At 35.4% G+C, this 144,179-nt stretch overlaps 2 protein-coding genes across 2 annotated transcripts; both read left to right on the top strand.

Moving 5' to 3' along the window:
• Window positions 1-10,206: 10,206 nt before the first annotated feature.
• On the top strand, window positions 10,207-10,989 carry LOC145679151 (protein GVQW3-like). Its single transcript, XM_081749742.1, has one exon. It carries the CDS (start codon window positions 10,207-10,209, stop codon window positions 10,987-10,989), a length of 783 nt encoding a protein of 260 aa, XP_081605868.1.
• A 23,093-nt stretch (window positions 10,990-34,082) lies between these two features.
• On the top strand, window positions 34,083-110,187 carry LOC145679725 (trissin receptor-like). Its single transcript, XM_081750292.1, has 4 exons — window positions 34,083-34,489; window positions 96,617-96,761; window positions 106,139-106,298; window positions 109,025-110,187. Exons 1-4 carry the CDS (start codon window positions 34,261-34,263, stop codon window positions 109,994-109,996), a joined length of 1,506 nt encoding a protein of 501 aa, XP_081606418.1. The 5' UTR covers window positions 34,083-34,260; the 3' UTR covers window positions 109,997-110,187.
• Window positions 110,188-144,179: the final 33,992 nt, after the last annotated feature.

Below are 144,179 nucleotides of genomic sequence, written 5' to 3'. Positions count from 1 at the left end.
AAATAAATCATAGCATACTTTTAAATAAATTATCATCATATGGATTAACTCAACCTTTTTTAAATTTAATTAAATCATACTTATCTAGAAGGAAATATTTTGTTCAATACAAACAATCGAAATCATTAGAATACGTAGCTACCTCGGGAGTACCTCAAGGATCAAATCTGGGTCCATTATTTTTTCTATTGTATATTAATGACTTACAGTTCTCAATAAAACATTCCAAATACCTTATGTATGCAGACGATGTAAAATTATATAAAGAAGTAAGGTGTATTACAGATACAATAGAACTGCAAGAAGATCTTGATTTAATATATAAATGGAGTGTAGAAAATAAACTTAACCTTAATATTAAAAAATGTGCATTTATGATAATGTCAAGAGCGAAAGAGCGTTTTAATTGTTATTCATATACTCTTAATGGTGAAAACATGGAAGAAATTACCACCTGTAAAGATTTAGGGGTAAAAATTACACGCAATTTATCATTTGATAACCATATCACTGAAGTGGTTCTTTATGCCTATAGACAGCTTGGTTTCATTATACGGAACACCAGAAATTTAAATGATGTTGTAGCTATTTCTATGGTGTATAATAGCTTGGTTCGGACCAAACTAGAATATACATGCGTTGTTTGGGCTCCATATTATAAATCTCTTCAGGATAAAATAGAAAGTATTCAAAAGAAATTCCTAAGGTATCTCTATTTTAAAACAATGGGAGCTTCCGCTATAAGAAACAAAATATCGTATAAAACCCTTCTAGATAAATTTAACTATGTCAGTTTGAGTAACAGACGTGAGTTTTTTCAACAATTATTTCTCTATAAAATTATAAATTCTTATGTTGACAATAGTAATTTCTTACAAAAAATTGGACTCAATGCTAGACCAGGCTATCTACGTAAGCGACATCTGTTGACTGTAGATGTTCCAAGAACTGAAATGTATAAAGGCTCACCATTATATAGAATGTGCAGTAGGTTTAATAGCATATCAGTATTAAACAAAGATCTAGATATAGCATTACCTCTGTCTCTGTATACAAAGAAGTTGAAAAATATATTGTATTAGAATGTGAATACATGTATTTCCATATACATGTGTATACTAATTATCTGACTGTTAATGGTTTCTTGTAATACTCTTCACGTTTAACGGTTTATACTCTTACGATAGTTATTATTGTCTTTGTCAGATATCTACAGGAATTTTGTCCGTATCATTATATTCACTATTATGTATAATATTATATTATATGAACTATCTATATTCTGTACCTTCTGTAATTGGAGATTCTATTCTCTGTTGAAGGACAATAAATAAATAAATAAATAAATAAATAAATAAATAATCGGCAAAGACAAGTATGTGGTAAATTTCATGTTAAAAGAGCAGTAAATAAGAACAATAAAACGAAAATAAATTTTTCTTGTCCATTAGTTACATTTTATTTTACTCATTATGATTTTCGCATTTATAATTCTTTCCCTATGAAATTTACCACAAATATACATTTCCTGATTATACACATATCAGTATTAAAAGTACTCTGCAAAATTATCAAATTATATTCTTACAAGAAGATAGTTATAGATATGCGACAATAATTTTGGACATGAGTGTACTTCAGTTTTGTCAGGGAGCGGTGCGTACAAAATTGGTACGATTTATGCATTCTCACTTCAACTCCCTATGTCAGCATGAACTGTGTACAGCTGCGCAAATTGCTTCGAGCAGCTCTTGAAAGTTCCATCAAAAAAGCACTGCTGGCTGTCCCTCACAAGGGAAGTTCAGGATGAAGCACTCGCCTGCAGAGATATAAAGCATGCCATTTAAAGTCCCAATTCATGCTGATTACAAGCTAATAAAATTCCCGTACGGTTGAGAACGGTTCGAGATATACAACTTGGAAGGTTATATGAGAAAATGAGGATATACACATTTATACGCGTTAAGTACAACATAATTACTAACGAATATTGACATACGAATTGAAAGCTATCAGAAGTAACAGGAAAAAAAAGTGTTTCGCAATAACTAACGGGTTTGTTAGATACAATTAGTCATTACATTGTTTACAATGATCATAGGTCAGAGATGAAAATTGATCTCTGTTGTTCTTCTGTTTTATGAAGAAATGACGCAGGTAAAAGACTCCCTTGCACCATGAACATTTTATATGTACAATTGCGTTGCATCCGTCAAGGGAACAGTTCGCAGAACCAAAGCAAAAAGCAAATTCAAGTGATTCAAAAGTTATAGGCCTATAATTTGTTCGTAACCTGCCTTGTAGAACGCAAACTGAAACAATCCAATGTATAGCGGTGATCGGAAGTGATTCGTACGGACACGAACTTTGATTGTTTCGTTGGTACATTATAGCGTCCAGATGAAGAAGTTTCATACTATGTACACATCTCCTGCCATAATCTTTGATTGATCGGCTTCAAAACACATCAAATGGTTGCACAAATCGTGTGCAATTCTTTGGTATCTTCTCAACCATTAGGTCTTTGCCATCCGTCATGCAACTTGTAAATGGACAATTTGTCTGTGAATGGATCCCAGTGATCAAGCAAAAGCAAGTTCAAACCAACAGGCTTCGCCATGGAAGAGAATACTTAACGCATTAAAACTTGCATCCACTCATTTTCTTATATAAATTTCTACGCTGAATATCTCGGACAGTTCTCAATGTACAGGAGTTTTATTACCTGTTGTCATCAGCATGAATTGGTCCTTCAAATGACATACTTATTTCTCTGCAGGCGAGTGCTTTTCCCAAACCTTCCTTGTTAGCTGGCTTCAGACCCTCATATCCATTAAATAATACAATAAAACAATTAATATAAACAATGAAATGTGCAAATTGTACACATAACAGAAAAGACAATCCCTTTATAAACATCCAAGCGTATGTCGTTCCACTTAGTGAGCAACTTTGTAACTTATAGGATGCCACATAGATTTTCTGTGATGATTACTAAATTAATCCCTAATTATTCTCTACTAAATTAATTAATAATCATAAATTTAGTATAAGAGATTAATTCCTCTCTTTCCAAATACAGTTTCTCCCAGGCTCGTGGCAGTCAGCACGCCGTCGTGGCAGTCAGCACCTTCATATTTGCAATCAGCCACAGTCGTGGCAGTCAGCACCAATAATTGGCTGTGGCAGTCAGCATCCGTGGCAATCAGCACCTATCCCTTGAAATCAGGGTATATCTGAAAGGTTTATTGAGAGCATATCTGAGAATTACACCCTGTAGGGAATACCCTCTACAACTATTGACAATTGACGAAATATGCCCTTTTGGATTGTGTACCCTTTACGCTGATAAAGACCACATCCAGAGTTTCTGAAATTCGAAACAAGGCCTGTTGAAATTTAGCTTTTTCGCGATTTTGGATAGCCCTAGCTCTGAAACTATGCACTTTTCGCCATAGATCCATATAAACTTTTTCTCTTGTTTTGATGCGAGGAATTATGTGCTTTAAAATTCGGGAATACCGTCGCTCAGCGATGTCGCTTAAGCTGTTGTCCTTCGTGGGAGCGGTCCACGGCTCGATTCCAGGTGTGAGTACTCGGTCGGAAAGGTATTAAAAAGTCTTTTCAGGTCAACCATTCTGAGTAAGATTTTTTTCTGGATTTTCATACCAGCAAAACATCTGGACGGTACCTAACATAAAGGAACCGGTTGCTTCATTCCTTTCTTACTTTCCCACTTCTCCGGGTGCTGAGATCGCCGAGGAACGTTATCCCTCAGTATACACCCCAGAACTGTAATTCGTAACTTAATGTAATTCCTATCTAACTCGAAAAAGAGTCACATGGGTTGGGAAACGTATAGAAAAATAAAGCGATGGTGTATCCCTATCGAATACTGTATATAGCACTGGAAATTTAAAAAGATGTACTTGTATTATCGAAGGTTCAGCAAAATACTTAGTATCGATGGAAAAGTAGAAACATATTAGGTGTCCAAAACACTACAATACTACAATGTGGGACAAATTGAAGCAAAACCGTGTAACGTACTGGAATTCGATACCTTGTGTTCCTATTCAGGATACATCTGAGCTCCAAATCTTCTGGGAGTCAAAGTGTTAGGCAATTCATTGAACAGTACGATGTTAACACGAAGAAAACCAAATCTGGTTTTCCAGTTCTCAGCGGAGAACACGGCAGCTCAAATGGAATGTCCTATTACAGATATTCAGGCCCGTAGCCAGCCCAAAAATTTAGGGGGGGGCGGTAGAAGTTAGGGGGGCCCGACCCAATCATATTATACTCCATCAACATATTATAGTTCATTTGCAAGCCTACCATGAAATTTTATGGGGGCCAGCCAAAGTTTAGGGGGCGGCCCCTCATTGCCCCCGGTGGATACGGGCCTGCAGATATGAACTTGGCAAGGAAAGTAGCATAGCTTTGGAGATCTCGAAGGCAAAAGACGTTTCGGGGAAAGAGGAGTTGATATCAACTGCTTTTGAAAGTATTTTGATAATGTTACCATCGTTCTCTTCTTGAATCATTTTTATTTTATAAATCCCAGTCATTGTTAACTGGAAATATATAAAATCAAAATTTAAATTCTGTAAGTTGTTTGTATTGTTTATTAGAATCTATATGTATATTTATTAGTCAGGGGTGCCCACAAGGGGGGGGGGGCTATGACGCAAACTGCGTCATTGAAATATTTGGGGGGTTAAAAATCTATATAAATATGTTTGATGGGGGGGTAAAATTAATCGAAAAGAAGATTTTTTCATGGAAGAACACCTACGGATAGACAATTGGGGGGTGCGTCATGGACATAAGGGGGGGTGGGCACCACTGTATTAGTGATAAAAAATTAAAAGAAATATTTTAAATCTTTAGTGCTAAAGAGTTTATAAAAGAAAAATATTTATGTAGTGGTAAGTTTGATGGGAATATGTCTGCATAAAGATGAGTGGGAGACTAAATTCATATGAAATTAGCTCACCATCAAAAATCTTCAATAACTCGTAAACTCTGATAGCACTAACGTGCAATAACGATGTGCGACGTTTTCGTAGAATGTAGGAGAAGTACGAGAAACAAACATTAGACACGTAAGTTGATGGTTTGCTTATGGGAGATTACGAAGCTTAAGGACAATTTTCTCGAAATATAGTGGTGTACAATTTTTTTTGAAAGGTGTACAAAAGTCTACAAAATTCGTAGATTAATTTTGTGTACTTAAATCATCGATACCATGATTCCGCATTCCAAGTTGATGATTGAGTTCGAAATTTTAAAGCTCATATTCTAGAAACATAAGGCTGTACAAAATTTCATGAATGGTGTACAAAATTCAACGGGACATATTGAATCATATTAACTAATTGTATGTCTGATATTGCTGATATGGTAGAATCCCTATGTTTAAGGCCAATTTTCTGAAAATAAAGGGGTGTACAAAGTGTTTTAAAAGGTGTACCAAAGTGTACAAAATTCGTAGATTATTTTTGCCTACGTAAGTCTTCGATATGATCATTCCGCTCTCGAAGATGATGGTTGAGTTCGAAATTTTGGAGCTAACTTTCTGGAAACACAAGATGTAGACAATTATTTGAATGGTGTACTAAATTCTACGGGAGGTGTACTAAATTCTACGGGACATGTACAATCATATCCGTTAATTATATGTCTGATATTGTTAATCGGCACTCATAGATGATGGTTTACTTATGATAGATTGCATAAGTTTCCGAAATACAGGAGTATACACAATATTCTCAAAATTCAGGGGTATACAAAATTTTATAAAAGATGTACAAAAGTGTACAAAATTCGTACATTATTTTTATGTGCTTGCGTGTTCGATATGAAGATCCCGTACTCCAAGTTGATGGTTGAGTTCGAAACTTTGACGGTAATTTTTTCGAAATACAGGGATTTACAAAATTATTTTAAAGGTGTACAAAATTGTACAAAATTCGCAGATTATTTTTAACTACTTAAATCTCGGATCTGGTGATTACGCACTCGAACGTTAACTTGGAGTGCAGAATTGTGATCGCAAATTTCTGGAAACACAGGGGTTTACAAAACTTTTTAAAAGATGTACAAAAATGTACAAAATTATGAACATGTTTAATGAGTGAGTTGCCGATTCCTCACTCCAATTTGACGGACCCTGAGCTATATATAATTAACTGTACTGAATATTATCCATTAGCCAGAGTGATGATAAAAGACTTGATAACTGTTATGTTTCAATATTAGTTGCATCTCGATAGCTGGCGTGGTTATCGTACAGCTCGATTTTTGGGTCTAAGAAATTGTTTCTGTCGATTTTCTCAAAAACTACACATGAGAATTTACACACACCCATATTATTTTGTTTTTCTAGACTAGATCTGTTGATTGGTATATATCCCATCTTCGGGCATGTTTTCTTTTCCGTTGGACACTTATAAGAATATTCTAGAAGTTTGTATTTCATTTGTCAGGCAAATTAGCCCTGCAAGTACAGTAGGAACTCGACTACATTTTAAAATTATACTATGAATTAATTTTACCAGTTTGATCGATAAGACTTCATGCGAATTCAGTCCCTGGCATGAGCTTCCGGAAATATTATTTTTAAAAAGTTATGTGTGTGGTTAATCTTTTCAAACGTATGTTATGATGTTATGAGGTGCGTACCTGCTTTTACACGCATTGGCGTCAGCAGCATATAGACGTTAGGGGAGACAGTGTACTGGGGACACTAGGGAAGCGGGAGGGTCCTCCATGTATTTTTTTTAAGTAGCCTTCGTGCGTTGCATTTTAAAGCATTTTTGATTTAAAAAGCAAACAAAAACTTTAAATTTTTTGTGTTTTTACCTTCGATAATCTTTTTTTCTTCTTGTTTTTAGAAACATGGTACTAAAACACATATAAACACACTTTACAGCTTGTTTGTCTATTCAAATATTAATATTTAACCTTGTTTTACAATTTTAGTTAAATGATGCCATTGCAAGCTTTCGAAATGTAGGTATGGAAAAGAATGGAGAGAATTGTCTGGGTCGAACGGAAAATAAATGAGAGTGTGTTACAAATTATGGCGGAGAAAAGAGCAATTTTAGATATGATCAAGAAAAGGAAGAGGAACTGGGTAAGTCATTGGCTAAGAAGGAACTATGTCATAAGAGACGTGCTAAAGGGTATGATGGCAGGAGAGAGAGGGAGGGACGAAGAAGACTACAATTATTGGACGATGTCAAAAACAGAAAAATCGTATGCGAAGATGAAGAAGTTAGCGGAATACCGTGGAGCATGGAACAGTTGCGGCAAGTGGCCAGCCAGTAATGTCAGAATACCTATGATGATGATGATAAGTGATACCAAGTGTATGTCAAAAACAAAATAATAATAAAAGACAATGTGAAGTGATTACTCAGAAACAATAAAGTTTTGAAAACAGTTTTTTATGTCTACAAGCCTACAACTAATGTAAATGAGGCTCAACAATGTAGTTAAAAAGTTACTTTAAAATTATGCTTGTTAGCTAAACTAGACTCGTTTTGCTGCTCGCTATCTAAACAAAAACAATTTCTTACTTTACTATATACTCCACCTTCACCTTCATTGGGCCAAAAACTGCCTGCCCTTTTCCACAGTTGAAAACAAATTTTGTGTAGTTTTTCATATCCACTTTGTCTTAATATTGTTTTGTGAACCTAGTAAACTGCTAGATGGTTGAGCCTTTTATGGGTCATAGTTGACCTGAGATACTACAAATATTGGGGGAGACGAAAACCGTTTTACAAATATTGGAGGAGACACGTCCTCGGTGTCCTCGGTGTAATTGACACCCATGTTTACACGTCTTCTGCAGTACTTGGTTTCATTTGGAATTCTTTACGCTATTTGGAATACTTTACGCTATTTAGAATACATTGTGCTTTGGAATTCATTTACATGTCTATTCTAGGAAAATAACTACTGACTTTTATCTATCCTCCTACTTTAAATTATATTTCATTCACACAGCTTTATTAATTACAGTAAAACGTTATTAATTCGAATTCGGATGAACCAGACCTCTTAATCCGGATAAATAAAAAAGGAAGGTTATACTTTAGCGTTTCCCAAACGTTTTGATGTAGTGACTATTAGTTCTTCGCGATCCTCCGGGAAATTAAAAATGTTTTTAAAAATATATTTTTATACCATAAAAATAAAATAATAAATTGCAATTTCACAATACTAAATATATCATTTATGACAACGCATTCCTATTATAAATGGTTCCGAAAAGATACAATCATACAAGTTAGACCTTATATTATGAATTCAACATTCACCTAATGTAATGAGTATGCACCTTTCAGCCTAGATCGGTATTTTTTAAATTTATTCTGTTATCTTTTGATATTCTGTGCTTCTTTATTGATATTCTGTGGAGTAAATAGATAAATGATGTTCATTTTGATCTGATGGCCTAAAATGTTTCAAACTTAAAATTTAATGAAAAAAGATTTACTCCACGTATAATAGAAACATTTCATAGTAACAAGGGGGAACAAGAAAAAAAAACCAACGTCTACAATACAAACAGAGAGGAATTTTCAGAATGGGAAAACTGATCTGCGTGCTCATGTGTACTGTATATAATTGTCTATGTGCTCACTACGGATAATTCTAATAAAAGTTAACATTCAACAGGAATATAATTCGAAATTTCATATTGTTGCGTTATATTGATAGATCCTTTCTTCTTTCTTTTGGAGGATGGTAGCTCAATGGTAAAGCACTTACCTCTGGTGCGTGGGGTCCCTGGTTCCATCGTCGGCCAAGTAATTTTGTGGTGTACAGCATCGTGCTCGTGTGGTTTTTAGGGATATTCCTGTTCGCCTCTCATTCTTATTTTACCAATTATTTCATCATCATTCACATGACTTAATTATCCTAACAGCACAAGATGTGCTAGACATGTACCATTTAGGTGTCCCAGCTACTTTTTAGGTACACAACACTTGACAAATATGATATTCATGTGCTAAGTATGTACTTCAGCTACCTAAAGTTTTAGGCACTTGTTACACCTAATTGATATTTGCAACTATGTATCACAAATATAGCATTTATATACCTGGCTCAGTTTCGATCTTTACAGTCATTTGTTTTGATGTCACTTGCGACATATATCTGTCATGTTCTAGGTACGTCCTTTAGGTACATACTGTTTCAGATACCCTAACAGCACAAGATGTGCTAGGCATGCGCCATTTAGGTGTTCTAAATACATCTCTCACATTTGATACATTTGTTGCTTCTTTTTCTAAGTGATTATATTCCAGAAGCAACAAACGTATCAACTTTATTGATGCAACTGTCGCCGATCATTTGAAAGTGACTTTGGAAGAAAATAAATAGACACTCGTTATGTTGTTATAAAATTACATGGCGAGAAAATTTTATCTGATCCCAAACGGTTATCGTCGAATATACACGGTTAAAGGAGCATTCTGATTAGCCAAATTCAAGCGACCTCAGCAATTTATCCCCCTACAAGCTACGTTCTCTTCATTGCCTCCGTGGCCAAGAGCACGCGGCTAGTAATCCAAAGGTTGGTGGTTCGCACTCACCCTGGGGTACATTTTTTACTTGTTTAAAGTGTTTTTTAGACTCACCTTAATGTAAACACATTAAGCATAAAGGCGATTTAACATATTTTCGGGGAGTAATTTTGTGGTTCATTGACGCTTACGGCATGGGAAACATACCTAGAACATGCTAGGTTGCGTTCCCCAGGTACATGTCAGGCATGTGCCTAGTAGCGGACATAGAGTGTGACTATCACTTGTCATCCATGTGATTTCTCTCTCAGAGGTACATAAGGCACATACTAGACACATTCCCATGTACCTGAGGAAAAATGATAGGCACAATGCCTGCTATGTAATTGTGCTGTTAGGGTATCAGTCTCCCTTAGCCTAAAGGGCATAAACGTTGAAGATTAACTTGGAAGATTTCATTTATCTTTCTCTTAGTGCCATACATACATAACACACACACACATACATATATTAACGGTAACGGTTCGTAACGGTCCCACTTGACTGTGAAACGACTGTACAGCGCCGAGCGGTGCTATCGGTGAAAAGAGTGGGAGGGATCTTAAGCTTTCCAGCGGTACCGGGGTTAGTCGCCTTCGTGCTCTCGGCAAGTGAGGAAATGCTGCGGCGTGAACCTCTGTGCAGTGACCTTGTCGTACTTATGATGGGGAAAATGTTAGAAGAAAGTTACGCGTTGAAATTTAGTATGAAGCTGAACAAGACGTCAAAGGAATCTTACGACATGCTGAAGGAAGGCTTTGGGGATGAGTGCATGTCCTATGCACAAACAAAGAAGTGGCACAAAGCGTTCCGAGAAGGTCGGGAAAACATCAGCAACGAGGCCCGTTGCGGACGCCCCTCAACATCGCGAACGGAGGAAAATGTCACCCGTGTGCGTAAATTGCTCAAAACAGATCGTCGCATTAGTGTTCGTATGATGTTCGCGGAACAGCTAAACCTGCCGAAAATCGTTGTCGATAAGGTTGTATCGGAAGAACTGGGCATGCGGAGAATTTGTGCAAAACTTGTGCCGAAAGTCTTGACTGAAAAAGTGAATCACGTGGAAACGTGTCAGGAAATGAAAGGACTTTGTGACGATGATCCCAATTTCATGGACAACGTAATCACTGGTAATGAGTCATGGATTTTTGAATATGATCCGGAATCCAAGAGGCAAAGCTCCGAATGGCATCTGCCATTGCCATCGCGCCAGAAGAAAGGTCGAATGAAAAAAAAAAACAAAGTCAAGTCCATGGTCATTGTTTGTTTTAATACAAAAGGAGTCGTGCACCACGAGTTTGTCCCCGCTGGTCACACTGTCACTGCTCAGTTTTACAAGGGTGTGCTTCAGAGACTGAACGCCAGGGTCACCAGAGTCCGCAAGGAGCTCCAAGTGTCATGAAAACTGCATCATGACAATACGCACTCACACAACGCTTTTGTTATGACATCCTACCTGACCGGGTCGGCATAAGAATGTAATATGCCATTACAGTCTAATGAGATTATGTTTTTAATAGGAGGGTGCCCGAAATTTTTTGCACCGACTGTACTTGACGTTTAACAAAAAATTTCTGGCTGTTCATATAATTCGTAATATTGTTTGTTATTCTATTTCAAATTAACATGGAAAACTTTAAAAAATTTATTAGGAATTATAGTTTTGGGAGTCGATACCTTTATTTATATTTTAAATTAGTTATAAGTCTTGTATATGGATGTGTAAATGGTTTATTACAATTCTTACGGTGTCAGTGCTATCTGAAAACATAGGTCCACTATTGGACGGAACTTTTCAGATCAAATAACCAATCTAAATTTCGACAGAATTTCAGGACCACCCTTCACCTCTCTTTTAGATACCTAGGTCCTTCTAAAATCTAGTTTAATCCAGATTTTACCAAATTTTATTCGTTTCAAAGCCCCACCGCCAAAATGCTTTGTTTTGATTGGAGGATAAACCCACGCTATGATATTAGGGCGCGATTATTCCCATTCCCTGCAAGAATTTCACTGAAGACGCCTGACTAAGATCTTCCCAGCTCAGAAAGTCAAAAAGGAGCTAGAAAAGCTGCAAATAAAGGTAACATTTGGATTTTATTAACGTGTAAAATCGCTGGAGGTCTCAAGGAGCCATAGAACTATTAAATTTTCAGAACAAAACTGGACTAAAAAGCTGAAATAGTAAGTGCAATATAGTGACGCCATGATTTCATCTACCGATCGCTATGGACAGGATTCAGAAGTAGTGTGATTTCCGTTTTTCTTTTCCTAAAACCGGTTCTGAAGATTAGTGTTTCCCCTGATATTTTCACCTTCCAATTTTCCTGCTAATTGAGGGTTATAAGACCTGTCCATATATAGATTTGTTTATGTAGGTAGCGAGTGATTCTTTTTTTTAACATATATGGCGGTATTTAATTTTGTTGTAGTTAAGATAGGTAGAATAATGCACGTGTAAATTTACAGTAAGGGCTCCTATCTGACTCCCAAATTGGGAGTACGGCTTCCAGCGGAATGAGTTGAACATGTAGTTTGTTCCGGGTTCCTGCCCCTTCAGGGCAGGGGTCCTATTGTTAGTCAATACTTCGATATGTCCCCTCGGGGGCCTTGATTAAACAGGTTGAGTTAAGAATGTGATTTAGTAAATACAAGGGCTAGTTGTCCCTGTTCCTTTCTATCCCTTTTCCTTTCGTTACCTTTCATAGAGCCGATTTAAAATGGTAAAATCTGAATGTTGTCTGTGTATATTTATTAGTATAACATGTATTAATGTAGTGTGTAGTATGGATGTGGCATGCATGTGTTCGTAATGTAGTAAACATTTTCTAGTAGTAGTAATTGTGGTAGTTAAGTGATGAAAGAGTGTGTGAGATAATTAAATATGGACAGTGTAGTATTTACTATGCGATATTTTTTATTATTCCGTCATTAAATGAACTCATACACAATATTTAAAAGTGAACGTAATATAGTACAATAATTCCGTGTACAAGGTCACATTCAGTGGTTCAAGGGTTGATCATATCGTCGCTAGCCCCCTAGTGTCAAAAGTCAGTACTAACCGTCATTCTTATGTCAATGTTCTTAGTGATTTAGTTTCCATGGAATTGACCTTTCTTTTCGAAATAAAACCTAGAAGGTATAATTCACAGCCCATATGGATGTACAGTTAGGTTAAGTGACCCAAAATTAATATATCCTGAAAATTTCAACATTCTGCTTAGTCTAGAAATCGAAATATTTAAGTAAATAAACAATACGTAATTTCTTAACAGAAGTCGGGCTATATGATGCTAGTTCTTCGCTTTGAAATTATATTAAATGTTCATTTTTTCTTCGTGGCTGAAGAATTTCATTGTTGCTGCAGAATTTCATAAACATTAAATATTATCGCGGATAATTCTATTTTCAGTGAACATACGTAGGATTTTTTTCTTCGTTCTTAATAAAGCTACCAGGTATTACATAGTATTGTGTGTGTGGTGAAAGAGTCTTGAGTTCGAGTGAGGTTGTCGTGCGGTGATCGGAATGGGAAATGTTTGTAGTCACTATAGATTTTAAAGTGTTATGATGAAATGTGTATATAGGCTTGGCGTAGATAGAGGAAACAGGGTGTTTGTAAAATATAGCGACGTAGTAAATGAAAAAGATGATGATATGAATATTATATGAATATTAATATGAATATGAATATGAAGTATATGAATATTCTAGTAAATGAATATAGAAGATAGGACACCCATATAGTTAAATGTATAGTAGCTCAGTGAATACTTCGCCGCGTGTTGATATATAGATATTGAATAGATACGTGTAGCTACAAACATCTCAGGTTCTGACCCCTGCACCATAATATCACGCGGACAGGAGGGCGATATATAGTCGGACTATGGCAATACTTTGTAGTTTAATGTGTTATAGTAATGATCAACCATTGTAATACCATCTGATAGAATGGGTAGCATCATATAATCGCTGACTAGACATATTGAATAATAAATTATGAAAAGACAATAGTAGTTATACAACAGGGCTGTAGTGAATTATATTTTCTGGTCGGTTTTAAAATAGAATATCCTGCTCCGTGAGATTTTTTTTTCTTCACGTTACCTACTCGGGCTAGCTTACAATGTTCATGGAGGCGACAGCTCTGACAGGGTTACAGAATCAAAACAATTAATTATTGAAATTTATTATAGCGTACCCGGATGTCGACCCCTAGTCCCTTTAAGTATTTTCATTTCTTTTCTTAGTTTAATTAGACGAGGGAAATTAACGACATCACAGACTGTGGCGTGTCTGCGCAGGGTAGCTATCGGTGAAATTTGGCAATAGAAATCACCGATCCAAAATTCAGTTTATTTATTTTTTTTTATTTTGGCAAATCATTAGTTAGGGATATCTTAGCTAATACTTCTATTCTAGTTTCATTACTGTCCTTGAACCTTCTTAGTTCTTCTGAGGGGTCGAATATTTTTTTTCTCTTACTTAGAGATTTCAAAATTGGGGACGCAGTTACCTGGTCCCTTCCCCCTCTCCTTTTATCCTGCTGGTCTGGGCCGGATACGGGGCTCGGATTTCAATCTTACAAACAAACTCTTGTGGGATTGGGATCTGATGGACACAGAACTTGCATCCTTGGCAGCAGGGCCTCCCTCCTAGTTTACGTATTTAAGTAAACTACCCTCTTTCGGCATATGTGAATATTTTTGGCTATGAGTTGTTATATATTTAAATTCGATCACTCTTCTGTGTAGTGAGTAGTACTTTAATCTTTCTCCTTTCGTTGGCGCCGCTTTCTCTCTCTTGTCTCTTTCTTCCTTCTTACTTCGAGATTTTTTTTAATTTTTCAACCTCCCCTCCCCCGATTTTGAACTTGTCGCTTACGATTTATTTAGCGTACAACTCTGATCTGATATTACCAGCTGAGATGTTGCAATACACAATTCATGGATAGAGTAGATAATGATTGGGTCCTCCATCACATTTTGACCTATCGCCGAAATGAACAAAGACTTCGTATTTGACGATACTTCAATTACGTTCTTTCACCGTCGTCCCTTTAAGTTTTTTTTTTAATCCATTGGTTACTTTCCTTTCTGTTTTGGTTTTTGTTTACCTTGTAGTTGACCTGGGCCCAGAAATTGTATTTTAGGTTATCTAGTTATATCTTTAGGAATGCTCTGTGTTACGTGCCTGCCTCACAAAGTTTTTTTTATTATTATTTAAGCACGAATTGATTATATAAAAGTTGAAATTTATAGACGCGCGGTATCAGGTAAAAAATCAATTTTCTTTTTCATATGTAACGTCGGAAGTCATTTGTTTTCTTGTACTTGCAACCTTTTCAAAAATTATTGTTGGGGTGATTAATTTAAATGTGTGCGCATTTATTATAAATATATATATATAGAAAGAAATGAATACGTCGAAATGTATATGTACTTAGTATGTGAATATGATTTTACAGTAAAAGTATGATATTAAATGTATTATATGAATATATGTAAGAGCGCTCGTGTCTGTCCCCCCAAACGTGTATTGGTTGCTATAGTTTACCAGTAAGTTTTCCGACGAGTATAAGAATATAGATTTTGTCAAGAATACCGCCGTGCACTCACGTAATTTTCCTTTTCTTCTGAATAGATGTAAATGATAACCTATGTAATTATTTGATGGCATGTATTAAAAAGTAACGGCAGGTCTAAACGTAACCCACATCATAACAAATATTATCCCTGAACTACCAACCTAAAACCATTGTGGAAAGTGTACCTTGAATCCTTCTCACCTGCATATGTATCCTGTGACTTGACCAGTGTTTCTTTTTTTTATCCTCAATTTAAACCGTCATACTCCTTACTCCTGTGGAAGATCGTTTTAAATCCGAACCATATATACATATACACAAAAGTGATCTAAAGGAAAGGTCTCATGACGTGTCCCAGTGTTGAACAAATAACTTGAAATTATTCGATTAATAAATTTGTGAATGGACTATCTAAGAGGAGAAACATCCTCTGGCGAAAGTGATTTTTTTCAAAATCCCGAGATGGATATAAACGTCGCAGTGTGCGAGTGCAGATATAAACTGCTAAGAGTTACAAACTAAATATAATCAATGAATGGTTTTTATAAACCAATAGTTATATATATATAGATATATATATAAACACAAACTAAGTTAAATGGAGCGAAATGTTTTGGACGGAGTCATGACTGAGAGTAGTCGCTATTGGCACGGTCAATAAGTTGTTTCGATGAGTTTTCTTCGGGAGTCCGATATGGGATAATTAACAATGAGATGAGTATGCATTGAGGGACGAACAATAACAAGAAAGTTTATTGAAATTTACTTTATTGGAAAATAATCAAGATTTCAATTAGTAGGTGTTGTTTGGTAATCGCCCTAGTTCAAAGAGAATTAATTTTAGCGACTCCTCTACATCCACTTCTTCTTCGTTCACTACATTTTCTTCTTTTTTTACGTTTTCTTTCATTCAGAAATAGAAAAGAAAGAGAAGAAAGTAGAAGGGTAAAAGAAGGAGGTAGGAAAAAGAAATAGGGTATTTTAATAAGAAACAGATTACTGGATAATTCCGGAAATATAGTAAGAAATCGAGAAAGTCCTTGAAAGATGAATCATTCTAAATGTTATTAACGATTACTCAATTTTGGAATGCTTCGGAATAGACACATGTTCCCTCATACCACCCAGACCTAGCTCCAGGCACCACGCTCGTGGGGTTCCCCAGATCTAGACCAGGAAAGGAGAAAATTGAAATCATTCTTTGTACTGTTATTCCAACCGGTGATTGATAACCATCCAGCATCTGAACTTTGTTCTCTAGGATCGACCACACATATGAATTAGCCAAGAAAGAAAGAAAAAAAATCAAACTTATAAACTCAATATAAATTTATGTATCGTATCAATAAGAGTTTCAACTTCTGGAAGAAAGATGTCGTATTTAGGCTCATCCTGCTATTTCCGTTTCACTCTTAGAGCCGATTTAAACCATTAGTAGCGGTCCTTCATGACCTAGGTTATTTACCTTAACACATATATTAAAACATGACACATATATTATAGATGTTAATACAACAAATGATATCACTAAAATTACTTATATTAAATCTATCATGCATTCACACGCTCACTCACTCAGGACAGTGTATATATGTTTAAAGGAAACCAACTAACTACAAAGATACAAATAGTTTATTACATTCATAGTGAAAAGGAAAAATAATTACAAAGAAAATCTTAAAAGCACAAGTTCTTGGTTATATATTAATAGAATACATAGAGTTATATTTTAGTAATTTTTTATATATTCAATCATCTTGACAAATGGAAAAAGAAAAAAAAATAATTACATGTATTATATCTTAGGCATGCTAAAGCAAAATTATGATTTGCGACATACGCAAAGAGACACTTATTTCACTTAAAGAAAAAAAATATGGACAAAGAGGAAAGAAAAGAAAAAAACTTTTAGATGTATTAGGACTTATATGAGTCTCTACCTCACATTGAGAAATAAAATATTAATAATTCTGAGCGTTCAAATCACAAATCACGCACTACTCGTAGCGTCCAAAACATTTCGCTCCATTTAACTTAGTTTGTGTTTATATATATATCTATATATATATAACTATTGGTTTATAAAAACCATTCATTGACTATATTTAGTTTGTAACTCTTAGCAGTTTATATCTGCACTCGCACACTGCGACGTTTATACCCATCTCGGGATTTTGAAAAAAATCACTTATATTAATAATTCTGAGCGTTCAAATCACAAATCACGCACTACTCGTAGCGTCCAAAACATTTCGCTCCATTTAACTTAGTTTGTGTTTATATATATATCTATATATATATAACTATTGGTTTATAAAAAAACATTCATTGACTATATTTAGTTTGTAACTCTTAGCAGTTTATATCTGCACTCGCACACTGCGACGTTTATACCCATCTCGGGATTTTGAAAAAAAATCACTTTCGCCAGAGGATGTTTCTCCTTTTAGATAGTCCATTCACAAATTTATTAATCGAATAATTTCAAGTTATTTGTTCAACACTGGGACACGTCATGAGACCTTTCCTTTAGATCACTTTTGTGTATATGTATATATGGTTCGGATTTAAAACGATCTTCCACAGGAGTAAGGAGTATGACGGTTTAAATTGAGGATAAAAAAAAGAAACACTGGTCAAGTCACAGGATACATATGCAGGTGAGAAGGATTCAAGGTACACTTTCCACAATGGTTTTAGGTTGGTAGTTCAGGGATAATATTCGTTATGATGTGGGTTACGTTTAGACCTGCCGTTACTTTTTAATACATGCCATCAAATAATTACATAGGTTATCATTTACATCTATTCAGAAGAAAAGGAAAATTACGTGAGTGCACGGCGGTATTCTTGACAAAATCTATATTCTTATATTCGTCGGAAAACTTACTGGTAAACTATAGCAACCAATACACGTTTGGGGGGACAGACACGAGCGCTCTTACAAGAAGGTTCCCTACCCAACCTACAGTCCTGACCTAGCCCCGACGGACTTCTTTCTGTTCTCCCGATTGAAACGGGTGCTTAAAGGACATCATCTGGGCACTGTGGAGAAATTCCAAGCAACCACAACGGCTCTTCTAAAGAACATGCTAGCCTAGGACTTTCAAAAGGCATATACAGCATGAGAATCGCAGTGGCAAAAGTGTATTGATGCGTAAGGTATTACTTTGAGGAATATTAAGTTTTTCTATGTGTACGATTAATAAATTGTGAGAGAAAAATTAGGCTTGTTACTTTCCGGACAAATCCTGTATACATATACATATACAGAGTGTCTCAAAAATCCCCTGACATAGGGTAACTGTTGTTGTCGGAGATACAGCAAAATGTAAGAGAGGAAACTGTCTCCAAATATGATATTTTCAATCTAAAGCGAAGGATTTTTTTTTAATCGGACGAGCCGTATGGTCTGTACACTTTATATGTCCAATGTTAAATGAAAATGCAACGTTGCCACTTACCTGGACCCACAACATAAGTGAATCAAGTTACTGTCTTTTAGACTAACATGTCAATTGCTATCTCCCATTTCAAACAGTAGTTTCATTCACCTATGTTGTGAATATATATATATATATATACGCCTATGTGTGTGTGTGTGTGTGTGCGTGTAATTGATTTGAAACCTCGTCAGAACTCTGGGTTGGCAACGCTCATGACTGTTAATGGTAGTATATTAGGGCAAAGCGTGTACTACATAAGGAGGGGTAAGACGCCAGTGTGTAGTGAGTAGGCGATGATAGTGTAAAATCAGCGATGTCTCTAATTTCCAAGGTCACGTGGTAGACCTAGAGACCCATTTATATTTAAATCCATGTGCTGACCACATGTCACTCAACAAAAGCAATCTTATAGGTTTAGAAAACCAGTAACAACGTGTTAGGACCAATGTGCTGACCACACATCACTTAACTAAAACCATCCTCGTAGGTATAGAAATCCAGTAACAAATGCATTGAGGTTCAATGTGAGGCTCATACATCACTCAACTAAAAGCCATCTGTTATAACTAGAAACTCCAGTTACAATTGCATTTGGGTCAATTTTCTGACCATATATCAATCAACTAAAACTTTCTGCTAGGTCTTGAAACTCAGTAATTATCGCGTTTGAGTCATATATCCCTAATGCAGAAAATAAACAGATGTTTATAGGAGTTTCCTTACAAATAATTAAAAAAAAAGCCGTCCTTTCCTCCCTTCACACTTCTGCTTGAGTAGCACTTTAGGTAATGTTCTCAGGCAGAAAATGTTTTAAAACATGCTTTAATAAACTCGTGCTTTAATAACATGCGTTTGCGTTTGAATTTTGTGCATCATTCATATGGTGGACAAAAGAGGGACAGGAGAGAAAGTCGACTGCACAAGAGCAGTGTTGCCGATAGTAAATTTACTATTCTGAGCAGTTATGCCTAAGCCAGGGATGCAAATAACCGCTCGCCCACTCGCCCGGGGCGAGTGTTCATTGGTGTGGGCGAGTATTTAATATCATATCGAAGGTAAGTAAACGACTTCTATTGTGGAATGTGGACTAGTAGCTTTTTCCTTGGGCGAGTACAATTTCGTTGCTTATTTGCATCCCTGGCCTAAGCCAAAGGGAAAATTATTAATTCCAGCAATGTACCTTGCAAACATCCAGTTTAAGCAACATGATAAGTTGAAGTTTAATGAAAAGTAAATATTCCACAGACTCCTTGTCCATGTCTTGCCGTCCACGGGGACCCGTGAACCACAGATTGGGAAGCACTGTTGTACCGTATTTTCCCATTGTTGGTAAATACAGTAAATATATGTAACTTGTTTAGTTGTTATGAACAGAGTTTTAAAGCACTTTTCATTGTTGTTTTAAGGTTATTTAAGTTAATACGGACATTCGTTAATAAGGTCAACTTATCTCCCCTCCCAGGTTAACTAGATTTCGCTGTATGTTCAGAATCTTATGGAAAATCATCCCATTACCTGCTAGACCCCAGTTAATACTTATAGGGTTAATTAATAATTCTTTGAGTTATTTTCTTATTAAAGGCCAAAAGTATAGGTACGCAGTTTACATCATAACTCAAATTTCTACAGTATAGGAAAGATCTTGGAAGCAATAATTAGTTCATTAGCATTTTATGGACTACTTTTGAAAATTATCATAATGTTTGTTGTTACATAGTTTACAAAGAAAACTTATGAAACCTTTTATTCATTTCTCGTAAATAGCTCGACCCATTCTCTGGTTGAATGCTTCATTCATTTCTACCTCCAACCAAAAAATAGAGTTCACAATTTCATTGTTCGGTAGTAATAAACTGTTACATTCTACATCATAAAATATTAAACAATTTAGAAACCAATTCTCTGTTATATAAAGTTCTCTCTCAATGTCAACTTTAGAAAAATCAGTACAGTGATATACATATTAAAGTGTGCATTCACTGTATATGAAAGACGAGAGAAAATAGAAAAATGAGAGACATAAGGGTCCGAACTCATTTACTGCGCATGATATGAACAGTTTCATGCGCTCGCGTCTCATTGCTTCACTACCTCTTCCCGCATGGACAGAGTTTTAGGCTTTTGTCCTTCCACAATTTCTCTTCTGCGATACAAACGCTCGAAACGCGTCAGTGTCGTTCAATCCGTTTTCTACTACCAAACAGAATATCAATTCATTTTTGAAAAAAGTGCTGTGAAAAACAGTAGAAAATTGTGCATATGTGATTACTTTTCTTCTTTTATTACACGACATGGTACGTATTAGCATGTATATTTATGTTTATTCTGATTCTTTTTTGTTTTTTTTTAAGCATTTTTAAACATTGAGTTATACTTACTTATGAAAAACTCCCCTATCGGAGGAAATAAATTGCAAATAAATTTATCGGAAAATTTTAGACTACGAAAGACAGATGTAACGATTATTTAGTATTTAGTACGAAGAGCGCGTAGTTGTATCTTGTTATTTCATTTTTAAAAATCATGAAAGAAATGAAAATGCAAATGGAAATGAAATGAAATTTGCACCTCTACGTTCCACGTTTATGCCCTTTAGATAAAGAAGACCGGTCATTAAAGAAACTGATTGATTGAAAATAATTGATGGAATGAAACAGAATAAGGTCGAGATACGATGCTGTCCACCACAAACTCACTTGGTCAGTGCTCTTCAACTCTTTTCCCGCGAAAGAATTGAAACATGTACGCAGATCTGTCTGATAAAGAAGTAAGAACTGGTTGTTTGTTTCAACTTTAGTGATCCTTTGGGCACCTAGGCTATATGAGACGTTGATCTACAGTTTAAAGTTGAATCGGAATGATCGGAAGACTTTCCCTTGGGACTCTGTGCATTAAAGGCGTGCGCTAGTCACTTTTTCTTTAATTCGCATGGACACGAGACTCCTTCAATTCTACGTAGCTATTCCAACATAAGAATATGAACACAGAAGTATCAAGGACAGTTATAAATCCGAGCATGCTCTTCAGAGGGACTCAAACTCCTAGTGAATTGCGCCTCATGAATCGAAGGCGAAGCACTCAGTTATTGCCATCGGCAGCGGGCAGGACAAGTGATAACAATAAGTAACATTAAGTGTATAATATTTTTATATAGAAGGTATTTTAGGACAACTTGTTAAGACTTGGGAAGTGAAAGTATGCATTATTTTGTTTTTAAAAGTCTTTACCTCGAATATTAGTTCAATCGTAAATGTTTATTTTGCCTACAAAGAATAAGAAATTGTTATGGGTCGACATCGATTTTGAATACCCTATACCTCCATACCAGAGACTAGACTAAATTACACAGGCGCGCAATATTATTTTAAGGTGATAGGCAGTGGTGACAAGGTATAATGAGCGAGTAGTGTGAGGTGCATGGCTATGAAGTCCATGTTTTTTTCAAGTGAAGGTAAAAAAAAATGCCGTGCATTATTAGTAGCATGTAATTCCTGTTGATAGCATGGATCACGGATTACACGGAGTCACTTAGATGTCACGATGTTTGCGTAGGTCGCCCAGGTCTGTGTCTCGTTTCTCAGGCCCGGTGAACTAGACAGACCGGAACGAAAAAAAAAGAAAAAGAAAGAGACTCGATGGCATAGAAAGACCCAGTGACCCATAAACAATCAGAATCACATATTGGAGAATCATTACTACAGAATTTTATAGTGGATTAATAACGTACGTTACTAGAGCGCAAATAATTAAGTACTCGATTCCTGATGTAACATATTTCAAAATCAAGATAGTCTTGAATATAAAAAATATAATTTCATGTTTATTAATATTCTCACTCCAAGAAAAATAATACAGAATTTTTGAATAGAGACTATATAAGAAAATTCAATACAGTGCTGTTTGGGGTTACGGCTTTGCTCATATTCTACGCGACAATCGTTTTTCATTTCGGTAGTTCCAGAGATTCGCTTGCTTAGATTTTCAAATCCCTCGTAATTAGACAATAATATAGCTAGCTCTTATTTTCTGTGATTCTCGTGCGCTTATACTCTCATAGCCTCTACAATAACCTTTCATAGAATACTTTAACACACATACAGTCATATAATAAAAATAAAACTATAGATTTAATGAATAGAGAAAGAGGGGGGGAGAGGGGCAATCATATTGTTTAGAATTACCTAAGTAGGCTCGAGATTTTCCTTGTTTTACGAAATTTCATCGTCTATGGATTACACAGGATCTGTTGGGTTACATCTGTTGGTTGTGATTACTGATTGCTTCGGGGACTTCCGGTTACAGGTCGCATTCAATTGCTCAAATACGCCTAGATATAATTGTATAAATACGCCTTTTATATAAATGGTGTAATTGTAATGCAATATATATATACTTGTAGATCAAGGGCCAAGGGGATGATAACTTGTCCCCCGCTTGGGAACTTTTGCCACTATATTAGAAATGTTCCTTAGGTATTTAGAATAAAAAGATAGTTGTTCGTCAGCATATAAGTGCAACACCTGAGTCCTGGGTCCTTAACCCTTTAGCACCCGTGTATATTTGCAGACATCGACGAGATCTCTTTAAATGACTGTAGATCAGACCGTTACTGCAACACTAGAACAGGTTATATCTCGATCGATTTGTAACAGTGTAGGCTTTCAGTTTACGTAATAAACGGGACATCTCTGTGTATAAAGGAAAAATGATTGAGGGATATTTAAGAAAATTTCCCTAAAAAAGTACCTTCACGCGATTCTTTTAGTTCTTACGTGGCAACACTGCAAACTAGATAATAATAACATGTATTTATGTGTTCTGTTATATGTTCAATTTAAACTGAAAAATTGGTCTTGATCCTTCAAGTAACAACAGAAGAAATTTGTATTTTATAGTCTCCACAGGGTTCATAATAATTGATTTTCATGGAAGTACGAATGACTTTGAGTAAATTTTCCGTTTTATTTTTTCTAATAGAAAACAACTGATACAAATTATTCTAGTTTATTTTCTCATTCGTTGTATTATGACACTCCCAGTACCAAGACATACCCCAGGAAGTTTTATGGTTTGTTGGTCCATGGTATAATAGAAAAAATTCAAAGCACTAACATTACTGTTGTGCGGTTTCATTGTGTTCTTTTGAAATTACTTGTTCTGCTATTCTACAATGAATACAACTTCCAAACATGCCTGCTGATATGTGAAGTTATCAAACAACTCTCGAAATTATTGCGTTGGGCATGTATTCTTATTACATGTGCAGACAGATAATAGCACTTAACATAGTATGTAATATGTAGTTTTTAAATTGCCGTTGTATTAAACAATTCGTTATGTTCTTTATGTCCTTGCCTGTCTGTAAGTTGATAATAGTAGCACATTCGCCATAAAATTCATGTGTTCTCAGTTATTCTGAAGAAAAAATGGCAAACAAAAAGAAGCCAGTGAGACAAACGACATTTGCAAAAAGAAAAGGGATTACTGTTGTGAAATATCGAAAATTCTGTGTAATACACTACGCATAAAACGAAACTGACATGAGAACGAGAGATTTAATCGAAGAAAGCTTCCATAAAATCTTTCGGAAGGAAAACGGAATGTATACTAGTGCCTACTGAATAGATGGCCGCTTTTGAAGGTTTGTCTTCTAAATCAAATAATAAATCGAAAATATGTCATCAATCTCCCATCAGTTCCTTAAGGTTTGTGATGGTTTCATCACGATTTCATTTTGTCTGCACTCGTTAACGGTTTCAAGCTGATTATACCTTTCATAAGTAACTACCTACCATGTTCTTAGTAGCGTACATTAGGTTTTCCTGACTTGAATTGTTTTCGAAAAGCTACAGCTGTTAAGAAATCTTTTCACCAACGAGTCCATATCAATGTGCATTTCATTATGCCTTACAAATATAAACTTATGGAAACATAAACCTCACCATTGTATTTCTCGTAAAATTCTAACCAATTTGATATATCACATGACCCCCTTTCTATTTACAAATATCAAGCGATACACAAGATGGCCGACTTCCAGATGGCGGCCATGATAAGCATACCCTCAAATAGATGTCTACTTCCTTCCAGTGTCGGTTAATGTTTTTTTTCGCCCCTTTACCCCTTTAAAAAAAATAAAATTTTAAAACTTGTAACACATTTTTATGACTTATTCTGATCAATCAGAGTTTAGTCCTCTCCGGCCGTCTTTGTAGACGGAAGCACTTTAAATTTTGCTTACCGTCGTTTCTTGATATTCCATACTTCGCAGCCACGTTTATTCAAGAAACTAGAAGATTTCGACATCGATAGGTTTACTTGTAAGAGAAGAAACTATGAAATACTGATACAGAATCTTCTTGAAAAATGGCGAGACACAAGGGTGAAATATGCATTTTAAAATTCATTCAATGGTTCTACAGAACTTGGTGCAAGTTAGTTGTAAACCTGGGGCCTTGCAAAATGTTCCTAATCCGGCCCTGCACTACTTAAGGCCGGCCGTGGCGAGGGCAAACGGGAGAGTCCCTAAATTCATTCATCTATTTTCAATCATGTTTTGAACTTGTCAGTGGACTCCCCAGCAACCTATTTAGGAAAGACTTTGACAAAATACGGTTTAAACTAAATTATCGGTGGGGGAAGAATAACATTTCTAGAGTGACGTTTCGGTTCGTTTATTGTTATCGGAGTTCAAAGAAGACCTTTTACAAGCAAGCTCTGAACCGAGCCTTCAAATTTTAACTGTAAATTTATCATTTAATAATTGAAGACCTGAATTGAATCGCTGAATGGAAACAGGAGAACAATCTACAACACTGTTATTTTGGAAAACGAGCGAGAAACAAAACTGCTCACCAAAAACACCGTTGCTTAATAAACATAAATACTTTTTATGTGGCACTTGTAGTTATGTTAAGATCTTTCATTTCCCAAAGTAGCAAAATTGGGTATTTAGTTATATACAAATTGCTATCGTGGAATGTTCTTTATTTTTGGAATTTGTTCTTTTTTCCCACTCAGCGATTCCATTGGAAAACGTCCCAATTCCACCGGAGTATTTTTTTCTGGAGAAACAAAAATATAATGCTGAATATTTTGTTTGCTACTGATTTTTGCGGTTTCTCTTATTAGTTATGTTCCTTGTTGCCTCTTCCACCAACGGTATTGTCCCTCCTTAATAAATCACAACTGCGTTAAGCAGATATATGAACGTGAAAAATGTGTATATATATTTGTGAATTTAGGATCGTTTTCAATTCAGATTCTCAACTTCAAATATTTGTGTGTTGTTAAGTACCGTTACATATTCAAAGTGTGAATAATTGGTTACATTTCAATATAGGTCTACTAGTGAAAAATGTGAAACACGATTTACATCGCAGAGCCTTGCTACCCCCTCTTTCCCCCAAAACAAAACAAATCCTGAAATGACGCCACTTGTTGTGTTAGAATATTGATGATTGATTGTTGTGATATTACGGATAAAAATGTACCGAAAGCAAACAGCTAAAAAATATTACCGCACCGACTTCAAAGGGTAGGCTAAAGAGTCCAATAATGTTATTATTAACCCTACAATCGCAACGTGCTTTCATAAGGACATGTATCATAACGTGGGGTCATACGGCTCGAATCAGGTTAGTTATGGTTAGGCAAGGTAAGGTAAGGTTATGTTAGGTAAGGTAAGGTAAGGTTAGGTTAGGTAAGATAAATTTAGGTGAAGTGAGGTTGGTGAGGTGAGATGAAGTGAGCTTAGGTTTGATTAGATTAGTTAGGTTTGATTAGGTTAGTTAGGTTTGATTAGGTTAGTTGTGGTGAGGTTAGGTTAGGTGAAGTTGGTCAGGTGAGGTTAGGTTTGTTAGGTTATATCATCTTATACGTTTTATATTTGTGGATATAATTAGTTTCTTTATTACACTAAAAAATGAGTTGTTGAAACAACACAAAATGACTACCACTTTAGCGTGTTACTTGTGTTAATTCAGCACGAAATGCATCGCCTTCCGGGCATATCAGAAATAACTCGTTACTATCTGAGAGAATTTGCATTCGTGTTTAACGTTTAATATGAGCAAAGCTTTGCGAAATATATTTGACACTTACGCCAAGTAACGAATAATGTTCTATGTTTCTTGTAATCGGTCACAATAATATTGTTGTAAACCTGTGGATCGTCTGACAAGAGTTACATAGGCAACAGTTCTACCATCTTCTGTCCATACGTGCTAGGACACAAGAATAACAGATAAAGAAAACAGATCGAAGCACTGCTATTTATGTAACTGTTGTCAGATGATTCGCAGGTTTACAGCAATATTATTGTGACCGATTACAGAAAACATAGAATGTTATTAGTTACTTGCCATAAGTGCGAAATATATTTCGGAAAGCTTTCCTCATACCAAACAATAAAAAACAATGCAAATACTCACAGCCAGTAACGAGGCATTTCTGATATCCTCTAAGGCGATGTGCTTGGTGTTGAACCTAATCCCAATCACGCCCTGGAATTAGATCATCCACTTGTAGTACCGATTCAACCTACTGATATCCAGGCCACACTCCTCAACAAACGAAATTCCGCTCCAGGCTTTGACGCTATTACCTATACTCTGATTAAGAACACCCCTTCTGTTGTCTTCACCATACTAAGTATCATTTATACATTCATACTTCGAACTGATTTTTTTCCATAACTTGGAAGTACTCAAAAGACTTACTTTTTTCAAAGCCTAATAAGCCTCCTTCTGACCTCACGTCTTATCGGCCGATACAACTAACATCTACACTAAGCAAAATTTTTGGAACCCATATTAGTTCGGCGCCTCTATGACCATTTGCAGAATCACGAGTTACTTCCGTTGCACCAAGCTGGGTTTCGACCTAACTTTAGCATTCTAGATCCCCTGTTACGTCTCAGTAGCTCTATATATAACCAATTTAATCGAGGCCATCCATTTACTCTGGTCACATTCGATCTAGAAAAGGCGTTCGATAAAGTTTGGCACCAGGTTCTTATATACAAGTTATACTCTTTTCAACTTCCCCGCTCTTACATCAGAGTTATGTATTCCTTTCTTACAGCCCGACTTGCCCACATCTCCATCAATGATGCTCTGTCCTTTCCAATCTTTTTGAATTCTGGCGTTCCACAGATCTTCTCTTTCACCCCTATTATCTTTGCTGTACGTATCTGACTTGCCCACTACTCCTAACGTACAACTTTTCCAATTTGCTGACGATACAGCATTTGGATATGCTGCCGGTCAGACAATTACTACTATTCAATATCGCCTTTAACTGGCCATTGATGCTTTTGTCGACTGGTGCGGAATTTGGCGATTGGCAATCAATGCTACGATAACGCAAGCGACCGTTTTCTTACCATCTGGACGACGATCACGGTTCCATCGAAATCCCCACTTGCTACGTCTCCATGTTGACAACAGTCCGGTTACAATCCATAGTACTCTTAAATATCTTGGCGTTGTATTTGACTCGAAGCTCACTTGGATGCCTCATCTTCTTACTGTCATCGGGAGAGCCAAAAACCGACTCAATTTACTAAAACGCCTAACAGGTACCACGTGGGGTCTAAATTCTTCTCTCCTCAATACATACAAGGTTTTCATGCGCCCAATTCTAACTTATGGCCACACAGCCTGGATATCAGCTTCCCCTAAATATTATCGTAAGTTAGCCATTCTCGAACGCCATGCGTTTCGTTTAGCCTTTCGCATCCGTCTCCCGCATCCCACATGCCTTCTTTATGAGCGCATCAATTTTCCTCCACTATTATCACATCTTGAGGCTCTCCGCTCAACGTACATTCAGAAACGTATTGATGCTGCTCATCCCATATTTCTGAGCATTCTACAATGACCGAGACTATAACACACCCGCTGTATATTATTCCACACCTCTTCAGCATCTGATGACCCTTTACCATCTCAACATCGGCCAAGACAACATTGATCCAGAAGTTTTTGACATTTATGATCCAAGCTCAGTTTCACCACTCATCTATCCATCTCATGCACAGTAAAACCATCCACTAACAGGGCTGCCTTTGTCTTCATCAGTTCCTACGTCGCCCCAGGAACAGAAGATAATAGCATTTGTCTAACTAACATTACCCATGTGTTGTGGCGTCGTAGCACTTCACCTCATACCATCCATCATTACAGATCTAATGACTGTCATATACTTAGCTGTTAAAAATAATGCTTTCATAGCTCTTCATGTATTCAACTAACCACCATCTGTTTGCTGTATCTATTCATTTCAGGCACTGCAGTTCCAGCAAGACCATAACTTGTATGCAAGCCAGCCAGTCTTGACCAGCACTCGCTGCAACTGAGGCTTGTCTCACTCAATAGATGACCCTCCCCATGAAAATGAATAAAGTTTCAAATAAATTGATAATTAAATAGCACCTAGACCCTCTAATGATAACTTGGACCTCTTATGCTATTCTATCTAACTCTTACCAAAGAAAGGGCGCAACCCTTTGAACGGGTAAACAAAAAAAGAAAACTTGGTGTTGAATTTACACACAAGTAACACGCTAAAGTGGTAGTCATTCACTCAACACCTCATTGTTTCAACACCTCATATTTTGCTGTGTAATTATACAATATAGTGTAGCATAGATAATAACGATGTTTTTCTTCAAGGTTCTAGTAGATTTTTCGTGGAACGGTTTATCTTCCCATAAATTACTTTTCGTCTGCAACATCAACCGAAGTCTGCAACATCATCATTATTAGCATCAGCTTCAAATTCATCTTCTTCATCCTGTTTCTCATTATCCTAATTTTCACTTACCAGTTCATCAACATCGGACATATCCTCATCTGTTTCATCTAAAATGCGGGCAATGTCTTCCTGACTCCAATACCTTCTTGATTTCGCCATTTCTAAAGAAATTTGCTCACTAGAATGTACTTTGGTATATGGTTGTTCAAAAGAAAAAAAAATGTTTCGTTAATCACAATGTGGGATCATATATGATCCCAGCACTAAAAAGACCACAGAAATTACCGCACTAACACATCAATGCAATATGCACTTTCAACAGCATGTTCTGACTTGAAGCTAGACGAAATATCATGTTTCACCCTCACAGCGGCGCAAGCGTAGAACGCATTTCATATGGACTGGGGTCGCGGGTAGCCCCACGTTGTGATTGTAGGGTTAACTGTCTTAGAGGCAGCTAAACTTGGTTTCTCGTTGTTTGCGATTATCAAATAAAGCATTATAGCTGAATAATTTCTTTTCTCATTCATTGATGTTTTCCATTGTAACGATCCAGTGCGGCTGAATGCGAAACCGTTCTAAATCCCTCAAGTCAATTGAATAATATCCCAAGTAATTTGGTTTTGGATATTGTTCTATTGAGCTGAAATTAATTTGTATTAAAATAAGATTTTGAGTAGGATTTAGGCTGTGATATTATTCAAATGAGCAGCCCTTGGAACTAGTAGGGTCATTTCAGATTTTGCAAGATGCTCCAAAGATATAATAATTTCATGTTTTATTATTACTGTACTATATTTTTATTACTACATACAATCGATTAAAAAGTATTTCTCTCTTAAACTCATGGGAGGCAATTGCCCGCTACTCTCTCCAAATGACGACCCTGCTTGGAACATAGATGCCGACGAATAAAAAACTCTGAAAATGCAAAAGAAAAGTGGACTTCGGATGTTTTTTTTTTTTAAAAATTCACGTCTTCAGTTTTACAAAACAGGTTTGCTATCAAATTTGACTAAACATGTAATTCATATTTTTACTAAAACCTTGGATGGACTTTTACTATTGAAACTTTATTATAAAAAAACGTACAAATAATTTATCCATAAAAATCTAGATTATTTACAATTAAAAAAGAGGTATAATTTTGAATTTATTGTAAAATTTAAAAAAAATGCATGAAAGTTTTAATGTTAATGAACTAGTTTTGGAATAAATTTATCTGTTTTATTTTGAAATGTCTCAACCACTATCTACTTGTATTTTGCTTTACTATGTAAATGACTTGTGGTACATTTGAACTGGCAAATATTGCACGAAAGAATTTATACGGAATGCATACTACTCTTGTATGGACATAAGTAGCTAATCAAAAATACACTCTGTAAATGAATATAAAAAAGTTGCTATAGAGAAACTTTGCAGTTTTCGCTTCTTCTTCTTCTTTCCCTGTGGCTCTTTTCTTTGTGCACTGTTTATTAGTAAATATGTGACACGCCTACCACATGCAGATCTCATCTACAGTAAAATCGTGACACAAATACAGAACGCTCTCGGGAATATTTCCATGTTTCCAAATTCAACTCCCCGGCTGTCTTAATATTACGCGTATATTTATCAGTGCTGAAAAGAGATAACCGTTCTTATCTAGTTAGGTTTCTTATGTATTATTTGCCTATTTTGCACTATTTTTACAAAAACAAATTAAATAACAATGATTAACCACCTGTTTTGCTAATGAACTCTGTAAGGCATTATTACGTGCATACACAGAGTTATTGTAGGGAAAACGTCCGTTATAGCACACGCATGGATTTTTAAATTTATTTAAATTTAAATTTATTTTTTTAAACTGTTGGTATATATTTTACATTTCAAACTTGCTACTTTTTAAACTTGCAAGCAAGCTTTGAAATTCTTAACCTTTTTCAAATAATATTAAGCAAATTCACATTTGTGTTATTATTATTATTTCAGTAATTCATATTCGTAATCTCTTATTTTATTGGAATCAAAGAAAAGAAAACTTTCTAATTTTTGCAAAGCAAATTAACATTTTAGTACTTGCTTTACATTTTCCTTAATGAAGAAATACTAACAAACTTTATTTTTCTATTTGTTTATAGTTTAACATCCCACAATTATGCTCAGACACTAAGGGATGATGATAATAGTGAAATAATGAAATAAAGAAAATGGGAGGGAACAAATAAACTGGGAGAAAATTCTCACACTTTGTACTTCTCCGCATAAAGCCCATTTGGTGTGAGCTGGGATCGAACTAGGCACCGTACGCACCAGAGGTGACGGTGCGCGGAGCTTTAATCCTAATAGTAACAGAGAAGAGCGACAAGATGGCACTAACTAGATGACCAACGAAATACATTGGCAATTTTACCAAATACTACTTATTCCTTTACTTTCAAGATTTAGTGCTAATAATCTTCTTGAGAATAAGACATGCATTGGGACCTGCGTTATCTATTATGAGTATCTTACCTTGTTACAGGCCATTTTTATATTCATTATACTGTAGATATCTACAATCGTCTGTGTTTGTATTTAGCAATCTAAACTCTTGAAGTTATCCATACACAAAACGAAATATTTTGCGTTACTAATACACTTTCGAAATATAATATAACATTTCCTGACATCACGACTCAAGAATGTATCTGGTCAGTCAGTCAGCTTTTACTTACAAGGGAAGGTTCCACAAGTTGTCACTCAAGTTTGATTGCCATATAGCACAGCTGATAGAGTATAATGAGAAATGAAAATAAGCAAAATTTAAGGTGCTCATGGACCAGAAGAATAGGACCTACGGAGCTTCAACATTTGAATATCCAAAAAAATAAATCATGGAATTATGTACGTTTAAAGTAAATATCTTGAAAAACATTAAAGCAATCAAAACAAAAGGTGCACAATATAATGAGAACAAAATGTAGTATCGAAAACCACAAACAGTGTTGCCATAGATGAAACAGTGTTGCCAACTCAGCATAAAAGTATTTTGTTTGAAACAGCACCATATATAAATGTGCACATATTTAAAATGCACTATTATTACTAAACATAACAGTAAAGTGTAGTGGTACAGTGTTGCATACTGTTGAAGCTACGTGTGCTGAAAATGTGAAATGGAGAAGTCTGATATGTGGCAACAGAAGCGTAAGAAAGGAATGCATTAGAAGTAAGTGAGAGATCTCCATTACACATTCGTAGCCCTTGTGAACAAACACACAACTCGCGAAAACAAAATGTTACTCACGAGGAAATAAACCCCTTTTTAATTCTATAAATTGCTTTTCCAGATTATCTTATTCAGATTTGATAGAGTAATTTGTCATTGAAAATATAATTCACATTGAAAATATAATTATTTTATTACTACCTCATTTCGTTTTTAGTCGGTCCGGATAGCTGTGTGGTCTAGAAGCTAGGCCTCCGATTTGTTAGGGATCGCGGGTTCCAATTCTGCCTTGGAGGTTTCTTGTACTTTTCGTCTCGCATTTCGTCTTTTATGTGGTTCGGATCACAGTTTACGCTGAGGTCCCGTCCTATGTAGCTCCGGCGCGGGACGTAAAAATGGTAGCACTTAATTTAATTTCGAAATGCATCAATCTTTTGTGACACTGCTGACATTTCGCTATGTTATACTATCGGTGTTATTCTGCATTTGAATTAAATTCATAATATGGGATCCAGATTCCTTTATTAACCTCTGTTGCTACATATCAGACTTCTCCATTGTACATTTTCAGCACATTTAGCTCCAACAGTGCGCGACACTGTACCATTACACTTCACTGTTATGTTTAGTGGTAATAGTGCATTTTAAATCTGTACACATTTGCATATGGTACTATTTCAAACAAAATACTTTTGTGCTGAGTTGGCAACACTGCTTTATCTATGGCAACGCTGTTTGAGGTTTTCGATATTACATTTTTTCTCATTATATTGTGCACCTTTTTGTTTTGATTGTTTTAACGGTTTGGAAGATATTTACTTAAAACATATATATTTCCATGATATAATTTTTTGGATATTTAAATATCGACGCCCCGTAGGTTCTATCCTTCTGGTTCATAGCGCCTTAAATTTTGCTCATTTTCATTTTTCATGATGCTCTGTCAGATGTACTATATGGCAATCAGATTTGAGCGACTTGTGGGACCTTCCCTTGTTAGGTCAGTGCGTAGAGTTCTGTATGTCTAAACAGGGTTCCTTCAATTAATTTAAGCAGTTGTCCAATTTATTGATGATGCTATCCGGTGGAACTCGTTTGATTGTAGTACCTTCGCTTCTCTTTTCATAATCAATTCTGTATTAGGCGTGGGACTACAATTTAAGATAGAATCAGAACCACCATATTGTGTTTAAATTTCAAAAGTTTCCTAACGGGAACCGAATCCAAGACCCCACACACCAAAAGCGCGTGGGCTAGGAATCAGACCGGCAGAGAGGGTTGAATCGAACTCGAGTTCACGCACAAAATAGACATTAATTTACAATAGATTTCTAGAATTATAACATACCGTAAACTTACGATATTGAAACTTTTGAATATTGCACTCACAGCTATACTCAAATTGATTTCAAATTTATGAAAGCTATTAACTTGTTTATTTCTTTTACTTTCAGATGAATGATATCATACGGGTGAGATTTGAAGAAGATGAACAAGAATTCGAAATTTTATAACTAGCAATATCAGTAATTTGGCAAAAGCAGTATGAAGCGTGGCTTATTTAATATTGACATTTAGTATAACATACATGTTTTTGTTTGAAGATGTTTAATGTTCAACTGACACAGTTTTTGAAGAAAGTATTCAGAGATAATGCCAGGATATTTTTCATAATTATTGATGATGTCGTGGATAGAAAGTTATGAAGATAATTCTACTGTCTCTGATGAAGATAATGCAGTTGTGGAATCATATGTTTTGACAATTCGTCATAATGTCAGTAGTAACATTACAAATGCTAGTGGCTATGACTATTATGATGATGTAAACGAATACATTTTTGATAGATTGGATGTTCGAGCAAGTTTCATTCTCCTGTACACTATTGTCTTCTGTTGTTGTTTCTTTGGTAAGTAGACGTCATGCCTCTAAATAAATTGCTGATTCTTAAAAGTAGAATTATAAAAAAAGTTTATAAAATGAATCAGATAGTATCTACAAATTGTTATTAAGTGAACTAGGAACTGCTTCCAGAACACTTTCTCTATACTGGATTCGAGGGTTTAAAAAAATGAAGTGAAATCTTTAAGTTTTACGTTCCACGGTTATGCCGGCTAGGCTAAAGGAGACGGTGATGATGAGAAATGAATGAAATGGTGGAATGAAGAACGTGGGAGGAAACGGGAGAACCCCGAGATAACGTACGCACACTGTGTTTGTCCAACACAAAGTTCACTTGGCGCGAGCTGGGATCGAACCAAGGACCCCGTGCACCAAAGGTGAACGCTCTACCACTGAGCCACTATAACGAAGCTAGTCATAATAATATTATTTCTTTTTTTAAAAAAAAATCTCCAAGTAATTTCCCTAAAAATGATCTCTATCCACGAACTAGGCACTGATACTTATGAGTTGAGTTGATTTTGAGTTTAACGTCCGGCTGTATGAGACGTGAACTTACTGATTAACGTGAAATCCGAACCACATGAGCTCCCGCCGCGAATCGAACTCGGGTCTTCCACACGAACCGCTTAACCACGAAGGAGCTCTACACTGTTATTTATGAAGTTCACAGAATGTTGATACTCAAAAATTCTATTTTATCCAATAGTTTGTACTTGAACTTATCCTAATATTGATTGTAATAAACATATCACGCTGTTTATAGTGCTCCATTATTTTGGCATCTTAACATTTTGAATGCTGGGCTCTGAGACACTCCTTCCCAAGAATGCTGATCTTTTGCGTATTAAAAAGAAAATCAGATCTCGAAACGTAGAAGTGGAAAAAAAATTATATATCATACATCAATGGAAAGTTTGACGTTTCTTTCTTTTTTCTTTTTTTTTCTTTTTTTTTTTTTTTTTTTTTTTTTTTTTTTTTGCGTATCACATTTTGCATTCTAGGCATAAGTAAATATTAGAAAGTGCATTATGTATTACATAAAATTCACAAAAAATAAAAGATTGATCAGAGGTATAAAGGAAGCAGTTGCAGTGTTCTACTCACTGTATTTATTTATGATATTTTTAAACATTTGATTACATTTTCAACAACTTCATTCTACTACAGTGTATCGACTTATGATGTGAAAAGCTTTTCTTGAGTGAAAAAGTTTGAGACAGGGTTGTTTACAAAGAGCGTTGAATTTTGTTTAAAAAGTGTTGTCCTGGGGTCATCCCAGTAACAGAAGATCTTGGAAGGTTCCTGCGTGGGTCCTCTCCTGTGTATACAAACAGGAGCACAGAAATATTTTTCATAAATTCAAAAGGTGTTTCTGATAGTTTTGTTGTACAGTATACAAAAGTTGACCAAACTTTTAAAAACATGTGGAACACTTCTGCATCAAAAACATTACCGGCACTTTTGCTAAATTCTTCTTCCAAATTGAGGAGTATTACATTATCAGACAGACATTTTTTCGTCATTTCTGCCTAAAACAATATGAACATCACTTTCAGGCAGGCATCAACACAACAGTAATGAAGGGGTCCGGGTTTTGAAAATCAATGGGGCTGCTCTCACATTTCCCGACCGGAGATCTCGAGGTAGAAATACTACTCAGTCTTAGCGGGGATCCTCCCCCGAAAGATTCTGAAAATTGATTTCCTGAAAATGCAGTTTTAGGTATTTTTAAGTTAAAATAATTTGTTGTTTTCGTGTTTGTTTTCCGTTTTATTAGGTAGAAAGTATGTATTATTGAGTGAGAATAAAGTTAGATAACCATGGAGGATCCAAGGTTTTAATCTCCGATCTAAGTTCTCATCTCCATTCTGAACGCCGATCATTTGTGTTACAAGAAGTGTAAAAAATTACCCGAAAATACCACAGAGAAACTCTCGTCTAATTTGTCACCTAAAAGATCCTCAGCGCCACGATTTCGGAATTATACGTTCTTTCATCCCTGGTAAAGTCTGTTCAAACTTTACATTCCCCCCCCTCCTCCTCTCCACTCTATGAAAATATCAGGAACTACAATCATTTAAGAAATGCGGTAAAATATTATAATTTTCTCTTTTTCTCTTCATTTACTTTTAATCTTTTCCTTTTTTCTCTTTTTATTTTTTTCTCTTTCTGTGGGTGTCACTATTCAATTGATTATGCGCAAGAATACATTTATTTCAGTCCTCTATGATCACAAAAAAAAGGTTAGAGAGGATTCTCTTCCGGCATCGAGGCTACATGAAACATGAACCTACAGCTTCACGTTTCATGGAATCCAAATCACATGAGTACCCCTAGGGAATCGAAGACGAGTCTCCGCCTTGAAAGCACATATAACCACGAGGGAGAATTACAAAATAGAGAGACTCCAAATTAAAAGAGAGGACCGTGAACCCTGTCTCTGTCGAAGTTCGTGTTGTTTTGATCAGTGGATATCAGTAGGAAAGATTTGTTTAACTTTGACGTGTATATTTACACCCTACTCCTCACTACAATTTTCTTAATTCCTTCTGGCAGTGGTTCTGCAACCATTTATGTTATTAATGGAGTGATTTATCTCAGGAGTATCATCAAGAAAATAGCATAAAATGCGTATAAACTGTGTTATTAGTATGTGCGTTTTGCATTCTAATTTGTTAAAGCAAAATACCTTTTGTATTGTCATATATGTATTTCATGCCAATTATAGATGTTTACAAAACAACATATACCCTGTGAAAATTTTTAAGACTACAACACTTGGTATATTTTACATAACAACCGTATATAAGCTCTCTGGACGTTCTGCGGTTAACATATATGTCTTTCGCGCGAAGGGTCATGGTTCGTTTCCGGTAGAAGACCATTGTTCGGATCCCACATATGCTGTAGGTCAATATTTCATATAACCTTGGTGATAAAAGGGACTGTAAACATCAATACATTTAATCAACCATGAAATACCTTATGTTACCAAAATTTCAAAACAAAATCGAAAGACATAATCAGATACTCAGATATGACATAATCAGAAACCAAAAATACCGGACAGGCAAGTTAAAATACGCAGCAACAACAACAAAATAAAATGGTCATATCTTCGAATATCTGGAAGTTAGAGAAATTACTTCTCATTTAAAATAATTAGACAGGCAAAATCAATTTATTACAGAGGTTGCCTGATACTATCACGATCAGTTTATACAGGAACCTTCTTTTTCGTAAATTGTCAGGCTTTTTTTTACATTATAAAATATATAATTTTTGACGAGATAAATAGTGTCCTAGGATTTGTTCATACTAAATATGGATTACAAGACAGGTACGTAACGTAGCACTTTTTAGTACAATCTCCATAATGTGGTAAACTATCATTCAATTTGGGGTTACTTAGCAATAAAATTTTGTTACAATTTACATTTATTAATACATTATTGACATACAACGATTTAAAATGTCTGATAACGAATTTATAATTTGTGAATTTTATTTCTTACTAGCAGCGTTCACCCCGCTTCGCTGCGGTCACCCCGGAACGCAATAAACTTTGTTACTTAGATAATTTTTACTTTTTCGCTTTCAAGTGATATGATAAAAACCATAGAAGATTGCAGTAAATGTTAACATTATATCGCCTGTCATTTATGTTAACCCGCCCCGCTTCGCTGCGGTCACCCCGGAACGCAATAAACTTTGTTACTTAGATAATTTTTACTTTTTCGCTTTCAATTGATATGATAAAAACCATAGAAGATTGCATTAATGTTAACATTATAGCGCCTGTCATTTATGTTAACCCGCCGAGTAACACGGTCATGCGGGTTGCATATAAATACGTTTATTTTTATACCTATGATGAACTAACAAAGGATTTGTACGTTATGGACACTTGAATGGTCAATTATCTCAAGACACTGGTAATTAAAAATTAAAGTGATATGATAAAAACCATCTAGGGTCCAAATCCTAATAACCCCCCAAAAATAAAAGAAATTGGTTCAGCCGTATTAGCGTGATGAGCTAACAAAGGATTTGTGCGTTCTCTTTTATATAATAGATTGTCTCTTCGAATTTAACGTTCCATGAGTTTACACTAAATAATAATATAATAATTTTAAAAAAATAGAAATTCTTCTGAACAATTACGGGGTTCCTTATATGAGATGGATCTCCTCTAATCCGTTGTATGGCGATACTGATCCGTTGAATAAGGAATGATTTAGATCGTTTATCTCTCGATATAAATGTTATACGATGGATGGTTTGATTTTATAAAATTAGCTCCTTCTTGACCCCAAGTACCACTTAACTCGATGGCAATGGGAACAAACCAATATTTGTCAACGAAATTAATATATTTATTCCTTTTGTCGGTCTCCTTACGAGCAGCTACGAGACTTGCGCATGATGACGAATGGGGAAGATTGGAGGGAGCCTAAGTATCGGTGCAGATGAAGTCCCAATTAGACAGGTCTTTCTGCGTTTTTATATATATATTTGACCTAGAAAGTAAGAAAAGGGAATGAGATGAGAAAAGGAATTGGAATTACAATTATTATAATAAGATGGCCATATCTCGAAATCCCTTAAGATCAGAGATATGTTAGGGATGTGAGAGCGCGAGCCCGTAGCCCGAGCAAATTCAGGTTCCGGGAGGGAGAGTCTAGCCGAAAGCTAGTTTTATAAATTTTCCTGAATATTTATTAAACGCGCTCAGATTTTTATAGAACATGTTTTGTCGAAGATCAGAGACTCATTCTTATAGTTTGAGATCGAATTTAGTGAAAGGAGAGTCGCTTGTTTCAACAATGCACAGCATCACTTGTTAAACTTAGTTTAAATAATACGAGGTTTTTATTTCTAAGTCGTATTTTTAGGTTTGTCATGAGCAGTGGTGCCCACCCCCCTCATGTCCATGACGCACCCCCCTCAATTGTCTATCCGTAGGTGTTCTTCCATGAAAAAAAAACTTTTCGATTAATTTTTACACCCCCTCAAACATATTTATATAGATTTTAACCCCCCCAAATATTTCAATGACGCAGTTTGCGTCATAGCCCCCCCTTGTGGGCACCCCTGGTCATGAGTTTTCGTTACGTTCCATTTGAAAGGTCTAAAATTTCAATGACGCATTGTGGTTTAAAATCTATTCACCTCTGTGATAATCCTTGCTACAAACTGCAAACCTAAATATTCGATAAAATATGGCGGCATTCGTTTGTTGCTTTTACAGTTCTTGGCATGAACGCAACGGTAGCGCCACAAGAAATTTGAGGGTTTATGCCGTTTAGAGCTTGTGCCTAGTGCTCTCAACGGGTCGGGTCGGGTCGGGTTGAAGACCCGATGATCCGACCCTACCAGATTGACTCGACCCGACAACCCGATCCGAGCTGAACCGATTGACCCAACCCGACCCGAGCTAACTCGACTGACCCGATCTATTTGACAGCACTACGTCACGACACTGGGTGAACGCCAAAATGCACTCCCATTGGGAATTAAACCCGGACCACGTGTATCGAAGTAGTACACGTTAACCACTAGCTAGATCAAGCGGGGGATTTGTATATGCATCTTAGGGAATATTTGGCACTTTTGAGGTTTGGTTATTTCTTTTTATAACTGATACCAATGTCCTACGTGGGAGAATTTTTTTTCTTGCTTTAGTTCTATGTGACGAAATTTTTCTTCAAGGTCAGTGTTCTCACCTACTCGGACCGCAGGGGGTCTTCTCGGAAGGCAGTAGCAAGAGTCTCTTGGCGGAGACAAAAGGAAATCGTTTAACTACAATGATAAGGGTTGAGGAAACGGGAGAACACCTGTGATTTTTTTCCAACCCTTCAACTTTCATTCCAAAATAGGTTCTTATGATCCCGGGACCCGCACCACTTTGATTTTTCTTTCTCGGTAATTAAAACATATTTTACAGTATATATAGCTGCACGTAAGAAGATACATAATATGAATTTTGTAATTTAAAATTTAAAAATACAGTATAATAACACTAGTTAACAAAGGTTTTGTTACATAAAAGGAAATACCTGTTCTTAAAGGAACTTTTTGCGCTGAATTCGAATATGCACTCGGTTTTTCTCCATCACGTACGATTTTCCCGTAACAGAGGGATTTTCGGGAAAATCCCTCAAAAATTTCCCTTTTCGTTTATTTTACACCCCAAGATCTTGTCCCCTTACATATACTAACATAGAAATTATACCTAAGTATACTTTGATTCATATTTAACAAACCCTCCAAGTTTCGTAATAATCGCTTTATTCTTTCTAGAGAAATAAATATGTTTGTATGTATACTGTGTGTACTGTTTATTGCACCTTATAGTAATGCTTTCAGATCTCTTAAGTTGAGGTAAAACGTTTTGCTTTATTACCACAAACACATATATAAAATATAATACAATATAATTTACAAGTGTGACAATTTACAATAAACAATAATACAAATGTACCAAAAGGTCATGAAAAGACAATCAAAACTATCACAATATATGAAACTTCCATTGGGTTACAAAAACGTACACTACTTCCTTCTTTTGTAAGAAATGTTGCATTCTCTAACAAGACCCCAACAATAGTCCCCCATCATTGAAGGATCCCATCGTCCCTGGTACCTTTTCTCCATTGCCATTATATCTTGGTGGAATCTTTCCCCCTGTTCGTCGCTGAGAGCACCTAGGTTAGCAGGAAAGCTGAGGTGGGAGTGCAAAAAGTGGATTTTTAAAGACATCCTACAACCCAACTCTTTGTATTTCTGTATCATGTCCTGTACGATTTCTGTGTAACTCTCAGCTTTGTTATTGCCCAGAAAGTTGCGCACAACACACTTAAATGTTGTCCAGGCAGCTAGCTCAGCACTGTTTAACTTGCTGTCAAAGCTATCATCAAGCATTAATTTCCTAATTTGGGGACCAATAAACACTCCCGCTGAAATCATAGCATCACTCAGGTTAGGGAACTTATCTCGCAAATACTTGAAACCTTCACCAGATGTGTCCATGGCTTTGACAAAGTTTTTCATAAGTCCTAACTTGATATGAAGTAGCGGTAGTAATATCTTATTAGGATCTACCAAAGGAGCGTATTTGACGTTGCATTCTCCAGGTACGTAATTCACTCTAGGTTCCCATTCCTTCACTTCATAATGTTTGTCATCAGCTCGGCTATCCCATAAACATAAAAAACATTGGTACTTCGTGTAACCGCACTGCAGTCCTAATAAAATACCAACTACCTTGAGATCACAACATATTTGCCAACAATGGTCCTTGTAATTTATAAGATTTAGCAAAGTTGACATGGTGTCACAGGATTCCTTAATCTTCACTGAGTGCGCAGGTGGTATAGAAGGTTTTTTATTTCCATTATGTAAAAGGACAGCTTTAAGGCTGACCTTTGACGCGTCGATAAATAACCTCCATTCTTCTGGAACGTAAGGAATTCGTAGCTCCGCCATCAACCCATTTATATCCGTACATACGCACACATTATCTTGCATTGAGAAATACCTTGAAAATTGAACATGCCTTTTCCTGTACCCATATGTTCGTTTCTGCATCCAATAAGTTCCACTGCTGGAGCCTTGATCCCAGAAGTTCCGCCTCTTGTTTTGTCAGGTGCAAATCACGGACTAGGTCATTAAGTTCACATTGCCGGATGAAATGTGGCTCGCGAACACAGTCAGGGATGAACGTTGGATCCTTGGATGTACATGTTGATGTCGATGGTTCATCAAGGTCATGATTATCATCAGAGTCTTTTGGATATATCTCTTCCCAGTTGGTAGGGGGCTCGGGAAGTGGAAGTTCATCCCCGTGCGGAATAGGTCTAATTGCGGATTTAACGTTGAGATAACTTATTGTGTATTTGCTTTTTTTAGAATGTCCCTTAACTACTGTGAGACAAAAATAACAATCATCCAGATGGTTGGTGGGTTCTCTCCACACCATTGGTACAGCAAATTTCATGAACCTCCGTTTCCCTTTGGCCCATGCAAGTAAAGTGACGTAGCACGACGCACAAATTATGTTGGGTGCCCAAGTTTTGTCCTGATCTCTCACACGACATCCGAAATATATATAATATGCTAGTTTCACCGATGGCGTAATGGATCTACACTGTCCTTTAACTACAAACTGGCCACACACATAACAAAAACTATTTGGTGAGTTAACACACGAACGCCGTTCTCTTGACGCCATTGTACTGATCACAAACTAAACTTCTGGTCTTAGTTGGGTATAATGCCGTTAAGATCAAACATGAAAGCACTCTTAGCAGCAAAGACAACTTTGAAAGTGAAGTAGTGTTAAAGCACACGTCAATATAAAAATGTACAAAACTCCCTCACCAGGTGTCAAGAACACAAGAAAGAAAGAAATGCGCGGGAGGAGGGGGGAAACGATACCGTAGTGGAAAATTCAGACTGCATTAGTTCATTGTTGTCAACAATGAGTCTGTATTCCATTCTTTCTTTCTTTTGCATTCTGTTACATTTGATAACAAATATTGATAACCATTTCATGAACAAAACGAAAAAACTTGGAGAATTGTATATATATGTATTAAGATATACATATACTGTACGTTTAAAAAAATATACGTTGGAAGTACATTCTATTTTTATACACGTTTCTAATTTACAGAGAGCAATACAAGTGTGTTGTTGACTATTGTAAATATTCATTTTTATGTCTGTGTTTGTAGTAATAAAGCAAATCGTTTTTACCCTAACTCAGGAGATCTGAAAGCATTACTATCAGTTGCAATAAACAGTGCACACAGTATACATACAAATATATTTATTTCTCTAGAAAGAACAAAGCGATTTTTACGAAACTTTTAGGGTTTATTAAATATAAATCAAGGTATACTTAGGTATAATTTCTATGTTACTATATGTAAGGGGACAGGAGCTAGAGGAATAAAATATCTGAAAAAGGGAAATTTTTGAGGGAATTTCCCAAAAATCCCTCTGTTACGGGAAAGCTGTACGTGATGGAGAGAAACCGAGTGCATATTCGAATTCAGCGCAAAAAGTTTCTTTAAGATCAGGTGATTTCTCTCATGTAACAAACAAAAAGTTTAAATTTGTTAACTAGTGTAATTAATTATGAAGTACTAATTTTATTTAATCACTTTTAGCCCAACAAATGAAATTCAAACAATTCGCACCCTGGGTCTTGGTCATCAATACTGCGTCTTATTCTTTGTCTTGCACAGTCAAGTCTTGGTCCTGCATTTCGTAGTCTTGGTGGTCTTTCATGCTATACAAGAGCCAAGAATGCTAGCCTCATCGGTATAAATGAAAACCAAGTGTGATTTTGATTATGGTCTTTCATACTATACGGAAAGCAAGAAAATATGCTCATCGCTACTTGATCACCAAAAGAAGGCCAGGAGTAAGATTACTATGCACTTCGTCTTGCATATCCAATCTTTATCTTGTTCTTGTATCGATGTTCTTGGGCTTGGTGAAATGAAATTAAATCTTCAGTTTAAGTCCTCGATTCTGCACCGAGGCTAAAGGAGATGGTGACCACGGGAAATGAATGAAATGGTGAAATGAAGAAAGTGGGAGGAAACAGGAGAACCCGGCGTTTCTCCACCACAAAGCCCACTTAGCACAAGCTGGGATCGAACCATGGACACCACGCACCAGAGATGAATTCTGTACCGCTGAGCCACCGCAGCCCCGCTTGGGCTTGGTCGTCCATATCCAATCTTTCTTTTAGTCTTGCTTAAACAACTTCTAGTTTTGTTCTAAATCCAGAGTCCATATTGGCGTAGATATTAATATTACAGTCGACTGGTAAAATCAATCTTCCACGTTTAAAAATTAAAGTACACACAAGTACAAAAATAAGCATTTACCATAAAAACACTAGCTGCAAGTGTTCAAAATAGATTTATGGTTTCTCTAAAACCAATTGAAAATTGCTATTGTTATTAGGCAGCTATTGAAAACAGCAGCTTTCGACTCCAGCCGAGTTTAAGCTCAACCTAAACTCAGTTGACCAAAGTGAACTGACCCGACAACCCGACCCGAGCTGACCCGACTGACTCGACCCGATTGACCCGACACGATAACCCGATTGACCCGACCCGTTTGAGAGCACTACTTGTGCACTTTGGGACGTGCAATTTAGGATTTCTGCCGTTTTAGGCTTGTTTTAGAGCTTGTGTAACTAGTTGATTTTTAGGTCTTGGGCCTTTTAGGACCAGTGACGTTTAAGTCTTGTGGCGTTTTGGTGTTGTGCCGTTTAGAACTTGTGCCGCATCTCTACCAAACCTTGTGTGAGTGCATAATACTTCAGTGTGTTTGACACTTGGTTTTTAGAAACTGTAAACTAAACAAGTATGTGCGAAATTATGTCTTGTTGAAAGAAACGTATTAGTACAGTTTATTAGTGTTAATTGTTGACATTTAAAATATACATAGTTCTTTGCTTTATACTCACTTCAGAATGTCCATAAGAAGCACGAATTTAAAACGTATACTATATAAAGTAAAGCTAAATATAAAACATATAGATCTAATGCAATTGTTAAGCCTTCTTTCCGTTGCATAGAATGTACATAATTACTTTATAGACTTTATATATTTCTTTCTAATATATTTCTTTCTTTTTCGGTAACTACACTAAACTTACATCAAAAACAAAAGTTCCTTCAGAATAAGATGTAACAGATGCATATATTGTTATGAAAATTCTTCAAATTTGACAGGTTTACATTGGTACGTTTGTTCCATAGCAAAGTATTGCTCCTCAATCTCAAGAGTAACTTTACTTTCGATCACACACCTCTTCCTGCCAGAACCCTCTTGAGCCATGACTAGCCTCATCATCTTTATCTGTCTGAGGTTGTGAGCACGAACTCTCTTTAGTAAAAGCAAGCAACAAGAATAAGTGTTAGTCAAATGCAATCTCTGTGTAATTTTGTTTTTCCTTAGAGACTTACCTGGAACATAGAGAATGGAATTGCATTAGGACGGTGTGCAGATAACATTGTTACAAGATGAGAACTTCAGTGCCTGATTTACTTTGGTCATCATTTGATTCATTTAGGATAGCCTATGATTGGATTATGTGAGAGCCTAAGTAAAAAATAGTTGTGTTCTTTTGACAGTACATAAACTAAAAGTAAACTAACAAAGCATGTTAGTAAAGTTTTTCTAAAACCAAGACGAAATGTGGTATTGGACTTCAGTAATTCTGTACACTATCACATCATACTCAGAAGAGAAGATGAACAATATTACATTGAATAACATATTTCCGTTACTATTGACACATTAGCACAGGAAATGATACGTTTGGCTTTTATTATCCTTTATACGTAGTATACAATATAGCTACCTATGGAAAGCATAATATACATTTCTTGAAAGCATGACTTGCAAGAAAGATTGTTGCAATTATAACGAAGACGAGGTGTGCAAGATCAAGACCACAAAGGTCTTGATCTTGCATTTATTCATCACTAGTGAACAGTGTCTTTACAAATGACAACAAATTTAAGTAATTGATACGAGATTATCGTACTCTGCATTACGTATACAGTACAAGAGTTTTAGCGAAAAGTTAGTCTTGGAGAACAGTGAAGCACTCCGTATATGTGTATTTACAATTAACTATTTAATTTGAAATTAAACATTGTCTAAGACTATTTCTTTTTAATCGGTATGGAACGTTCCCTCTTATGAAATTATATTATAATAAATAAGAAATGAATCCCAATTTATTTAATCTATCGACTTAGAAAAGCAGTCACTGCCACTTTTATAGATTACTTTTGGTTACTGGAGATGCTTCTGTGAGGCTCAGCTGTTAAAGAAAATGAGAAATTCCGTTGGGAATTGAATTTACTACCTAATTCTTCTGCGAACAACCGATGTAGCTGGCGAAAAATGCAGAAAGGAAATACTTGCCGCCGGATCTTACGACAGATATTTATGTATTATTGGTGAGAAAAAGAAAGTGCTATAATCAGTGCAGATAACTCAATAAAATAGTTTTAAGAATGAAATAAGACCTTAATGTCAATCGGAAAAAATATCAGTTTGTCACGCTAATTCCTAATAATAAAATATCACGATAATAGATGTCACTAGAGTGCAAGCAATTTACCAATTTAAAACTATTATGGCGATTTAATTGCAATGAAGTTGTTAAATGTAAACAATTAGAGCTTTTAATTAAGAACAACTTTTAATTAAGAGTAAAGTGTACAACGGGTACAAAGCTCAGACGTAACAGATAATGTGAGAGTAGCATGTTGACCTAACTTCTGGCCCACTTTTCCCCCCACCCCCTAACTAACAAAAACTATGAAGCCACCACTGACCATTGTACTTTAACACAGAAGGATAGCATAAAGCCCCCTAACTAACAAAAACTATGAAGCCGCCACTGTGCACTTTAACACAGAGGGATAACCCAAAGTGAGATTGAATATGCTTTTATGACATTTGAAATCATAAAAACTTACAATGGAATCCTACACAAAATATATTTATTGCATCTTAATCTCCAGTTTATAATCTTTCATTTGACACTTGAATCATGAAAATCCGTTAATAATTAGCTTTAAAAACTCGATGAGAAGGAATACATACAGCTTCGGAACAGGTGATCTGTCACTGATTCATTTTGAACGATTCCAGTACTAACATTGGAACACCACAACACGAGATCATAAGAAATATGTTTAAAAAAATCAGAGTTTATTTCAGCAAAACTGCCGTCGCAGAAATCCTAGGATCCATCTGAGAGGTCAGCGCTGATGTTGTTGTTGTTGTTTTCCCCCCAGATAGATCCTAGGATTTTTTGTTCAATTTCTATGTACCTTTCTTCTTTCTTTCCTTCTTTCTTTCCTTCCTTCCTTTGAGGTCTGTAAGTGAACTTGTGGCTTTCCACCCAGCCTCAGTATAGCTACCTATCTGAATACGAGTCACAACATTCACCCACACAGCTCACAATCTTATTGCATCCATCCCGTCCCATCCCTGGCGCCAGGTTCCCCTTCCTTTCCCTTTCTTCCCCCCCCTTTTGCTGTCCCAAGTAACAGAGACGTCCAGCCATATCCACACATGAGTCAGAGGTGAGGACACTGTAACCATCTGTGATGAAAGACAGCAGTATAGCTCAGTTCACTTTACAGTTCCTTGAGAAATTACAAATTTATACCCCGGCCGTAGATATAAATTTGCAATTCCATGGCGAGGATTCGAACTTACATTATCAGCTACGAACCACAAGCTTTATAGAACTGCGCGCTAACCAACTGAGCTACGGATTAACGCTGTATATATGAGTGAAAATTGGTCCTTATATATGAACAAATACTTCTACAAGCAACGCCATCTATTAGCAAAGTGATAAACTACATGATATACAGCGCTATCTACTGAGTAGCTGAGTAACTTCTTAGAATGTCCACCTAGCTAGCAAACATCAATGTTCAAAAAAGAAAAAAATGTCAGTGTTGCCAACTCACTTGCCCAATATTATAGTGTTTACCCAAAATATTTTTAATAGGGTAGTCTTACGTCCCCATAGTTATAATGTGCTAACTCATCAAATAAAAAAGTTGGCAAATTTCTGATAAAAAATTATGAGTTGGTATACACTGCAAAAAATAAAATTCATAAATTTGAAAAATAAAAAATACTAGCATAATCTACATAAAATTCTAAGACTTTTTTAAAGAATAACATTTTTCCGAAAACTCAAAAATAAACCCGTAAAAAGTTCCCGAAATTTTGATTTTTTCTAAAATTCTCTGTAACTTCACCGAATATTAACCGATTTTTGAAATTCAAACGATATTCGACAGAGAAATAAATTTGCCATCTTTTGACTGTATTGTGGGTTGCATACCTCTAAGGATACTATTCCGAATTTGTTATATCTCCGTTGTTTATTAACCGATTTTCAAAATTCAAACGGCAGTCAATAGACAAATAAATTTCCTATCTATCGAATGTCTTATAAGTTGCATAACTCTAAGGATATAATTACAAAAACTCAAATAAATCTCTTATTTATACATGTATCTTTAAAATTCGAATGACATTCAAAAGTACTGCTTCTCCTTATGCATTGTGTATATCCAAAGGTCTTAGTTTTATGGCTTTATCACCATAAAACACTTAGAACATACTTAAAATTACAAGTTCGGATATTGATAATGGAATCTTCTGTTAACCTCGTTCTCAATAGGAAACAATGACTTCTTAAACTCTGTCCACTGATCGTAATTCAAACTGAATAGACAGCCGTTAATGTCAAAAACCACTTGAACTTCGGTTTGCACATTTTTCACAATTACATTAAAGTTATTAGTAAGAATGAACTTTTTTTGAGGATCCATTTCTAAACACTCCATTTTTTGGTTCTGACAACATATTTTTGTTCATTTTCATTCATTTTTGGATTTACATACAGAACTCAACAGTTGGATAGTTTTCTTTTAGACCAGTGTATTTGATTTTTATTCCATCTTTAACGATCTCATCAATCATTTTATCTGTTAAGTGTTTTGTAAATCTAGGTGGAAGAAATATCTTAAACTCTTCACATTCAACTAAAATGCTCTTCCCAAACTTAGTTTTAATCTTTTCTATTTTCACAATCTTATATTCTGTATTTAATTCTAATTCTCTTAATCCAATAACTTGTTTTTGCTCAAGACTTCCAAGCTTGTTTAAAAGTTCAATGTGACTCGCCATCGTATTTATTATATAGAAAATCAAAAATATTTAATCATTTTCGTCAATTTCGTTTGATGGAAAAACTTCCATAAAACAGTTTGAGGGTATCTTTTCGATACCCTTATGTCCGTTGATATTTTGCTAACTAACTAAAACTCTTCTACTACTTTTTCATTCTTTGGATCATATGTAAAGTTCTTTCGTCCAATTAAAATCGCATAACAAATAGTATCAGCAGTCACAGTTTCTGCAAAGTCTACAACAATCTTTATGTTTGTTCTTTCGTTTACTGATACATTCTTCCTCTTACTGCAATTAATCACATACATTGGCCTGTTATCTATAAACTCTTTAGGGTCATAGTACATTTCGGTGTTGCCACATGTTATTCTCTTAAACGCAGTATAATCTTCGTACATCTTGAAATAATCCTTGTTAGCAATATCTAAGTTTCTTGATTCTTTTGGAAATACCTCATTTCTCCCATTCTTAAGATAGATATTCTTTACCTTACAATGATCAAACTTACTTGCATCTGCTGTTTGTTTGCCACTTCTATCAGTTTGGAACATTACAACTACGAAATCAGGCATATCAAATTGTCTAGAATTAAATTGCGTAGTAACATCAAACTCTAAGAAAGAACCTGCAACAGTCTTTTGAACACACTGATAAGTATGGAATGAAAACATGATTTTTGGTTCTTTAAGAATATTCAACTTTAACTTGTTTTCGTAATTAGATTCGTATTCAACAATAGGCATTCTTATCTCCATACTTTTTATTGTTATTTTTCCATCATGAGGAGCTGCTCCCGATCCAGTCCATTTGTACAAAACATCGTTATTGTTGTTAGCTTTTGTAAATGTTATTCTCAATCCACCTTTCCACATAACCTCTTTATAATCACTTAAGAAGCCTGGAATTAATCTTAATGGATACAAAACGCTAAAGTCCTTTCTTAGACCAAGTTTATCATCTGTTTCAAATCCTGCTTGTTTTAAATATTCAACTTCAGGCTTGGAAATCTTTAATGTTCCGACAGCTGTAGATGTAATTCCAGGTAGTTCGATTTTATCTATAACAACACCATGCTTTCTAACCTCAATTTGAGAAAAGAAGAATGGGAAGAAGTTATCTACAAGTTTTATAGTATCGTTTGCACCAAATGTTCCTCCAACTGATGCACCAACAACCTCAAAAGTCATATGACAATCTGCTTTGTGTGGATGTATGAAACCATCCCCCACGTTAAAATCGAACTCAATATCTTTGTTAGCTTCATTCAAATTATTAAATGTTCTTGTGTTAGCTTTAAAACTCTGTAACTCGTAGCTTTCAACACTATCCATTTATTATAAAGAAAATCTTGAAACAGCGCTTTGATGGGTATATCCCATAAAAGAATCATACATAATAACAATTAAATACTTATAATCCCCATCCTAACTTAACCTTAGCATTCATAGCAGTACCAACCCCAAAAGCAGCTAATCGTTCACCAATTGGCGCATCACTACTAAATGCTCTTTTCCATGCTTTAGTTTCCAGTTCTTTATCTGCAATATGTCTCGACTCTGTATCTTTATTGTCTCTGTAGTATATATCGTGTTCTTTACAAGCTTCATCTAATGGGTTAATACCTTCATCACCTCTCTCTAACCTTTCTTGAAGCTTAGTCCCAGGCCCGCAAAATCTGAAACCTGGAATATGTAATTCAAATGGGAGTTTATTAATCAAATCATTTACTAATCCTTTTCCAAGCTTCTTATCATTCCAGAATCGTGGGGGTAATGTATTTAAGATCTTAATCAAATAACCTATGCCTTTCGGATCATTAGGAATAAATTGCGAAAGCTTATTATTAATCATACTCACCATACCTACTTTCTCATTGTAAAAGTTATGATTTCCAGCCCTTTCTTCTCCATCTATAACTATTAACCGATCAATTAACTTTCTCACATCATCCATCCATATATATTCTTTAGGTATCTCTGTATATTGTTTAATTCCTTCACCAGTCCTCTTAGGTGTCGTGTTCTTTTTAGGAGTTGGAGGTAAAGTTGGTTTAATATAATTATCCCAAATAGGTTTGATAATATTAATGTACTTTGAACCTCTACTAGATGCTACCTTTTTATCTCGATTATATTTTTGGAAGGCAGCGTCTGAGTCTATTATTATTTCCTTGTACTGTTCAAAATCATCATCATCATAATCTTCAATGGTTTTATTAGTATTCGTCGTTAACAATTCCCATAGACCTTCTGTTCCTTTATAAGTTTTACCATTAATTATCAAATCATCACCATTCACTTTAACTTCCAAATTTCCTATCTTATTTATTATTTTTCCATCTTCTTCTACAGTTCTTATTCCAAACACAGTATCATTTCTTTTACTATAATATTTCGTTGCAATCTTACCAAATGACTGTGCTGTTGTTAAAGGTTCTACTCCTTCCACTTTGTCTTTAATTTGTTTTCTCATTTGTTTTATTTCTCCCGTTATAGGTGTATCACTACTACTTGGAGAACTATCGTAAGTTATCTTTTTAGGTGTTTCTAGTAGACTGGGATCTATTGAGACCGTCTTATGTGCAACCGGAACAAGTTCAGTTATTAGATTTTTATTTTGTTCTGCTACTTCTTTGATCTCACTTCCTAAGTTTTGAATAGCATCGATTACAGGTTGCTCTTGTGTCTTAAATTTATCGTATATACCTGCTCTTTCTTTCTTCCAAGATTTGAAGCCCTTTATCAAGAACTCCTTCAGCTTAATATTCTTATCAATTTCTTTCTCATCCATTTATTGTATAGCAAACGAACAAACGTCAATGAACGTCAAAGAACAAACGTCAATGAACGTCAAAGAACGTCAATAAACGTCAATAAACGTCAAAGAACGTCAAACGTTAAAACGTAAAACGTCAATAAACATCAAACGTTTAAGAAGTGTTTTATCTTGTTCCTATACTTACCATTGTTTACCTTCCTTGTCATATCAATTACTATGAAACCATAATCTTCTTGCCAACATTTTGAACATATCTCTTTAAATTTATCATAAGACATATCTCCCCCAACAAACTCATTATACACATGTTTAAGATTAGTATCATCTTGTCTGAATATGCATAGGAAGTTGACGTTATCTCTTATAAGCTGTTTAGGTACTTTTGAATATGTTTGTGCAAGATAGAAACAGTCTAAATGTCTATGCCTACCTCTTGTAAAGTAATTTCTAACAGTATCTTGATTCTCCAAAATGTAATCGTCAAACACAACAACAGAGTATTTTTCACATTCATCAATAGGTACAATAGAATCATTACCGCTTAAGAACGTTGCTATTTGCTTCTTAAACTTTAGTTCTGCCTTTTCAAATCGATCTTTTAACTGCTCATACTTTGGCTGATTCATGCTTTTAGAATATATGTAGAAGTAATTATTGTTTAACCAACCTGGCTGTAATAAGAAGTTAAATAGCAAAAACGTTTTTCCACACGCCGAGGGACCCACGATAAGACAACGAACATCATCAGGTATAAGCTCTCCATTTCTTTTCTTAGCTGTTGTTTCTTTTATCATCTCTTTTACATCCCAATTAATAGTTTTCTTACTCATTTATTATAGAGAAAATCAGGGGCCACCAGCACTGGCCCCCTTTCAAACAGTTTGAGGATGAACTGTAGGGTGAGCGTTTTGCTCACCCTTTAAGAACATTTTGGACCTCCGAATACAGCGGGGCAAATCTTATGATCTTATATCTTTAAGTTGTTCTCTAATCTTAAGCAACGTATCTTTTATATATTCACCATCCATTTCCCCATTCAATGTTATTATCATCTCTAACTGTTCTTTAAATGAGTTAATACAAGTGACAATGGTTTTATATTCGTCTTTTCTTTTGCTTATGTTTAACTTCGAAGACAAACCTGTTATTATAGCACTTCCAGTTGCAAGAGATGTTGTTAATATTGAGTAAATTGTTACAGGTATAAAAATATTAATAAACCCAGTTGTTGCAGAAAGAATAACCGACAACGTGATCAAAGTGTAGTATGCATATTTAACAATTCGTAGTTTTCTCTTTTTCTTCTTTAAACTGCATTCTAACTTTCGAATGACATCTTCTATTAACTTGATTACTTTCTCTCTTGGAATATCTCTAGGTAAATCAAACTCATTCATTTATTATATAATAAATGGCTAAGGTATTTAAGCTAACGAGTGATACTTCTGTTTTAAAGAAGAAACTCTATTACGAATTAGACAACAAGAGCAACTATTTAAGTATAGGACTAGTTGGGTTTTACAGTACATATCTAACTCCAAACATAACAACAGAAAAAAACAGTTTCTCATATGGTGATAGACAAGTTTTTATACCAGAAGGGCAATACAGCTTAAACAGTCTTAATGAATATTTAAAATCTCAATCCATCAACATAACATTATCAGAAGATCATTTAAGAAATAGAGTCAAAATTGAAACTGATAGTAATGATGTTACAATTGGGAGTATAGGCACTGTCCTCGGGTTTAATGTTTTTGAAGTTTTAGAAAAGAACAAAACACATATTGGAAGTAAGTTGCCAAAGTTTCATCCGTTTGATACTATAAATGTTCACTGTAATATAGCAGATGGCATGTTTGTTAAAGATACAGAATACACACATAGAGAAACAGGAATTATAGCATCATTCAAAACAGATGCTGAGTTCAAACATAGTATTATTTACGAGCCCACTTATCCATTATTTTTCCCTATATCCAAAGACAAGGTTGACAATTTTGAGATAAGGATAACAGATGAGAATGATTCCTTAATTGATTTTGGTGGAGCTACAACAACTGTACTTTTACAAACCAAGATTTTCTCTTAGATAAATAGGAAGATGTGTTCTATTAAAGGTTGTATGTTTAGTGTTCCTTATAACGAACTAAAGGATCTAAATATTGATCATGTATTAACAAAGAAACAACTTAACGATAAAGCTAAGAAAATTAAAGAAGGTAAAGGAATGGATTTAACTTTAACTACTGCACAAATGAAAAAGATTAAGAAAGAGCATATTGGCGGTTTTATTTTTACAATTCCAGCCATTCTAGCAGCTTTAGGAGCAGTTGGTTCATTAGCAGGTGGTGCAGCAGCGATTACTAAAACTGTACTGGATGCTAAGAAGAATAAACAAGAACTTGAAGAACAAAAAAGACACAATATGGCTATGGAAGGAAAGCAAGGGGCAGGTAAACCAAAGAAGTCAAAAAACTAAAACCATTGACCAACTTCGATATAGAGAGGTTGGTTAAAGAACTAAAGATAAAACGATTTAGAGGTGTATTTATGAGTGATGAACTTCCACAAAAACCTTATGTAAATGAGTGTGGCGTAGTTAACCTTGATAAATCAGAAAACATTGGTACTCATTGGATATGCTATTGGAAAGATAACAACACAAAGTATGTGTTCGATTCTTATGGTGGTGTTCCTCCTAAACAACTAGTACAATATCTTGGTACCGAAAACTTCTTTTACAATGACGAACGAATACAAGACTTTAACTCAGTTATATGTGGTCATCTTTGTGTTAAGGTTTTAAATCTTTTAAATCAAGGGTATTCTTTTAGCGACGTTATGTATATGATTAAAAATGAATAAGTGCTTTTATGGTTTGTATCCATAAAAGTTTTGCTTTAAGATAAATATGGAAGCTATACACAATAGATTTTTAGATTATTTTGAGAAGCATGAGGATGAACTAGATTCACTAGATAGTTATAATTTTTATCAGTATTTTGAGTATGTTAGCGAGTTAGACTTAAGAGATAGAAACAACGTATATACAGTTATTGATTTGTGGAAAATGCTAATACCAAAATTTTTGTACACAGAAGAAGAGTTGGAAAAGTTACGTCCAATAATTACCTTAAAGGACTTGTTGTCGAATTATAGCTCTAGACCATTAGAGTGCAGTAATTGTGGTAGTAAGTCGTTAACAAAAGGTTACATTTGTGATGATTGTTCTGTAGAGAGTGGTTGGGTTTACGATACTAATGAAGGAATGAGAGCTGCTTGTGCGAGAAAACCATGGTACGATACTACAAAAAGATTTAAGTTACAGTTATCTCGTTTGCAAGCTTTACAGGATAGAATTATTCCCGAAGAGGTGCTCAAGGTGTTAAATGATGAGCTTAGAGATATACCAAGAGATTTAATATCAACAAAAGATGTTTTAGAAGTACTAAAGAAAAACAAATACACAAAATATTATGACGATGTCTATTTAATACACTATCACCTAACCGATCAAAAACCATTAAAATTACAGCATATGGAGGAAACACTTGTAAATGAGTTCGAAAACTTACACGAGGTCTTTAAAGAACTGTATCCGGAAAGAGCATTATTTATTAACTTGAAATGTGTATTGCACTATCTGTTGAGAAAGCACGATGTTCATGTTGATATTGATTTTAAACGCTCACCTAGACAAATAGAGATGTTAAAGAAATGTTTTGAAAAACTAGGATGGGCATTTTCTGTATAATAAATGAGTATAGATATATTTGGTAATGTTAAAGATAGAAAAGGCGATGTTGATATTAGTGAAGAAAAATTAAAATTGTTGGAGAATTTAAATGATATTGTTAGCATAAGTCAACTCAGGTCAATAGAAACCCAATTAGAGAACGATAGAAAACGATTTGAAGATGCATTAGAAACGTTACAAGACACATACATCAAGAAAGAAGATTTTCAAAAGATTAGAATGGATACCACTAGATTGGTTATGCAGAAAGAAACCATGCCTCTACTATATCGATTAAGAGCTAAAAACGTTAAGGAGCCAATCTTTAGAATATTTAATCTCTCTAATGGTTACAAATTTCTCTATAATGGGAAAATAATGCACATGGACTTAAGTTTGGATAAATACTTTTTAGATATATATTTGGGTGATACTTTGGTTAAAGAGATACCTTTTGACTTTAAGAAGAACGATATAATTACGATTAAACCAAATAAAAATTCTGCTATGGAAGAAGGACAATTATTGTTTGTTGTAATGTATATAGAGAGAGAGCTTTCCTAAAGACGTTTGCTATATAATAAATATGGATATCTTTGGTAATGTTAAAATGACATCAGAGTTAGATAATGCAGTTGTGAGAAAAGACATTGCTATGTTGAAAGAAGAGCTTAACTTCATCAAACGGAGTTATGTTATAGAGCTTCATAGTCGATTGATATCAGAAAATGTTGAAACTCCGTTCTTTTTAATACATAATCTATCTATCGCATACAAATTTCTTTATAAAGGTAGGTTAATGCACATAGAGTCATCTTACAATACGTATTATATAGATCTATATTTAAATGATTCTCTAGTTGAAACTTTTCCATTGCACTTTAATACAAATGATCTATTAGCAGTTAGGCCTTCTAAAGATTCTGGTCTCAAACATGGTAAATTACTATTGCTTCTTATGCATGTAGAAAGAGAAGACGAAGATAGTGATGATGATGGTGAGAATGTTGAAAGCATAATATTAAACAACGGTAGTTATTGATTTTCTATATAATAAACAGGATGTATTGTGTTAAGTGTAAGAAAGTGACAGATACGAAGAAAGATACTATTAGAATTGAACAAACAAAGAATGGAAGATATCTAAAGAAAGGTATTTGTTCTGTATGTGGTGTTACTAAAACTCAATTCGTTAAAAAACCTGATTGACTAGAAGAAGGTAAAGGTGTTAGAGAAGACATTGTAGAAGAAATTCACAAACCATCTAGAAAAAACTTTGACAGATTAAGTGTAGTTATAAAAGGTATCGATGATCTTTGGCAGGCTGATCTTGTAGAAATGGATAGCGGAGTATTAAAAGGCGTTTCCAAAATCAATAAAGGTTATAAGTATTTGCTAACGATTATAGATGTGTTCTCGAAATATGCGTTTGCTGTTCCTGTTAAAGATAAGAGTGGGAAGAATGTTACAGAAGCATTCGAATACATATTAAGAACGAGAAAACCTAGCAACTTACAAACTGATCAAGGTAAAGAGTTTTACAATAAAGAGTTTAAGAAGTTGATGGAGGAAAATAAGATTAATCACTACTCAACCTATAGTGGTAAGAAAGCTTCTGTGGTTGAAAGATTCAATAGAACGCTTAAGCAGAACATGTGGAAAAGGTTCACAACACAAGGGAACTACAAATGGATAGAGATATTACCAACACTGGTTAAAGAGTATAATCATCAAATTCATAGAACAATTGGTTTAAAACCTATAGAAGTTAGCAAAAAGAATGAGCGAGTAATATTGGAGAAAGTGTATCAAAAAGAATATAAGCGTGTTAAGCCCAAATACAAGTTAGGTGATCATGTTCGTATAAGTAAGTCGAAAGGGTTATTTGAGAAAGGATATACGCCTAATTGGTCAACAGAAGTATTTGTTATTAGTGAAGTTATTCCATCTAATCCGCCTACATATAGAATTAAAGATTTAGAAGAAGAGGATGTGCAAGGTAGATTTTACGAACCAGAACTATTAAAGACGAGGCATAAAGATGAATACTTGGTAGAAAAGGTGTTGAGAAAGAAAGGTGATAAAGTATATGTCAAATGGCTAGGGTTTGATGATTCACATAATAGTTGGATAGATAAGAGTAATGTTGTAGTGTAAATATAGATGTTTGTCTTTTATGGTTATTATGCCATAAAAGGATAGTTCGAATGAGATAAGGGGGTAACGAAACGATACCCCCATAACATACATTTCCAGAACCGGTATGCTGGGTCTAAAAATTATCAAAAAATAACCGACCCCCAGAACTAACTCTGGGAGTCGCTCCAAAACAAAGTTACATACAAACAAATCAAGGTCCCGTTTTCCAGGACATTGTCAAGTGTACATCCTCATACAATCTTCATTAACAAGTCTCATATATTCCTTAGTGTAGTGTAAATATAAATGTTTAAATGAGATAAGGGTATCGAAACGCTACCCCCATTTCCAGGGACCGAATTCGGTCCGATGAAATTACCGAAAATTAACAACACAACAAACTTCGAAATGGCCGGGATTCCGGCCACTTCAGAAACTCATCTTACACAGTAAAAACTAGCTGGTAACGAAAATGAAGTTAAAAATAATGATTTTCTATATAATAAATATGGATACTATGGATAGTTCTTTTAGTTTAAACGATATTTGTTACGAGCAGATCAAGGATCAGTATTGGTATGGAATTTTTGGTGACTTTAAACTGATTATAGATAAGAACACTGGATACTTCAATGCTACTAAACTGTGTCAGAGTGGTGGTAAGAGGTTTGACAACTGGCTTAAAAATAAAGATTCTAAAGAACTGATAGAGTACATTTTATCTACTCTATCAATAGGAGATCAAATTATTAAAACAATAACAGGAGGTAAAGGTGAAACATGGAGCGAAATAAGAGGAACATATGTATGTAAAGAGTTGATTTTGGATATATCTCGATGGGTTTCTCCTGAGTTTTACCTTAAATGCAATCAAATCATTATCGACTATTACACAAAAGACTTTAGACAATATAGAGAAGATCAAGAAGAGTTGCAAAGAAGAGTAGAGGAGATAGAACAGCAAATGAACGATTTAAAAATAGAAAACACAAGACTTAGAGATATAGCAGCTGAACATACAGAAGATCCAGGGAAAGTACACAAGCTTGTTATTATTAAAAAGAACCTCACAGTTGGTCAGCTTCAAGACATAGTAGACAAGTACGACACAGACAAACACGATCAGGTTAGGCGTTACGAGTCATACAAATATTGGGTTGGAAGGGTTCAGCAGCGAAACATCAAAGCAAGACTTCAGTGCCTTAAAGAAAAGTACCCAAGAATGTCAGTGTTATCAGAAACTAAAGATCCAAACTCAGTCAACCTCCTAAACAAAGTCAAAGAAAAATACAGCTGTGTTGTTTCGTATGGTTGTCACGTGGATATTGAAGGAGAATACGACGATGAGTTTGTTGTTGATTTGTTTTTGAGTATAAGAGATTTGTAAAGGTAAGGGGTATGAGTTTTGGACACCCCCTATCAGAAGAATTGATTAACAGTATAGATTGCTTGTATGATAGGTTACGACTTTTATGGTTTAATCCATCAAAGTACAATTTCAAGCGTTAAACAAACCATCTGTTATAACATCGAATGCTAAATTCAACATACTACCTAAATCAGGATTATTATGATATTTTCTTATTATGGCTCTCCAATCTACGTAATGTCTAAATATATATATAAAATCTACAGAGAGGTCTTGATAAGTTGAAATGTTATACCAATGAACTCTGTCTTTGAACTCTGCAATAAATTCTTCTGTTAAATTTTGAGACATTGAAATCATTTCCCAATCTACTTTGTCAGCGTAATCTCTTATAAGGTTTTCTGATAATTGACGAGTTCCAGATATGTACCACCAATTAACTCTGTCTGCATGTTCTCGTATAAAGGCTTCAGAGAGTTCGTTTTTGTAAGATATAGCATCAAAATCAACTTTATCTATAAACTCATTAATAAATTCTTCAGATAGCTTTTGATGATACGATACTTCTTTCCAATCAACTCTATCTGCAAATTCTCTTATAAAGTCTTCTGATAAGTCTTGGCTTCCTGAAATAATCTCCCAATCAACTTTATCAGTGAATTCTCTTATAAACTCTTCCGATAACTCTTTCCATAAACATATTTCACTCAAATTAACTTTCGACAGATATTTGCGTATGAAATCTTCTGTAATGTGATCATAGTTATATTCCTCCTCATAATCATCGTAGCCTATAGATAACCATTGCTCATTAGTTAGTGAATCTAATATCTCATCGGATAAGTCCATAACGTTTGCATAGAGAATGTTTTGTATGAGAAATGAGTTCTTTTCTTTAGTGGCTTTCTTGAACAAATGATCTAACATACCTATGGACACGCTAAAATTTATTTTGTCCTTATCATTGTAACCACCAATATCTAAATATTTACATACACAATCAAATATAGGTTTGTAAGATAATATTTCCTTAGCACTAGTCATGTTTGTTTTTATTCTTAGATTTTTAAATTTATTTCATTTTTGTTGGTTTTCTATATAACAAATATGGAGAAAGATTTTGATTTATTACATGATAGACTTGAACTAATTCATCATGATCTTAAACTCTTAGCAACACTACTAGAGAAGCAAATACTGTTAAAGGAAAAAGAGTTATTAGTAATGCAACAAAAAACATCTGATTTGAGTAGTGATGATGAATATAAATATGGTAGTGATGATTATGATGATGATGATGATGAGTAAGCTTACAAAAATGATTCAGTTTTAAATGTGTATATGTGACTTTGATGGGTTAATCCCATGAAAGCCGTGTTCTAATACAACGCGTAATATGTAGACAATGGCAGGGGTGTACAATGTTAAGCGTTGTACTAGGATAAATGAAAATGAACTGAAATAACCCGGTGAAGATAAAAATTGAAGAGTAATAAAGATTTTCTATATAATAAATAGGATGAATAATTATAGTAAATTTACCGTAGTAGAGTTAAGGCGCCAATGTAAAGAGAGGGGAATCAGAAGATATTCCCGATTAAGAAAAGCAGAACTGATAGACCTTCTTAAACAATATGACGATGAACAAAGCAGGAGACAGATTAGAGATATATTCCCATTTAAACAAGAAGTAATTGAAGAACCAAGAATCAAAGTTGAATCAGTACCAATCAATGTAAAACTTAAAAGCACAGCATTCAAATCAAGATTAGAAACATGGAGATTTACAACAGATTACAAAGAACATGATCCTCTAGAGCAATATATCACCTCAACATCGAAAGCTTTAATAAATAGATTGAACATCAGCTTACAAAAACATGGATCGTTAAAGGCTAATCTCCTAATAAGCTGTCAATATAAGAAAGGTAAAGAGATTCAAGACATTTACTTCAACATTAATAACAAAGAGGTATTCCAATCAACCAATCTAAAAGAATTCTTAAGTGATGCTAAACAAATATTACGAGCAAGAATGGATGAGTTCCAAGCTAGAGGTTCTGGATGGGCTCTTACAAATATAAACTACTTAGAGTTAGCTCTTAATAAATATGCGCCATATAGAGGATCATCATACATAGAACTACCAAATGAAATTAAAAAGAAAAAAGCTGTTATCAATGTAAAGAACAAAGATGAAAAATGTTTCTTGTATTCAATTGCCTCTGCATTGCATCCTGTTGAGAAACATCCACAACGACCACCAAAGTACAAGCAAGTTGTTAAAGACTTAGAAACAATATTAAAAGATATTCATTTTCCTGTAAAACTAAGTGACATCCCAAAAATTGAAAGACGGCTCAATATATCATTTAACGTTTATACATATAGTGATGATAGAAAATATACAATATACGTTTTATATCATACTAAAAACAAGAAAGACATCCATGTGAATTTATTATATGTAAAAGAACAAAATGAAGACCAAGTTAAAACACACTATTGTTGGATTAAAGATCTAAGTAGATTAGTAAGCAGCCAAATAACTAAATGGAGAGCTCGAAAATACTTATGTGATAGATGCTTGTTATATTTTTACTCACAATGTGCATTAGATAAACACGAAAAAGATTGTTCCACTCACGAAGCTGTTAAGATAGAAATGCCACCGAAAGATACATACGTTGAATTTAAAAACTATCAATTTACGATGAAGTTGCCATTTACGATTTACGCTGATTTTGAATGTCTGCTACATAAGGTTATGGGATGTAAACAATGTTATCCGGAAGATGAATCATATACTAAAAAATATCAGCAGCACAAACCATCTGGGTTCTGTTACTATATTGTAAAAAGTGATGGAAGTAAAACAAATCCTGTTGTGTATAGAGGTAAAGATGCAGCTAAGAAGTTCATAAGAATGTTAAAGAAAGAAGCCAAACAAATTTCGAACATATATAAAGAAAACAACGAATTACCATTAACAAAAAGTCAGAGAAAAGAGTTCAACAAATCCGAATCCTGCTCTTACTGTAAAGTAAAATATACGCCAGAAAACCATAAAGTTAAACATCACGATCATATAACAGGAGAGTTTGTAGCTGCATTATGTAACAACTGTAACTTAAAAGTTAAAATGCCTAAGTTCGTACCAGTGATTATACATAACTTATCTGGATATGACTCTCACTTGTTTATAAAAGAGCTAGGATGTAATAAAGAACCAATAGAATTAATACCTAATAACGAGCAACGCTACATATCATTCAGTAAAAAAGTTGGAACTATTAAATTAAAATTCGTAGATTCATTTAGATTTATGGCATGTAGTTTAGACAAATTATCATCAAACCTAACGAGAGAACAAATGGTGCACACACAACACTTCTATCCTGATGAAGAACAATTTAACCTTGTAACAAGAAAAGGTGTTTATCCGTACGATTATGTTAACAATTGGGATAGGTTTAGAGAAAGAAAATTACCACCAAAGGAAGCATTCTACAACAAGCTTAACAACACACATATAAGCGATGAGGATTATAAGCATGCAAAGAAAGTGTGGAAAACATTTAAAATTAAGAATCTCGGACAATACCATGACTTATATCTAAAAACCGATGTGTTGTTATTAGCAGATGTGTTTGAGAACTTTAGAGAAACATGTCTTAAAGCTTATGGTCTCGATCCAGCTTGGTATATGACAGCACCAGGTTTAGCTTGGGATGCAATGTTAAAGATGACAACTATAAAACTAGAGTTATTAACTGATTACGATATGGTATTAATGGTAGAGAAAGGTATAAGAGGTGGGATTAGTCAATGCTCAAAAAGATATGTGAAAGCAAACAATAAGTATATGGAAGATTACAATAAGAATAAAGAAGATTCTTACTTAATGTATCTAGATGCCAATAACTTGTATGGGTGGGCAATGAGTCAATATATGCCGTATAAGGGATTCAGATGGTTAAGTGAAGATGAGATAAGAGAAATAGATTTCACAAACATACCTGATGATTCTGATACTGGTTACATATTAGAAGTTGATCTTGAATATCCTAAAGAATTGCATGACTATCACAAAGACTACCCATTAGCACCTCAAAACATGTGTCCACCTGGTTCAAAACAATCAAAACTCTTAACAACCCTATATGACAAAGAAAAATATGTAATTCACTATCGAAACCTAAAACAATGTCTTTCACTTGGATTAAAACTTAACAAGATACACCGAGTAATAGAGTTCGAACAATCAGATTGGTTAAAGAAATATATTGATTTAAACACGCAGATGAGAACTAGAGCAACAAATGACTTTGAAAAAGACTTCTATAAGCTCATGAACAATTCAGTTTTTGGAAAGACTATGGAAAATATTAGAAAGAGATGTAAACCTATAAAAATAGAATGTGATCCAACAAGAGTGGAAAAACTAATTGCTAAACCAAATTTTAAAGATAGAATTATTTATACTGAGAATCTATGTGCGATCATAATGAATAAAACAAAATTAACTTTCAATAAACCAATATATGTTGGAATGAGTATCTTAGATCTATCCAAATATTTAATGTACGACTTCCATTACAATGTGATGAAACCAAAATACCAAGACAAAATAGAAGTATGTTATACAGATACTGATAGCTATATATACCATATTCAAACAGAAGATGTGTACGAGGACATGAAAAACTACATTGATTACTTCGATACCAGTGACTACCCTAAAGATAACAAATATAAGATACCGCAAATCAATAAGAAAATACTTGGTAAGATGAAGGATGAGATTAAAGGCACAATCATAGAAGAGTTTGTGGGTTTAAGAAGTAAGATGTACAGTATAAAAGCACCTCAAATAGATTTAACAGATAAAGACTTTAAAGGTAAGTTCGATAAAGAAAAGTGTTGTAAGAAAGCTAAAGGTGTTAAGAAGAGTGTTGTGTATAAAGAACTCACATTTAACGAATATAAGGACTGTTTGATTAGCCAAAAAGAATATTATAAGAAGATGAACTTGATTAGAAGTTATAAGCACGATTTGTACAGTATAGAAGTAAATAAGCTAGCTTTAAGTTGTGTGGATGATAAGAGATGTGTTTTAAAGAATGGGATAGATACTCTACCATGGGGACACTATAAGATAGAAGAGAAATAGTTTTAGATTGTAAGTTTTTAGATGTAAGTTTTAGATGTAAGTTTAGGTGTAAGTTTTTATGATTTTAAATGTCATAAAAGCATATTCAATCTCACTTTGGGTTATCCCTCTGTGTTAAAGTGCACAGTGGCGGCTTCATAGTTTTTGTTAGTTAGGGGGCTTTATGCTATCCTTCTGTGTTAAAGTACAATGGTCAGTGGTGGCTTCATAGTTTTTGTTAGTTAGGGGGTGGGGGGAAAAGTGGGCCAGAAGTTAGGTCAACATGCTACTTGTGAGTAATGTCTGGCTATAAGCACAGGCGTCTCTGGCGGCGGGGACAGGGGGGACGCGTCCCCCCCAAATATTTTGAGTACGAGATAAATGGATCAATGCAGAAAGTATTTACATCTATATGGAAGAAGTAAAAAGGCAGAACAAATTAAAGTTATGTCTGTTCTTAAACATTAGATTGTCCGCTTGACGTGTGTCACTTTTAACCATTGTATAAGACTATTTTCTATACAATGGTTAAATTATGATGGCACAACGCCTGTGCCATAGCGTCGACCTTCGGCATTTGCTTTATAAGTATCTAGTAAAGCTTTTTAGACCGGGTTTTTTGCATTCATTCAAATATGGAAGCATTATAGAACATATTTTATGGGCATTTTGCAGCCTCGCGTGCTCTGTCTGGGGGCTGTTACGTCACAAACATGGACGATGGGTTTAAAAAAGGATATATTTGAGAAGTTTTTTTCAAAAAATCACTGACACATTACTATTTATCCTAGAATCATGGTTTTCATCTCGTTGGTTTCGATATGAGACAGGTTTTCGAAATGTGCCGCTCAAATTTCCCTATCGTGTACCAGAAGCGGGAAAACCTCGTCCAAAATGGAAAAGGGGGGATTTTTAAAGAAAAAAATCCCTTTTCCCAATTTTTCTCTTCACAGGTACACAATAGCGAAATTTGAGTGGACCATTTGAAAGGCTGCCTTATGCTGAAGAAAATGAGGCACGACTCATGTTGCTAGAGTCAACAGACGTGTGTCAAAAAATCTCGATTTCTTTATTTTTTCCATTTTTTACACATTTTTAGTCAATTACTTTAGTAAAGTATCTACAGTATTATCACTATTTATTCTAAAGTCATGATACGTACCTCGTTTTCTTTGGCATGAACCAGTCTTTCAAACGGAACCACTCGCATGTCTCTAGCATGTACCATAGTGGAGGGCCCAAAATCGGGGAAAAAGATTTTTTGACAAAAATATCCGCTTTTCGCAAATTTTCTCCACTATGGTACATGCTAGAGACATGCGAGGGATACCGTTTGAAAGACTGGTTCATGGTACAGAAAATGAGGTACAATTCATGTTCCCACAATGAACAGTCTTGATGATGATGATGATAGTATGGAAATTCACTAAAAAGGTATTATCAAGGGAAAATATGTAAATCGGCTGTAGCATCAAAACTATTCATCCCAGGGCCACTCTTTGTATCTCATTCTCTTCATCATAGAGCAAAGTTTTTTTTAAATAGCATTAGCATGATCGTATCCTATACCAAAGGGGAGATATTCGCGATATAAAAGGGATTTTTTAAAACGAAAATCCCTTTTTCCCCTATTCCCCTCATTTGGTACACTTTCGAGACATTTTACGAACGCAGTTGGAAACACTGCTTTACTAGAAACAAAACGGTGTATGAACCATGATCCTACGATAAGTAGTTTTGACGCAATAGATGATTGAGTGAAAGTCCCTACAACATACCTCAAAGAAGCCATAATTTAAAAGGGTTAAAGGATTTTATTTTAAGTTACGATTTTTGGTAGTCAAAGTAGTCTTGGCTGCAGGCACATAATTTTTCTCATTGCTTAAGCAGCAACAATTGGTTTCCATGACGAAGGGAGACTGGAGAAGGGAATGAAAGGATGTATAGAAAGTTTATCTGCGAATTAACAAGGGAAATCTATAAAAACAGGGAAATATACAATAGGAGCGAAGGTGACAAGAAGAATTTTAAAAGATAGAGAAATTTGAATATTATATATGAGAATAAATTTTATATGAATATTGTAGAAGAGCAGCAAGGGACAACTACTATGACAATATAGAAACTAAGATAGAAATGGGTGTTTAATGAGCGAATTGAGTTTGAGGAAAATGGAAAGAATACATTGAGGAGCCGGATGACAGCAAGAATAAACTGTTCATTTGAGACATTAAAACTTAAAACGAAGTAATTGAGGATGGCTCATTGGACAAAAACATACAGGAAGATGACGAACAAAAAGGTAGATAATATACCTTTTGACTTTATTAAAAATACAGAAGAATGAAAATAAAAAAAATCGCAATCAAATCAAGTATCATCGTAAGACTTCTTTCAGAGAATGAAGATTTTGTTAGCTAAGCAATCGAAATATATGAGGACTATAAAACTACACTGCTGCAAAATGCGTTTAAGAACACTGAGCAGGAATTCACCGGTAGGAATGTCAAGGTCAAGAAATTATCTAGAAACCATATTATATATAAACTTATTTTTATTTATTTTTTTTATCGGCAAGTAGTCTACCAGTGATGGAAGAAAATTATGATGAATTGTGTTGCTAAAGATAGAAAGAGCGGATGCCATTAGTAAAGTAGATTCCAGTTTATTCATAATTTTGACGTAACTTTAGTTGGGCTCTACTAGCATTCTAGTCGTCCCCCCCCCCCTCCAAATTTTAACATGCTAGAGATGCCCATGGTTATAAGAAGTCAGTGCAGCTCTCAATGTTCCACGGTGTATTGACCATGATTCTCGATGTGCCTGGTTCACAATTCTGAGCTGATTTATTCTGAAAAGATCATTAACAAAATCCATTGTATATAGCGTGTTTTAGCAATGACTTCTCATTATAACATTTGGACTGACTAACACCTATCAGAAAAACTTGGTTCCCAAACTCAACCAATTAGTTTTTCGCAAAATTTATTTGTGGTAGTGGTAGTTTTCGCTTCATGTAAAGCTAAAATCATCATTTTAAATCAAAATAACTTTCGGTACGTAGAAGCATTAACGATATGCTTTTAATACTAACCGGCGCTAAATAGCACTAACGATTAACTCACTTTTCGTTTCCGGCAAAGATAATTTGTAGAATTTGCCATTCTGGATCGACCGCCCCTTTAATTGATTTAATAACTTTCCCTATGTAGAAGCACTAATGTTGTGCATGTAGAGCTAAACAGTAGTAATGAAGCACTAACGATTGGCACCTACTTTGTTTCTCCTAAAGCTTATTTATAAAAGTTGTGATCTTTAATTTGTTAATAACTTTCCTTACCTTAGAGCACTAACGTAGTACTAACGATTGATATACTTTTCGTTTCCTAGAATTCTTATTTGTAAAAATGCCGAGTCTGGCTTAACCACCACTTTAGATTGTTAGTAATTTTTCGTACGTAGGAGCACTAACGTTGTGCTGATAGCGCTAATCAGCACTAATGTAGCACTAACGATTGACACCTTTTCTTTTCTTAACAAAAATTATTTGCAAAAGTGGCTAATTTGACTTGACGTCAACTGTCAAGCTAGAATTGTCACTTTAATTTGTTAGTAACTTTCCATACGTAGGAGCACTAATTTTATATTTGTAGCACAAACCAGCACTAAGATAACACTAACAATTAAGAGCCTTTTCGTTTGCCTCAAAGCTTATTTGTAAAAGTTGTGATTTGGGCTTGACATCAAGCCAGAATCGCCACTTTAATTTGCTAATAACTTATAGTACGTAGGAGCATTAACGATTGTACTGTAGCACTTGTAGCACTTGTGTTGTGTTTGTAGCACTGGTAGCACTAACGATTGAGAATCTTTTCTTTTCCTACAAAGTTTATTTGAAAAATTGGCAATTTTGGTTTGGCGTCAAGCCAGAAACGCCACTTTACTTTGTTAATAACTTCTTTAAGTAGGAACATTAACGTTGTGATTGTAGCACTAACAAGAACTAGCGTAGGACTAACAGTTGGTATAAGTTTTATTATGATTTTGTGATGTGGCGATTTTGGCTTGATAAACATAATAATTATGTCTCAATACCTACCAGTTTCTTTCTTTTTTTTTTTTTATTCTTTCAGATCTATGACATCATTATTAATGTTATACGATCAGCGCCAATGACAGCTGCTAATCGGTAGACTGCACTGTACAAGACAGCAGCGACGTCTTAATATATTATTATTATTATTATTATTATTATTATTATTATTATTATTATTATTATTATTATTATTATTATTATTATTATTATTATTATTATTATTAACGTTTAAATTTCAATTGAAATTCAATTTCAGTACGTGGAAATGAATTTTGATTTTAATTGGAATAGTTTGTGCTACAGTCATCAACTTTTCTGATATTTAATAGTGGGTATGGTACAACACCCTTTTTATTTAAAAAATAAACAAGTCTACAAAGGGGTAACTTGAAGATACTGAAATGGAATTATTTTTTAAAGTTCAGCTTCCCATGGGTACTTAATGAAAGTGAATGATTGTGAAATTAAACTTTCGTGCTCTCTCACTGGGAATTAAAGCCGGGATCAATTTCAAAATGTTTTTCGTGGCACTTTGGTATATAACTAATTTCGCTAAATGATATTAAGGCCGTTCAGGTCTGCAAGAGAACCTTGATTACAGGACCAAGCCTCCCGAGCTGTTTATGTTTAAAGTTTAATAAGTTCTGTAAAGAAAGTCGTTTCTGGCAATTCGTGCAATTAGTTAAAAGAAACATGAAATCAAACACTACACTTCATTGTATTTTCTCTTCAATTACATTAATTTATTTTGACACAAATTCCAAGATTTTATCACTATTACGTAAGATGTAGATGTTATATACGTACGAGATTCATTAAAGATTTCCTCTGACTTATTTACCGTTGATTAAGATAAACGAAATTAGGTACAGATATTGGTCCTTCTCTACATAGGAACTTCAATGGACACACGCTTTTCCGCAGATTGTTCCAGAGGTCATGACTTTACCTCAGAATTGTACGTTTCATCATCTTGGACATGCTTTCTTTTCAGAAATGACTCGATGTGACTCGTAGGATCATATAATACAAATTCAATCCAATTCAATAATAGTACAAATCCAATTTGAGACATATATATATATATATATATATATATATATATATATATATATATATATATATATATATATATATATATATATATATATATATATATATATGGTGTTTTGTTGTCTTAAACGCACAAATTTGGATCATAATGAACTCATTATTAAATCAACAGAGACTGTATTGACATCCATCTTATGACATGGTTAATTGGCCAATCACCGAAGACAAAACACTCTAATTAAGAAGTTTTCCATTCAATGTGCAGAGAATGTCATTGAGCGTTGCAGCTTGTTATATGAGCGGTTAAACTTTTCAGTTAATTGTGACTTCAATGACTAATTTCTTGAGACCAAAGTTGAATTCACTTAAAGTTGATATACCATTATGGTTGAATAGAATTTGCTTCATTTTTTATATGTGCATTTTAATATTTTTGATTTGAAAAATGAATAGGAAATATGTTAACTTAAAATATATTGTTAGTTTTACTTCCAGTTTAATTTGTTGAAGGATTTTTTGAAAATATGCATTTAATATATGTACAATTACATTAATAATTTTTACCGTAATTTGTTTAAATTGTTTTCAAATAATTACCGAATTTATGAAGTTTTCTGTTATTAACTTCAATTCTTGCTTTCCTGTAATTAAATTCGGACGATTATTGTGTTTCCGTAGCAAACTTAACTTCTTATGTTCTTGTAATTCAAGAAGTTGATTGATTTCAATGTGTTGTAGAGGAATACACAATTCAGCAACAAAAAACATAGATTTCAGTGGCATAAAACACGTTTCTCTTGATTTTTTCGAAAACAATGCATGATCATTTATCTTCGCACATAACTTTGTTAATTTTTGAACTTCATCTCATTAATCATTCTCTGTACTACCGTTTTGCAACTGTCAACAAAAATCTTCATGACACTATATTTCACGGTCAGTTTCATAATAGGTGGCGTGTTTATTATACAGCATCAAGTTTTAGATTTAAAAAGAAAATTATTTTTCTCGATCTTCTCGAAAACTACGCATAAGGATATACACTTATCCATATACATTTTTAGCTTAATGCAATCTATCGAGATTGGTATAAGTTTTATCTTTGGACTTTGTTTTGTTGTGAATCATGGTATAAGCCTTATCTTTGAACTTTGTTTTGTTGTAAATCATGGTATAAACCTTATCTTTGAACTTTGTTTTGTTGTGAATCATGGTATAAGCCTTATCTTTGAACTTTGTTTTGTTGTGGATCATGGTATATGCCTTACATTTGGACTTCGTTTTATTGTGAATCGTGGTATAAAGAAGAAGAAGATAGTTCAAATTTTAAGAATAGTAGATTATAGAACAGTTTCATTTATATCCAATATAATGTTCAACTAAGGATAAACACCAAGTAATATTTTTGGACGATCAGAAGTGCAGCATAACTTTATGATTAATTCGATCCCTCGGTTTAAAGTTGCTTAGTTGTTTCCTACAGTCTAAAACACGTAATAAAAATAAACGAAGAACGAATGATGCTGAAGAACATAATGGAATAAAGATACTGAAATGAAACGTGAGAAACCCTTTTAAAAAACTCACGACCTTGGCATTATCTTTTACTAGCTGAAACAGCCTGTAATCGAACAAATAACCTTTCCTTCAAGAGTTGAGTATTCTACCATTCAACCTCTTTAACTCGAAATTTCCGCTATGAATAAAATATAAATGTAACAGAATATAGTAGATATTTGAAAGCTCGAATAATCTTTTGTTAAAACGGCAGACTCACTAGAGCCTGATTTAAATTTTTGTCTAATCCTTTTGAATGAAATGTTGAGAAACTGTATTGTAAACAAAATCAGTCTAACCACCGATAGAGAGAAATCCCAATGAACAATAGTTTTCTAAAATTTTCTCTGCTGTTTACCAACATGCTTCAACGAACGCCTGAATAGCGGTTTGTGGTTTTAATGAAAGTAGTAGAAGGCAGAGTCTATCGAAAGGCATTGTGGTAAAATGAATGGGAAATATAATACCGACAGTTAAATGTGAGTTATCCAGTTCAATTTCAATCATCCGTTCTTGGAAGGGTTTGTATGTTCTCTTGGAGAAAAACATTATTACATGTTTAATAGGAAAACTCTAAATTATCGAAAGACATTATACTAAATTACTATACCAACCAACAAATGTGGTAAGTTTAAAGAGAACATAGAATAAATTTCATAAAACCCTTCTTAAATAAAGATCTGATGTGAGAGTTCTTGATTCAAATTCCAGTGGAAGTAGGGTGCAGTGATTTAGCGCCAATTTCACCATCGAGGCTGTATATGACATGGATATATAGTTTAAGGTGGAATCGAAATCAAAGTAATCTGTGTAAATTTCAAGGTTCTCTCACAGCGAATCAAACCCTAAATCCCATGTACTAGCCACTAGACCAACGGGGAGGGATACATATTGTTTGGATCTCACGTCAAACTACCATTTTTCCTTTTTTTTCATTTATTTGCCTTATCTTGTTGATAACGTTGGGGTCCACGGTGGCTCCGTGGCAAAGTGTTCACGTCTGGTGCATGGGGTCCTTGGTTCGATCCCAGCGGGAGCCAAATAAGCTTTGTGGTGGACAAATACCCTGTGCGTGGGTTTTCTAGGGGTTCTACCGTTTTCTCCCACTTTCTTAATTCCACCATTTCATTCATTTCTCATTATCACCGTCTCCTTTAGCATAGTGGACATACCGTAGGACGTAAAATTGAACAGTTCCATTTTGTTGATAATGAACAAGGTCGTCGTGATTGAGAAGACATTCTAAGTTGTTGCCATCTTGAAACTCTAAATATTTAACCATCAAATAAGTCAGTTCGAGAAACAAACTAAGTCATTTGCTAAATCTAATATTTATATGTATTCCTTTAATGGTTATCCAAAATCGGACTTCCGAAGAGAAAACGGATAAAACTTATTGACTGTGCCTATAGCGACAACCCGACTTCTCTTCAGTTTTAATTTAAACTAGAGAAAGACTGAGAAAGGAATATAGAGGAAGTCAAAGGAAAAGTGAATTAAAGCAGAAGAGAAATAATAATAATAATAATAATAATAATAATAATAATAATAATAATAATAATAATAATAATAATAATAATAATAATAATAATAATAATGGGATCAGAAAATCTTTTGATAGGACTATATTATCTCGGAGATAATGGAGGACAAAAGCTTTTATGATATAGATATATTGGACGATCTATGGTGAAACAGAAGAAGATTAAAGAGGGAGGAGAGGAAATAGAAACGATAGAAAAAGTTCGGGATAGTTATTGAAATACAGTAAAGAGATTCAAATGAGTACTAAAGGTACTTCATATCCCAATTCTATTGCTCGAGAATCGAATGTGAACTGTTCATGGTAATACACATGTTCCCTCGTACCACTCTGACCTGGATCCAGGCAACTACACAAGTTGGAGTTACTCGACCCAGCCCAGATGATGAGAAGTGCTAAGTTAATTGTTTTATTTGTTGTTTCTGTTCATTAAAAAATTTTCATCCATTCACTGACTCTTATGAAGTGAACCAAACACATGTTTGAGTTAGCCAGGGAAAAAATCAAGAAGATGTGCGTATCTTCCATAAATCGGAGCTTTTGAAATTTTTGAGAAATCTTTTATCATCTCTAGTTTAATTCCGTTGCTTCGGCTTGTCTTTCAGAGTCGATTTGAATTAATCACAGATTAGTCACCTTCATGACCTAGGTCATGACTCATATGTAAACACATTTTCCGATTAAACACACACATAACAAAGATAAATATTTTGCATTAAACTTTAGAATTCACAACTGAAAACTAGAATTACTACTCAATCACCCACACATTCATACCGTATTTGACAATGTATTGATACATGTAAATGGGTAAAATATTGCTTCGAAAGAAAACTACACCTAACTACAATTTTGTAGCATTTATTACGTTTACTAATAATATGAATACAAGAAAATATGTTAGTTATATTTAATATTAGAATTCAACAAGGTTACGACCGAATTGAATATCCATAACTACAGTTCGAATCTCGTTAGTTTTTAAAGGATGAATAAAAAGAAAGAAAGGAGTTCACTAAGTGAGTCTATTTTCTCAACGTCTTAAATATTATTATTCGTTTTGCGTGTCCATATTTCACTCATTGAGCGTCCATGCACGCAGTATCTCCTTTTCAGCGTCCACATACGATGATACTTATTCATTTCAAGGTAGCACATACTAGATTTACATAGTCATTAAATTATATTATATTCGTTTTTAAAAACTACTTAAAATTCCACTACTCAGTTCTAAATGTACTGAATCTGTATTCTTATCACTTAAATATGTGCATAGTCCAGATTGAGATTTATTGAATATGTCAGAATTAGGGTTACACTGATACAACTTAGAAGCACGATGGATTAGTAGAATTATTTATTATGATCGATGTCGTTGGTGAACTTGTCATAGCAACTTCGAACTATATTGCAAACATTGCTTATCACTGTTGCGACGCGATCACAGTCACTTAGATGAATAACTTTATTTGAAAATGGAGATTCATAAGCAACGGAAAAGGAAATATGGATACAATTGTATAGGAGAATTCTTGGTTCACAATGATTATGGATAAATTTGGTATTAATCATAAATCACAATAACCTGCCTCTTCATTGCATGCAACATGCAATTAGTAAGGTGATACATAGATGTTAGATACATATATAGGTTGAATTACATCACAGGGGAAAAGGATGATATTTAAGTGCAAGGAAGTATACTCTATATCTAAATTTTATCTTTTGTTGAATTCATGAAAACTATAGCAACGAACATGTTAGTTCTATCGCATCCGATCTGGTAAAGTAATGAAATCCTTCATCTGTATCAAAACGACGTATCTTACTATCATACTATACTGTTCACTATTAAACGTACATTTGTTACATATTAATAATTCAACACACATATATCTACTCATCTTTTACAATTTGCAGTTAACTATCCGATTACTATAATTTCAAGGTTGCGCTAATATATCACATACAACGAAGAAACTCGACAAATGAAAGGAGTAATCACACGAAACCCCAAAAACATGTTTATATCATACTTAATCTTTAATGATTCAAAAATAGTAGGTATTAAGAGTAACAGGCAGGCATGACTGCGAAATATTATACACTGTGCGAGGTAATAATAAGTAATTAATGCAAATCAATTTATAGTATTAAATATTTTTGGCTGTTTACAGTACAGAACAAACAATTTAAAGTAATTTAATAATAAGTTCGTGGGTCCACGCACACATAATCAGTAGGTATTCATCTTTAATATGGTATTGAAACAAAATTTAACGCAATAACCGCAACGATGGTGGTAATCGCAATATGTCATGTTGATATGTCAAGGTTGAAAAAGTTTGGGTAAAATATTTTAATGTTATTTCACTGCTGAGAAAGTGAAAACATAATTTAATTATCAACCAGACAATCGTCCACAGTTACAGTGGGTCAAACCAGCGATGGTAAAAAGTCCTACGAATATATATATCCACGAATTATAACTTACAACATCTCGTGCAAATCCAAACAAATATCTAGATAATATCTTAAAATTTGTATCAGTTACGGTAAATGGTTATGCAAATTTTCAAGTTAAACGGGAGGTAGGTTAAAAAATCTTAGAGAAGAAATAGATATACAGCTAGAAAAGGAGAACAGAAATGTACAGAAGAAGGTAAGATAGAATACTAGATACTACAAGAACGATAGTAGAATAAAAAATATGAGATCAATCATCGACTTCAAAGCCAAACATGTGTCTTAATATGCCGAAACAGGTGGCCTATTAAATGTACACAGCCAATTGTGGAAACACTTGTTGCCAAGAAGCAAGTCTATGCCTTGTAATAAATACCTCACAAGACATTCCTTGTAATATTTTTACCTAGTAATCGTCTCCGGCTCAAACCAACAAGGAATAATGAAAAGGTGGGCAAGATAACATTGCCTTAAGTTTAGAAATTTCAAATTAAAAAAGTTATCCGACTCCTCAGGAAACAAAAAAGATTTTGATCAGAATACAGAGAAAAATAGTGTAAAGTCAGAGAGTATAAACAATCCTAAACGGGATAACCGAATAATAAAAATTGTGTAAATAAAAATAATTTTCTACCAGCTAGTTGTTTTGCCGAAACCTTGCAAGCTCTTCCAAGGGCGCGAATCTTGAACGCTTGGTTCCAAATAATTTCATAAATAGAATCAATAATAGTTATACAATAAAGAGGGGAGGGGATAATGGCGTCTGGTACGGAAAAATAAACTTTTACCATAATAAACATAATATATTATTCACATTTATCTATCCCCTCATCCTAGGTAAACACTAACCGACCCGTAACATTCCGTAAAGGTAACATTGAAGAAAGAAAAAAAGTTTTACAGTACACCAGTACTATCACGAGTCAAAAGTTAAGGGCACACGAATATTTTAACTTCACAAACAATTCACTTATTAGGTTATACGTTTTGTAATTTCCTTTGAAATATACGAAAATGTTTTATAAACAAACACTACTCACATCGTCAGGCCGAGTATGCTGTCAATGGATACAAACATTTACAGATCGGGTTTACTTGAGTTACTAAAATTCGTAAATGGGAAGAATTCGAAATGCTACTCGTTTTCAACATCATTCCTTTCATCACTCGGCCGAATCATTTCACTCGTGATGCTTTCATCTCAACTTAAATAATTACGATCGCGCAGACAAGTTACCAAGTGTAAACATAACCAACCATGTATACAACGTTCCTTTCCGTACGAATTTTCCAATGTCGGGGCCACTCATCGAATATTTACTATTTTGGACAAACAGTCACGCAACTGTTTGAAATCATAACACTAACTAGTGGCAAAAAGAGTAAACTGGTCTTTTACATCTACTATAAGGTGTCTTATTATTCAACTACACTTACTATATTTCATATATAATTACTTATTTATATTTATTTATTTACGTTTCGTATCATAAATACTCATACTCAAGACATCCGATTCTTAAATATGCCCCAAAATTACCTATAAAGTTACATTCTATAAATTCAATCCATACGCCACTATGAACAAAATCCTTAAGCTACTCGTTATAACCCATATTCACATTGTTCAATAAGAGTGATGGAGTAGGGGCTATAAACTTAAATAAAAAAATTCTCGAACACTGATTACTACACGGGAAATTCGTAGGAACCAAAATTAATTTCTCCCAATACGAACGACACCCTATGTTTACACTCTGCAGCTTATTAAAAGTATATGCAAACTAAATTCAGTACTATTTACTACTTTACACTTCTAACATGCACATTGCTGTGTGAAACGATTTATATTTCTGTACTGTATTCATTTATATATGTATATATTCTGAAAATCAACCAGTTGAGTATTCGCTCCGTTCTCCGACGACAGGAATAGAGTTCTGAATAACCGATTCTAGTTAAGCATATAAGTAGAGTCTAAAGTTTAATTTTATTCGCTGTTTGTTTATTTGACTACAGAGCGTATAAACATTTTTAGGACTGGTCATTAGTAAGGTTCTTTATCGATTTAATTACTCACGGAAATTGTAGCCGTCGAATAATTCTAAATATATTTTTAAAACACAGTCATTTTTGACATTGTTCAACTTCTTAACTATTTCAGTAAACAAAGACTCGCGTTGTGCGATTGTCTCCTTGCGTCAGATGGCGCTGTCAAGTGAAAATTGATATTTGCACTGGGAAAAAGCGCTGTGTACTATTAAAGACAAACTACATGTTATATATTATGAAATAAATATACAGAATCACGACAGATCCGATTTATAAATGAATTGCTTATTAGGTTAAGAAGAAAGAGATGAATAATTGGGAATTCATTAATATATTGTCATTAAATAAGTTACTAAATATTCTCACACATACCCTACATCTACTCACAATATAAATACGTATTACTACACAAAATAAAAATCTGCACTAACTACGGATACACTTTTCTGAAAATCAACATATCTATCAATCGGCTCAGGTGTGAGAAAGGGGATGATGATTAGGACCAGGTGGTCCTTGTTCCAAACTAACCCCTTTTCTAAATTATATTGCTAAAATTAATCACAGGGGGATAGCTTAAAGAAGATCCCCTTCTGGAGTAAAAATAATCTTCACGTCCCTATTCAACCCATCGCGAGTTTTGGAAGTTAGGCGAAATGAAAGTAAATAGGAGTCCCTACTAGAGTTTACTCGGACATTTTAATGTTTATTCAGGAATTCAAAAACTAAGTCCACCGCCATGGTTTCCCTTAATTACAAATATACTACGCACGCACGAAAAACTATGTCAAGCACAGGCTATCGGATCTGATTCTGTAATAAAGGAAAAGGGGAAATTCTGAAGTGATTTTCGTATCTCCAAAACCTAGTCTGGAAGATCACACAACCGGAAAAATAATTCATCTTAATGCCTATCCTGTCCACAACTATTCGTATTCGCAAACATGGCGTCTGTTATATGGGCCTCCAATATTTATTTCAACTTTGACTTTTCGGATAAAATCCAATTGTACAGGACTCCATAAGCTTCCATACTGTTTATTTAGCAATTTAAACTATTGTTACCTGGTGTTTAGTAGCTTTCTCTGCGAAATTTACCAAATTTTAATCACGGTGATGTGAAAAGCTGTTGACTCAATGAAGGTTCACAGACAAAGACGAGGTAAAGAGGCGCCAATTTGCTGAAGTTGCATCTAGTTCCCAATCACAACGCAAGAAATTCGTGCGACGGGATTACAAAACGAATTAAGAATTGTAAAAAGAAGCTCAAACCAGATTTTTAGCAGGATATGGGTATCGCATCGGGACGAAGGTCCAAAGTGTTGGGTTTTACGTTCCACGTTTATGCCGGATAGGCTAAAGGAGACGGTGATAATAAGAAATGAATGAAATGGTGGAATGAAGAAAGTGGAAGGTAATGGAAGAACCCCGAGGAAACCCACGCATACGGTGTTTGTTCACTTGGAAGGAGCAGGGTTTGAACCCGGTACCCCATGCACCAGAGGTGAACGCTCTGCCAATAAACCACCGCGACCTCTACCAAATATCGGATTGGTGGAAAAATTCAGAAAATTCTATACAAGTACTGACCTATTAATTACCTTGAAATAATAATGCATATTTTATAATTATCCAAATGAGATGCCTATACACGAAAATTTACGGAAAAATAATATATAAATAAAGGAAATTATTTCCCGAAAACCTATATTTTTAAATTATTCTGCAACTTCTAAATTAATTTTATTTGGACCAGGGACGTACGGAAGGGGGGGGACACGGGGGTCCGGACCCCCCCCCCCCCGAAATTTTGACTTTTTAAAAATTTAGCCTAATTTTAGGGGCAATTTTAGCAATTTTAATATAAAATAGCTTCATATTTAGTTTGAACCCCCCCCCCCGAAATAAATTCCTGGGTACGCTACTGTTTGGACGAAAACAAAAGGGGATTTGGTATATAAACATGATACAGTACAACATGATAATACAGTAAAACATGATAATATATACTATTCTTATACAGTCTGGTTAAAAATTATTCGGACTGGAAAAAATGTATACTACCTCAGCTGTAACTGAAGGTTACACTAATGTGACTCCGAAATTGGAAGGTGTTGTGCGAGATATGTGTTCACTTGCCGCTTAAATAGTTTGTATTATCTGGTTTCTCTACTGATTCTGAAATTGTTTCTGATTATTGAAATTTAGTGTCCCTTTTTAGCAACAAGGTTATATGAGACGTTGGCTTACAGCTTAAGGTAAAATAAGAACGACCGTAATGCGTTCAAATTTCAATGAACTTCGGGAACTCCGTGCTCCAAAGGCACACATTCAATTAGGTATTGCATAATCAGTGTATCAGCACCCTTGTCGTTAGTTCTGCTTTTCTAGACCGAAGTTTCATAACTTATTGTTCTCCAATTGCCTAGATCAACGTCACAAATTAGGTGTTCCATCTTGAATGGAACCCAAGATGAATACTCTCCTCTTGACTATATGAGAAAATGTTACAAGGAAACATCGTTAATATTACTAAGGAGAATTACAACACCAGAAAACATTTCTGAAACAGTTTCAGACATAATATTGCTGTAAATGCTATTATGTCTGTTGAAAATCATCTATGGGATTACGTAGTGCTAATTATGTGAACAGTTTCTTGAAGCGAAACCATTTGGAAAACCAAACTTTTACTGTCTTGTAACTTATTCAATCGAAATAGTCATATCATAACCATAGTATTTAACACTAAAATACTTCTAATGCGCATTGCCCAGTCGGCCTCAGTTGCAGAGACTTCAAAAATTGTGATATTTCAGATACTGTAGCATAAATGCAAAAAGAAAAAAGAAAAGAAAAGAAAGAAAGAAAGAAAGAAAGAAAGAAAAAGAAAAAAGAAAAGAAAAAAGTATAATGACATTAGCGTTGTGTGTTACATCATTACGGAGGAAGGACTGAACCGTCTAAAATGAATTTCTAAATATAGCACTTACTGTAACTTAAAATTGAGTTTTTATTATGACATTTTGATTAAAATACTTATCCTAGGCGGTGAAGGGGGTATTGAAAATTTATACCACAAAGAGAATCTGAAGAGCTCCCAGAAGTTAGGTAGATGAAATTCGGTGTATAAACTCACCATTAGAAATTGGACATATGTCTCGGCGTTTTAAAAATTCCGCTTCTAACAGGAATAATTTCTACATTGTTTTCACGTTCAAATCTGCGTTTTCTGTTTTATGATTACAAGGATACAAACAAACCCTGTGAAATAAATTTTGACATAGCACTTCAGTTGAGTAGGGTGTTTATCACGTCATTTTCAGTTAAAATATGAAAGGTAAGGTATAGGAGAAGGATTAACATGTTTGCTACCAATAAAGTACACCAAGAGTTTCCATGTTATGGAAATTAAACTTAGTGCATAAACTCCTTATTTAGAAAATAAGTAGACACATGTTCTAGCTTTTTCGACAATTCTTTTTCTAAAAGGAAAATGGGTCAATTTCTATATTTTGCTTCCATATACAAATTGACGTTCTCTGTCTCATTATCACAGGAAAACGGCTGAATCATTAGAAATGAATTTTGTAACGTAGTTAGCATTTGACCTGAGTTTTTATTACGTCAGCTTGATCAGAATGACGTTCCTAAGATAAAAGGCATTCAAAATTTATGTCTGAAATAGATTAGGATAGATTTCTGGGCTTTCGGCATCTATGACCATTTAGCCCGTCTTCTATGAAGATTGACGTCCCTTGGCGAGCACGCTATCCGAGGAAAAGGAAGGAAATAAAGGATTGGGGAAGGAAGGAAGCGTCCTGGGAGTTGTAAGTAAAGTACCACAACCGGCACTTGCTTGGTGTGAGTGAGGAAAACCCAGGAATACCTCATTCAGGGTGGCTGGCCTGTAAAAGCTTCTACACTTTTTCGATCGAGTGCCCCCACTGTGTCCGAAATAGAGTCATGCTACGAGCTATTCAAGGGGAAGTAGGGCAATTTGCTTTATAGTCTAGTTTCTCCTTTTGTATTCGCAAAATAACAAACGTAAGGAAACAGTTGAAACATTGAAAACGAATTCTTGAACATTATTAGAACTTCGCGTGCCCTGAGTTCCTATCATTACACTTTGATTGAAATGCTTCTCTTAAGGCGTGAAGGTGGTAGTTTTCAGAAACAAATAACGGCTGCACTGTTTGAAATTAATTTTCGAACATAATTAGCACTTCAGTCAAGCTTGGTGTTAATAATTTCATTTCGATTCAAGTACATCTAATAGGAAATGGAATTCAAATATACTTTTCAAATATTTTGCATAAACTTATTTTTTCACTTGCATAGAACCAGAATTTAACTACTTTTATTTTAAAAAAAAATCCGTTGGCCACTAGAAGAAATCTGGAAAACATTGCTAAAATTAAACAAATTCCTTCTCTTTGTTCTATTACCTTGTAATAAAACTCATAAAACCCAAATATTTTCTACTATATCAAATGTTGTAGATCTACTATAAATATAAAAGAGCGATGACCTATAAGTCTCGACGTAATAAAGTCTTTATGGCATTTTGTTATCTTTTATTTATATCACCTATTGGTTTAATCACTTATCATTTAATTTCATTTAATTTTTTTGTCTTTATTGGATGTAATTATAATGTGACGTATATCTGGAAGGATTATTTCGGAATAAGCATGAAAAAGAAAATGACCAGTTTCTAATTTAAAAATTATCTCGTGCAGTTGGTCTGTGGAGATCTCATACCCAAGAATCTTTATTTGTTGCTGTACTTTATGAATAAACATTAGCTTCTGCCTAGGTTTGTCGAAATCAGTATCTTAAGTGAGCCAAATAATCATCAGTATGCAATAATGCCAACTGCAAATAATAATAATAATGATAATAATAATAATAATAATAATAATAATAATAATAATAATAATAATAATAATTATTATTATTATTATTATTATTATTATTATTATTATTATTATTATTATTATTATTATTATTATTATTATTATTGCTCGGAAGTTGAATACCTAAAAATTGCCTAAAAAGACCTATATCTCAAAAGAGGACCTAAAAACTGGGAAAGGACGTAAAAATAACACCCAATTTAGCTAGAATTGCACCTATATATTAAAATGCTAGGTTTATATGTTTGTCGTTTGTCTCCAATCTTTCCGACAATGAGATCTCGAAAACTAGGAGCGCTAGAAACGTGCCGTTTTCAGTTTCGATTCCAAATTTTGTGTAGATTGACCAGTTTTAACTGAATATTTTTTTTAAAAAAAAAAACGTGACAGTTAATTCTTTATTACATTTTTTAGAAGTACACTGGAAGTGTTGAAATTTTAAGAAAAGTAAACCATCATATCCTACGGTTATACATTCAAACACCACATTGTTATGTACTGGGTTTGCATATCTCTCAGGCGTTTGTTGCATGGCCAAATAATGAAAAACGAAGGATAAAAATTTCTCCAGTCTAAGATGAATCTTTATTGTTTGGAGTGTTTTGCTCAATGAATACCATATGTCACTGACATTATAATTATGTGTTTGTAATTTATTTGCTTATTACATACTGCATGTAAGAAGAAAGAAAACACTGATCATATATGAATTAAAAACTCCGAAAGGAAGTAGGCTCAAATCTTGCAAACGATGCGAGATATTGAAAAAAATCTCCCTGTATGGTACCCAGTGGCGAAGGGTGGTAAGAGGCTCTGAGGCCCGGCCTACCCATTTACTTTCACAAATTATGATTTATAATTAATTCATTTTCCTTGCACAGAATGTATAATAATTTTCAAACTGGTGAAAATATTTTTTGTCCGATAAAGAAATTGTGGTTAGCACCACTGCTGGGAGGCTCAGGGAGCAGTGTCTCAAGCCAATGTCACCTGGACAGATGGCATTGTTCAAGCGACAGTAGAACGAGTGGCAAGCTACTCAGAAAATCCCGCGACAGAACGTGTTGGTATTAAGCTGCGAAGGAGACCGGCCTCAGCGCTTATCGACATTCGTTTCTACATAAAGCTTTCTCTCGAGACCTTCGATTTCGATTCGATATGTCAAACAAATAAAGAGCAAGATAATGTGGGCCCCATTCCGTACCAACTTTGCTTAAGTTTGCGGACTCTAACGCAACGCAAACACTGTTACAAGCGATTGTAAAGTTGCTACGCCTATTATCACAAACTAATTCTCCTTTATTCCGTTAAGTTGACGCATACCCATATTATACCAAACTCGTTATATTTATTAGAATTTACTAAAGAGTGTGTGTTTCTGAGATATTGTAAGTGACATACAATGATTTGATTGAGTGTTTGTCATGTGTTTTGAACAATATAATTAAAGACGAAATTTTACAAGTAGAGTATGTTTCAATACAAGTATACGAAACAGCATATGTTTCTTGTGAAACTCAGGTAAAGGGATAGTCCAACTTCCCCAATTGCATTACGGCGAATTAAGATCAGCTATGAGTCACATACGTGAATTTCATTACGAAAATTGAGATCCGGATCGAATACGTGCTGTCGATGGTCTACAATTATGTTAAATTCATGTGAATTTGTCTTGTGTTTCTGTAGTAAAATATTTTTTTCCGCCTTATGCAGACTCGTTTTGACGTTTGATTAGCGCCATACTAAAGGCCTGACTACTGCAGGAAACATATGGTACTAATCACGCGTCAAGACGACTCTGCATAAGGCCCTTTATGTCTATCGATAATCTGTTTTATATATTGCAAAAGAAAATATACGCTTAGCTACAAAGGAGTGATGCAAACATTGAGTGCGTTTACAAGAAACTGCACATGATTTGTTAAAATATTAGTTCGTTGCAGTTCGGTGATAAGGAAAAGTAAAGCTTAAAAACTACTTTCCTACGAAATTTTGGATATACTTGAAGCTCGGGTGGATGTGATTTATTCTCTTTGGAATCTTCAGAACTACTTGACTCTGAACAGTTTCAGGATTACAATAGTGATTTTGCTAGGACGAAACTAGGGAATCTTCTTAAACTGTGTCCCACTTTCGGCGGTAATCAGCTGCGGAATGAACTGACAGTTATCTTTTACGACGGAAAGCAGTATCTTCGACCTGTTAATTTTGTTCAATACATCTCATCAAACGGCCTGCAAGAAGTGTACCTATAATGACTTCGTTTGTTACATGTGTACTCAAACATTCCAGTTACTACAACACCATGTAAGACAAGCGCATAGGTGCCCCGGAGAAAATCAAAACATTCCAGAGGAATATAATGAGTAACAACAGACTTAGTGTGCTAGCTTCAATCGCTGCAGAAATGAACTCTGAAGGATATTAGTCAACGATACAGCTTTCAAGAACAGAGTAATAGACATCTGATGAGAAGAAAAACTGACATTTGGAATTAATTTACAAGATGATATAAGTAATGCAGATATTGTTATTATTATTATTATTATTATTATTATTATTATTATTATTCGGCCTACCCTGTTGAAAATATCACTCTTCGCCACTGATGGTACCCCTTGCCGGCTTTATCAAAACGTCTTTCAGTTGTGTCTCTAACGGGGCATGTACAGATGATGTGTCGAATGACAAGGAAATTCATGCTCATATGTGAATGATGCGCTGTATAGAGAGCGCAGGTTCAGCTAGTATTTAATGAATATAATGCTCAAGAAATGCAGGCTTTTGGTAGTATACAATATACAATTGAAAGATACTTTATCAATAAAATGCTTTGCTTTGTCGCTCAATTTGCATTATTATTTCTGTTGTCCAAGTTAAATCCTACGCTTTGAATACTTTTGGATAGAGACGTAAATACGCTAGTTGTCTCCCGGGGCAAGAACTCGATTTAGCACCTGCTGACCAACCAAACCAAAACGCTACCTCAAATATTTGCCCAATTTTGCGCTTCTAATCCGGCGCCCGAAATACAAGTCCCGTTCGCCTCCCTTGTCATTGTTTTTGGAGGATATCTAGAACCTGGACACTTTTGGAGAAGGCCAGGACACCACATTGATCCGTAATACTCTGAAATTATAATTGATCTGTGTCATCTGGCATGTAATAAAATGCATATTTAAATATTTTATGCTTTAAATTGTAGGTAAAGAGCAAAATTACTTCCTCACTGGACGTGAATTCGGTAGCTTTGAGCAGCAAGACGTATGAAAATAAATTTTTATTAGGCCTTTTCCAGGAGCGGCTCAAAGCAAAAATTTTCACCTGTGCAAGAGATTTGTTGCTCCTTTCCTAGTCTTAACCTATGGTATACATTTTACTACAGTGATTTTAATAAATTAAAAGCCATTTTCCAGAAGGAGATAGGGGGGTTTCTAATGCGATTCTGAGATGCAACACAGTCTCAAGCAGCCAGTGGGGTATTTAAAATTTTGTTTCGGGCGGATATGCACTACACAGATCACAAAATCTCCGTTTGTATATACGAGAAAATTATAAAGAAAAGTAATTTGAGGAGGGCTTTCAGCTCAATAGTCCCCCTAAATACGCCACTTCAAACAGCCCTTACGATTTGCGCGAAGTTACCGCCATTCAGCTCTAAACATATAACACATACCGTGGAAAAATATCAGCAACTGTTCAGAAAAAAAAGTACAAAACTTTAATTTTTTGTTCATTCCACACTGACGAGGGCGTCCCAGGCAACCACCCACTCTTGGACCGCCCTGGCCATTTCGTACAAGGCATTATGGTCCTTATGCAGAGTCATTCTGACGCGCGATTAGTCCTACACTAAAGAGTTCGACTAACATATGTTTACTGCAGTAGTCAGGCCTTTAGTATGACGCTAACCATACGTCAAAGTGACTTTACATAAGGTATTCTATCTACCTATCTATCTATCGATCTATATCTATATATATCTATATATATCTATCCATATCTATATCTATCTATCTATCTATCTATCTATCTATTTATATATATATATATATATATATATATATATATATATATATATATATATATATATATATATATATATATATATATATATATATATATATATATATATATATATTTGGACAATTTGAAGAAATCTGTAGTTGTTTTAAAAAGCAACTGAAAAACACTTGCAGAATGTAGAATAAACGATTTTTACCATTAAGAATAAACTTAGGGAGTCAGCTCAGAATTTTAAAATTATAATGTAACAAAAATCATATTTTGCTTAAACATACTAGAGTTACAGAAATTGTGCTTCGGAAATCTTACCTGAGTTGACACAGTATATCATAGTTAGTCATCTCCAGGTTCTTAGGTATACAGGATTGTCGGTTTTCTGACAGCACGTTGCGATATATTGAGAAACTTCTCTCCACAACAACAGAGTACTTCAAGAGTGCATACTTAAAACAAGCAAGGTCTCGTGGTGAAAAGTCCTCTTCTAAAACATTTACATCGGAAGTTTCTCCCCTCAATATTTCATCTTCTTTGCACATAGTATATTTATTCTACCCAGTGGCGTATTTAGGGGAACTCCGGGCTTAAGCCCCTCCCCCCTAAATCTTACTTACTATATTAAAGTATATGAAATATCTTGCAGAATTTTCACATTTTCAGGCAAAGCTCCCCGAAAGTTAGCAAATCCCCCCTGAAACAAAATCGTAAATACGCCACTGTTTCTACCCCTTATTTTTTTCAAAGACTAGTTTAAGTATCTCGCTGACGGCTTTTCCAATGTTTAAGAGGTGTTCGTGATTCGAGTTAATGGCCAGTAAATTTATTGTCGAAAGATGAAGTGCAAGAAAGATGTTAAGACCTATTAAAAGATTAAAAAAGACCAATATACAAAAAAACGCCGAAAAAGGCAAAAAACGACAAGTAAAATCTACAATTTTCTGCCTCATAATGAACCAAAATGAACATAAGCCTCGTCTTCGGACACTTGTAAAAAAAGAGGACTTTTTCTCAACTTTCGGGCCCTATTTATAAGGAACAAATTTCTGCAGGCGACAGAATTAAATAAAAGTAATACAGTTGAATTTTACGTTTACATAGGGTTGCCAACTCCGGAAAATAAAAAAAAAAGGCACCCCAAAAAATAAATTTCTAAGATAGAGGTCTAACTGTGAAATATCTCTGTTCGGACCTATCCATAGAAATATGCTATCGTGAACAAAAGTGCATTAGCATCTGTATTCTGCATACCCTTAATACATTCACTAATAAGTTTAATAGATACATTATGCTATAAATGAGAAACTGAAATCGGCATTGATCATTTTATTGTATTTACCAGTAACTGCCACTTCTTTAAAATTACCGTAACAGATGAAAAGATATTAATCTTTGCATGACAATTTTGAATTTGGAAAATTAAATTTATTCTTTAATCTTATACTTCAATTACAGGAAATTGCTTTAACAAGTCCTTTTGCACTCTCAATAGATGTATAAAATTCCTTATAAGTAAACTTTAAATTTTCCCTGATTCAGTCCCTGTCATCTCTTTAAAATTATCTAAACTGATGAACAAAATATATTAATCGTTGACAGATGGTGAAAGGTAACAGTAATCAAAATAACAGCAATATTTCCGGCCAGACCGGTGAAAAACCGGCCAGTTGGCAACCCTAGGCTTACAAGTGTAGGATTACTACTGTGAACTCAATACAAGTGCTTTACAACGGATAAAATAAGTGAGTGTATATGAAAGATGACTCTATCAGATACTATTTTCCACTGGCGCTTTACTTCTGCACAGTGTACAGAAGCTTTATTTTATGTTTACAAGTGGAGCATTACTTATATGAAATCATGGCAAGTGCTACTGAAACTCGTATCATTGCCTAAACCCACTTGTTTTCACTATTCTCCCTTACGGGTAGCCTCCGCCAAGTGAACTTTGTGGTGGACAAACACCATGTGCGTGGGTTTTCTCGGGGTTCTCCCGTTTCCTCCCACTTTCTTCATTCCACCATTTCATTCATTACTCATCATCACCGTCTCCTTTAGCCTAACCGGCATAACCGTGGGACGTAAAACTCAAAGATTTCATTTCATTTTTTCCCTTACGGGTATATGCGCAGTTCCTGACTCGCCTGTTCCCTTCGAATGCACCCCGTGCTATTTTGCGTGACCACCAACTTTGTCCTGCCGTGACTCAGTTAGATAGCATTCGTGCCTTTTAGTGATCACCTAGCACGGGTTGGTTTGTTTTCTGCACTAGTTTTTATGTTATACATCCAGACGCAGTATTTATACTAAAATCGTAAAAGAGTTGTAAGTTTTCAACAATTACTTCTGGTGGCACTCTTGAATTTTATCTGTCAAGCGAGTTATTTTCATGTCACCTAGCGTGAGTCTTAGGGAACAACAAGAAGGAAATCAGTGAAAGAATTTTAATTTTTCAGCAATTATTTCAAGTGGGGTGCCGAAAATAAACCTGCATGAAAATAAATTCATTTAAAGGAATTAATTGTTTTCATGCCAATTTAAACCAAACCAGTGCTATCAAATTTTCACCTGAAGCATTTTGAAATGTACAGTATCAATTTGCGTTGTAGCCACGATTGAAGAACAAAAATAAACAGAAAATATACACATATACAAATACTAATATGATTAACACACAAATTCTTAAACTAGGGCTAAATATTCTGGACAAATACTCCCTCATGTGTTTTTAGTTAATTTTCCTAGTACGATGCTTAGAAACTCAATAAACAATGTTCGAGATAGCCTTGTAAAGTTACAGAACTTTTCATTATTTCCTTCTAATTGTGGCCATAAAATTTAGTGTGTACCTCTGTGTTCATCATATAATCAGGGATAATTGGATGCAATTGGATCGTTGGAGATAATTAGATCTTCTTTTTCTTTTCCATCTTCCATAAATTAACACTGTCCATGAATAGTCGAATTTAATACATATATTGAAAATGTGGGTTGCCATTTTTCTCTCCGTTACCATGGTGATCAGCAGTGCCCGGATCTTGTTCACAAGTCAACTTTTTTCTGTTACGCATAGGATAAGGCAAGTTTAAATAAAATCGTTATCCATCAACTCTAGGTTCTAAAAACATATTTTTTAGGGTCAATTTTTGGTCACTTTTTGCCGTTTTAAAGTTTCAGGTCATTTTTTAACGTTTTAAGGTAACTTTTAGGTCACTTATGATAAGGAAATCTTAAAATGAACACTGTTTACGGATGTGAAAAGAAGACAAAGTTAAATAATCTCTTTTTATGCTTCCTAACTATTGGGGTGGAAAAACTGCATTCTTAACAGGCTAATGAAAACTAAGGTGTAGCTAGTTGACGAAAGGTGGGAGTTGGTAGGTGGCCAAACAGATAGTTTTGGGTTGTTGACCACAAAGGATGTGATCACGTGAATAACTAAAAATGGATAAGAAGGCATACAAAGATTTTAAACAGGGTTTTATATGTTATTCTCATGTAATCTGCATTTGCGAACTTTTGTTGTTTATGAGTGCTTCCTAGTTTCAACTCGGGAGTGAATTGACGCTTTCAGTACGTACAGTGCCGTACGATGGACTGATCAATGGACATAAATGATCAATGGACTGCAACTAACTGAAAAAAAAAAAACTTTTTGAATATGAGTGAGAAATGTTAATTAAAATGCAATAGATATTTTTAAAAAATGTCAATGTTTAACGAAATAAACGTTTTAAAAAACACAAGTTTTAAGGTCAATTTTTGTGAATTTTAGGGTCATTTTACAGGAACTTTAGTGTCACTTATAGGTCACTTTTCAGAAAATTTTAGGTCAACAAGATCCGGGCCCTGGTGATCAGCATGTCTTTTTTTTTTATACACATGCATGAAGCGAAAGTCCTATTGAGAAGTCTAGCATAAACAAGAACAATACGTATTCACATTCATAGAATATTTTGAAGACTTACTGATGGAAAATATATAGATTTCAAATATTGGGGATACTATTTTAAAAATTTTCAAATAAAGACTAGTACTTCACCAAGAAAGAGTAAAATCTAAGGAAAACTTTTCTATAGACGATACAATTCTAAGTAAAAATAATATAGAAAGCGCGCAATATTGTAATCCACTGTAAGGAAAAATAATTTTACACGATAAAAAATCTGCAGTGTGCAGATTGACGACCTGTCAATACAAAGCAAATACTGAAAATACACGATTTTTTTTAAAAAAAAAAGAAAAAATCGTTATTTACGTATAGAATAATGCTAATTCTTTTGGTTCACTTAAATTTCTTATGCCCACCCTTTATAACATGGTGGACACAAAATGTATAATGTCTTAAACAAGCATAAACAAGAGACTAGGCTTGTAGCCCTGTGTGCAGGGAAGCCTTAAGCCCCGCCTACCCATTTACTTTCAGAAATTATAATTTATAATTAATTCATTCTCCTTGTACAGGATATATGATAATTTTCTAAGCTGAAAAATATTTTATTCGATAAAGAAATCCTGGTTAGCATCACTGTTGGGAGGCTCACCGAGTATCCACCGAGCAGAGTGTCCAAGTAGACCTCACCACTTCGCCGTTGCGTTAGCAAAAGGAAACAACTACTGTCCTAGAGTAGGTTTGAATATAAGACACTAACAAAAATTTTAGCTGCTAATGAGCACTAGAAATATGGGAAAACGAAATAGAAACATGAATTTGGGAAAGCCAAGTAGAATATAATTTGGTAGTTGCAAGAACGATATTTTTTCGAAATAGATGGAGGAACAATAGTTCTGACTTCAACTATGTAAATCGAATTAGGAGGGATGTTTTTATGGCATTCCGGATCATGGCTGCCATCTTGAAATCCGCCATATTGGATCGACGTCAACTTTTTCAAATGAAAAGAGGGCCGTGTGAGGTATCAAACAACAATGATTTTTTTCACACAATCTCATACACTAATTAGTTTGTCCATATCTAAAACGGTTTACAACTTACAGTTCTTTGAATGTTGAAAAATTCGTTGTTTGTAGCAGATAACAGATAACTATAGTGACAATGAATCATAAATTATTCATTGTTTTTAGAAAGGCCTACGACTTGGTTAGGAGGGGAACATTGTACAATATTCTTAAAAAATGAAAAGTAAAAAAGCTAGTAAGATTAATGAATATGTGTTTAAACGAACTCCCAAAGTACAGTAAAGTCCGAGTAGGAAAACTTTTGTCCATGAACTTTCAGATCGAGAATAGACTGAAACAAGGAGATGGGTAGTTGGCATTATTACTCAACTTTGTTCTGGAGCACAGTATATGGAAAAACAAAGATAACCAGGGACTAAACCTGAATGGTATTCACCGGCTGACATATCGCACACCCGGTGGAAGATTGTTACAAGTCAAAAATACACATTTGTGGGAAAATGACTTTTAAAGTGTGTTATTGTATCAAAATCGCTCCCTGGAATACTGGTATTTCTGCCTTCTAGGAGTTAATTTGTTTAGTTATGTTTATACGAAAACACCATCAGGTAGAACCCGCTTCTCTCTCTATTGTCTTTTGAGCGATGATAACTCAAAATTTCCATTTTTTGAGTTGTAATACTCTTCAACCGGGTGTGCGATGCTGATGATGTAAATTTGATAGGGGATGATAGGAGAACAGGAATGCAGAGGTCTTATTAAACTCTTGCAGGGACATGGATTTAGAAATAAATGCAGAGAAAACTCAATGCGTGAAAGTTCGCCGGGATCTTAATACTACAAATTATGTATGCGTCAAAAAAATCCATAGTTTAGACAAAGTGAATACTTTCAAGTATCTAGAATCAATATTAACAGGCCAAAATCATATCCATGAAGAAATTAAATATGGACTGAAAGCAATGAATTCGTGTTATTATTTAGTTCAAAATCTTTTGTCGTCACGAATTTTGTTGAGGAATGTGAAGCTTAAAATACATAAAATGGTAATCATGCTTGTTGTGCTGTATGGTTGCGAAACGTGGTCGCTTACTATAAGGGAAAAAGATAAACTGAAATTATTTGAAAATAAAATCCTGAGACGTATATTCAGACACAACAGGAGCAGGAATGAGGAACGGCGAAAACTTCATAACAAGGAATTGCATAATTTATACCGTTTACCAAACATTGTTAGTGTCATAAGTCTAAGACGCTCAGGTGAACAGGTCATGTAGCCAAAATGGAAAAAAGTAGGAACGATTTCAAAGTTTTGACTGGAAATCCAATCAGAACGATCTTTAAGAAGACCTAGGCGCAGAAGAGAGGACAATATTAAGTTGGATTTCGCATAAATAGAAATACAAAGTAGAAACCGGATTCCATAGTCCATAGAGTTAGTTAGATAGTTTTAAGTGCTCTTAAATGTATTTCTACCAATGTATTTTAATAATATATGAATTGTTCCCTCAATCAATTCATTTTAAATCTGATTTAAACATTCGCTGAGCAGTACGTTTATTGTAAAAATATTAATGTATAAAAGATTCGCCAACTATCCAGTTTGGCTTCATCAAACACAATGAATACACAGGTAGTGGCTGGCACTGGCGCAAATCCTGGGGGATGAGGGGGACATGTCCCCTCCAATCTTGGAACTGGGGGACTGTTCCCCCCCCAATAATCCGATTTGAAATATCTTGTTTGGACAGAAATGTGATGATTTATGTTCGATTGCCACAAAGGAAAGTGAGATGAAGTTGATGTCGCCCCAGAATAAGTCTCAAATCTGCCTACTTCCCAATGTTAAAGACAACTCTTCTCTCCTGATCCTACACAGGATTGTTTTTCAACTTCATAAATATTTTGAACATTGCTTACAAAAAAAAAAAAAAACGGTCTTACCCATTCCCTCCCCCCATGTTGAAGACAGATTTGCGCCGTTGGTGAAAGGTTTAATATAAGAGACAGCGAAAGAAAATAAAGGGGCAAAAAGAAAGTAATAGTGTGAAGTACTCGGTGAAACTGAAGAGAAGGTTGGAAAAAATAGAACAGATTAGGGTTTAAAAATGTTTAATATTGATGTGAAAGCTATGTTTCGAAGTTTAAAAATAAAGAATATAATGAGGGTCATTACAGAACAGATGCAAGATAGTAAAATTGATGACTGGAGTTGGGTGGGTCTGAAAAAGGCCCTAAGTCTTATGTGGAAGAACAATTACTGTATAACAGGTGATAGGTTGGCTAAAATTGAGAAGGTGCTGAGCATAGGCTCAAGTTTGAATCCGAAGTTGGCAGAGATTGCCATGAATGGGGAAAGAAAATAAGGTCTAAAGGAGATGACAAATTAGTGTTTTAGTACATGTCTTAATGATTGTATAGAAATATGGAAGAGGGCAAAAAGACAACTGGAAAAGCTTGTGAAGGAGATTGAAGATAAAGAAAAGGACATAGAACTAGAGTTAGAAGTGGTAAATGAAATATTAGTCTTCTTAGACCTGAAGATAACGAAGAAGGAAGTAAAGATACACACAAAATGGTACCAGAAAAGTTGTGCGTCGGGAAACTTCTGCCATGCTAGAAGTGACTAATGGACTACGCGATGAAAATAAACTTCCTTAGTGACATGGAGGAAAGAATTAGCCAGGCGAAAACTGAGAGAAGAAAACCAGAGGAGGAGATAGAGGCCTTCCACGAGCAGTTAAACGAAAATGGATATGGTTAAAGGAAACTAAGGTACAAAAGGAAAGGAGTAAGAGAAGAAGAAAAAACAGTAGTAAGATTGGAAAGAGAGAAAGAGGAAATGAAAATGAGGTGGAAGATAGTGTGGGGAAAGAGTAGTGCTCTCAAACGAGTCAGCTTGAGTCGAGTTACGGGTCGGGTCAGCTCGGGTTGGATTGTCGGGTCAGCTCGAGTCGGGTTGTCGGGTCGGATCAGTCGGGTCAGCTCGGGTCGGGTCAATCGTGTCAGCTCGGGTCGGGTCAGTGGGGTCGGGTCAGTCGGGTCAATTCACTTTGGTCAACTGAGTTTAGGTTGAGCTTAAATTCGGCTGGAGTCGAAAGCTGCTGTTTTTCACTAGCTGCCTAATTAAAAATAGCAATTTTCAATTGATTTTATAAAAACCACAAATCTATTTTGAACACTTGCAGCTATTGTTTTTATGGTAAATGCTTATTTTCGTACGACTGTAATATTAATATCTACGGCAATATGCAGTCTGGATTTAGAACAAAACTAGAAGTTGTTTAAGCAAGGCCAAAAGAAAGATTGGATATGGACGACCAGGCCCATGCAGGGCCGCGGTGGCTCAGTGGTAGAGAGTACCTCTCTGGTGCATGGTGTCCATGGTTAGATCCCAGCTTGTGCTAAGTGGGCTTTGTGGTGGAGAAACGCCGTGTAGTGGGTTTTCTCGGGGTTATCCTGTTTCCTCCCACTTTCTTCATTCTACCATTGCATTCATTTCTCATAATCACCATATCCCTTAGCCTCGGTGCAGAATCGAGTGACCTTAAACTAAATAATTCATTTTATTTCACCAAGCCCAAGAACATCGATACAAAAATAAGATAAAGATTGGATATGCAAGACAAAGTGCATAGTAATCTTGCTCTTGGCCTTGTTTTGGTGATCACCAAGTAGCTATGAGCATATTTTCTTGCTTTCCGTATAGTATGAAGGACCATAATCAAAATCACACTTGGTCTTCATTTGTACCGATGAGGCGAGCATTCTTGGCTCCTGTATAGCATGAAAGACCACCAAGACTACGAAATGCAGGACCAAGACTTGACTGTGCAAGACAAAGAATAAGACGCAGTATTGATGACCAAGACCCAGGGAGCGAATTTCATTTGTTGGGCTGAAAGTGATGAAATAAAATTAGTACTTTATAATTAAATATCATACTGTATTTTTAAATTTTAAATTACAAAATTCATATTATGTATCTTCTTACGTGCAGCTATATATACTGTAAAATACGTTTTAATTACCGAGAAAGAAAAATCAAAGTGGCACGAGTCCCGGGATCATAAGAACCTATTTTGGAATGAAAGTTGAAGGGTTGGAAAAAATCACAGGTGTTCTCCTGTTTCCTCAACCCTTGTCATTGTAATTAAACGATTTCCTTTTGTCTCCGACAAGAGACTCTTGCTACTGCCTTCCGAGAAGACTCCCTGCCGTCCGAGCAGGTGAGAACACTGACCTTGAATGAAAATTTCGTCACATAGAACTAAAGCAAGAAAAAAATAAATTTCTTCCACATCGGACATTGGTATCAGTTACAAAATGAAATAACCAAACCTCAAAAGTGCCAAATATTCATTAAGATGCATATACAAATCCCCCGCTTGATCTAGCTAGTGATTAACGTGTAAGACTTCGGTTCACGTGGTCCAGGTTTAATTCCCAATGGGAGTGCATTTTGGCGTTCACCTAGTGTCGTGACCATAGTCGGGTCAGCTCGGGTCGGCTTGTCGGGTCAGGTCAATCGGATCGAATCACGGGTTGGGTCGGGTCAGTCAATTCGGGTCACGGGTCGGGTCGGGTCGGCCGACCCGTTGAGAGTACTAGGGAACAGACAGAGATCGACAAAAGAATACTGAAAATGATGGTAGGTATTTCTGCGTACAGAAAAGAAGCAAGAGTTTAATAGACTTAACAAGAGAGAAGCGAAGAAAAAGGGGAGAAGAAGACGAGGAGGGAATGATGGAGAAAGAAGGAGTAGTATATAGAATCCAGTGCAGTAAATGTGATATGTATTATATTGGCGAAACAGGATGGAGATTGAAAGAGCGAATAAAATAACATAAGGACAACATTAGGTTGAAGAGAGAAAGAAATGCAGTCTACCGCATAAGAGGCACGGGACATTCAATCAATTGGAGTGAAGTGAAAATGCTGGGTCAAGAAGAAAGAAGGTTAGTTAGAAAAATGGAAAGAAGCAAGATTTATTGAAATAGGAGGCGATAGAGTCATGAACTGGAATTCAGGACTTAAAATTGATGAGCAGTAGTTTTTATATATTTAGTATTATTGTGTAGTATTTATGTAGTATTGCTTATTTATATATTATTGTTATATATTATATATTTATTTATAAACGGTATATTGTTTATTTATATATTATTATTATTTATATTTAAGAGTTATTCGTAAAGGTTACTAGTCTTAGTTATAAGATATGAATGTACATTGTACCAACAAGGGGGGGGGGAATTAGCGATTTTTATTTCTGTTTCATATTTTGGTTTGTAATGAAAGGAGATTGGCTGCAGTAGTCTATGGTAACCAATCAGAGAAGGTTTTCGCTGTCTCTTATATTAAATCTGTCACTACCTACCTATTCATAATGTCTAGTGAATCCAAAGTGGATAGTTTGCGAAACTTTCACACGTTAATATTTAAAAAATAAATAAACGTATTGTTTTGCTCAGCGAGTAGATTAAATCAGATTTGTTTTAAAAGCAAAGCTGGTACAATGGAAAATATGTCAATTTATTTTGTCATTTGTACTTTCAGGTAATCTGTTGGTGATTCTTGTGGTGACTTTACACAGGAGACTGAGAACTATAACGAATTTCTTTCTAGCAAACCTTGCAGTAGCTGACTTATGTGTTGGAGTGTTCTGTGTCTTCCAGAATCTGTCTCTATATCTAATTACAAGGTAAATGAAAAATATATCGTTGATACAAATTGTATATTAATATTTTGTTTATTTGTTTGTTTATTATGGTCTTTTTCACAACTGAATTATTATTGATATTAAAGTCTTAATAGAATTTAGCGTTTATTTATATGCTAAATAGCAACACATACTTATGAACTAACAAATAAGGGTAAACTAAGAATAAAAGGTTCGATAGTATTAGTTGTTTCGATAATTGATAGAGGAAAGGTAATATTTTAGAAAGTCTGCACATTGTAGAAAAATTGCAATTTACACAAATAGAAACTAATTATATTTTAATTTAACGTCCGATGAATATGCACTTTGTGTAAAAAGAAAAAAAGGACAGGTGATTAATAAAAGTGAATGTGAAATTTTTGTTCCCTTTCGTCGGGAACTAAATGCGGGACCATGTGCACTAAAGCCATACGAGTTAGCTAAAGATCAGCGAGAACAGCAACTATGTTGAGTATCTATGTGATATTTGTTTTCTAGCCAATTCATTTAAATGGAGTAATACTTTTTTATATTGTTGGAAATCATCTAGACCTTTAATGATCTGGTTTTACTGATTTCTTCTAAAAATCTGTTCCCTCTTTTTCAAAATAAATCTGTACTATGGATAAATGGAATATATTTTACTTATAATAACATTAATAATTTAATGTTAAAATTATATACCACAGCATTTTGATTTTTTTACGAAATAAGGGACATTTGAATACAGGGTGTCTCAAAAGTCCCCTAACATAGAGTTACTCTTTATTATCAGAGTTACAACAAGATTTAAGAAGGAAAACCGTCTCCAAATATGATGTTTTCAGTCTAAAATGAAGGAATTTTTTTAAATTGGAAGAGCCATTTGGATTGTACACTCTTTATATGCCCAATATTAAATGAAAATGCAACGTTGCCATTTACCTGGATCCAACAGAAGTGAATGAAGTTACTGTCTTTTACACTAACGTATAGATGGCCAGCTTCCATTTCAAATATGCCCTCATTTACTTTATGTTCTGGATCTAGGTAAATGGCAACGTTGTATTTTCATTTAACATTGGGCGCAAAAAGGGTGTACAGCCAAAAGTTTGTCAAATTTTTTTTTTAATCCTTCGCTTTAGATTGAAAACATCATATTTGGAGACTGTTTCCCCTCTTACATTTTGTCGTAACTTTCATAATAACAGAGTTGTCCTATGTCAGGGGACGTTTGAGACACCTTATATATTTGTAGAAGAAATCAGTAAAATCACATCATTAAAATTTCAGATGATTTCCAATAAAACAGGAAAGTAATAATCCATTTAAATGAACTGCCTATAAAGAATAAGCATGGGTCAGATATTCAACAGTGTAAATTAAGTTACGAGGGACGTTCAAGTTATTTCTGTTACATAGAGAAATCAACATGCTAATGAATCACTATTCTTTTCTCGGTACTTCCCATGTACACGGACACACTTGTCCCGTTGGTGCGGAAGTGTCCGTATCCCTGCGGCATATAATTCTTTGGGACGATCTTTCAGCCATTTTAACACACATGTTTTGACTTCGTTGTCAGTATGGAATTTTTGTCCTCCCAAGTGCTCTTTGAGGGAACCAAAAAATGGAAGTTGCAAGGCGAGAGACCAGTGCAATACGGGGGATGGTCTAACATTTCCGAACCAACTTTGGTGATAGCTGTGACGGTTGTCGTAGACGTACGAGGATGCGCTTTGTCATGCAGGATGTTGACACTATCCTTCATCGTATGTGGCCGTTTTCTTCTCAAAGCTAATTTGACTTTGGTCCGGAGGAGGTTGCTGTAGTACACCGCATTGATTGTGGTCCCGTGTGGGAGGAAATCTGTACATATCATGCCGTCTTAGTCACAAATACCGTCCGCATCACTGCCAACAGACGTTTGTGCCTTGAATTTTTTCGGCAGCGGCGAGTCTGGATGCTTCCACTGCATGCTGGAGCGCTTTGACTCCGGAGTGTAATGCTGCACCCAGCCCTAATCGCAGGTGATTATCTTTGCAAGGAAACTATTACTTTCTGTTTGAAATCATTGCAGTTTCTAAAACGAAACGTTTTCCTTACACTGCTTCTAGCCGAACGTTAGCATTTTTGGTTGTAATTTTCTGGAAGTATAAGCGTTTTGTGTATGATCGTTTTCATACTTCCCATCTTGATGTTGACCACATAGTGTATTTCGTAAATCGCCATAGCGAAGAGGCAGGGAAGGGATGGAGTAAAATTCACTCCTTTATTCTTAATTGATTGATATCCCAATCACTAGGGATGACTGAAATGATTCAGTTAGATATACGCGTATTTAATATTTCACCAAAACCGAACATTATTTTAGGTCTCCGTGGAACTTTTTTTTTCATGCGCGGGATTCATTCTTTAATCTAAACCAGTGGGATACTTCTGGCAGCCGTAAAGAAAATATAGTCTATATTTTATCAAAATCAAGTCATCTTTGTGAAATTTCAAAACAAATTATCACCTTATCACATTACTTAAATATGGAAACTTGGAAAATTGAGAGAACCTACCTCTTTTATCCATTTTCTCTTCGCTAATTGCAACCTAGCTAATGGAGATAATTGGATATCCAAAATTAATTACATACAATGTTTTATGAAACTCGAAAAATATATAATGGAACTGATTTTACGCCCTTATTATTGATAGATCGCAACCCCAAACAACAGGCTTCTTTTGAAAGATAATACGAAGGCATACCAAATTTCATTAAAATCGGATAAGTTTTACGAGAGTTATTCTGAGACAAAGGAACACACAAATGCTGATTGAGTCGAATGGTAGAATATTGCTACGCTCCTTGAACTGAAAACCCCAACCTCATTCTATTAAAGTTTATGAACTAATTAAGTTCCCTTATGGATATTCTTGGATGAATAGAAATAATATATTTGTCTTCACCGTAATATATATCTTTTTCCTTTATAATCGAGTAGAATTATATTTTAAATTGTTCTCTATTTTCAATGGCAACTTAAATAGGATTAATACCATTTAAAATGTTCATGAACATCGCTTTCATTGAACAGGAAACAAGAGTTCTTAGAAAACCATTATTCTACTAAATACGATTACTTTGTCAGCACAATTTATATCATGACTAAGAAGCTATTGGTTAATATAATATAATACCTACAGTAAGTTCTAGTGGGATAATTGAGAATATGTTGAGCGTAGGAGTTTAGAATCGCTCCATCGGCCCTCATTCATCCAATTACGTGGGAGTTTTAGCTGTCATTCTGGGAAAAAAGATTCTCTCATTCTCTTCATACTCTTTTACTATAATTTTCAATGTAGGGCGAAAATGAAGATAATTTTACCTTTCAGTAGCAGAAGGTAATACTATTTACAAAGTACAATAAAAGAAGCTGTTTGGCATTTCTGGGGCACTGGTCCTCATAAATCACGAACAGTTAATTAAGGCTACTGCCTGGAATTGGGAGTCTTGTCCGATGGTCTAGTCACTAGCACGCGCGTCTTTGGTGCACGGGGTCTTGGGTTCGATTCCAGGTGGGAAAACATTTCAATTTGAACGCGCTACAGCAATTGGAATTTCCACCGTAAACTTAGGTCCACGTATCATGTAGCATCGGTGCCGAAAAGGGGCGCTAACTCCAACCAACCGATTATCCAAATTTGGTAAAATGCATTTGCACTTCACGAGGTACCAGTGAGCCAGACTGCTCCAGCCACTTATTGTATCATATAGTGCGGGCGCTAGCCCATGTTACGTCTGCAGTTATGCTGACATGCCCTCATTTTGACTGCTGGATGTCATTGCCCATTTAAAAGAGAGTTAATTTCTTTTGGTCACGTGATCGGATTCATGGTCGTTTATTCGCCATATTGGATTCAAGATGACGGATCATGACCTTCGGCATTTTAATTCCGCAGGTGACAGATGACCCATCGGAGCCTGAAGACTTTCCTAAGCAATGTAATTGCCAGATGCGCTTCAGAGAAACTGTATGTCCCTATAGAAATATTGTGCTGTGACTTTGAGTTGAGTTTAGTTGATTTTGAGTTTAACGTCCCGTTCAGCACAGAGGCTATGAGACATGGACCTACTGATTAACGTGGAATCCGAACCACATGAGCTACCGCCGAAAATCGAACCCGGCGCGTATGGTAACCGCTTAGCCACGAATGAGCTCTCCTGTGACTTTTGTAAATTTAAAACTATTAGTTTGGACCAATACAGGAACCCTCATAAATAATGTTGTTTAAGTCTTTATCTCGACTCTGAAAGATTTGCAATATTCGTTTTAATTTTTGGCAGTGTTATTAGTTTGTATCAGTATTATCCATTACGACGTATTTGTTTAACATTACATACTACTTCTATTTGTAAAAATATTATTTGCTCTTTCAATCCACTTTTTAAAACTTGCATATGAAAATATGTTATTGTTCCATCTTTTTTTTTAAAAAAAAAAAAGCACTATAATTTAGAACTATAAGATTTACTTTACAAAGGAGTAAAATGAGAAACCAGGCTGTAAATTCGAACCAGTGGGTACGGAGATATACTTAGGCAAAAAATCTAGTAATTTGGCGTCCATTCTTAAATATGGTAACCAAACGACTATGATCTGTATCATGTGATCTATTCCCATACTCGTATTCGTGTTGAACAAACCCCACAACAAGACTTAAGGGAAAATAAAACTTCGCACGTGAGATGATCTAGCGCCTGCAGTACAAATATATTGCTAGAAGGTAAAAATGGCGGAAAAGCTATTTTTGTAACAACAATTAAAAGGAAATATACTATTAGTTTTCCTTTAATATATAGCCTAGTTTTAACGTAAATACAGCATGTTGTATACTGTTTTCAAGGTTATTAAATTCTGCTTCTTTTTGTGTGTTATTCAAATGTTGAATTATTAGCCATTTTCGAGAAAATTACGAAAATAGAATAAAATTTTATTTTCAATTCTACACTTTCCAATTTTTCTTGAAAACGGCGCAGATCTCGCGAAAAGTGCAGCAATACAATATTGTAGAGTATGATTTTCTGTTTCCGAATAAAAAGAAAGATCAAAATCGGTCCATTAATGGCCGAGTTATGAGAGTTTAAAGGTCATGATCCGCCATCTTAAATCCAATATGGCGACTAAACGACCATGAAGATTCTCCACAAATATAAATATAATATAGAACGACGAAAGGAGAGAAGAAAATATGGTGTTCGTGAAAATAATTGAATTCGAAATTTCAACAGATTTACGTTTCATAGCCCATACACACCAAAAAGTAATTTTTCGACATCTGTCCGTCTGATCGTCCGCTCGTCCTTTTGTCCTGATGTACATTTGCCTAGAGGCCATATCATTTATCATTTAAATAAGAGACCAAATTTTAAACTTATGGTTATTATGTGATCCAGGTGAGAAGTTCGAATTTTCTTCCTACCCCTAAAAGTAAAAGTAGTTTATTGGAGGCTGAAAAATGAAAATTTGTAGTTTCCTCAAAAGTGGCTCCAATGATTTTGTTTATATTTCATAAATCGATTTTTCAGCAACAACCCCATACTGTGGTATAAATTATTCTCTGGAAAAAACGAGAAGCGGTAGTTTACTTTTTGAGGGTGGTTTTCTTTTCGGACAATTTTCTCAAAAACGACTCAGATGATTTTGTTCCTATTTCATTAATAACCTCACAATACAGCAAAACTCATTTCCCCTTTAAAACAACATGCGACAGATAATTTATTCTTGGCTTGAATTTTTTTGGACGATTTTCTCAAAAACAACTCAGGCGATTTTGTTTATATTTGATAATTAAATATTTTATTAATAACTACAATATGTCACAGCTCATTTGTCCTGAAAAATATGAGAGGGTTAGTTTATTCGTGACATGAGTTTCGTTCGGTGATTTCCTCAAAAACGACTCAGGCAATATTACTTACATTTCATAAATAAATATTTCATTGATAACTCTATAATGCTGCGTAAAATTTTCCTTAGGAATAAATTCGTAAGTGGTTTCTCATGGGGTGAGGTTCTTTTCAGACTACTTTCTCAAAAACGACTCAGGCAATGTTGTTCATTTCATAAATAAACAAATATTTCATTAATATTGCTATAATGTTGTATAATAACTTCCATGAGAATATCCACAAGGGCACAGAGAAAAATCCGTTCTCCGGACAGCGGTATATTGTACAAATATACGGTATCCTCTTGTTTACTATAGAAATCAGTACGGAGCATACATTATCCGTGTGCTGCATAGGCACTGCCCTTAGATGTTACATCATGCCGTTGCAGGATGTCTGACATCTAACAGTTTTCCGTATATCACATGCATATACTTATGTTACTTTCGTCAACTATATGTTATATACGTCCACTTGTATGTGAGATCCTGACCGCCTACACTGTTTCATACGGAAAGTACGTATAGATGGAACACTTATACAGAAAGTATTATAAAAAATGCGTTCTCAGTTATACGTTAAGTCCAAAAGCTACAGGAATTACGCATGTAACCTATCTTTTTAAGTACGCCACCTACAATTTTTTTTCTCAGTGGGATAGTTTACTCTTGGGGTGAATTTTTTGACAGGTTTGTAAAATATGTCTTCTGCAATGTTTTTAATTTTATATAGAAATATTTCATTAATAACCCTAACATATGGGAAAAGACATTTTCTTCTGGAAAAATTTACAAGGGATAGTTCACTTTTGAGGGTGTTTTCTTCGTGCGAAATTTTCTGAAAATGACTGTAACTTTGTTTATATTTAAAAAGAATGTGTTTCATTAATAACTGTAACACATGATTTAGCTTAAAGAATTGGAACAAGAAAGTTTAGTGCGGTGGGTATTACCTTTTATTCATTAATATATTACTATACTACTTATTAAAAAATATATATAAATCGCAAACTCACGGACCTTCCCTTAAATGATGTCTGTCAAGAGTGAACTAAAAGTTGAAATAAATCATGATATGTTTCGATTGGGTTGTGTTCAAACATTACATTTAAACAGACGGGGTATACATAGGATTGTAAGTATGGATTTTCATTTGCTATTACATGCTACAAATTGAACACTTAGGTCTACTAATAAGCAGAACATTACTTTATGTGTAAACATACATGTAAAGCACTACTAAACAGAGGAATGTAAGATGGTGAGTTGTTTTTAAGTTCTCTCCCGAATACAAGAACTTGATTTCAAACTGTCTTCTTTACATGAAACATTCGCTCATGTACGACTATCACTTCATGACTACTGCAATTCAGAGTCATACGGATGTCAGTATAATTTTGTATTGCTCTCCATTAGAGGAATTACTGACTACAGTACAAATTCTCAAGAGAAATTGTTTCACAAATCTTACCAAACGATTATGTAAACAACTGAAATGAAGTTTGTACCTCCCATGACTCACGGTTATGCCTTTTAGGCTAGAGTAGACAAATGATTAATGATTGCTATATAATTGATGGAATGATGATGTGGAAGGTAACGGAAGGACCTGAGAAAATCCACGAATACAAAGTTGTCCACTACAACTTCGCTTGGCAGGGGATCGAATCAGGTACACTTCGCACCAGAGGTGAGTGATTTACCACAGATCATTCTCCTTAGCTACACAAATTATTACTAACCTTACCTTATTAATTTCTCCGATCATCCCTTTTAATATAGAATTTACATACACTTGTACATTCAACACAAATAAATCAAATATTCCCATTAAGGTGTAGCATGCCCTAAGTAAACAGAAAAATACGCTTAAATAAATAATGCAATGCAATAACGATTTAAGATTTCTCAGGGGATGCAGAATATTAACAATGAATTTTTATTCTCCCCAGTAGAAAACCACGCTATGTCGCAGCTAAATAGCTTTAAAATGAACAATAAAAGCATGCTAAACAATAATATGTGAAAGTACTTCAATATTATAAGTTTTTGTTTAATCATTCTTTGTTCACCACAGTAGAGCATGCTTTTATTATTATGCTTTATTATATCATATCCATTTTATTCCGAGTTAAATAGATGTCGACAACTGGTTTCTTATATTAAATAGTTTAGCTGTGTTAACTTGAAACACAACCACTGTAAAATTCAGTGTCCTTTGTCTCATCATTTTGCACCGTTTTATACCTTGATTTAAAGATTCACTATTATGATGAAATTCAAAATTCAAAGTGGTGTTCCAAGTTCCAACCACCAACTCATTTTGAAGGATTAAAAACACAAACGTCTTCGAGTCTTTTATCCTCACGAAATGAATATATATATATATATATATATATATATATATATATATATATATATATATATATATATATATATATATATATATATATATAAGATGAATTATTAAATGAATCGAGAATCTTGACCCCTCCCTGTGATTAAACATGCTGAATAATAATAATAATAATAATAATAATAATAATAATAATAATAATAATAATAATTATTATTATTATTATTATTATTATTATTATTATTATTATTATTATTATTATTATAAAAATGGGGTTTACAACTAGGGTCCCATTTCTTTCTCCGCAAGTCTGCTACGCCACTGGTGTCCCCTATTCTGTGTTTGTCTCTTTTTCGTTTCGTTTATCTATTTGGTTTGTGCTGTTAGGCTTTTATATGAAAATTTTATATTATATAACTTTTTCTTTTTATGAGTTTTTTTTTGGGGGGGTTGGATTGGGGGAAGAGAGAAATGCTTTCTTCTTATATCTGCCTCTTGCCATTCATCTTGTTTGAACGGCTTAAGTAAGTCATTTTGTAACTTTTGATGTCATCCAACTGCGTCACAATAATAAAATTGTCATTCTTAACAATTTGTTTTATTCTCTTATTTGCAGTTTGCCTCACTGATATATTTGTGACAAAATTGAGGCTTAGTCCAACGCCTTTCGAATTTGCAACCAACCCAACCGCCGAGCTTTTGGGTTGAATGCTATTGCAGGAAAAGGAGAATTGCAGGTGGTAATGCACTTTTGGAGTCGTGTATACATAAGTTCTACAAATATTAGTGTTTAACAGGTTTTTTCAAAGATCATAAATACCGTAAAAATCGAACTTTAGTGGAGCTAAAATGTACGTAGCAAGTTGTTCGTTTGCCAAACACAAGTAGGTTTTTATTTTGTTTGAAGAAAAATTATTATTATTATTATTATTATTATTATTATTATTATTATTATTATTATTATTATTATTATTATTATTATTTACTGAAAATGTATCAAGATACGATGTTAACTATTATTCTTTATCTTTTCCTAACGTTGACACGCATATTCCTTTAAGCATATACTACTTGTAATATCTTCGTTTTACCTTCATTTCAGTTGGGTTCTTGGAGATTTCTTGTGCAAGATGTATCACTTCATCCACAGCATCAGTTATACAGCATCCATCTTTATCCTGATGGTTATATGTATTGAGAGATATTTTGCCATTATTCATCCTATCACTTGTAAACAAATTCTTACGCATGCTAGACTAAAGGTGAGTAAATATATTTTTCCTCAATTTAGTTAGTCCTATGAGTATCAAAATATTCTGCAAGGGCAACTACTGTACGAGTATTATTAATATGACGCGGTAAAACTTTAATAGCAGAATTAGTCACTAATTCAGGGCTGCCATATTTCATCGCTGTAAATACAGTTCGCATGTTGTAAAAAATCATTCAATAGGAAAGAAAAAAGACCAAATCGGCGGACGTAGTGGATTCAGTAATTCCAACGAATTGATGGAAAGAGTTAGTAATTGTCCAGTCGTTGGTCATAAGGCCCGTAGGAATTTCAAGGTGGACTATAAATTTCTGTGCAGATCAAAGTAATATTGTATACTGTATAAGTAATGAAAAAAAATATTGGGTAGACATTTGGCAACCCAGGCCTCCAACTGAAGGAACTATTGTGCGCTTTATCTAAATATTTGTTTCTGGATTCTCCTGTGCTACCAGCACAATGAATTGCTTAAAGCAACTTGGGATAAGGGAAAATATATTTAAGTACTAATTAAGAATAAATTACTGTATTTAAGTAATTGAGACTTAAAAATAACTTCATTTCTCTATTAGTAATCGAAACTCTAATCACTTCTTCCTTGCATGTAACAACTAATATTATCTCCAGAAGTTGTGCAACCAGTCACAACATATATTTTTATTCCAAAAATTATGTATCAAATTTGGATATTTAAATATAATTTTGGCAACCTTTCCATTGCTAACATGTTTCTGTTTAAAAACAAATATTAGAGAAATACACTCCATCTTAATGTTCAACAATAATTCATGCCTAGACATACTTGTAATCGATAACAATAGTCAACAATTGTAATCTAGTTCATTTTCAGAAGTCATAAATGTATGACAAACAAGTTCCTTTGTTCAACTGGTAGATACTTGTATCAAAGTCTTCCATATGATGAAGATATATATATATGCTACACGATTATAACAGAAAATATCTCATTTAAAATTCCACCAGAATAGTTTACTTTCTCTGGAAAAAATAATTCTTAGAGCTGTTAAGTAAGCGAGAGCTTATAGAGTAGCACTATCCTGTTTAGGGATAAAAATGTAATTCTTATTCTAAACAAGAAGTAGTTAATAAATGAAACCTTTACCTTATTATGTTTGAATATTGAAATTTCTTTCCATTTCATTATGAAAAACTTCTCTTTGAAAAAAAAAGTATGATGTATATGGTTGCGTAACTCCTGGCGATAGTATTGGCAGTTACATGATAAGGAAAACTTATATTAGTTATTTTCGATTAGTAAGAGAGAAATAAAATGATTTCTAAATCCTTAAATATTGTTATTAATGTTTAAATAGTAGTTAAAAACGCCTTCGTGTATCACAATTTCCTTTATACAATTCATTACACCAATACTGAAGGATTATGAACATAGATAGTTAGATAATGCGCATACGAGTTACTAAGTAATTTCTTGAATCACATGAGGTAGGTCTTATACTTCTCGAGTGTCTTAAAACATCGTTTTTCGCATGTAACTCTGAAAGGAGGCAAGGAAACGTTTATCGATCCATATTTATTAACACTTTTTGATTTATTTAATGTAGAGAAAACCTCCCAGAATTTGGTGGCATTATTTTTCCGTAGTCTGTATATATGTATATACAGTGAAACTTAGTATTGAGTAAATGTAGCAATAAATTTCAATCAATCAATTATTTGTAAATGTTGCAATAAATATCAATCGATCAATTATGTATAAATGTTGGAATAAATTTAAATCAATTAATTATGAGTAAATGTTGCAATAAATTTCAATTAATCAATTATGTATAAATGTTGCAATAAATTTAAAACAATCAATTATATTTTCATTCCTAATGTCCTAAATTTAAAATTAAAAAATGACAAGATTAATTTTCATGTAATAACTGATCTACCTATTTGGTAATGGAAATAATGTTCTTATAAGAACCTAGTCAGGGATCATACACAAGCAATATCAACATGCTAACAATTCAATACAATGGAAACCTAAATCAATGTATTATTCCTTGAAAACTTACTAAACTAATATAACAGCTGAAATACTGTTGCCAATTATCAGTTTTTCTGTCTGTTTTATACGTACACGCTGATTGTATACCACAGTCAAGACCCTTGATTCGATGAGGAAGAGAAATGAATATTGGGATGGTATTTTTCCAACTCCTTAATTTACAATAGATATTGTCTACAGTAGGAAATATAAAGTAATAATTTTTATAGTATCAAATGTTAGAAATATGTTGTATCCTATTAATAAAAGACGCAGTCTGAAGTCATGCTAATTCCTAATATAAATAGACACTCTAATAGATGTCGTTATTTGCTCTATCGTTTGCTACCAAATGATTTAAATACACACAACGTTGTGTATGACAAAGTTCTAAATAATTGAATAAATACGGAATGAAGTTTTGGGTGGTTGGTGAGGAAACTTCAGACTGCGTCTTCAGAACTTTCGATTAAGCATTGTTTCAACCTATAGTGTGGAGCACACACTACTTACTACTAGTGCTTACAAATCACAACCATTTCTTCCGAACAAGACAAGCAATATTTCTAGATACAACTAGTTATGAGTTCAATTTTCTCGTTACTGCATACTTGATCAATTTACTCGCATCTTGTTTATTTACTGTAAATACTAAAAATGTGCATTGAAATACAGTAATTGTTAAATATTCTTCTATTTTCCAGGTAGTGATTGTTCTGGTATGGTTATCTAGCGCCTGTTACAGTGCTCCACGATTATTTTTGGTGGGAACAGTCACCAATGATCTAGGTGGAGGATACACAGAGACTATTTGTGTTCCAGACAGATTGAAGTACAATTCTAAAATGTTTGACATGATCAACTTCGGCTTTCTTTATGTTCTTCCACTTCTTATCATATCGATATTGTATGCCAGAATAGCGTATGGTCTTTGGAGCAGTAGTCGTGAAATTGAAATGCAAATGCATTCAATGTGCAACCAGTACGATCCAGATTCGTCCCATAATTTGTGCGATTCATATATTGAAATGAGCCCACGAGAATCAACAATAAACGCGCTTCAGAATTCTGTGAGCAGGAAAGAGGACTCTGTGGGGAACAGAGAAATATATGCTATTACAAATACTGACAGTTTTACATTGGAACCAACTGGGCCATCTAGGAAATTATCGCGATTCCAACGACTTCGTTCCTTCAGTGACAGCTGCCAATCTCGTGCATTTGGGCGAAGTGATACATCCAGTAGCATATTTCGAGATTCTCGTGAAATCACTTTAGAAGGTATTGATAGAAAATCTAACAGAGTTGCTCATAAGAATTCTTCAAAACACAAAGCAAAATCATCAGCCAAACTTCGACAGTCATTACAAATGTCATCATCTCAACAAGTCCTTCTTGCTAGAAGAGGCGTTATTCGCATGTTAATTGTTATTGTTCTTGCGTTTGCATTGTGTAACCTTCCTTATCATGCACGCAAAATGTGGCAATATTGGTCCACATCATATCAAGGCGGAAGCGATTTGAGCACTATTTTAACTCCGTTGACATTTCTTGCAATGTATTTTAATTCTGCTGTTAACCCTATCTTGTATGCATTCATGTCTAAGAATTTCAGGAAGGGGATGTGGGAACTGCTTTCTTGTTCCTGTGAAATGTCTCGTTTGTCAACAAAGTGATTAAATATGATTTACTGATAGTACTGATTGGTATGTTGTGTAGCTGACGTGTGGCAGTATAATTTTCTTATTATGGACTTTATTACGCACGGACCAGAGAAAAAGTGAACTTACAAACATGAATGTACTGTATAATATACTTATTAAACTTTCCTTTTTCCAAAAGACGACTAAGAATTTATTAAAACAGTGTATTTGTAATTTAAAAAACTGTAATATTCACCCCAAAGCAGTGCAATATACTAGTATGAAAAGCCTGAGCAATATAATAATATATTAATTACATTTTATGACTTAGAGGAAAGTGATAATAAAATTATTTCAAAAATGTATACTTCATTTAATGTTTCATTTATACTTTTTAAAATGAATTTAAAGAACTGTAAAAAAAATTCACATTCTTTCTAACTTTTACACATAATTTATTCTTATTTATTCATGTGTCATAAAGTATTTTTTTTAAAAAAAAGCGAGAGAAGGCAATTATTAAAAGCTGTGATATTACATTATATGAATGAAGAAATTTAATTTGGTTTGTAGCTTATACATTTACCGGAGTAAGCGCGGTTTCTCAAGTGATACTAGGATATTTATATCGGAACTAAAAGTAAATATGAGGTTGCTTACCCTACCCATTGAATGTGCTCAATCGTGATCAATGGTAAACGTTCACCTCTTTCGAACTGGGACTATGTTGTTCGGATTCCACATTAATATGTACTATCTGTAGAGATGAAACTTTATCGCAACAATTTTGATATTTTGTAGCATTAATTTTCGCATTTATTTTTTAAACGTAGCACGTTTTTTTCTGAAAAAAAATATGGAACTTGTAAACAATATAATTTTGGTAATAAGGTGTGTATCTAATTCAAAAATGAGGATATATCTTGATTAGATGCACATTCTAGCTAACGTATTCACTGAAATGCAGAAATTAATGCAAAAATTTAAACACTTCCTCTAACCTCATCCTCAGTTAAAGGATAACATGCAGCAAGACATTACCAATTCTTTTTTAAATTTTGTTTTCCTGTCAGTAACAATCATATTATACTTGGAAAAGAATCTCTCAGCATCAATACTCGAGACTGGCAACCATATTGAACGTAACGAGCTGATAGTAAAAGACCTATGGTTAACTTTTAAAGTGTTTAACAATGATACAATGTCAACTTCTTTGCTCTCATTGCTGAGAACTTCAGTACCTTACTTTTAAGTTCACGGTAAGCAACCAACATATCATGAACATTTTCACCACAAAACACAGTCAAGGATATAAAGAACAGTTAAGTTTTGTTCATGTCTACATCTTTATGGAGTGAACATTTTCTGGATCAAATAACTCGCCGAGCTTTCTCGTAAAATACTGGAAATGCGCTTTTTAGTTATTATTAGCAATAACTAACAAGAATTCCATTTTTTCGTTTTCACTAGCATTTATCACAAATAATGCCGAATTTCGCAAAAATTCAAGATAATATAAACGTGATTTCTTGTTTCTAACGAAAATTTTGAGGTTTCATGAAACCGATGAATAAAATAACTAATCATTGTGTCACTTGCAAAAGAAATTCTCGGGTGAAGGAGCTATTGAAGCTGTAACAGCAAATATTTAATAATAATAATAATAATAATAATAATAATAATAATAATAATAATAATAATAATAATAATAATAATAATAATAATAATAATAATAATAATAATAATAATAATAATAGGGAAAAGAAAATAAATAAATGTAAATAAAGAATAAAGAATGGAGAGCGAATATATTTCCCGAGTGATAAACTACATTTCATATCACTATGGAAATGAATTATAATTTGGGATCTATCCTATGTTTTTACGTTCCTTATCGACAGTTGTTGCTATGGCTCGCAAATATAAGGAAAAGTTCCTTCGACGGGGGTCGAAGAAATAAACCATTGGTATGAATGGATATTCTTCCCTGGACCACTACCCTTTTCCAATGTGGACTCAAGATGTATTTATTAGTTATCAAGATGAATTATCATTGCCAAAAATGGTAATACCGAAATAATTAAAAATTTGTAATAATTTAGAATTTTGAATGAGTAGATGTATAGCCGAAATCTACTCATGGCTGAGAAAATACGCATGAGCGCCAACCATGTATCAGCTTTCCGTTTATGTTGATTCTCTACGTGTAAGTCATATATGCATATTTGTCACACAATGAAGAAGCGTAGTAGTCCATAAGACTGGGGAAGAAAGAAAATAAATAGCTAACGAACACGGCAACAACACTGAATCACTCAATAACTCAACATGATCAGCTGTAAAGAAATGTTAACGCAACGGAATTCTCATCTGATTTTTTTAAAGGAACAAAATACGGAAATAAGTGCTTCCAGGTTTTTGCCAAGGACAGCATTCCCCAATCCCATGGAGACTTCAATCCATTTATACTAACTCAATTTACACCCATTCATTGTGGCTCCGTAAGGCCTAAATATAGTTCACTGCATTTCAATATTATGATCTAAATTCGTATAGCTTATAGTAAACAACAATAATAATAACACTGAGTTCAAAATATGATTCTTTAATGGTGGTAGATTGTCGTGATATCATTTAACATAGGGTGAGTTCGCCACTAGTCGACCGCCATCCAATAGTCGACCATTTTTGCTTACTATTGTCTATATAAAATATATCTGATGGTCTTTTGGAGCGAAAAATTATTCATGATAAAGCTTGCATCATATACTACCAATGACATTCATTGTTTAACTCTGTCTTGTTTAGCTGGTCGTCTTCGACCAATATATTTCGACGTATCTGTAGAATTACGACTAAAGTGCGCACTTTACGACAGCGTGTAATGAGAATCTTGTGTTGCTGTTGTTTTTCATTTTTCTGAGGATATAGATAGTACGTGAGGTAAGAAATGTTTTAGTTACATAACTAAGTTAGTCTAGAAGCTGTACTAGCATAATTTGTCAATAACTGGAAAGTATTAAATGAAAAAATACGCGTTAAAATGTGGTCGAAATTTGGCATTTTTCCTTTCCCATACAAACCAATTGTCGACCAAGGGTGGTCGATTATTGGATTTATTTGAGAGTGCGCCAAATTGCTTCAAATTATTCCTTGTTTGGTATTAAGGCCTGTTTTTCAACATGCATGTATAAAATTTTCGATTTCGTGACATATTCTAAAAATCGACCGCGTTCCTCATGTTGGTCGACTATTGGAATATTTCTTGCCAGCTGTCGACCACACTGTTTCATACTGTGTTTTGCATTTTGCTGACTAGATTTTGTTCAGAAACATTAGTTGAAAGTTTCTTTTTCTGACCATCTATTTCAATGTGGATTTTTTTTTTCACAAGAACAAGAAGCCCTCCTAGCTGATCTAATGGCTAGCACGCGTGCCATGATCTTAAGATTTATCTCACCAGTACGAACAATCTTTTCATTCTGGAAGATCCACCTAGAATTTTTAACGCGTATGAATCTTCTTTTCAATTGTGCCCATCATCCGGGAAATTTTGGGATCAAAGGGCGGAAAGAATATTTATGAGGTTCAAGAAAAAGAAAAGTTAACGCTTACTTTTCTAGGGACGTTTAGTGCTTCGAGAGAAACAGTTGCTCCAACGATTGTTTATCCATACAAGTCGCGAGTACTCAGAGATATTGGGCCTTATGCAGAGTCGTTCTGACGCGTGATTAGTGTAATACTAAAGCGTTTGACTAACATGTGTTCCCTGCAGTAGTCAGGCCATTAGTATGACTCTAATTGTACGTCAAAATGACTCTGCATAAGGCACATTGTATCCAATATTCCCTCTTCGATTGTGGTAGAACGATCCGAATCTGGCTGGATGATTAGCAAGAAATTCTTTGAGTGGGTCGCTAACGGTTTTAATAAATGGCTATTAGATTACGATGTACCTAAGCCTGTAATACTTTTCATCGACGGTCACAAAACTCACTTAACTTATGAAGTAAACAAATTTTGTGACAACAACGAGATCATATTGTATGCCCTGTACCCTCATGCAACGCACATCTTGCAACCATGAGACGTATTCTACTTCAAGGCGTTAAAAACAAATTGGAAATTCGTCGTCCGCAGCTATCTAATGGAACATAATTTATCTTCTGTTACAAGAGTTCAGTTTGCACCACTTATTGCAGAAGTCCTAGCAACAGCAGCTACACCGTCAACAATAATATATTTCGCAAATGTGGACTGTGTCATTTCAATCCGGACGCCGTTGACAACACAAAATGCATCAAGTGTGTATGGAAAAACAAAGATTACTTCCACTCAGCTAAACGTTAGTGAAGAAGATCTTCTTACTGCAAGAAAAGTTATTACTGTGTACAAGGATGAACTTCAAAAGGCTGCGGTTGACTTGAACACAGGCCTTGAAGTTTTGAAACTTCCAGCAGAAGAGCCGATGGACGAAACACTACAAACTGATGATAAAAATGTCAGCTTACCAGTAGATGACGAAGTTGTAGTTGGTGAAATCCCTGTATTTGATGATAACAATGAATACTTGCCTCAATCTACTCTTACAGTTAGTTAGGATTTAATAAATGAACTTCTCCAGTCATTGACTGCTGAAGCCAATCCAAGTGTAACAACTGAAAACAGTGAATATAGCACCTATTCTACCAACGAAACTTGATGAATCAGACACCATTGCAGTACAGAAGAGGAAATCAGTATTGTGCCAAACGAAGAATCAGTTGTATGTGTGCTTCAACAACAGAATCAGAGAGGCCTTTAATTATTCTGAGAAAGGAAGTTTCTATTCCAGAATGTTGTGCCATCAAATGAGAAGAAAGGTAACACATCAACTCGACTGAATGAACTGAACCTATGAAGGATATTCAGCAAGATACTTATTCTCCCAAAGAAAATCCTACTAAAGCTCTGGCTTATATACCAGAAGCATAGCAAGAAACAAAGGACATTGAAAGCGAGTTGTTCCTGGACCAAGTGAATCAAATCAGAAGAATATCGCAACATCTAAAATTATCAGACCAATATATATATAACGGCAACTTTTAAAAAGCATCTGTTCTGGCCCGAGTCCAGTTAAAAAAACTAAGAGGAAAGTAGAGAAGATACCGTTTGCAGTTAGCTTAGAATAATATAGCCGAGTACCGACTCCTAAACGAAACAAAACAGAAGAAACAAGAGGAGGAAAAGAAACGCAACAGAGATTAAAGAAAGGTAAAAAAGAGCAAGAAGACGGAAAATCCTAAGAAAAGATCGAAGAAAAACTATAGAACAACTGCTGTTGTAAAACACCACAATAAAGATGATGTAATTTACTATAGCCATGGAGCCATATGCAGAGAATGTGAAGTGATAATTAATGATTTTGCTTTGGAAAATGAGGATAAACTAGTGGTTTGCGATGAATGTGATAAATGGTTCCATTCTTGATGTACCGCTGGCTATGCATGGGAAGATTTCGCAGATAAGCTGTTCCTGTGTGCAGAGTGTACCATATAAATTATTTGAACAAACAATGAGGGACTTACTGTTATTACATGAAAAGATAACTCAATGTGCTAAAGTAACTCAGAAGAGAAACCATATTATATATGAGAAGATAACTCGGTGTGCTCAAGTAACACAGGAGAGAAACCTAACACGGGAGAGAAATCTATTTCAGCGGGGGAAACGTGAACACGTAGGATTTTTTAAAAATTATTAGTGACTCCCCTAGTAGTAGAGATAACTTGCAAACCGCTTGCTATAAGCTTGAATTACAAGTCGGCCAAGCTTCATCCAGCTTGATTGGAAAACATGCAAGCATGCCGCAAGCTTGGTTCTAGTAACGAAGTTAAATGGAGGCTACCTTGCAGTCAGTGTTCAATTCAAGCTTGACGCAAGCGTTTTACAAGTCAAGTCAATAGCCAATGAACGGACAGTGAGCTATGACGCTCTGCGAAGGGTCTAAAGCATCGTTTGCAAGTACAACAAAAGGCACATTGTATGAAAGCATGTGTTTCAAGTGCAAGCATAGGAAACCAAAAGCCAAGTACGCGCCAATTGGCCGAAAGCTTTTTTGCTTTAGGGTCGTACTTTGTTTAGAATTTGTAAAGCTATAATAAGTGATAAGATAAGGTGCGCATATAACGCAGGAGAGAAATCTTGTTTCACGTGGAAGAACCATTTAATAATCAAATTATTCCAAATAAAGTAGCTATGTATCAAACCCTAATAGCCTAATCCTTTAATTTATAACCACTAAGGAGAAAAACTTTAAGAAAATTAGATAAAATCTGTATCATCGTTTTGTCAAGTTCAAATCTCACGAATAAAACAATTTCTAAACATCATCTAACGCAATCAATTAGTTCTAAGCAATAGAAATGATAGAAATTGCGCGCGGTCGACTAATAGCATGAATGCGGTCGACTACTGAATGACGATGGTCGGCAAGTGGAAATTTTGATAAGTTTTCGTAAAATGCATTTTTATGTCACTGCAAAATTTTAAAATGAGCAGTTAACACACTGTATGGTACAAAAGAACGCAAATGAAGCAAATAATTCACTTTTGTCAAATATTATGAAATCATCACGTTTTATAAGTGTTCAGAAGTAAGATTTTTTCTTCAGCGGTCGACTATTGGCGAACTCACCCTATGTTTACATATGACGTCATATGTCCACGAAAAAAAATCGTAACATAGTTTTCCAATGTTTCCTCAAAACTTCCTTGGATTTTTTTTTTTATTGGGCACAGCTTTTGTATATACATTTTCAGTAGCGTTCGGATTAAATATTAAGCACAGTTTCACAATCTGCACTTAATTTATTGGTACTTGGAATTATATGATCCATATTTAAATTACAAGATTACATATACATGCAACTAATACATATCTATGCAAATTATAAACATTTAAGCTAAGACAAATAGTAGTTGGTGCCTATGAGGAGTTTCACCTACAACTACATTTCAAGAGAAATAGCTAATTACTTTCCACTTTTTTAATTGTAAATATCTCGTGGACTTCCTAGGGTCCATCCGTGAGCTATGGATATATACTGGAATACACCTGTTTCCAATATGCTTACTTTTATAAACCTTCATGTATAGACAATCTAATATATTATTTACCTTATGACAGGTGCATTAATTCCCAGTTTAGCCAGCTAGTATGTTCCTGAAGGGAACACATATCAGGCTACACCTAGATTCAAATCGAACAAACGTTATGATGATGTACATGACGATGAAATACATTTATGGACATGAGAACATACGAAATAACTAATAAAAGACAAGAAACCAGAAACTCCCTATATGCACCAATCACCAACATGCACCCATTCACTCACTCAGATATACATGCACAATCGTTTGCAGTAATTTAAACTAAACTACTAAATTTTTGGCATGCCAAAGTGCTAAAAGAATAATTCGGAAACTGTGCTGAAACTAAATCCATCTGTACCATATTATTTAATATCTACTTATTTACTTGAAATCTTCATATTGTAATTTTTAAATTAACAGCCGAACTTGTGAAGGGAAAAATCAAATTCTAAAATTACTAAAATTTAGAGGCCACCTCGTTCTTAATAACGTTGAACTTAATTGTATATGATATTAGGGAGAAAATCTACGTAATGCCCAAACCAATGGCTAGGCTGCTCATGACAGTGTAATCAAAGTTTAGCTACGAACCATACTTTGTTTTTGATTTCACTTTCGAAATTATACAAGCACTTTAATTAGTTCGTATTACGGTTCAGTAACACTTATTATACTAGTTATTACCTTATATCAGTTGTAGCTAGAAGGGAAATCTTGGTTTTTACACAAATTGATAACCGGATTATAAATAACGGACACTTCGTTCCTTCCTTCCTTCAAACTATATCACAGTACATCGAATTCATCCTCGTTTTCGTGAGAAATACATGATGACTATTTTCATGTCAAAATAGTCCCATGGTCCACTCAACATGAAGGAATTAAATTACTAAATGGTTAATTTATACTATTTAGACAATTTCTGTAAGTATTTGCTAAAATAATTTCACCTTGTTTTATACGCATGCAAGCAAATTTCTACTTACGTTGTATCAACTTGATGACGCTTCAACCATTGCATTACATTTAAGAGATACCAACAGATGTCGACACATACATACGATTTAAACAAAATAGTCGCGATATTTGCTGCAAATATTTGAATATCAAAAATGATTAAATGATTACACTAGATTTAATGAACAATTTATAACAACAGATCAGCTATTGTCCCGAAAATGACATTTTATCTGCACTTTATTCTGTTCCTGTTATCATCTCACAACAAAAACACTTAATATTGTTTAATTTCTCTAAATTTAACAAAATACAAATGTGTTTGTCTTCATTCTTTACGTCTCTATTTTCTGCTGTTTAGATTGCAGCTCCTTGAATATTATTCTCTTAGCTTATTTATGAGTTTATTGTGAATTACTATCATTAATATGCCTCCTCCCTTTTTAGATTCGAAATATACTCTCATAATATTGCTAATGTGCAGTTTCATGTAGAATACGATAATTTAGTTATTATTGGCCTAAATACGAGGGTCGTTCGGAAAGTAAAGAGCGTTTTGCGCTAGCGTGTTCCCCCACCCCCGCTGCCGCTGGGTTATTGACCTGGGCATGCTTTAGCCTCAGTCTGGCACCAGCTGCGATCCGCTACGGTCCGTTATTGCTTCGCTGTGCGACTGTAAAATGTGCGATACAATTACTGATCCCGCCAAGTGTGAGGTTCGTAGTGTGATAAGATTTTTGAATGCAAGAAAAGTGCGTCCGATAGAAATTTATAGACAAATCACTGAGGTGTATGGAAATGTAATGAATGAAGCATCAGTTCGTAAATGGTGCATTATGTTTAATGACGAACGGACGAATGTGCACGATGAGGAACGCTCGGGCCGGCCTTCTGTTGTGACTGACGAACTCAAAGGAAGAATTGAGCGGAAAATTCAAGAGGATAGGCGATTCACTATTGATGGGCTGCACGATGATGATGAACTTAAGTAAGCTGTTAGTGATTGGTTCAACAGTTTGGCGGCAACTGTGTATGCCGAAGGCATAGAAAAACTTGTACCACGGTATGACAGGTGTTTAAATTTACACGGCGACTATGTCGAAAAGTAACTTAAGTATCACACAGTATGTAACACAAATTTCGCCTTTGTATATCAGTTATTAAAGTGTTTATACAAAAACGTTCTTTACTTTCGGAATGAGCCTCGTATATATTAAACGCATTATATAATTTCATACCCGCAACTGAAAATACTAGTTACCATGGTTACCTGAATGGTATAATCTATTGTTGAAATGTACCACTTAAACACAGACTGATACAAGTATAGAATAAGTACTCCACATAAATGCATTTGAAACCGTAATTTGAAATTACTGTTTCAAAGAGATACGCTTTTTTAACGTTTCGCACATATCGCATTAACGAAAAAGTTTCGTCTCTTACTATCTGTCAACAGAGTAAATGTACAAATGTTAGTAAGTCTGTCATTTCTGTACCGACTGGTGTGTAGAATATGATAATTAAATTAGTTCAAGCTATTATTTTCTGGGGAAAGGCAATGGAAGGTTGGAAACTGTACATTACGTAAGTGGACAGAAGTTACAAGTACAAATAATACATAATATAGACAAATTACAACACCATAAGAGAAAGGAACAAAATAAAATTATAAAAAAGATCCGAAGTGAAAACATCAACGACAATAATACCTTCAGGGAGATTTGCTTGTGGTCTAATGATTGAAGCAGCCAACTACGAATCTGAAGGACCATAGTTTGCACCCATTCAAATTATTTTTCATTATTATTATTATTATTATTATTATTATTATTATTATTATTATTATTATTATTATTATTATTATTATTATTATTATTATTATTGGTGTTTTTGTTGTGAAACATTGAACTCCTACAAAGATACTCAGATCCAACTAAATGAGATTGATGAGAAGGTATTCTTGCATAATCACCAAAGGAAACATCCTCTATAGGTCACGAGGGACAAAATAAATGCCTCAAGATATAGTGTATACGGGGTATTTCGGGATTGCGGCAAACTTCTGTGCTATATGACAACTGCTGTCCCAGCAAAACTGATTCCAGTCAAGGATCGAATAATCCAGGATAGGCTATGACATGGAGAACATATTGCATCCTAGCTTTGTGCAAATTTTTCAGACCAAGAGGTTTTATGTTCATGTACGCCAACTATTCTGTTCATACCTCCAAACATACCAAGAAGTGAATTTACATTCTAACGTGGGATCTGAATCACATGAGCGGGAATCGACGATTCTCCCGTGCAAAAGGCCATATACTACGAAGGAGTCCATGGATCAGTTGGAAGGATTCACAACTTTTCACTATTTTCTTCGGACTAGCAAAAACCCTGTCCCTGAGACTCTCAGGAAACGATTGGAATAAAGCACTTTCTCGTCGTCGGAACTTTCGCTATAATTAAGGAGGTTAATGAGATAGTCGAGGTGATGGGACTTTTTTAATATTTGAAGTTAGAGGACCATAGTCGGAAACAATTCTACATGTGATTAACGTCATACTAAGGATTTGGTTAAAGCATAATTATAATTTCGGTATATAGAAGCAAGTTTGTGATATCATACACAACTTTTATCGGACGATGCAATTCATGATTTTAACGCTGGGTTGTCCAAATATATTATTAGTTAAAAGGTAAGACAGTAATGTGTATAATAATGCCCCTAACCTTGTTTTCTGCTAATGCTTTTAGACAACACTGCTGAAAGATTTTGGCTTGCCTCTATCCAAATAAGCTTTAGTCGTGGATTCGTAATCAAAATGTTCCTTAATTCTAAGTACGACGCTAGTTACACGTAAAATCATTTCCGAATATGGCACAGAATGTTTAGGGAAAAGTTTCAATCTCCTTAAAATTAGGTAAAATTTATTAGCATAGATCATTACTATCAAATTGATCTGTCTTAAGATTAAGTACTACTCACCCAAAAGTTGCAGTTATTTGTGTTAGTTTATTCTTTTAATGGGAGCTTCTTCGTGGCAAAGCGGTTAGCGTACATGCATTCGGCGTGGGAGATCCGGGTTCGATTCATAGCGGGAGCTCACATTGTTCGGATTCCACGTTAATCAATAGGTACACTTCTCATATAGCCTCACTGCTGAACGGGACGTTAAACTCAAATTCAACTCAACTCTTTTAATGCGACCTTTAACTTTACGCTTGTTTATTCTTACAAAACATGTTTAATTCCTGTATTGCACGATACTATTAACCTATGGTATTATTATTATTATTAGTCTATGATATTATTTTTTCTGTTTGTGCCTCAAAGTCGTTTATCAGCTACATGGTCCAGAATTGAAAGATTATCCAGAACTGTTAACGACCTACTTTTTATGTGGAGAGCTCATTATACTGACAATAAATTACCACTGATGATATTAATCCTATAGGAAAAAATAAAGCTTTTCAGCCTATTTATATAAATTTCAACAAGCATAATCTCTTTCACTATCCAATTAAGAGAAATGAAATGTATCATGTAAATTTAAGGCAAAACTAGTTTAAATAAACATTCCTTTTGGTACTTTTACGCACGTACTACTAATTAAGCCCAAAGACTGAAAATTGCAAATTAGATTACGTTAGGAAGTGACCTTGTCAGGATCTTTATGGAATTAAATGGCATATTCCACACAGAAAAAGACAATATTTTATTTTGATATGCAATTATCACAAAAAAGGGCTACTGAGTTTCAAATACTTTGTATGGGATAATCAAGTATTTAACAAAACAAACGAAATTAAAAGAGAAGTCCGTCAATAGTACATGCCATTATACAGGGTGTTCAATATACAATGCGAAACGGAGTTTGGAATAGTAGAACTTTTAAACCGGAAGCGGTTTAATGGTTATACCAAAATGAAGCCTTGTTCATGCATATATTTTTAAACTATACTAAAATCCACCTTTAGTTCGAAACAAAGCGGAAGTGAGGGAAAGCGAAGTGCAGCGTTGCCGCTGCTTAACGCCAGAGAATGGAGTCGTCTGCTTCAGACCACAGAGATCCAATCGGACGCAGCAGCAACCAATTCGCCGTGGTAGTCACCTGATTTTTTGCCGTGTAACAATTTGGCAGCGCCAGAAATTAGGCCATTTTCGGACATTGCATGCATTATGATGATCCTTCCTCCCTTCCCCGACGGCGGTTTGAGACCTGGAGTTAGCCCCTCCTTCCACGTTTGTTCTGCCGTTTTAATTGATGTGTCTTTCCAAGGTTTTGATTTGGTTATTCCGGCATTCGCCCACGATTCGTCTGTATAAACAATAGTTCTGCCGTTAGCTCTATAATTTCTTATTTGTCTCATATACCTATGCCTGCATGCTATTATGTCTTCTTTATCAATCAACAACGATTTGCGGCTACGTTTTATAAATTTAAACCCCATATCAATGATGAATCTTCGAAGAGTAGAAATAGAAAACTTCGGTAGGTCACTATCTTCATTTATAACGCGCTGAAGTTTCACTAAAGTAGGGAGTTCGTTTTTTCTATACATGCTATGAATTTTGCGCCGTATTGCTGCTTGTGTAAAGGTATCATATTTCTATAGCCGAGTCACTTTTCTATCATTCGGTCTCTTCTTCCTAGGAGTGGGCACTTGACCATTATTACTCAAAAATTCCCGCTTCATGTTCATAATAGTGGAGGGAGAAATGAGAGTTGCTTCAGATGTTTTTCTCAAAGTCTCTCTAACAGTTTTTATGCCCTCCCTTTTCCCCCTGATTACGAAAGTATGTCTACACATTTAACAACATTCTTTTCTCTTCTGTAGTGAGAAGTTTACCTTGTTTCCGCTGCTGTTTGTAGCACTGAGGAGAATTTGAAGCCATTGCGATTTATTCGCAAATTGGAAATCAGGAATAACAACCAAACACAACAAAACTACACAAAACAAAATTTTAAACACCACCGCAAATATAAAAACAATGTAGATAAAACACTTGGCACACCACCGCTCGATAACTACAAAGACACCAAAATGTCAAAGTGAATTGACAACCAGTGGCAACGTCTCCGGTCATTGTTGTCGGATTTCCGCAAAGACTGCGTGAATGCATTTTCAAAAGCCATATATCACACACAGCAACACTGAAAATCCGACAACACTGACACCCACCCCCTACAAGGGCCTACCCCTCGGTCAATGAACGGTTGCCAGTGCATGAACATCATTCTTAGAATTTGGCTAAAAGGGTGTGCTGGGATTCATCAGAGATTGCCTTACCAGGACCAGGCACGTAGCCAAGGGGTGGGTCCGGGGGGTCCGGACCCCCCTTAAAGACCAGAAATTTAAAAAATTAAGGAAGGATGAAACAAAAAGAAACGAGAAATAGGAAGAATCGACGTTAAAAATAAAATCGAAAAATAAAAATAATTTTTCATCATCGCTTCTTTGTAGGGTATCAAACATGTTATTTCAGAAACGGTTTTCTACTGTTCCTTTAACTTGTCATTTGGAACAGACAGTAGTCGACGGAAAAATTGAAACAAAAAGTTATGTGGAAAGCAGGTTCTCTTAACACTTGATTCATCAGAGAAATGAACGCAGATATTATAAAATATTTTACGGTCATAATGAAAGGAAAATTGTTATATTTGAATGAACAGAAGGAGGAATGTAAATATTGTAAAATCTTTTAAAATCTTTTTAATATTCTTTTATTCGAGATTTCTTCATAGTTTGTTACTAAAATACTTACTAACATGTCCTCATTTTCTTGTCCTAACAAACCAATATGTGTTGCTAGTAAAATAATTTAGATTGATCAAGCCCCTGGTGTGATAACCACAATATTTCATGTCACACTGCCCCCCCCCCCTCTATTACGAAATCCAGACTAAACGAACCAATGTATGTTACCAATAAAATAGTTTAGAATAATCGAACTCTGGTGTGATAACTACAGTATTTCATGTCTCGGACCCCCCCCCCCCTATTACGAAAACCTGGCTATGTGCCTGCTAGGACAGTGGGATATTTACGGTTTTGTTTCAGGGGGCTTTGCTAACTTTATTCCTTGAAATGTGAAAATTGTAAATCTCATATTCATGCACTAATATGTTTCGAGAACGTCAACTTAGCGTTGTCTAGTACTGGGGGAGGAGGCTGCTTTCTCTTTCGTTTGTGAAATATATACAAGAAAAAATACATAATATTATGTATTTGTATGTTATTTAAGAGCTAAAACACTAAACATTTCTTTTTCATTCCACATACTTCTGAAAATGAAATACAAATGTTGAAAACAGCCCTGCTCCTCTGATCCTCCACAACATTGTTTTTCAACTTTATAAATATCTTAATCACTGTTTTTTTTTTCTTTCTTTCTTTTTAAGTAGATTATGCGAATGCCCTTGCCCGTCCCACCAATGTTGAAAACATCTGCGTCCATAGTGCCATATGAAGTCCATTTACAGCGGAAACGTTCCCATGTTATTTACTATACATTTGTCAGAAGTATTTGTGTAGCACGATCTTAATTGTCCAGCAACCAATGCTATAGAAGCTCAATAATAATAATAATAATAATAATAATAATAATAATTATTATTATTATTATTATTATTATTATTATTATTATTATTATTATTATTATTATTATTATTATTATTATTATATCCATAAGGTTGAAACTCCCACGGCTTTTTTTTTTTCAGTTGCAGTTCACACTTCAGGTTGATATATTTGGGGAGAAGGAAACTTTTCTTGATCTGCTATCTCAGGGCTAAGGAATTCGGTTGTAATTCAAACTGATTCCATTTAAATGAAATGAAATGTTTGAGTTTTACCTCTCACTCTTATGTCGGTTAGGCTAAAGGATACGGTGATTATGAAAAACGAGTGAAATGGTGGAATGAAGAAAGTGGGAGGAAACGGGAGAACCCCGAGAAAACCCATGAGCGCGGTGTTTGTCCACCACAAAGTCCACACGCGCGAGCTGGGAGCGAACCAGGGACCCCAAGCACCTGAGGTGAACGCTCTACCACTGAGCGACCGCCCCCGTTTCCATTTAATCTGGGACAAACTGAAAGGTAGAGTGCAAATCACATCACCAGTCCTTCTGTGTGATAGTTATTTTTCAGTTACATCTTGAAGAATCTCTTTCAACATAATAACTCGTATATTGTATAAGAATTGAATGTCAAAGTGTTGCAGAGATTATCTCTGTTTCTATAGTAGATGTATGTGAATTAAATTCCTCCGGAGTCGCACGGCATTTTGGCAAATGTCATGACATGGAGTTGAGAAAACTGCAGATCCGCTTCTACGTAAATTAAATATAAGGAATAATCTTAAATAAGTTGTACATATATCAACAAAGCATAATCCCAGATATAAAATAATGTTTATTTCTTGTAATCACTGATATCGTTCAAGGCTTATAGTGCCACTGCCTTGTTAATACTTGGTACAAAGAAAACTACCGTGGATGTTCTGTAGAACTAATGTAAAATCATACTACTGTACAGATATATATATATATGCGTATGAAATATCTGCATACATTTCATTTCTGCATACACCTAGCTTGTCCTTCCTACTCTAAAAGTTTGAACACGCTCACAACACACTAGAATAAACATTTTCTACCTGACGTACTGGCAACCCTGCTAACTGTCGTCACTTCCGTTCTGATCCTAACCTGAATTTTTGTATAATAAGCAACGATTGAAGTACAATAGGAACCACACAGTGTTGCCAGATGTAACGAAAGGTATAAATCAACTTTTTTACAAGACACGTAAATTGATTCATAACTCATATGTATAGATGTTCTGTCCTTAATTTTCAGTTTGTATGGTTGGAGTAGCTTGGAAACTATGGGATGCAAAAAAGAATTTTTCATTTTGACTGCTAACTAATCGGATGAGGCCTCTGTAAGGGGTTACTAGGGAAAACGTGGTTTTCATAAATTAACATTCTGAATTGGCAACAGTGCTGATGTTTCAGTGCATCAAAAGGTGTGTTAAGGATCTGTTTACATTATGCAATTTCTGAAGACAATGAAAAACAAACTTTGAAATTGTCGTGATAAAAGTTTTACTTACATGCACCCGGCAACACTGATGTTCATTGAATCTAAATCAGAGTCCTGCACGGGCTGGGGGCGCCCAGTTCGGTCCGGAATGTGTCCGGCCCGGACACTCTGAAAGACGGATCGGAAACTAATGTTAGCCTATGCTATCGTAATGTGTTTGGGAAACTGACTCTATCAAGACTGTGGGGCCGCGGTGGCTCAGTGGTCACGACTCTGTGTGGCTCCGTGGATGAGTGAGCCAGTTCGCATCAAGCCGCCGTCGAGTCAACACGGGTGCTCTGGTGCTTCCACAGTGTACTATAGCCTATAGTATCGTAGACCATATATACGTTAAGTGTATTTCATAGCTCTGATTACTATATCAAAGCAAAACTACTGAAGTAGGAGTTATACTCCGTACTCTCAATTATTGCCGTTTCGGCGTAGTGTCGGTGTATCAGTGCAAACGTGAATATGGAATATAAAAAAGATCTTCAATTTAAACTAGAATTTGACAAGAAGTTCCGTGCAGTTCGACCAGTCCCCTTGGAAATCTACCATTGGATGAACTCCACTTTCCCAGGTATTTTTGATCACATCAGTGCCATGCAGTTAAATAGTGAAAATTTTTGTATTTTTCTAAAATTCAAAACGCAACAGGAATACGATGACTTTGCAGCTCATGCCCCTAGTGAGGTACCATTCACTCATTCAAATAAGGAAGTGAGTTTTGTTCGAATTATTTCCGCAGCAGATCCGACTACCCTCCTTCGTGTGTTTGAGTATCCTATCGAGGCACCGAACAACTTATTGAGTGAGGCTCTTAGTGCATATGGTTCAGTGATTAAAATAGAAGATCAGGAATGGGCCCCTCCTTATCCCCCTGGTATTAAAACTGGAACTCGCCATGTACATATTAAACTGACATCTCATGTGCCATCCCGACTTCTAGTCCATGGTTATAAAGTAGGAGTATCATACAGTGGACAACCGATTACATGTTTCCGATGCCAAAGCTCTATGCATACCGTAGCGAACTGTGTACTGAAACGGGGGGCTCAACCCCGAGGGGCAACGAGTGTAATCCCGACCACTTCTCCGTCAATTCCTCGCATGACAGAACTCGGAAAAGTGACTCCTAAGACATCCTACAAATTAGCCCCACCTGTCATTTCTACGAAATCTGGTAAACAAGAAGATGATCTTGAGCATCGACACTCGGTTCCGGACCCAAAGGAGTTCCCTGCACTTTCAATAACGTCTCTTGAGAAAGCAAAGGACGATACCCAACTTCCCAGTAAACGAGTGCCTTTATCGCCTACATCGGAGGCCTCCGGCATACGAGTAGAGCAGCATATCACCTCACACAACATGGAGGTTGAACCACATCCCTCACCAGTTGAGGATAGCGAGATCCCGAAAGAGACACAGGAAGAGCATCTTGAACCCTTTGAAAGCGAGTTTCTCCAGCATGAGACACAAGGAATTAAATTTAGCGATGTTATTTCTAAACAAAAAAGACGCAAACTATCCCGGAAGGAAGAACTGAATTCTCACTTGGAAGGCAGCCAAGTCTCTCTGTCTTGCGATCGAGACCCACGGACTCGCCCACAGCAGGTGTTTGAAACAGATACATAAGGTATTGGTCTTCAAGGTCAATGGATACGAATTCACCCCAAGTAGTGTGGTGTGTGCCTCCGTTGGTTTGTTTTTTTTCTCTACGTCACGTGTGTACAACACAAGTGCCCTCCGATTCTAATAGTGCAAGAGTGCAGAGTGGAACAGCGGTATTTATCACGTATACAAACAGGAAATCCTTGAGTGTTAGTTGTGTTTAAATCTACCATTGCCGTATGGTTATAATTTCACCTGCAGCATTTATATTCATAAACATCTATCATGGATTTTGTAAGTTATTTTTTGCTTCACTTCTTAGTTTTAAGACTCATATTAACTTTGAGTAGCGTAAACTTACGTAGATATCGACATTGCACAGAAGTGTTATACTACGAAATTTTCCTCTATATGACTGTGATAAACTCTTTATCCTTTCTCACGATAAATTTAAATCGCGCAAGTAGTGACGATAAAAAAGCATATTTAAACCAATTTCTCGTATGTCATAAACCGGATGTAGTTTGTGTGCAAGAACTTATACATGATTCATTTCACAATATGATGGACTATGATGTGTTTGCTAATTTAGGACCCACCACTGGAGTAGGGATGTTTATCCGAAAGGGATTGGGGCATACCAATCTTACTCTCTCCCCTGACGGACGTATTATTCATTGTGTCATACAGGGGCACCTGGTCGTCGGACTATATGCTCCTTCTGGCTATACAGCTAAGAAGGAACGGGCTGAATTTTATGGCCAAAGTTTGCCACAATTCCTGCCTCCTAATATTTCTCGTATGGTAATCATGGCTGATTGGAATACCACTGAAACCAGTACAGATTCAATTCCGCCCACCCCCCCTTGTCCCGCATTTTTGGAATTTTTGCGGGCTTATCACTTACGGGATGTAGTCATTGTTTCCAATTCACCGAGGACCTATACCCATTGTACTTCACATTCGAAAAGTAGGATTGACAAAATATACGTCACTCCTGACTTATTTCACACTATTATTGACGTACAGACTATTATACCATCTTTCAGCGATCATGCAGCGATCAAGCTCCACATAAAAACAGATCAACCCTTGCCAGCCCTTAGCAGGCGAGGATACTGGAAGTTAAATACATCCTTACTTCACCACGACGGTTATCGGGAGGAACTGAAACAACAATATTCATATTGGGAAAGGATGCAACAATATTTTCCAGATCTCGCCTCTTGGTGGACGACATTTCTTAAACCTAAGATCGCTCGGTTCTTCCAAGGTAAAGGACACGAAACACGACACGATCGGCAGTTGATGTTTGAATTCCTCTATGAAGCATTGCGTCAGGCATGGTGTGCGGCCCCCTCACTACAGAATAAACGCACAGTGCAACAGCTCAAACTACGACTCCAAAATCTCCAGGCTCCCACACTCATGCCTTCTTTTATTAATGAGACCACATATTATAGGCTTGCCCAGGAAACTGTCACTATTTACGACGTTGCACGTCTATTGCACCGGCGGAAACAGGCTACAATAGTAGCTTTCCGACTCCCGAATGGTGATATGACTAGTGATTCGATTCAGATCCTAAATGTTTTCCGTGAGCATTACCATAAATTAGTACAACCCCGACCTTCTGACACCAATGTTACAACTCAGTTTTTGTCGATTATTCCCAAACTGATTACGGAGGAAGAGGGTCGTGATCTCATGCGCCCCATAACTTCTCAGGAAATATGGATGGCCCTCCAGGCAACAAAAGGAAAGGGCGCGCCAGGATATGAAGGTCTGCCGTACGCGTTCTATAAACAATACTGGACTTTTCTTTCCGATACCCTAGTCAAGTTATTTAATACATATTTACAGGGAGGCCCCATCCGCGGTAACGTCGGAATCACAATCTTTATCCCGAAATCCGCCACTTCCCAGACTGTACAGGAGTACCGACCCATCACTTTACTGCCTACCGATTTGAAACTTTTTACCAAAATTCTGACGGCACGTTTAAAACCCATATTGCAAAAGTATATTAGTCCATATCAGGCAGCCACCCACCCCAAATATAACATCTATTATGTGTTACGTTCGTTACGGGATTTTATAGCGTACGTGCAAACTCGGCGCATTAAAGCGGGGGTCCTTGGCATAGATTTTTCTTCCGCATATGACTGCGTTGATCACGGGTTTCTTCTTCAAACTTTAGACGCTTGGGGATTTCCTCCTGCATTTCAACAAGTCATAAGACAACTATACCAATCGGCCCAATGTCGAGTACAGATCAACGGTCATCTTTCTGACATATTTGCTCTGCAACGCGGATTACGGCAAGGTGATAGCATCTCGACGAGCCTCTTTGTGATAGTTCTAGATACCTATCTCCGGGCTCTGGCTAACATTACCTCTCCCGGTATACCGGAATACCATCAATTACACGTCTTCGGATTTGCGGATGACGTAACCTTAATAGGAACTACGCCCAAAGATATGCTCACCGCCATCCGCATAACTGACGAGTTCACCCAGTGCTCCGGCTTGGCATACAATAAACACAAGACCAAACTCCTGTCATTTCACGGATTCTCCCTACCCTCTTTACCTGATTCACGCTCTCACATTCCCACGGTTGATGTTTTAACAGTACTCGGCATAACTTTTCATAGCGATGTACGCAAACAAATGGATGCTGTCTGGCGTCCTATAGTTCTTCAGATTAAGCAGCTGCTATACTTACAACGGTTCCGAGGTCTGCATATCATACATAAGGTCCAATATCTTAACCAGTATGTTGCTGCTAAACTTTGGTACTACGCGCGTATCTTTCCCCTCCCTTCTGTTTACGCTCGCCAAATTGAATCTGTATTTATGTGGTTTCTTTGGCGGGGCTACTACTTCCGCCTCCGCCACAACACTATTTATCTTCCTCGCAGCGAAGGGGGCCTTGGACTCGTAAACATTCGTCTTAAAAGTCAAGTTTTATACATGCTAGATGCGTATCAAGACGTTGAGCCCCACATGGACTATACACGGGTGTGGATCGAATGTTTCTGGCCCGAATACTCCCAACCAAGGAATCCACCTTTCTGCAGATTTGGCAAATTATGTCCTACCTATGTCACCAATCTTGTTCAAGCATGGACATATTCTGGTGCGCTTGCTTCCTCTACTACATATACTCACCAAACCTTATACCAGCAATTGTGGAGAGCGTCACTTGTAGATGTGAGAGTCCGGGTACAGGATATGTTCCCCAATAAACAATGGCGCCATATTTGGCAAAATCTAAGAAACAATGTCCTCCCTTTGCACACACAAGCGGTATGGACGACCATCGTTCATCAACTGCCTGCCACACAAGAACGACTTCTGCGCATTGGACGTACCACAACCCTCACCTGCAAATATTGTGGCCACTCCGACACACTATCTCATCGCTACATGTCATGTTCAGGTGCCGATATTATTTGGAACCTCCTCCTTCGTATGTTGAGCTTGATCTGCCGTACACCTGTTTCTTTATTTACAGTCGATCTCCTATTCTTTCCTGCATTTCAGTATTACCCAAAAACCAAACATAATACGGTCCTCTGGTTAGTTGGTACCACATTGTTATATGTTCATCATTCCATGCCGTGGAATGATGAATGCTTATATTTCGACTTTCTACAACGGGAACGCCGCAAATATTTTTCAGTCGATCTTGAAAGACAATCTTTCAGTGGTTTTTTGCAAGCAGCTCTGTCCCACCTGTCGGGAAAGACCGGGAGGACATGAATTGTGCTTGTGAACATTTTCCTTGTTATGCATAACCATTATCATCGTACAGCGGAGTAGGTTTGCTCAGAATCACATCTTGGACTCTCTTCCCAGTGGTCGGTCCTAGATTACGCCTATATTGTCTCCATGTAATTTTGCTATGTAATATTAGTGACAGAGTACAATAAATATTCAGTGGTAGAGCGTTCACCTCTGGTGCTAGGGGTCTCGGGTTCAAACCCTGCTCCCGCCAAGTGAACTTTGTGGTGGACAAACACCGTGTGCGTGGGTTTTCTCGGGGTTCTCCCGTTTCCTCCCACTTTCTTCATTCCACCATTTCATTCATTACTCATTATCACCGTCTCCTTTAGCCTAACCGGCATAACCGTGGGACGTAAAACTCAAAATTTCATTTCATTTTTTCATTTTCTATCAAGACTGCAAAGTACTGTAATACTACTACTATTACTACTTCTACTACTAATACTACTACTTCTACTATTACCACTACGACAACTGCTAATACTACTACAACTGCTACGACTTCGCGTCAGAGTTGACATGTCTGGTGGTACCGAATTTACCTTCTACGTATAGAAAAAAAAAAGGAGAAACACTAGTTACTATGGCCGGTCTGCGTAGAATGTGAACCGATGCTTCATCTACGAGGGACAACGGTGGCTCAGTAGAAAAAGCACTCACATCTGGTGCTATAGGTCGTCGGATCAATCTCTGCTCGTGCTATGTGAGCTTTGTGGTGGACTAACACCGTGTGCGTGGGAGTTTCCGGGGTGGTCCCGCTTCCTCCCACTGTTTTCATTCCACTAATTCATCCCATCATCATCCTTACGCCCTGAGCCGTAGTTACCTAAAGAACGTATGATAAAGTCAAGTACCTGACCTAATAAGTAGAATTTGGTACGCTACCATTAGAGCACTGAGTCCAAAACCATGAACTGACGTGCTCATAAGATCAGCGCCATTTGTAGTAATGTTCAATTAGCAAGGGAAATACCAAATGGTGTTATATGTTTATAGTATGATACTATGATATATGTTTATATGTTTATAGTATGATACTTGTTTATAGTATGATACTACAAATATAACAAATATAACAAATATCAAATAAATCACCAAAACGCCAGGGTCGATTAGGTGTTCCTGGAACGGTGGCTCAGTGGTTGAGCGTTCACCTCTGGTGCATGGGGTTCCTGGTTCGATCCCAGTTCTCGCCAAGTGAACTTTGTGGTGGACAAACACCGTGTGGGAGGGGGTTATCGGCGTTCTCTCGTTTCCTCCCACTTTATTCATTCACCATTTCTCCTTTAGCCTAGCCGGCATAACTGTCGGAAGTAAAACTCAAAGATTTCATTTTCATTGCTTTGTTTTCGTATTACTAGTAATAGCAGTAGTGGTATTCGCTGTCGTATTAGTATAGTAAATGAGTAGTAGCAGTAGTTGTAGTAGTAATAGTAGTAGCAGTGTCAGCAATAGTGGAATTAGCGCTAGCATTCGTAATCGTAATAGTAATAGTAGTATTAGCAGTAGTAATTGTAGTATTAGTATCACATATGGTGTAGCAGTTTTACATACCTTCTCTGTTACTCGTAATGCACTAATGAATGTAGTATAAGACTTTTACGTCCATGAGGTGTATTATTGTACCTAGGTATAATAAACATGGCTGCACAGAGCAAGCACAGATAACACATAGACAGACAGAATAGGGATATAGAAAACAAACCTTGAGTAACCTTTCACACGATTTTCCCATTCCAGAAGGACAAATAGACATTGCAATATTATGACGACACATTTCATATTTTCCATTGCATATTGAAGGATTGACTTGACTTATCAGACTTAGTTGTTCTCAGGCCGGTTACTCCCGGCCCATTCTCCGCCGGACTTGAGATTCGGGCCGGGTCGGGTCGAGCCTGGCACAGAATACAAATCCATGGATCTTCGGGCCTGGGTTTGCATGGCTCTGATCTAAATGAGGGAACTTCCAGAATCTGCCGTAGAACTGACAATTCAGTTCGTGATGAATAGCAATGTTGCCGGGTTCATGTAAGTAAAAGTTTTATCATAATAATTTCAAAGTTTCTTTTTCATTGTTTCCAGGAATTGCATAATGTAGACAGATCCTTAACACGTCTTTTGATACACTGAAACATCAGCACTGGAGCCAATTCAGAATGTTAATTTATGAAAACCACGTTTTCCCTAGTAACCCCTTACAGAGGCCCAGGAGCGGACTGGCAACCATAGGGCCCACCCTGCTAAACTGAAATGAGGGCAAACGGCTTGAAAAACCTGTAACTTTATGGCCTCAATGCAACACAAAGAATGCGATTGGAGGTAAATTGTCGATAAATTTCGAAACGCAAGATTTTCCTTGACATAAGTAAGTCACAATATCATATCTTCATGTCGCAGAAAGATTAGATATCGTCTATCGTCTAGTGTAGTCCGCCCATTCCTCGGCTGGCCCCAACTTCTCTTTTCATATGAATACCTATTTAGCACATCACAAATAATTTTTACATTTTACTACACTTTTATTTTAAATTAACTTTAAATAACTAAAGGGAAGTTAACATTTACACGATATACATACTGATTTGACTGACAGCGTAAGTGTTCAGTACTTTTAGAAGTTGCACCAACGCTTACTGAGCCCAGTGCCGGCAGCTAGTGCTCTCAAACGGGTCAGGTCAGGCTTCATCGGGTCAGGGCTCGAGTCAAACCTCCTTGGGACACAGGTCGGGTCAGGGCTGCTCTAGCCACGGGTCGGCTCGGGTCAACTTTCTTATGCGTCGTTTTCGCTAAAACCTATTCGGATCATGAGTCGGGTCGGGTCGATGTTCAACTCGACCCAACCTTCTCGACCCGAGAAGGATTTAGACAAAACGGCGCATAAGAAAGTTGACCCGAGCCGACCCGTGGCTAGAGCAGCCCTGACTCTAGCGTAGATGACCTGACCCGACCCGTGTCTCAAGCAGGCTTGACTCGACCCCTGACCCATGAAAGCCTGATCTGACCCGTTTGAAAGCACTACGCGGCAGCAAACAGTTGTTAATTTCGTGTTCGCCTGTTGTGTAATTGTTGTGTGATTTCAAGTAAAAATAGTCATAAAAGATAAGCTACAATTGACTGAAATCATCCAAAGACGTGGTGTATACATTATAATTTATAAACACCTTAGACAAAAAAAAAAAAAAAAAAAATGGCAACTGTCGTGCAGTACTCGAATGAGTCACATCAAGCTCATTTGTTTCTTGGGGCTTCACAGATTCAAATAGCGTACGTTGTTTTGGGTCAGATGCAGGTTTTTGTAAATCACATCTTCGTTTGTGTTCTCGCCTTTTAGCACCACTTTTACATTTTTTCTTTACAGTAATCTTACAATCACTCATACCATCCATACTGACACAACAATATTTGTCTTCCACGACAAACGACACGTAACTGGTGTTCCAATAATTGAATTGCTGCTATCGGATTTGCTCTTCGATGTAATATACAAATAAAACACGAGCCAAGGGCAGCAACTTCATAGTAATTGTTTGAGGTTTGTATAAAACAATCGTTGATAGTGGCGACTAATTTCTTTTCGCTTTACCGCACTGAAAAAAAAAAAAAAAAAAAAAACAACGAAGCCTGATCCGATTTCTTTCTTCTAAGCTTGGTATGAGGACAATGCAGTTCAAAAGCGTTCCGGCTTCACCTCCACTTTCCACAATAACAATATCTACGCAATTATTGTTTCTTTAAAACATCGCCATTCGCCGGCTTGTAAAAGGACCGGAGTAGGTAATGGTATCCAAATCCAATAACAGCCTGAAATCTACTGTGTTTCTTATATTTAAAAAAGTAGTAGTTAACATGTTCGTTTTTAACAGCTGCTGTATCACAAACCCCCTCATGTTTTAGGGCCTGATTGTCTCATAGACGGAACCTTTTCAAGTCGATAAACGTAAAGAAGAATAAGGTTTGTTCATGAAAGTTTAACTTTACGTCGTTTTTTATGCAAAACACAAGTTTCCGGGAATTACCCTGCCATATTTTTGATGCTGATAGGTTTAATTGGGCACATCTTTTAAAATTGGTGGAGGGGGCCCACCTGTTTGGGGGGCCCACCCTGCATTTGCAGGGTAGCAGGGTGGGCCAGTCCGCCCCTGCAGAGGCCTCATCCGATTAGTTATCGGTGGAAATGAAAACTTCTTTTTACCATTCCATAGTTTCCAAGCTACTCCAACCATACAAAAGGAAAATTAACGACAGAACATCTATACGTATGAGTTATGAGTCAATTTACGTGTCTTGTAAAAAAGGATTTACACCTTTGGTTACATCTGGCAACACGGTGTGGCTCCTATTGTACATCAATCGTTGCTTCCTAATTTAAAAATATATGCATAAACAAGGCTTCATTTTGGTATAACCATTATTTGTGTATCGCTTCCGGTTCAGAAGTTCTACTATCCCAAACTCCGGGTTGCATTGTATATTGGGCACCCTGGAATTCTGGAATTATCTCTTTGCAAGCAGTAAGTTATCATTTAACTTAAAAGTAAATAAAATTCTGTTTGTAAAAAATAAAAAACTGCATAATATTTAATCCGATTAATCACCTTATTTAATTAGTAAGTTAATTTTTCTCTCTTTGATTGGAGCAAATCTGCCTAATACATTCTGGTTGAACTCTTGTATTCTTATGAGCTCCTTCGTGGCTAAGTGGTAAGCGTACGCGACTTTGGCGTGGGAGACCTGAGTTCGATTCCCCGTGGGAGCTGATGTGGTACGGATTCCACGTTAATCTGTAGGTCGACGTCTCATATAGCCTCGCTGCTGAACGGTACATTAAACTCAAAATCGACTCAACTCTAGCATTCTTATTGTCAGGTCTTTTTCGATGGAAAACATAACCAATGGTGATAACCTTTCTTGGGACATTCGATTCCTTGAAAGTGTCAATTCTTTTTGATGTAAAAAAAAAAAAATCTTTTGTTGACGCCATAGGTACAGTTAATATTAATTTCAAAAGTTTTGTGGTTCACTAAATATTTTTTCTAGATTATTGCGAACAATTCATTCTAACAAACTCAGCCACTGACAGTGATCCGAATTCCTCTTCAGTGTAGACTGAAGATAGTTCGTAGCAGAGATTAGTGTTATAAAAGAATGTATATATATATTGAACACGCTTTATTTACAAATTATCATACTGTAAACCCAAAACTGTTACCTTTCACCATCTATCACTGATTAATATATTTTGTTCACCTGTTTAGATAATTTTAGGAGATGACAGGGACTGTATCAGGGAAATTTTGAAATTCACTTTCAAGGAATTTTATACATGTATTAAGAGTGGAAAAGGACTTCTTAAAGCAATTTCCTGTAATTGAAGTAGAGACTAAGGCCTTATGTAGAGTCGTTCTGACGCGTGATTAGTGCCATTCTAAAGAGTTCTACTAACATATGTTTCCTGTAGTAGTCAGGCCTTTAGTATGTTACTAATCATACGTCAAAACGATTCTGCATAAGGTGCTATATGTTTAAAGAGTAAATTTCATTTTCTAAATTCAAAATTGTCACGTAAAGATTATTATACTTTTGTTCATTTGTTTCGATAATTTTAAAGAAGTGGTAGTTACTGGTAAATATAATCAATTGATCAATGCCGATTGATCAATTTCAGTTTCTCATTTATAGCACAATGTATCTATTAAGCTCATTAGTGAATGTTCTCTGGACATACAGAATATATGTGCTAATGCACTTTTGTTCACTATAGTACATTTCCTTTCTATGGAGGGGGCGCGGTGGCTCAGTGGTAGAGCGTTCACCTCTGGTACTTGGGGTCCCGGGTTCGATCCCAGCCCCCGCCAAGTGAACTTTGTGGTGGACAAACACCGTGCTCGTGGGTTTTCCCGGGGTTCTCCCGTTTCCTCCCACTTTCTTCATTCTACCATTTTCACTCATCTCTCATCATCACCGTCTCCTTTAGCCTAACCGGCATAACCGTGGGACGTAAAACTTAAAGATTTCATTTTTTTTCCTTTCTATGGATAGGTCGGAACAGAGATACTCCACGTCTAGACCTATATCATATGAAATTTTGAGGAGGTGCCGTTTTTTTTTCATTTTATAGAGTTGGCAACCAACACACAAACATGTGCGTAAAAAAAAACACACATTCCAAATCATCCGTCTTGGTTGTTACGTAATGCACGATGAACACAATATACTTCCACATGAGGCGAAACAATGCTTATCAATGTCATACATTCTGGAAAGCAACCTTGAAACGAGCCAGATGTAGGAACAGCATGTTAGCTGGGACGGGTCCAAAGTATTTGAAGGGGGTCCAATACGTCTATGTAATATCGAATCTGTCTTACACTCCACCCGAAAAGACGATAAGTAATTCTTAATTACCGTCACCTATATTTTTAGAAAAACTGATAGAACGATTATATTTATAAGAAAAGAAAGAGTACATGATGAGGTATAAAATAAAATATTTAGCTTACATCAATTACTTCTCTGTTAAACAAGTATAGTTCGTTAAAAAAAAGTCTACAGATGTTAAAAAAGTTTCGAAATTTTGGGGAGATCCGGACCCGGTGCACCCTTCGTGGCTACGCCCCTGAGTATTGCTAACTAGTCCCAAATTCAATGTGGTGTTCCCCATCATACAGTCTTATGTGGAATTTATCAAGAGTATAAAATATACTTATTTTATAAGATAAATGTGTATATACTAAAATACTATCCACAGAAAGGGGGTTCTACATATTGACTTATTAATATTTGATTCACAAATTACCGTAGAAGAAACCTTCATTATCTATATAATCTAAGAATTAACTTGTATACACGGGTCTACTTTCATTTGTTTTCTGCTCTACTACATATTTTATTTCTTATTTTGTAATTCTGCTATCACTTTTTTTAATTGTCATTATATTGATTTGGTTCAGTATAGTCCCGTAATTCAATAATATGAATGCATAAAACCAAATTCCATTTGTTAATTGCTAGCGAAATAAAATTCAGAAAGCTTATTTAGCGCGAAAAACCTCCTTCTTCACTGGAAACCGTGCTGTGTTGCAGAAGCACTGCAACGACCAGAGCCTTTAACTTCTGAGATAGGGGAAAGGAGACAACATTCGCTCCAATTGCCGCGCTGAAGGAATCTGGTCGTTGTATTCTCGCTGCAACACAATATAAATTAGAGGCTCTGTGATCCGTTTTTAGCTTTTTAAACCGGATTAACGGAACGGATAGTTACAGAAGTAAAAAATATGTTATTTAAAGTATATATGGGAGTATTAGAAAGTATTTTTTTCTGTTCGTTACTGCCATTGCTGATAATATTTTTTTCTTGAAATATTTTGGTCGTTGCGAAACGCTGCAACACTAACATTAGCCCACTGGTTAATAACTTTCAGGTTCACACAAGTTTGACACATAATATTGTAATGATAGTACGTCCGTTACTACACATGATAAATTTCAGCGGAAGCAAATTGTTCAATTTTTTTACAGATACCTAGAGATACCTGCTCTAGGTACAGATATCTAGAGCATTTATCTCGGTCAAATTTGTTAATGAACTGAAACCGTTTACATCTACACAGGTAAGGGTGTTTTTAAATATAAAGGTAACCAATAAAGTTCCGTCGCTTTTTCACCCACCATCTTCGAACATCGATATGTCATCTAAGATGTACCTGTGAGATCAAAAATAGTCCCCATGAGCATCAACGACCTTCTACCAATGTTCTGGAAGGCCTTGGATTCCATCGCGGTAGAACTTGTTTGGCCGTGAAGCGAAGAAGGTATCAAGTGCATTTTCCACCTCTACTAGGGATTTGAACTAGCGTCCTCTAAGGTGATTGTCCAAGGAACGGAACAGGTGATAATCGGACGGTGCAATGTCCGAGGAGCATGGCGGATGAAATAGTGTTTCCCATCCAATAGTATAGAATGGTGTCTCGAGTCATACTAGCCATGTGGGGCTTAGCGTTGTCTTGTAACAGAAGGACCCCTTTGCGATTCAGAAGGGCTGAGAGTTTTGAGGTTTATCTTGAATACGCTCAACTGCTGATAGTATACAGTTGCATAGATGACCTGACCAGTTGGTAGCAGTTCCCGATGCACGATGCCGTGAGCAGTCCATCAAACACACAGGAGGACCTTATTCTGGTGTAGTACTGGTTTCGGCTGTTTTGGAACCGGTTCATTGGATTCTAACTAATGATGACTGTGCCGTGGAGGTTGGTACAGGACCCACGTCTCATCACATGTCAACACCCTGTCCAGAAATGGCTCCTTCCTAAGACAAGACACCTAAGAAACAAAAGTGTCTGCTCGCGTTGCCTTCTGGTCCGGGGTCAAATCATGTGGGACCCATCGACCCAACTTGTAGTGCTTCCCAAGTAGATGGAAGTTCTGCCCAATGGTTCTACACTCACACTAGATTATAGTCCCAGTTCCTCACATGTCTGGCCACTGTTCGCCTCAATTACTGCCTGAAGCACTCCATTTTGTACATGTGTTGGTCTTCTAGCACGTGGTGCGTCTTCGAGTGTTTCGTCACTGTCCTTACATTTGTTCAACATCCGCTGCACTGTCCGTATAATCACGACTCCCTTACCAAAGGCTTGGCATATCTTCGGCCCCACTGCAGTGGCGTTGGACCCCAGTTTGAACTTGTAAAGCATGCAGGCCCTTATGACGCTCTGTCGAGGTCCCATATTCACTCTGTCCTTACGCAACTTCACGGGTGTAACTAAACTGCCACAACCAAGTAGTATGACAGATATACTCAAACCAACAATTGGCCTTTGCCTTATCTCCATGTTCATTCAACTCATAGTGTGAGGGCCAATTGAACACAGATCTCCACAAAAGCGACAGTTTTCTTCGTTACCTTTATAGCTTCTGGACAGGGTGTTGACATATGATGAGAAGTGGGTTGAATACGAAGTTCCACGCCGCCGCCAGCATCCCACGAACTGGTTGAAAAACAGTCGAAACCAGCACTGAAGTAGAAGAAAGTCCTCCTGTGTGTTTGGTGGACTGCTCGCAGAATCGTGCATCGGAAACTGCTACCAGCTGGTCAAAGCATCAATGCAAGTGTATACTGTCAGCAGTTGAGCCGTTTTCAAGAAAAACTCAAACCTCTTGAGTCAGCATTTTTGAATCATAAAGAAGTCCTCATGTTACAGGACAACGCTAAGCCCCACATGGTTAGGATAGCTCGGGGCACCATTCTATGCCTTGGATGGAAAACACTATTGTTTTCACCATACTCCTGGGACATTGCACCGTCCGATTATCACCTGTTCCATTCTTTGGACAATCATCTTAGAGGACGCTAGTTCGAATCCCTGGTAGAGGTGCAAAATGCACTTGATATCTTCTTCGCCTCACGGCCCAAAAAGTTCTAAAGCGATGAAATCCATAGCCTTCCAGAACGTTGGCAGGAGGTTGTCAATGCTGATGGGGACTACTTTTGATCCCACAGGTACACATCAAAAAGGTGACATATCGATGTTCGAAGGTGGTGAGTGAAAAAGTGACAGAACTTTCTTTGTTACCTTTATATCTACATCCTATTTTCCACTATTGAAATAAACGTACTAGAAGTTACACGTCTCGCCATTAGATGGCAGCAAACACAATCTAGTGGTTGACACCTACCGGACGAAATTGAAACTTGTAGTGCGTGATCTTTTTTTACTGTCTAGTCTGAGTTTATTTTTTCTATTATCTAATATCTAATCATGATATCATGATATATTATCTAATCATGATATTTGCCTGAAATAGAGGACAAGAAAAAATTGCTAAAATAAAACTAGAGAGAAATTTCCAAAAAACATAACTGCTTCGAAAGAATTAAGATTTTGAAAAAGGTTTAAGTATTATCAGCTAAACTAGAGGAAAATGAGAAATCTATTTATTATTATTATTATTATTATTATTATTATTATTATTATTATTATTATTATTATTATTATTATTGCATAGTGGACTACCTTTAATATCCCATGAGTGACTATCAGACATCAAATTAAACTATGCATTAAAAGTAACAAGTTAATTTAACAAGTAAGCATCTAATTAATCTGGTGCGTTTGGGTTCCTGGTTCGATCCAGCTCGCTCCAAGCGGAGTTTGTGGTGAATAAACACCTCTTGCATTGATTTCCTTATAGTTCTCCCATTTCTTCCTACTTCCTTCATTCCAACATTTGATTCATTGTCATCATCAACTGAGAACAATCGCGAAACGTTAAACTTAAATGTTTTAACCTTGAACGTTATATATCTGGAACGTTATATATACCTGGGACAGAAGATATCCATGGATGACTACATTAAAGAAGAAATCAGCTGACGTATTAAATTAGGCTGGAGTGCACTTAGTGGGAACAGCTTTGATATTGAAAAGCCTAATGCCATTCCGTCTAAACCGTAAACTTTCCCTTGATCGTATTCAATCTGTTTTGGCAAATGAATCGGAGACGTGAACAAGATCGAACATACCGTCTGTATACTGCAAAACAACGGAGTATGGAGGGATGTATAGGTATGTATGTTAGGAATCACCCGCAAAGATAGGAAAAGAATTACACTGGTAAAAAAAAAATGTTGATAGCAGTAACGAATATTATTCTGAAAATCAAGACACTGAAACAGTGAGCTGGACATAACTTATTACAAGAAGAAACGATGATCGATGGACGAAAGCAGTTCTTGACTATCTACCAAGAGACATCTACTAAAAGGTGGTTTGACGAAATCAAGAAGTACTGCAGAATAGCGTTGAAAAGAATTGCCCAAGACAAGGAATTCTTTTGGAGAAGATTTGGAGAGACCTGCGTCCAGCAGTGGATAGAAAATGGTCGACTATTTTATACATTCACTCATTGTAACTTCTTTTCTTTCCTGAGCTACATTCTAAGAACCTAATTCTAGCATTCTGATGAGAGTATCTTCTACGCTTGTTCATGTTTCACCTCCTCAATAAATCTGTGTACGTTTGGATGATCCTTGGAGAATCATATGCTAAACTTGATTAAATGTCACTTCACTACTTTATTTGTCATCTTCTTTTATATATATATTTTTAAATATTCTGGTTTCCTAAAAGGTGAATTAAAGTCGAGAAAATCAAGAAAATTGCAATTTCCTTCACTTTCGAAGTTTTTTATTGTCTGCTATTTTAGATGAAACGAGAATTAGGCAAAACAAAGATCCTAACGGTATTTCACCTAAAATGGCAGGCTCAAATCTGATCATTTATCTGTCATAATTGTGTGAAATAATTGGTTAGGAGAAGCGAAGATATGCCAAACAATCAAGGTCGGTATATATTATATTATAATGCTCATATCGTTTACACGGAGTATTCAAATGTCGAGATTGATTCTTTGGTTAGTTTGGAACTTAACGTCCCTTGCAGCAGTGCTCCCATGCAGTGAGTCGCGAAGCACGAGACACTGGCGTGTGGTACAGTCCCATAGGGTGTGTCAAAAAGTTTTAGAATTTAAACAATATGAAGCAGTTAATAATTATTAAAAATCAGTTTTGAGGCAGATTGCACGAGTCAACACATCCAGCGGCAGCAACAATGCTCACAAGGGACGTATGCGAACCATGACAGCTAGATATTTATGAAAATTGGTAAATTGACTAATTGTGGATCGCTAATCATTGTGGTGATAGTCACTCGGTGCGGAAATGCCTTCTTTACCCGCTACATATAACACGTATACCAAGTAGTGACCAGTTGAGGTTGTCCCGAGTTATACCCCAAAAACGTCGGGAAAAGGCAGAAAATGAAAAATGTATGCAGGTAACCTGATACCTACTGGAGGGGGATACGTGACCAAGAATACAGCAGTGGTGTCACACAAGCAGTGTTGCCATCCCAACACAAAGTTTTAGTTTTTCAAATAGAATGTACACCATTTTATGGCATTAAAACAATAGGCATAATACGTGAAAGGAAATAAGCAAAAGGTGGGTTATCAGTATTTCCAAGTAAGGATGATTTGAGGATGTAAAGTTGAGAAATCTGTACATTGAAACGAACAAATGTAGAACAACAAGCCTACAGAATGAACAAATGTACGACATTTGTCGTTTTTTGTGTACGGACCCCATAATTTCTCTAAAATAAGAGCATCATATTTCCCTTATTTGGCAATACTGATAACCCACCTTTTGCTTATTTTCTTTCACGTTTTCTGCCACTTGTTTTAACACCATAAAATGGTATACATTCTACTTGAAAAATTATAACCTTATGTTGGGATGACAACACTGCTTGTGTGACTACTGCTATGTTCTTGATCACGTCTAACCCCATCTCTCATGTCATCTCCATAGCAACGATTTCAGAAGAAACCATAGGAAATATTAACCGTGTGTTGAATAAGGCGGACACTTCACCGAAGAAAAGAGAAATAAAATCATTCCAGAGAAAAAAAAATGAAATGTCTTTAAAATGAGATGACATGAGTATGGCCGTTAGACTAGGAAAGAAAGAAAGGAAAAGAAAGAAGATAAAGAAGAAGAAGAAGAAGAAGAAGAAGAAGAAGAGTATTTAACTTGTCCACATAAAAGAATAACCCTAAGAGAAA

The sequence above is a fragment of the Thermobia domestica genome, chromosome 2, assembly GCF_964235325.1.
Source record: "Thermobia domestica chromosome 2, izTheDome1.hap1.1, whole genome shotgun sequence".
NCBI lineage: Eukaryota > Metazoa > Arthropoda > Insecta > Zygentoma > Lepismatidae > Thermobia > Thermobia domestica.
Note: the sequence above shows the minus strand (reverse complement) of the source record. Positions and strands in the feature narration are given on the sequence as shown.

Coding starts and splice junctions, on each gene's coding strand:
- LOC145679725 (XM_081750292.1), top strand. CDS start 34,261: ATGATGTCGTGGATAGAAAGTTATGAAGATAATTCTACTGTCTCTGAT. Junction 34,490..96,616: donor CTTCTGTTGTTGTTTCTTTG/GTAAGTAGACGT, acceptor TTGTACTTTCAG/GTAATCTGTTGGTGATTCTT. Junction 96,762..106,138: donor TCTCTATATCTAATTACAAG/GTAAATGAAAAA, acceptor CCTTCATTTCAG/TTGGGTTCTTGGAGATTTCT.
- LOC145679151 (XM_081749742.1), top strand. CDS start 10,207: ATGCTGCGGCGTGAACCTCTGTGCAGTGACCTTGTCGTACTTATGATG.